At 33.1% G+C, this 121,896-nt stretch overlaps 2 protein-coding genes and 1 long non-coding RNA gene across 3 annotated transcripts; all 3 read right to left on the bottom strand.

Moving 5' to 3' along the window:
• Positions 1-48,528: 48,528 nt before the first annotated feature.
• On the bottom strand, positions 48,529-96,592 carry LOC133192364 (uncharacterized). The gene is made up of 7 exons (XM_061328379.1): positions 96,541-96,592; positions 93,556-93,630; positions 76,838-77,466; positions 75,424-75,623; positions 71,278-71,457; positions 65,385-65,502; positions 48,529-50,733 (listed from the first exon to the last, which is right to left on the bottom strand). The coding sequence occupies exons 2-7, from the start codon at positions 93,606-93,608 to the stop codon at positions 50,519-50,521; spliced, it is 1,395 nt and encodes a 464-aa protein (XP_061184363.1). The 5' UTR covers positions 93,609-93,630; positions 96,541-96,592; the 3' UTR covers positions 48,529-50,518.
• A 13,442-nt stretch (positions 96,593-110,034) lies between these two features.
• LOC133192761 (uncharacterized) lies at positions 110,035-112,243 on the bottom strand. The gene is made up of 4 exons (XM_061328773.1): positions 112,199-112,243; positions 111,741-112,060; positions 111,034-111,195; positions 110,035-110,437 (listed from the first exon to the last, which is right to left on the bottom strand). Exons 1-4 carry the CDS (start codon positions 112,210-112,212, stop codon positions 110,265-110,267), a joined length of 669 nt encoding a protein of 222 aa, XP_061184757.1. The 5' UTR covers positions 112,213-112,243; the 3' UTR covers positions 110,035-110,264.
• A 4,085-nt stretch (positions 112,244-116,328) lies between these two features.
• LOC133192245 (uncharacterized) lies at positions 116,329-120,266 on the bottom strand. Its single transcript, XR_009721793.1, has 3 exons — positions 120,238-120,266; positions 118,391-118,432; positions 116,329-116,467 (listed from the first exon to the last, which is right to left on the bottom strand). It is a non-coding gene; the product is annotated as an uncharacterized LOC133192245 (long non-coding RNA).
• Between the last annotated feature and the right edge of the window lie 1,630 nt (positions 120,267-121,896).

A 121,896-nucleotide genomic window follows, 5' to 3' on the forward strand; every position in this document is an offset into this window, starting at 1 on the left:
TGAGTCAGATGCAGTCAAATTAAGGTCCATGAAATGAACCTAAAGATCCCAGATGGGTTTTTTTTATGTAATTAAAGAAGTATCTGAGAAATTTGTAGAGTATGGTGTAAATATCAAACCTAAGAAAAAGGACTTTCAATTCTACTCAAAGTAATTATTTCTCAAACCAGGATCACAAATTTGTCCAGAGCAATTTGTTAAACAAAATGATTGATTGATTGCAATAACTACAATGTTTATAGAAGGATTAAAACAAGTTTACTTTGTTCTTGGATTTATAATAAACAAACTTAATAATTTTATATAACTGAAAGAAACTTGAATTTAAAAACAATATACAGTTAGGGAAATATTTACCGCTACAGAATGCATATGGGTAGGGGACCTGGAGTAGTGATACACTTTGCAGTTTGAGACATATTCAATATTGTTCATCTTCTGTTTTTATGTTTATTTTATGTCTGAATTTTGCATAAAATTGAATGAATTAAAGAAATTAAAAAAAAAAACTTTAACTTTGTATTTCCCAGTATTTCCCAATATTTTCCAGTTTAGAGAAAATTTGTAGTATTTACCGGGACGGGAAATACCGGTATTTACCACTGGTTATTTCCACCACTGGTATTTTCCGGCCAACCCTGCTTTCAGTTTATTTTGCTTTATACTCCTATGGATCCTTTACAGTGTTGTATTTTACTCAGGTGACCGTTAAGGCCCTTGGGCCTCATGTTTTGTAAACATATTGATTCATTGAATCTACCGTATAAACGAGTAACCAACGAAATTACGTCCCCACGAACAAGTAAAATTTTGCTTGCCCGCCAACATTGACCCCCACGAATCAAAATGATTCCACAGTTCATGTATGTTAGCCTCTCGGAACAAAAATAATGCTCTCGCTCCGCGTCGGGCAATATTTCATCCCTTTGAGCTAACATAATCAATGTTGACTTCAACCCCAGTCAATATTTGCATATCATTATTATTTTTTATTTTACTTTATTGCTATATTATATGATGGGATTCGGTCTTTTTGGTACAATTATAGTCTTATCAATTTTTCTAGGAGATCAAACCCGCATCCCAATAATTCGTCATCATTCCCCAAAATATAAAGCCGGTTTGATTCGGAGCAGGTTTAAACCATGCCTTCAACAGATTCATAATTTAAAAATGCCGTAATATATATTATCCATGATATTAATGAAATCTTGGAATAAAAAAATAAACGTGTACTCTGCAATATGAATTCATTATTCCGTTCATTTTATCGAGATTGGGAGTTTTCTCTGATGCAACCACAAAGCAAAGCATCGTCATTGACGAATGCATTGCCAATGCTATCAATTTGCTGTGGAAGCATCCAGTCTCAGACAGTGAGTCCCAATCAGTTTTTGTCCTCTCATTTTAATCTCTTGCAACGGTTGACTTTGTCCAGGATTTCATGTTTTTCCATAGGGACATCAGCTGGGCACTGTATTTTGATAGACACCATGACTCACTTTAAATTCAGGTGGGTTTTCATTTAAAACCATTTTGCCACCATTTTTTTTTATTTTCAATGACATCCCTCCATGATTCAATTTCTGGTAGCTCCAATAAACAAACACACACACAAACACACACACCCTCACACACACACACACACACACACAGAGAGAGAGAGAGAGAGAGAGGAGGGAGAGAGAGGGGGTCGATCATTGGGGGATAGACAAAAATAATATAATGAAAAAAAATCTCTTCGATTTCTTGACTGAATTGTATATGATGATGTCATTTAAAGTCCATATTCTTTATTTGCTGACATTCTTATATAAAATGACGTGATTGTCGTCTGATATAAGAATTTTTTTATATCTTTTTAATAATGCAAAAACAAATACATTTTGTACACTGTACGAAAGAGGATGAACATACATGTATTGGGATACAAGATAATACCCCACCTCACTTCCTTTATCTTTCCAATATTTTGTCTGGAAAAGATGAGAGACAGCCAGATGAACAAGAGACAGACACAAATTGGTTGAAACTTTTATGGCGAGTTGTTTATCAACAGATTAGGAAAATACAACACAGCAGTCTCAGTTATCTGAGAGTACAAAAAACAAGTAAGAAAATATATCTGAGACTCCTTTGCAAACCAAGAAATATTGTAAAAAACTTATCTCCATGGCAACAGCACATTCTCCATAGCAACAAAGCAAATAAAGTTACTTTTGGCACTTATTTATGAACAATTGTAAATTATTAATCACAGTTTAGTAGCATATTGCGATTAATCAAACTTGATTTTGTAATAGATGTCTTAGCAAAGTATCTTTTTATAACATGACCTTTTGTTATGTGGACCAGAGTATTAATGTCCCCAATTTTAAAACATTCCAAAATTATACACGTTGATACAAATTAACAAGCATTCTGAGAGGATTGCATTAGCAATACTTGTCCCCTAGAGGCAAGAGTAATCTTGTTACCGTTAAAAATTGAAAATGCCATAATTCCGTCAAATATCAAATTTTGACATGGGTAAAAAATATAAAAATGGGTTGAAAATTATACAAAGATACTTAAATCCCTTAGAAAATCTCCAAGAACCACTGGGCAAGAAAAAATTAAGCATGAAAAACTTCATAAAATAGTGTAGAATCAATTTTTTTCTTTCAAAACTCTACTCCTCCAACAGATTTGACCCTGGATTTCATTAATACTTGAGTGCAAGTAGACTATACTAAGATACATAATTCTATCATCAGTTTTTGACTTCCACGACTGATGTTACCATGGTTGCTAAAAGTAGATTAAAAATGCAGAAAAAGGTCGTTTTTCGACCCAAAGATGAAAATGAATTCCAAAACCTTATTGCATATCTATAGCACACCACCAATCATCTTCCAAAAGATGATCAGTCTACTGCATAAAATGTAAAAGGAGTTCTGGGTACCAAGATCTTTTTTGTATATCATTTTTTTTTCAATCCCCATTTGATCCCTAGGGTGAAAATGAAAATTCCAAAATTTTATTGCACATCTACAGGACAATATCAATCATTTTAAAATAGATGATTAGGCTACCGCATAAAATATAAGAGGAATTTTGAGAACCAAGGTCTTTTTGAATAAAAAATGTCATTTTTCGGACCCTATTTGTTCCCCAGGGTGAAAATGAAAATTCCGAAATCGTATTGCACATTTACAGGACACCACCAATCACCTCCCAAAAGATGATTTGGCTACTGCGTAAAATGTAAGGGGAAGTCTTGGAACCAGGGTGTTTTTGTATTTAAAAAACATCATTTTTCAATCCCCATTAGATTCCCAGGGTAAAAAAGAAAATTCTAAAACTTAATTGCACATCTATAGGACCCCAACAATCATTGTCAATTAGATGATTAAGCTACTGCATAAAATATAGGAGGAGTTTTGGTAACCAAGGTCTTTTTTGAATAAAAAATGTCATTTTTCGACCCCCATTTGACCCATAGGGTGAAAATTAAAATTCCGAAATCTTATTGCACATTTACAGGAAACTGCCAATCACCTTCCAAAAGATGATTAGGCTACTGCGTAAAATGTAAGGGAGTTCTGGCAACAAGGGTGTTTTTGTATTTTAAAAAACGTCATTTTTCGACCCCCATTTGACGCCTAGGATGAAAATGAAACTCCAAATTCTTGTTGCACATCTACAGGACGCAATCATTCATCTTCCTAAAGATGATTAGGCTACTGCGTAAAATTAAACTAGAACTGTCCAAAAGGGACAAATACCCCCCGCTGGGTTTTTCAGAGAAGGTACCAAATCACTACTGTTTTCTAGATGTGAGGTGTTCACAATTTGCTTAAACATTTAGAGTGAAAATTTAATTACTCATTATATTTTTTTAATGAATGAAACTAAGGTGCAGCCTAATAAAACATCAATACTAGTCACATGCTAGTAATTACAGTGTTTTTTATTACATTGAAAAAAATAGTTTGCAACTATATGTCATCTTTGTGAGACATGACACTCTGCAAATTGATTGTTGAAAAAAAATATCATAATTAATTATACAAAATCAAATTGATCTTAATACCTTTATATCAAACTCATTTTAAAAATAAAAGGCTGTTTCCAGTAACTATGTGTTTTGACAGACATAAATAACAATCAAGAGACTTAGACAACAGAGATCTTTATTTCTTTCTGCCCAATTCCCAGGAGATATAGATAAGACCTGCTTGATCAGAGATGCCCTAACAGCTTCCCACACTGAACTCATTAATTAATCTTTAACTGGATGCATGTCCACTCATTACTCCCAAGGGACAAATCAATTTACACTATCTGCTGTGTAATGTAAAAACTGTTTTTAATACTTTGCGATTTTTTTTTACTTGTAATGAGTAGTTTCAAGCTGTAGTTCATATTTTTGTACAGATGTTCTAGATTCTATGTCTCAAACCTTAGACATGAACCCGAAATGACTAAGTCAATAAAAATGAAAAAAAAAAAACACCTGTAAAATGCAGAAAAATTATCAAATAATGTTGAAAATACCAGGTGAACATCTTCATATGGTAAATAATAAGTGTACAAATTTTCATACAAATCTACGCAATAGTCTCTGGGAACAGATCCGGACAAAATCACATAAAAAAAAATGAAAAAAAAACACCTGTAAAATGCAAAAAAATTATCCAATCATGATGAAAATACCAGGTGCACACCTTCATATGGCAAAGAATAAGTGTACAAATTTTCAGAAAAATCCTTGCAACAGTTTCCAAGAAATGGTCCGGACAAAATCTCGTCTACAGACAGACGGACAGACGGACAGAAGACGGACAAGCTGATTCCAATATACCCCCCCTAAACTTCGTTTGCGGGGGGTATAAATAGGAGTTCTGGAAACCAGGGTGTTTTTGTATTAAAAACGTCACTTTTCGACAATTTGAACCCTAGGGTGAAAATTAAAATTCCGGAACTTTATTGCACATCTATAGGATGACACCAATCATCTTCCAAAAGATGATCAGGCTACTGCGTAAAATGTAAGGGGAGTTCTAGAAACAAGATCATAGTAAAAACAAAAATCATTTTCGACCCCCATTTGACCCCCAGGGTGAAAATTAAAATTCCGAAACCTTATTGCACATCTACAGGACACCATCAATCATCTTCCAAAAGATGATTAGTCTACTGCATAAAATATAAGAAGAATTTTGGGAACAAGGGATTTTTTGTCTAAAAAAACGTCATTTTCGACACCCATTTGACCCCCAGGATGAAAAGGAAAATTCCGAAACCTTATTGCACATCTACAGGACACAATCAGTAATCATCCGAAAGATGATAAGACTACTGCATAAAATGTAAGAGGAGTTCTTGGAACCAGTAGAGTGCTTTTCTATAGAAAAAAACGTCATTTTTGACCCCCATTTGACCACAAGGGTGAAAATTAAAATTTCGAAGCCTTACTGCACATTTACTGGACTCCACTAATAATCTTCCAAGAGATGATTAGGCTACTTCCTAAAATGTAAAAGTTCTGGGAACCAGGGCTTTTGGTATAAAAACCCATTTTTCGACCCCCTATTGATCACTGGGGTGAAAATGAAAATTCCGAAATCTTATTGCACATCAATCATCTTCCAAAACATGATTAGGCTTCTTACTTCCTCTCTGTCTCTCCACGGGAAAAGTCTCGGAACTGGAAGTGCTGGAATATCCCGACTTTTCTCCTTAAAGTAAAAGGAAATGATCATAAGTGATAACTCTTGTTGTGTATGTAACATGGACATATATGCAAGGGTTCAGTTAATTTACATGTAGTAGAGAACTGACTTTTAATTTTGTTTGTTTAATCGCCCGCGTGGCGCAGTGGTTAGAGCGTTTGCTCTAGAGTCGCGGGACCGGTCACGGTACCTTAGTGGTAGGGATGAGACCTTAAAAACCGAAGTTCCGTGTCATGGTAGGCGTTGGCACCCTCACTGCTCAATGGCCCTGATATATCAGATGTTTTACATATTGTTTCTCATGTCTGTTAGAGTGTGAGATAGAAGTGAAATTTCTTATGCACAGTCTTGGTCGCATATTATCTAATCGAAAGGGAATGAATTCCCCTTTCACTTTTGTGAGGGGCTCTTGATAGCCAGCCGACAACTTTCAAGAAAAGTGCTGGTAATTAGAAGGGGGGGGGGGGGGGCTAACTTGCTTTACTCCAGTTTTTACAATAATTGATTCAATAAATGATTCTACCAGTCAAAGTTATTTCATGAATTATTTGTAGTCTTGACTTCGTACGGTGTCTTTACCATGTTGTCGATATTGACAGGGATTCTATTATGTCTTAATAGTTCCCATGAAACTCTCTGTTTTGATGATATCAAAAGCCTTTTCAAAAATGTTGAAGTTCATTTGAAGTGATTTTTGCCACTCTACATTCTGCATATTCCTCTATAAGAATGTGTGGTGCGGCTTTTTGGTCTGTGCAAATTCTGATCAATATAAATCTGGTTCTTTCGTCTTTTAATACTTTGTCTATTGCCTCTTTCAATCTATTCTAAATAACACTGTTTAGAATCTTAAGCAGGCAGCAGATCATGCTTGATACAAAAAGCAATATGAGGCTTATCCACTTTTTGCACAGATTAAGATCTCCCATCTTTGGTTTATTTTGTTTGATAATCAGCCCCTTCTTCCACTGATTAGAGATTCTCTCTGCTTTTCATAGTTTGTTTAACAGTCTATACATACATTCCTCTTTTTTGTCATACAGTCCTCAATGCCTCCGTAAGTATTGCATCAATTCCTGCTGGGGGGGTTTTCATATTGAAAAGATTTTACACTAATAGCTCTTGTCACTTCTTTCTCGCTTCTTCCATTTATTTTTGCATTCAGGTCTTCCCCAAGGAAAATTGTTTTGGTCTTCTAGAGTTTGGTCTATTTAGTGCTTCATAGGTGTGTTTGTTTTATCTATTTAATTGTTCATCTAGATCTAGCTTTACAAACTTTTTTTACCGGATTGGCTACACCAGATCGTCTCTTTTTTTCAGAGTTTTTGTGATATTATGTGATGTTATATGTCTTCAAATCTATGGGCTACCAGCTCAGCTTTCTATGCAAGCTCATTTCTAAAGTCTCTTGTTCTTGCCTGCAGTTATGATCAACCTCTTTGTCTAGCTCCTGACATATAGTATGGAGCTAACGTCTTTGCAATCTTGTTTTTGCATCTTCCTTAAATTCCTGCTAATTGATTTAGTAACATCAATTCTTCCATTTAATTTATTTATTTTTTTTTTTTTGGATAGGACTTCAGATATTTTTTTTTCGAAATTGTCTTTGCCTGCATCCCATTCATTTATCTAGGTGTTCTGTGGTATCAAGACTTTGAATTCGATTTTATAAAAGGATGAGAATTTTTTCTTCGATTCGTGTCTTTCTATTTTCAACATTTTACTCCAAATAAGTTAGGTCCGAGATTTTCATTTCTGACTTATCATGACAAGAGCAGTCTAGTTTTTCAATCCATCCTCTCATGTTTCTTTTTAGAAATTCATATGAGGGTATAAAGAGCCTCCGATAACAATTGTATTTATTTCACGAAATTCTTTCGCATTCACGTCACCAGATGCATTATGCAGATACAGTACCAACCAGACCCAACCTGACACAAAGCAGTCCCAGAGCAGTCCCGGGGACTGCTTTCTGGGACTGCTAAAGCAGTCCCAGAGCGGTCCCAGAGCAGTCCGAGAGCGGTCCCAGAGCAGTCCCACAGCGGTCCCAGAAAGCAGTCCCAGCAGTCCCAGAAAGTAGTCCCAGCAGTCCCAGTGGGCGGGGTTAATTAATTTAATGGGCGGAGCTTACTCAGAATGAGATTACCAATAAACAATGCAACTATATAAAAGGCAGTTGAAATTGATGAGCAATTCTTTCTGAGTAGTATCAACAAATATTTACAATTCTTACGCGACAGTCATTTCTGAACTGTTAAGAAAATCACAGTACGCGTATAGAAACAAATTATAATTATTGAATGAAGAAGACGTTCACACATATTAATAACATGAATATTTAAACACAATTATTTGGTATATTAATTTTTAACCAAAATAAACCAATTTCTTTATTTTTTGTGATTGAGATTGGTTTTCATATTTATTTTTTTATATAGAAAATTAAACTTGAATTGTTTATTTTATACCAGAATTAGCTTTAAATAGATAATAATAATTATAGAGCAAGGCCGATTCCCATACTATACTCTGAATGCATTTTTCTTAAGTATTGGAGCTTTTGAAAAATTCTTTGTTAAACATTGCCGAGTATTATATTTCAGTCATGATTATTTTCAATGACTTCTTAATTAGATTATCTTTAGATTCTCAGTTTTAAGTGTTTTATTATATAAATGTTCGAGTGTACATCTGTAAATCACGCAAATGGAACCCTTAGATTATGTTCAAAATTAATTAATCCCGAAATAAATTTATACACAATTATTGAAACTAAGATTTTTTGCAGAACATAGATTGAAATAAGGGTCAATGTTGACCAGCGTGTTCAATGATGTGTAACACTGATACCCAAATAACATGCATTGACTTTCTGCTCATTATGCCCAAAGGCGATTGAAAGCTCAGGTGTTGACACCATTTTATACAATCCAGCTGTATTAACCGGCCAGGTAAACACAAACAAAGAAATAAGAAACAAGTCACAATTCCCGATATTTTCAAATGTTAATTTATTTTTTAAATAAATGTACTCTTTTAATAACTTGTTTATAAATTAAAAACTAATTCATAAATAAATTCCCGAATAATTGTTCACATTGTTTATGTGACAGAAGAATGGTAGAATAATTTTATTTCATGGTCATTAAATAAATTATTAGGTTTTATTTGAGGATGGTAAAAAATAGCATGAAATGCTCTTTTTTAAGCATGGTATTAGCTTTTTCAATTAAGAAAAAAAAATCCAGCACAGTACGTTCCTCTGAATACATGTATCTTACTGAAATGACAAGTTTGTTTGTTTTTAAATAGTGCTAATGCAAACTTTGAGTACATATGTAATTTGAAAGCATTAATTTATTAAATAGGCCTAGATAATTTTTTTTTCAAACACCTGTATTGAAGTTTAATTTAAGGGATAAAAATCATCCCCTGACTTCCCTTTTTAACTACCTTTATTTTCTTAAAATTAATTCTAGACTACAATTGTGTAAATTTACAGCCGTCTTAAGACATTTAGCAATTACATGTATAACTATCTCTATTTATTTAATTTTTGTAAGAAATTAATACTTGTTTTTTTATATTTGTTTCTATCTTAAACACCTCTCTGCAGAAAGTAAACAAAACAACAACAAGGAGCTGCAAATTCAGAATACACAAGGGGCGGAGCTATCATGTCACTCAGAACCTTTTTCACGCATGAGTGAACAAAGCAGTCCCAGAAAGCAGTCCCAGGGACTGCTGGGACTGCTGGATCTGCTTTCTAGAGCAGTCCTACAGCAGTCCCATAGCGGTCCCAGAGCAGTCCCAGAGCGGTCCCAAAGCAGTCCCGGGGACTGCTTTCTGGGACTGCTTTGTTGTCAGGTTGGGTCTGGTTGGTACTGTACACCATGCCTTCCCATTGCCTTTTCTCTGTTTTTACTTTCTTGACAATTTTTGCATTCATGTCACACTAAAATGTGTCATTTTAGAATTTCTTCTCACCATCTTAGTGCACGCAACTCTTGACGTAATTACAATATACAAACAATATACAGGTATTGTGAAATTAAATTGCTTTATGACGGTCATTCAGCTTTTGTTTTACAATGCAATATTTAAGATGTCTTTAACAAAGCTTATTTATGACCAAAATATATCACAAAACGACCAAAGTATGACACATATTACAGTAAATCGATCGCTTGAAAGTTCAAGTAGTACTGTATAAAAATGTCGTCATTTTGTTTTAACGGCAGCCATCTTGAAAAAGGCGGAAATTGCGATGGCCAACGATGATTTAAGAAACAGGTTTATCTGACAGATAGTTGTGCCAAAATTCATGGTTGTCTCCACAAGTGATATACTAGTATTTGGGTGAAATTTGCTCTAAGTCGCTACACTAAGAGCGGAGTATAGGTCTAAATTTGAAGCCCTTCATAGGTACATGGTGACGTCTCAATATGATTGAAAAGTCTCGAATGGGACGTAAAACAACATACAATCAATTAATCAATCTAGAGTCGCGGAGTAAGGAGTTGATCCTTACCTCGCGGGTTGGAATCCCACTGCGGGATGTGAACACCGGTCCTTCAGATGAGACCGTATAAACTGAGGTCCTGTGTCGCAATAGGTGTTGGCATGAACAAGATCCCTCACTGCTCAATGGCCCTAAGTGTAGAGTAAAGGTCTAAAATTTGCAGCCCTCCACCGGAAATGGTGGCGTCCCAATATGAGTGAATAATTCTCGAAAGGGACTTAAACAAATAAACAAAAAAAACAATTATTATTTTGTTTAACGGAGAAGTGAATCTTAACGAGAGATCCATTGGCCACAATTGTCACACAAACAAAATAGTCACCTTGGCCCTCTTTTTTTTTCTTAAGAATTTTAAAAAACAATTTCCCCTCCATTCCCATTAAAAACTTCGATCCCATCTTGTTGTCCTAGCCTAGCCCTAAGAGATCATGATATAAACGAACTTCAATCAAGATATCATCGAGAAGTTTAAGCATCAATTTGACTAACATCGATTTGCTGTACTAGAGAAGAATACATGCATTTTTAAAACTTTCTTACATCAGACGAAAATCACGTAAACAAACTTTACAATATTTGACGTTTATCAGCAGAAAATTATGTCGTAGCGCGGTATCTTTATGAAAAACAAATTTAGAAATACATTCGAAAATACAATACGGTCGAAAACAGGATACGGGACGATACGCCAGATGTAGCATTCAAGGAAAGTAGAGTTGTTTGCATCTTTAGAGGCAACATCGATGCAATTTCAAATCTGAGAAGAACTTATAATTTCTTAGGAATATAAATCAGCACATAAAACATGAACTTGGGATGCGGCTGACAAGGATGTAGGATAAGTTCACCTCGGCCATTGCAGTGAACTTAAAAAAAGTACCGTAAACTAATATACATGTAAACTTACATACACGTAAACTATTCTTTTTAACCCGGTATGCACAAAAGAAATTAGGAATTGAATTCTTCATAAATTCTGTGTATATATTTGCTTCCTAATGCAACACTTTTCTCATTGAACTGAGAGAATATCAACGATTTCTTTTACCTTTTCTCTTACTCTTCACGGGAAAAGTCTTGGAACTGAAAGTGCTGGAATACCCCGACTCTTCTCCTTAAAGTAAAAGGAATGATCTGAAGTAAACTGTTACTCCTGTTGTTTATGTTACATGTACATATTACAATGGATCTGTTAATGAAACAATGGATCAGTTAATTTAGTAGAAAATTAACTATTTAAATTATTTTGTTCATCGGAAAAACGAATCTAAACAAGAGATCCACTGGTCACAATAGTCATAAAAGTCACATTGGTCCTGCTATTCTTCATCTAAATTCCTTTTTAAGATTGATCATCTTTTCCTATGAAAAACTTTGATCCCATATTGTTGTCCTAGCCTAGCCCTAAGAGATCATGATACAAACGAACTTCTATCAAGATATCATCGAGAAGCTTAAGCATCAATTTGACTAACATCGATTTTCTGTTCTAGAGAAGAATACATGTATTTTTAAAACTTTCTTACATCAGACGAAAATCACATAAACAAACCTTGAATTGATTTATTTCTGATAATTTTTACATTTGACGTTTATCAGATGAAAAATATGTCGTAGCGAGGTATCTTTACGAAAAACAAATTGAGAAAAATAGATCAAAAATACAATACGGTCGAAATCAGGATACGGGACAATACATTAGATGCAGCATTCAAAGAATATTTCTTAGGAATATAGATCTGCACATAAAACTTAAACTTGGGATGCAGCTGACAAGGATACATATATAGCATAAGCTCATTTAGGCCATCGAGGTGACTTAAAAGAAGAACTAAAAACTAATATACATGTACATGTAAACTTACATACACAATATACTATTCTCTTTAACCTCGCATGTACAAAAGAAATTACGAATTAAATTATTGATAAATTCTACCTACACATTTGCTTCCTGATCAAACTTTACTTTAAAAAATGAGATAATGAAAAGAATATTAATATCAACGATTTTTCTTACCTCCTCTCTGTCTCTCCACGGGAAAAGTCTCGGAACTGGAATTGCTGGAATATCCCGACTCTTCTCCTTAAAATAAAAGGAAATGATCTGAAGCAGACTGACTCTTGCTGTTTATGGAAACTATGCAAGGGCTTAATTAATGCTGTAGAGAGTTATTCTGTTTATCGGAGAAATGCATCTGAAAAGAGATCCTTTAACCCCACATTGTGGCCCCACCCTAGCCCTAAGAGGTCATGACATAAACTTCAATTAAAGTGAAACATTCCTCTGCTCTAAATTTCACCAATTTTTTTTAAAAAAATTCCCAACATTGATTTTTTTCAACAACAAAAGCATTAGATTCAAATGGAAAATATTTTGAAGTTAGAAGCGTTGCCTCCTTTTTTCAGAAATGAATTAATGTCAATATAATCAAGATACATGTATGAAGAAAATTTTAGACAGTGAATAGAAAGATCAATAATTTTTTTTTATCTCAACACAAAATTAAAAATATGAGGTATATATGAAAATAATATTTACTGTCATACATATTTAATTCATATTAGAAGCCACAATAAAGCGTTGCTTTTTAATCAAGAATGTCACATTGTTTTCAGTGGTTGTAAAAAATGCATCCATCTACAAGAGTTATCTTTCCATCTATAGGAGTTATCTTTCTTCAAAATATTTTTCAATGAGAAAAAAAAATTTATTTAATAATTAATTATGAAAATTCTGCATCTGATACATGATAAATTCCTGTAGCAATTAAAAGAACTGTTTATTTAAGGAATGAATTTAATAGCTATCCAATTTATACGGTATAAACTGGGTTTGGGCAGTTTACGCTTTATAAACCGCGAAGCAGTTTATAACAAGAGGCCCAGGGGCCACATCGCTCACCTGAGCACTTTGGCTAGGAAAAAGCAGAAATCAGTTCAGTATTGAAAAGTTTAAATATAAAAGTGGTTCGGTGGGGGGGAGGGGGGGGGGAGGTATGATTTGAACACTTGAATCTACACTTCCTAAGGGTGCTTTTGGTTTAATATGACACATTATGGCTTTGCTGTTCTTAAGTTGAGAATTTTTATTGATATATCCTTTATATTCTTTTGTATACTATGATCGCCTGTTATTGCCCTTCTATTCTCCAGGGGGTCATGATTTGAACAAATTTAAATGTACATTACCTGAGGATGCTTTTATATTTTTATCACCAATCGTGGCTTTGCTGTTCTTGAGAAGATTTTTAAAGATTTTTTCCTATGTATTCCTAAGTAAAACTTTGATCACCCATTGTGGCCACAATCTAGCCCCGGGGGTCATGATTTGAACAAATTTGAATCTACACTACCTAAAGATTCTTCCATATTAATATATCTAATCATGGCTTTGCTGTTCTTGATCAAAAGATTTTTAAAGATTTTTTCCTATGTATTCCACTCTAAAACTTTGATAACCCATTGTGGCCCCAACCTAGCCCCGGGGGTCAAGATTTGAACAAACTTGAATGTAAACTACCTAAGAATGTTTCCATTTAAATATGACTAATCACAGCTTTGCTGTTCTCGAGAAGATTTTTTAAAGATTTTTTGCCTATGTATTCCTTTGTAAAGCTTTATTCGCCTATTGTGTCCCTCCCTATCCCCGGTGGGTCATGATTTGAACAAAACTGAATCTACACTACCTGAGGATGCTTCCATATAAACATGACCAATCATGGCTTTGCTGTTCTTGGGAAGATTTTCAAAGATTTTTCTTATGTATCCTTATGTAAAACTTAGATCGCCCACTGTGGCCCCGCCCTACCCCTGAGGGTCATGATTTGAACAAATTTGAATCTACACTACCTAATAATGATTCCACATAAGTTTCATGTTTTCAAGCACAGTGGTTCTTGAGAAGAAGATTTTTAAATGATGCCCTTAATTTTTCACGAAATCATAATTATCTCCCCTTAGAAGAAGGTGTGGCCCTTCATTTGAACAAATTTGAATTCCCTTTACTCAAGGATACTCTGTGGCAAATTTGGTTGAAATTGGTCCACTGGTTCTTGATGAGAAGAAGAAAATGTGAAAAGGTAATGACGACGGATAACGGACAAATTTCGATTAGAAAAGCTCACTTGAACCTTCGGCTCAGGTGAGCTAAAAAAATCGTAAACTGTTCCAACCCAGTTTATACCCAGAGCTCCAGATAAGGTGCGTATTTGCAGAAATATGCATTGAATTTTTCAAAATACGCATTAAAAATTAAAACAGGGCGTACAATTACGCATTAGCAATCATAAATACGTATTACACTACGAAAGTACTGCGTACAACGGATTGAATGATACAAGTACGATTCAACTAATTATGTGAATTGAGGTCTACTAAGTGTCTGAATTTTTATCAAAAGGTAAGCGTATTCGGAATAACCTAGGCCGATTTCCAGTTCGGGAAAAAGATTTGAATATTAAATACTCGTATTTTGTTTGAAAATATCACAGATTTCCACTGTACATATAAGATCAAAATTTTCGTTCTTGACGCGCACACGTCGATACTGTTAAAATTGCGCAAAACACGCAGGGTGTCTAATTTATCCATTATCACTGTTTATTAAACATTTCTTATATTTTAACATTATGTAGCAATAATATCATCTTAAGTCCGCCGACAACCTTTATTAATTGTATGAAAATAATTGCTTTTTGCTTCCCACATGCTCCTAGCGCCACTTGACTTTTAATGCAAACGGGCAGTAACTCTAAAACTTTTACCTCGATCGATGCCAACAATTCATATAGCAAAACCTAATATATATTTCATTAACCTAATTGATAAATGCAGAATCTGTCCTTTTTTATTTGCATTCCTCTGTCAAAAACACTTATTTCGATAACAAACTAAAAATCACATTAGATGTCAAAAGAGCAATAGATTAACAAAATACTTTTTGATTACTTTGCTGAAAAGCAAAATCTGCTTTGATTTGAAAATCAGGGAGTAAATACACTTTGAGGTAAAAAAAATTATCTGGAGCTCTGTTATACCGCATAAATGGAGTAGCTATTAAATCCATTCCTTATAATTTAATTTTCATTCATTCAGTGCAGGTAAAAAAAAAGATTGCCCTTAAAAAGTGACTTCAAATTGTACGCAATTTAAATGTAACGTCAGGCGGATCGATACTTTTTTGACGCAATTTAAGTCATTGTGACGTAGGCTACCCAATTAACTGTTTAAAGGAACTCAGTACAAATGTTTTAGGCAAATTATTATTAGTAACTATTCGTTGAAGTGACTGTATAATGGTCCTCACTATTAAACTCTGGTCATTGGATTGCTTGGAATAATTACCTTGGAAAGTTATCTCTCTTAACAGAGGGACATTACACCTTAAGACATCATGGAGACGCTTATACATCAATGTAATTTAACATGAAATTTATGTTCTAGAGAAAAAAATACATGTATTTTTAAAAGACTTTTTTTCTTTGTATAGGCATTACCTGCGATTTGAAATGGGTCCATAATTTAACGAGGCCCAAGGGTCTTAACGGTCATTTGAGTCTAACAGAACACTGCCTAGGATCAACAAAATAATTAGTCTAGCCCTCAGTAACAAATCTTAAAGTAGATCAATTTACTTGCCTGTACTTGCCCCCATTTGTCATTACCATCCTGTAGACTAAACAAAATAATAGGCCTGAGCACTATTAGCAAACCCATCTCATTTCCTAATGTACAAAAATAAGATATTTTTGTCTCATTTTGTTTATCTATTATTTTCAAGTCTACCTGACCATTAAAAATATGAAAGTACTTTTTGTATTATAATTTTACGAAAATTCTTGTATAAGTCTCTTATTTAATTAACCTTTTGATTGTATTTTTTACAGTGATTAATTGTCACTTTATATTAAGGTGAATAGCAAAGGGGAATACTTCTCTCGGCAGAATACAAAGTAATAAAGCCCTGCAAAGCACCAGAACACTTGACCCAGTGGTCAAAAATTTCAAAACATCTGGTAAAAATACCCTTGCTTATCACAACTTTGTACTCTGTTTGCCTCCTAGATGCCCAGGAGCAGAGAGGAAGAAATAATGCATTTTCAGATTCAACACAGCCCCAACCTAGAACCAGAGCCCCTGACCCAGGGGCCAAGAAAATCATTATTTTGGACGAAGGACCCTTGCTCATTATAACCATGCACTTGGTTTGTTTACTTTATACCCAGTAGTAAAGAGGAAGATTTTCAAAGAAATAATGCATTTTTACTATACATTCAATAGACCCCTGCCCTAACACCTGAACCTCTGACCATACGGCTATGAATTTTAAAACTTTGGAAGAGGCATCCTTGCTCATCATAACCATGCAATTAGTTTGTTCTGCCTAATACCAAGGGGCAGAGAAAATGATATTTAAAAATATATGTATTTTTACAACAATCTAGAAACCCGCCCTAACACCAGAACCTCTGATTTATATATAAAAACTAATTCATAAATAAATCCCCCAATACTTGTTCACATTGTTTATATGAAGGAAGAATGGTAGAATAATTTTATTTCATGGTCATTTTATAAATTATTGTTTTTTTAGGGCGGTAAAAAATAGCATGGAATGCGCTTTTCTTAGCATGGTTTTAGCTTTTTCAATTTAAAAAAAAATCCAGTACAGTACGTCCCTCTGAAAATCTTACTATAATAGCAAGTACGTTAGTTTTTTTTTTTTTTTTTTTTTTTAAATAGTGCTAATGCAAACTTTGAGTACATAATTTGATAGCATTAATTAATTAAATAGGCCTAGATAACTTTTTTTAAACACCTGTATCAAAGATTTATTTAAGGGATAAAAATCATCTCCTGAATTCCCTTTTTAACTACTTTCATTTTTTAAAAATTATATCTAGACTACAATTGTGTAAATTTAGAGCCGCTGAAGACATTTAGTAATTACATGTGTACATGAATCTATCTCTACTTGTTAAAATTTTGTAAGAAATCCTTGTTTTTTTCTTTATCTTAAACACCTCTCTGTTGAAAGTAGACAAAACAACAACAGGGAGCCTGCAAATTCAGAAAACACAAGGGCCGGAGCTATCATGTCACTCAGAACCTTTTTCACGCATGAGTGAACAATTAACAATTTGCACTGCTTTCTAGAGCAGTCCCAGAGCAGTCCTATGGCGGTCCCAGAGCAGTCCCAGAGCGGTCCCAAAGCAGTCTCGGGGACTGCTTTCTTGGACTGCTTAGGTGTCAGGCTGGTTGGTACTGTACATTGTATAATCAATTGAGCTCCGCCCTAAAACGAGAACTCCTGATCCTGTGGCCATGAAATTCATAATTTTGGGAGAGACGCCCTTGCTTATCATAACTCTGCACTTAGTTTGTCTGCTTATTTCCCAGTAGCAGAGAATTGGATTTCTTATTTAATTGCCTTTACAGGTACATTCCTATGTAAAAATTTGCACAGGCTGAAATTACACCATTCAGTCGACGGAATGCCCTGAAAGGTCAATGAAAAGTCAATGAAAGGAGCCTTTCGCGTGACTTTTCCGTGATCTTTCAGTTACCATTCAGTCGACTGAATGGCAGATAATTTCAGTGGCCTTTCAGTTATCTTTCAGTTGTATCTTTTAATTAAATAACCTGTTTATTTTTTAACTTAGAAATTTTATTTCACTTTTTCTATTATAAAGGTATAAAATTAATCTATTTATTAAATTAATCTATTTCCGAATTTTTAAAAAATGAATAAAAGTGAAGCTGAGAAAAAAAAAATGTTAAACGAAACCCGAGGACAAACTAGGTTCCTGCCGCTTGATAGTCAGTAACCTTATCTATTATGCCACGGCGGCTTGTTGAAGTTCCATTGGATTAAATTCAATAAATTTGTAGATTTCGGACAACTAGGTCATTTGTTATATTGAGGAGCTTGGTGATGTGTATATATCTTGTATACAGTTTGTATATTCGATGTTAATCGCGCAGATTGGGGGCAGAATAATTTATCACACAACTCTTATCGGGAGAGTGACAATAATAGGCGACGGGCACCTGCTTTTTAAAAAATGATTCAAGATAAATCTTCATCTTGGAGAACGTTGTAAATTCTACATCTAGAAAATTAAAAAAAAAATTAAAACAATATTTTAAAAAAAAATCTAGAACATCATTTGATTTTAACAATTAAGATAAAAATTACAATATTAAGTTACTTCCACAAGCTTTAAGAGGCATAAATAATTCTGTTACTTCTTCCACTCCAAGATATTTCCATGAAAACTAACTGCATTAGATACATGGACATAAGAATAATGCAAGAAATATATTAAAGCTGAAAAAAAAATTAAGAAAACGTATATTCTTGTTTATATTAAGAGCAATTTGACCGATATCTTAGTATTTTTTCACATTGACTGATTGTTTATTCATTTAACAACTTATTTAATTGAAGAAGTTAGTGAAAATATTTATCACTGATTTCGAGATTTTACAGAGAGAGAAAATAGGAAAATTCTATGTCAATTAATTAAATTCTGATACGAATATTGGATCATTATTTAAATTATCATTTGAACAATTTTCTTTTTCTAAATCTATTTTTATGCAACAGGTTAGAAATTCGAAAATAATTTTATTGAATTCTATGAGTCCACAGTTGAATTGTTATATTTTATATTTCTAACATTATATTTAGACATAAATTGTATAGCCTTTATCATAATTTAACATTTTAGTTGCAAACCATTTAAACACAATCGAACATCTAACCATTAACAGTTCAACGTACCTGAATATTCTTATCACAATAAGAATAACAGAAACATATTTAAAGATTTGAATAATTTTATTAAATTGTGATTATATTGTTAAGAAATAATTATTATAAACCAATGAAAAACCGATGAAAACTTCTGAAAGGTCACTAAAAGGTGACTGAAAGACGACGGAAAGAGAACGGAGAGGTGTGTCTCTGAATGGTGACTGAAAAGTGCCTGAATTTTGGCTGAGAGGTAGCTGAAAGGTCACTGAAATGTACCTGCCATTCAGTGACTGAATGGCTACTGAAAAGTCACTGAAAGTTGCCTTTCAGTTTTAACTGAAAGGTCTTCTTTCATCCTGTGTTGGTTCCTACATGTATTTAATGGCCAAATCCGTCCCCATGAAGCATTGATTCAAACAACCTTGAATCTGCACTACCTGCTTTCTTCTTAATATGACTAATCATGACCTTGGTTTTCTTAAGATTTTAACAATTACTTCTCGTGTACAATTTGATCCCTTATCGTGTATCCATCCCACCCACCATGGTTTAAACAAACTAGAATCTGCACTACCTGAGTAAACCTGCATTTTAATATTACTAGTCATGTCATTGCTGTTCTTCTGAACAAGATTTTTTTTTTAAAACTAACTTTCATCTTTTTAAAGAAGATTTTTAATGAACCACCCTATTTTTGCCTTTTCTTGATTATCTTCCATTTGAAGGGGGTATTGTCATTCATTAAATCAAATTTAAATCCCTATCACCCAGGACACTATGTGCCAAATGTGGTTGAAAATGGCTCTATGTTTATGGAGAAGAAAAAATGTGAAAAATTTAGAAGACAAACGCCACTTGAACTACAGAGACTAAACACTCTTCGATCAGAAAAGTTTGTTTTTCTTGAAATAATTCATCACTAAGCCAGACTTCAAGTAGGGTTACAGAGGGATATTTTTTAAAGCGTCTGTATTTACGCATTTCTGTGAGGTCTGAACAGTAAGAGTGAGCTTGTTATTTCCAACATGTGCAGGACAAAGTTGAGTGACCGAAAGTCCAAAGATCTTACCTTTTTTATTTTTCCCCTTTTGTTTTCCCTCTCCTGTTGGACTTTTTAATGAATCTTTGGAAGTACTGCTGGGCGATGCTGTTTTGTTTTTTTTTTTTTCAAAAAAACAACAAAAAAAAAACAACTTGGAAATCAGTACAATACAACGATATATCATTTTTTCCCTTAGATAACGTATTTCATTAGAAAATAAGTGAGAAAACTGAAATGGTACTGAAGATAGTTTAATCTGTCAAATCCTTTATCAATTTTTTTTTCAAATGTTGAAGAAAATAAAAATATTTATATTCTTGCAGGAACATACATTATTATTTATTTATAATGATCTGGGTAGTAGCTATGAAATACTGTTCAATGTAATCTTCCTTGGAAGTAGTGTGGCTCTCGCATGTTCAAAATCATCCACAACCTCTCACCTAGATTTTTGTCTGATTTATCAGGTATACATTTTTGGAAGAATTACAATTTTTGATATTCAAATATTTAAGAAATCCCTTAACTTATAAGCTTTTTGTCAGTGTCCATATGGTAAAATGGTCTTGTTCTTAAGATTTTTAGCGATTAATTCTCATGTAAAATTTGATCCCTTATCTTTATTCCATCCCATCCACCCCATGGTCTGAACAAACTAGAATCCGCACTAGCTGAGTATATCTGCATACTAATATTACTAATCATGGCTTTGCTGTTCTTAAGAACAAAAGTGTTGAGCGAAGCTGTGTTGTTTTTAAAAACAACTTATAATCAGTATAATATCTTTTTTTTCTTAGATGATCTTCATGTACTTCACTAGATAATAAATGTGAAATGAAATGAATTGAAAATGGAGTGACCAAAAGTCCAAAGATCTTACCTTTTTTATTTTTTCCCTTTTGTTTTGACTCTCCTGTTGGACTTTTTGGTGAATGTTTGGGAGTACTGCTGGGCGATGCTGTTTGTTTAAAAAAAACAACTTGGAAATCAGTACAATAAAACGATACATCATTTTTTCACTCAGATATATTTCATTAGAAAATAAGTGAGAAAACTGAAATGGTACTGAAGATAGTTTAATCTGTCAAATCCTTTATCAAATTTTTTTTTCAAATGTAGAAGGAAATAAAAATATTTATATTCTTGCAGGAACATACATTATTATTTATATATAATGATCTGGGTAGTAGCTATGAAATACTGTTCAATGTAATCTTCCTTGGAAGTAGTGTGGTTCTCGCATGTTCAAAATTATCCACAACCTCTCACCTAGATTTTTGTCTGATTTATCAGGTATACATTTTTGGAAGAATTACAATTTTTGATATTCAAATATTTAAGAAATCCCTTAACTTATAAGCTTTTTGTCAGTGTCCATATGGTAAAATGGTCTTGTTCTTAAGATTTTTAGCGATTAATTCTCATGTAAAATTTGATCCCTTATCTTTATTCCATCCCATCCACCCCATGGTCTGAACAAACTTGAATCTGCACTAGCTGAGTATATCTGCATACTAATATTACTAATCATGGCTTTGCTGTTCTTCAGAACAAAAGTGTTGAGCGAAGCTGTGTTGTTTTAAAAAACAAGAAGGAATTCAGTACAATATCTTTTTTTTTCCCTTAGATGACCTTCATGTATTTCACTAGATAATAAATGTGAAAATGAAATGATGCTAAAAATAATTTAATCTATCAACTACTATTTCAAAATTTTGTGCAAATGAAGAAATTGAAAATACATGTATTCATCATGCAGGAACATGCAATACTATTTATTTTTAAAGATCTAGGATGTAGCTATGAAATAATGTTAAATGTTCTCTTCTAAAAGTTGGAATAATGTATAGTGTGGCTCACGCATGTTTTAAAATCATCCATGACCTCTCTCTCTCTCTCTCTCTCTCTCTCTCTCTCTCTCTCTCTCTCGTAGATTTTTATTTGATTTTAGTTAGTTTTCAGAATTTTTAGAAGAATTACAAGTTTTGATATTCAAATATTTTTGTAACCCCTTAACGTATAACCTCTTCATCAGTGTTCATGTGGTAAAATGTCTTTATCTATATGCAGCACCAGTCTTGTAGACCTCAGTATTAGGATATTTTAACATTCTTTTTTCTTTAATTCAAAAGCATGATATCTTCGTGTAATGGCAAGGAAAACCAGCTGTACTTAATGTCCTTAAATATTTAATATGTACTTTCAAAATTTTAAACTTCATTCGTTTTGTTTTTCTAATGTAATTCACTGTGTTGTAAATCGTTTTAACTTTAAGTCTGTAGTGCTGCAAGTTTTATAGTTGTACAAGTAAACATGCCTTAAAATGTTTCACTATATATCAATAAAAAGCTCAGTAGAACTTGCTTTATTTGTTTTAAAGCAATATGAGCTGCAACATTGGTGTCGGAAATTTTTCTGTCAATATTGTAATTAACTATTTCAATGAGAGAAAAAAAAGAACTTTTATAAACTTCTGTTGTTAATATTTGTGATGGAAGAATTATCTATAGGCTTTGATTAAAGCAAAATTGCATTATCGTCATCCTGTACAACATTGATTTCTTATATAATACTATACATTCCATTGTACAGAAATATTTCTTCTGAAAAAAAAAAATTAATACATGTACTTCATTTAGTCTAACTGATCATAAAGGTTTAAATTACATACAGATTTATCATAAAAGCAAAATACAATTTTCAAATATGCAGTTCATATTGCTTTAACTGTTATACAGACTTTTAATAAAGCTTATATATTCTCTGTATGTCTTATATTTTATGTTATTTGTGGGAGAAAATGGCAAATTCCTGTCATCAAAAAGTACTTGTAACCTACTCTACTGCATTCTATTCTCACTTTATTACCATCCCGATCCAATATAAAAATTCTACTGCATTGCACAGTCAACCGTCAACCATTTTTTGTTTGGAGAAGATATCCATATGTTAGATTTTCGTAAGCTGACATCATATCGTACATTTTAGAATTAATTTGCAGATTTTTTTATATACATATATGCATGTGTATAGTAGAAATTTGCTAGGGTGAGGTCCAAAACCCTCTGACAACCTATCACCGCTTTTATATGTGCTTAACATACAAAGCATGAAATCAATGGTCATATCAAAATACATCTATATTGTGAGATTTTTAATCTAAAAGAGAGCATGTGATAGTACATGTTATCTACTATATATACCTGCAAGCCGTGGAGATGTCCTGGTAGGGGTAGCTAAAAAGGCAAACAAATATCATGTATAAAAATACCCATGAATAAAAATAAACCCTCTTTAATGTATTAGTATTTTTCTCTATATATTTTTTTTACTCAATGCATATAGCAAAACAGATTATGTGACTGTCATAGTGTAAAGTTTGCATTTATTGCCTCCAGTGCAGGTAAATTCAAATTTCACATTTAACCTGGCATATCTTTTGAAATTGATGAAATAATTTAATTTCAAAACCTTCCCAAAAACATAAAATTAATTGTATCAAACCTGAACGAGATGTCTTTGGAGGCATTTCTTTTCAACTTCTGAAGAAAACCAATAAGAAAAAAATATATGCCGTTTTATTACATGTTTGTCATTCTGATGAACCAATTGGCCTAAAAAAATAAAGAAACTTGAAACTTGTATTATACGTATTTTCCTTTTATTAATGCGAAATAACTACAGTTTGGTCAAATCGGATGTATCAGTCAGATTTTGGAAAGCAGTTCGCAATTCAAAAGCGAACTGCATTCTAAAACACAGTTTGCAATACATAGTTTTAACATGTGTCACGGGGTCTAGTGGTCAGTCACAATTTCTGTGAAAAAGTGATGGTACCATCTTTAGTTATCGAGATCCACCCCTCCAGTAAGGCAGTTTTTTATGCTTACTATATAATACTAAGTGAATAAACATCAGGCTCGGAGACATCGAAGTCCCCTCTCCCGGGGTCTAAAATTTTAATGGTAGGGTACAAATGGTCACTTATCACTTATATGACGTCAGTGTGGAATTAAGTTGATCGTTTATGATACATATTTGATCACTGGTAATTCTAGCATTTTTGTTGCAGTCCGGACGAAGAGCATGTGAGACTTTAAAGTAGAAATTGTGAAGCATAAATTATATCAGAACATGCATGTTCCATTGTTTCACTAATATCTGAATTTTATTACAATCTCTCTCTCTCTCTCTCTCTCTCTCTCTCTCTCTCTCTCTCTCTCTCTCTCTGTGAGGGTGTGTGTGTGATTTTGTTTTTTGTTTTTGTTTTTGGTAATTTCTTTCAAGATTAGAAGAAGAGATAGAACACATCTGGATTGATAAGATTGAAAAAAGGACAGGTTTCAATAATAAAACTGTCATTAATTTAGTACTAAATTATTCAAATAGATGCTAAAGTAGCTTATTGATCAAATAAAACTTAAAGTAGTATAAATAGAAGTAATTTTATCATTGAACTTGGATCTTTCTTTAAATAAAATGTGTTGCACTCCTGTACCAGTAATTTTAAATATATCTTAATTTAATCCCCCCCCCCCCCCCCAAAAAAAATAATTATTTAATAATAAATTAGTAAAACCAAAAAAAATTTAAAAATTGTATCATTCTTGTAATATGTCTAATGTAAACATATCCCATCATTAACTAACTCGTATTTAAGAAATGTAGCATATCCTTATGCACCGGATTACTAGGATTAAACATGATTGAATCTCACACAAACATCACCATCATACAGGCACTGGACGTTTTAAACGGTTCTCTTTATTGATAAAAATATCCCCATACTATCAATAAAGAGAAAGGTTTAAAACGTCAAGTGTCTGTGCACCATCATTTGCACTCAATATATTGTACTTTTAATAAAGGGCAATAATCCAAAAAAATCACAAATGTAGTTAACAGAGTTATGCTTTTTATAAATATTGCATCAACTAATAAATTGTATGTTTTGTGTTGTTGGTTTTTTTTCTTTGTTTTTTTTTTTTAACACAGATTAATAGAAAAAGCAATTTACACTACATCACGCCCTGTGTCTTAACATGTACAGGTCAAAATAGCTGCAGAATTAAAGCGTTATGGTTTGACCTGTGGTCAAAGATCCTAGTTGCAGAACCGTACCGTTACGGTTTTATACTTTAGTCTTTGACCATAACGCAACAGATCCCGTAATGCAAATATTGTGCAATTTACGGCGCAAGATTTTCTGCGCACTTTGGGGATGTATTTCGCCACTTTCCAGCATTTGTCTATGGCACGCCAAATTCACAAAAATGAGCTAATCATAGTTTCACAGTTGATAAACTAGGTTTATCGACTGTAAACTATAGTTTACAGACAGTAAACTATAGTTAACGATGATAATCTATATTTCACATATGTAAACTATAGTTTACACGATATAATCTATGTTTCACAAGCGTAAACTATAATTAACACGGAAAACAATCATTTGCTACTGCAAAATATAGTTTATCTGATAAATATAGTTTCATGATTTGTAATCTATTATTTACAACTCTAAACTATACTTAACAAATGTAAATTATAGTTTAGGCTTTGTAAAGTATACTTTACAGACATACAAAGCGCCAAATTCACAAAAATGCGATAAACATAGTTTTACACTTGAGAAACACAGTTTAGTAACAGAATCTCTTATTTTGTATCGGAGATGCACAATTTTCTGTGAAACTAGATTTCACGACTCTAAACCATAGTTTACGATCAAAACTATAGTTAACAATAGTTTTTTTTTTTTTTTTTTTTTTTTTTTTTTTTTTTTTTTTGTAAATTATAGATCGGCTAATCCTAGTTACAGCATTATAAGATTTTGCTATGTAACGACAATTGTTGTTAAATATATATGCATGTATATTTCTTGTTGGCGTTATAAGTAAATGTTCTATTATTTTAAAGCAAATCTAGTTGGAAATAAAAAGAAAAAAGAAAAATGACTGGAAAATTATTGATTAAAATTTTATTTTTTTGATTTAAAAGAGAAAAATAGAGACCGAAATGCGTCATTAATAAAATACATGTATATCTTATATTCATCTGTAAATAAAGACATAACACAGTACATGTAACATTGCAGGCGCGGAATTTATTTTTCAACAACCGAATTTTCTTCATACATAAATAAAAGTGGCCTTTCACGGAACAAACACAACAAATATTTGGGACTTCTCTCTCATTCTCTCTCTCTTAAATTCAAAGGAGGACGTTGAAACCTTTATCCGCCACTGCATTTCCTCTCTTTCAGTTTCTTTGTTTTGGTGATGAGATGTGGCGGGAAAATGCTTGGCAAAAATCTCGTAATATTCTGTGTTTTAAAAAATTAAAATTTTATCATATTTCTAAAAATTTCCCCATAGGAAATGTATATATACACGACATTTTAAAACAAATACAATCAATCCTGTTTAAATAGAGAAAGTAATATTGATTATATATAACTCGGTCTTTGCTTTAGATAATGCCCAGCACGTGTCCTTAATATTCTCCGCACTGATAAAACCTATACCCCATTATTGCTTCTCGCGATTGGTGCCGCGAAATTTCGAATTGAAAACTATCGTTAACAGTTAACAGGTGTTTAGATTCATAAACTATATTTAACAACTCTTAACTATAGTTTACGAGTGTGAATTATAGTTTATTACGATAAACTATGATTGGCAAATGTGAATCATAGTTTAGCTCTCAAAACTATAGTTTACGATCGATAAGTATAGTTTACGTCTGTTAAATATAGTTTGTGAGTATAAATGACAGTTAACTATAGTTTACAACCGAAATCTATGGTTAACGAATGTAAAACATAGTTTATCTGATAAATATAGTTTCACGTTTGTGAAACTATGATTAACAACTCTTAACTATAGTTCACGATTGTAAATTATAGTTTACAGATGTGAATCTATGTTTATCAACATAATCTATTGTTAACGTTTAATTACAGACATATAAACTTAGATTAGCGTTCGTAAACTATAGTTAACAACCGTTAAATATAGTTTTATAGATGAAAACTATAGTTAACGAATCGTTAACTATAGTTCACGGTTTGTAAACTATAATTTACAGTCGATAAACCTAGTTTATCAACTGTGAAACTAAGTTTCGCTAATTTTTGTGAAATTGGCGTGCCATATTTGTCAATCAACTACCTTTCATTCCCTATTCTAGACATATTCTTATATGGTGAAAGACTAGAATATAAAACCATAACGCTACAGTTCTCACTTCTGCAGCTAAAAATATCCAAACACAGGTGTTCGCTGTGTCCTGATCAAATATGTATACAAGATTCTATATATATGAGATTTAATCTCAAACCGAAAGTATGATTAAATTTCCGGAAATGAAATATTTTCTACCTAAAACAAACGAACAGAGATGGCTATATATGAAAACGAAATAAAGGATATATAATTACTTTCATGCATCACCAGATGTCTAGATAAAAGTGTGTTCAAATCAAGACCCCCCGGGTAAGATTGAGCTACAACAGAGGATCAGAGTTTTACCGAGGAAATTGTAGGAACCAAAAAAAAAATCAAGAGTAGCGGGGTCATATTAATTAAATCATATTAATATACAAACATTCTTAAACGCTAGCATAATGCAAATAACGTTGAAAAATCACACAATGAATACCTGATTTGATTTTGCGCGGCAGGATGTTGATTGGTTCAGTTTTAAAAGATACGGCAAAGCGATTGGGTCATAACTTAATAAGGAACAAAAGAATGTAACCGAGATAAATTGGTATATAATTCTTAGACTGGCTTGAATATGCGCTAGTACTGAGGCTTGACAAAAAGTTTACAAACTGTAGCATTTCTTCTGTCATGCTTGCGTTTAGGACAATAATTTCTAATAAATCTGCACTTTCTGGGGGATGTTTGTAAATCCATTCTACTTTATACTAGTATGGCTCTGCTGTTTTTTTAAGATGTTTCCTATATATTCTCATGTGAAAATAGACCCCCTGTTGCGGCTAGACCCAATTAGTTTGAATCAATAAAGATAAGTCTTAAGGACAGATGATACAAACAAAAAAAATGGATACCTGAATTGGTATATATTTTTTGTCCTATTTTGGTTGTAAATGATGCGATTAATAAATTTCTAAACTATTAAGAAATTTTAAACTTTCTATGGTGTTTAAAATTCTACCTTTCTGCAACCATCCTTATTATTCTATACAAGTTTTTTTTATCACTTTAAATCCCATTATTAAGATGTGAATGAAAAATTAAAATCTGTTCGGTTAAACTTATTCATTTTACTTATATAAACATGACTTGTTATTTTCAAAATTTTTGATAAAAGTTTTTTGTATCATCTGTCCTTCACATTGCCCTGCTGTTGCTGAGAAGAAAATTGATTTTAGTGTTTTCTTTTTACATGTATATTCCTATGATAAACTTATATACTCTCGATTTTGGTCCCATCGTCGACACTATCCTGGAGACAGGGTTTTGTATAAACTTGAATTAGACTATAGAGAGATGCTTGAATATTAAGTGGTGCTCATCTTTATGCATAGAATGCATTTTTATGCTTAGAATATTTAATGATATAGGAAGACAACCAAAGAAGCACCCAATTTTATCCTCCTCACGTTGAGATACACAGCGAACAATACGAAGGAGAGAGAGAGAGTTGAAATTTAAAAAAAAAATCTAAATTCATATTTTATACCCAATGTTAAAATTTTACACCCTTATTGATCCAACTCCGTAAAAATGGTCGTTTTTCTGTTAATGGCGGATGTGTTGAAGTTGGAGGGAAGAAAGTGTATAAACTGTGGACAGAAGTATTGGGAATTCTATATATGTACAGGCGTTCAACATATAATTCATTTAATTCTTTGAGGTCATTTACTTGAAAAAATTCACACACATGTATTTCATACTATTATATATCTCCTGAACGATTTTAATATGCAGATTTGAAAGGAAATGAACCAGTAAACGATATATATACAAAAGCAGATGGTCTCCTCTATAATATGACACTAACTTGTGCTTATGTTTGCTGATATCTTAGCTTCTAAATGCATTTTCTTTTCGTTTCTATACTAAAAGTTAGTTGCTAATATGACCAAAAATAAAATAACTGAAATACCAGCACATTTGTATTGTATATATGGCAAATATTTTTACCGGACAAACGAAAGCGTCACTTTTCTAATAAGATTTGTAGATAATAATGCTGAAACAAGAGCATTTCACCATTTTATCGTAAGATTAAGTAATGAAACTATTTGCATAATTTATTATATAATAAATATTTTTCCAAAATGTCGGGGACTGAGGACAGGAAAGTTCGAACCCATCTCTGATGCCCATTGACCCCTAACCTTCAATTTTAGACCATCATTATCGATATAATATGAATTTTAATTTCAATCAATTTTGAAAATATTGATTTTATACAATGCACAAATGACACGGCATCTCAAGTTCAAGTGATGTTATCATTCATATTTTGTTTTCAATCTGCAATACTAATGATCTTGATCTTCGAATATTTACATCTACTAAACATTAACTCTTTCATTTCTTATGAAAACCACGGTCGTTTATCAATACTTTGACGCTGCCAAGAAAAATAAGCCACCTGTATAGATTTCTTGAGTTGTGGCTATTCCAACAATTAAATATACAACGACTTACATATCAAAAATAGTCTTATAATACAATATTTAAAGTACTTAATCCTACTTTACGTTTTTATTTATACAAACATAAATATGAACCATAAAAATGTCTTTCTTTCTCTGTTAGTATGGAATTATGGGGAAAAAACACATACCAGCTTTCGCGGGTCATGTATTTTTTTTCTGCAACGACTGCAACATAAATATTCAAACTAACAACTAAAGAAAGCATTTTGTTGTTTAAATTATAGCCTTGAAATCAATAGGGATGATGAATTTATCATTTAATACATAAAAACTCACACCAACAGACCCCTTGGAAATGCAAATATGACCCAAATATGATTTTTTTTTCACGTATGCCATGGTGCCTTTGACCTTAACAAGAGGTTGGTAGAAAGTGATACAGCGGTTCCAGAGAAGAAACTGAAAATGATAATGTTCAAATGTTAATGCACGACAGACGACGACGGACGAAATAGATAACAATAAGTCATCTGAGTGACTCAGTTGACCTAAAAATACAATGAAAATCTTCCTCTTGAGATTTTCTTTCTAGTATATTAATGAAAGCTATCCGGGCTCTGTATGGTAAATTAAACATTACCCTTAAAAGGAATGCTGCTGCACTGTCTGTGCGCAGAGTTCGACATCTAATTAATCTTCACCTTGTCATATAACTGTTGTATATAACAAATTTAAAATAGATACATATAATCAATATCACATATCAAAACTAAAAGAGAATATGCAGGATAATAATTTTAAAAGATCATTCATGCTTCCAACATAATTGGCCGAGCAAGTAATATTGAATTTTATTGAGCTTCTAAAAACTCTTGAACCTCACGTCTTGAAAATGGAAAAAAGGCCAAATTAATTGTGTATAAAAGAAAATCACAGTATCTTTTCAAGATTTGCATTATTATACATATGTAGTATGGAATCTGCAATTCCATCAGATGGAAACAAAGAAAACAAAGAGCTTTAAATTGAGAAAAGAATTTAAGGTATCCAATGTGTACATGTCATAAAAAAATTCGAACAGAGTCAAATCACGGAACATGTGACATTTCATAAATCAAAATGAATTTGAAAGATTTCCCAAAATATTTTTCCTAAAGAAATTAAAAATAGAAATGGCCTAATATAAATGGTGTTAAGAAAATTTATTCCATCCTCTGAAACACATTCAATGTGCAGAAAATTGAAATGTGTGATACTTCATATTCAGAGAGTCCACACCTGCTACTGATAAGGTTTGGTATGAAAAGAAAAGGGGGAAGGTAGATATCGATAGGTGATGTTTCATCTGTACAGAAAAATTAGAGATACAGCATATCTGTGAAATACCTTAAACCCAAAGACCATATAGCCTTTCAAATACCTATATGCAGAAATTATCAACTCAACAAAGAATTCCCTTGGCAAACTTATTCTTTTGAAAAGTTACTGTACTTTGTTTTCGCTAATCAGTATGATGCAAGATAAGCTTAAAGGTGCTTAGACACACAGATTTGAACTTAATATTTTCTCAAATTTACTGTATAATATCACGACTTATATATTGCAATAACATTTCACACGAAAATATAATTAAAAACTTATTTTATCTGAAAATTATTGGAACTACGAATTCCGGGACGCGTTTGATTAACACATCTTTGCACTTACACAGATTTTAACTTTATCCTTAATATTTGAGAAAAGAAGCGATTTTGTTATGTATAAATGAAAAATATTACATCTATAATCCAGAAAATTTAGAGTAGAAATGTTCGAAAGCAAAACCATCTCACCAGTATTGTCAGTCCGTGCTCTATGATGTGTACAGAGTTTAACAAATTGAACACACCCGTGAAACGTAAACTGTTTTTGTAAACAGGGCACGAGCTCTGTTATTGTTAATGTATACGATTCACCGGGTGTGTTCAATTGTTAAACTCTGCACACACCACTGAGCACGGACTTACAATACTGTGAGTGGATTTTGCTTTCGAACATTTCTACTCTGAATTTTCTGGGTTATACTTTTAATATTTTTCATTAATACGCAATAAAATTGCCACTTATCTTAAGTATTAAAAATAAAATTAAAATATGTGAAAGCACAAGGATGTGTCAATCCAACGCGTCCAGAAAATAGAAGTTTTAATAACTTCGAAATGAAATAAGATTTTTATTATATTTTAGTATGAAATGCTATAGCAACATACAAGTCATGAAATTATACAGAAAATTTAAACAAATATTAACTTCAAATCTGTGTCCAAGCACCTTTAAAATTAAATGAAAAAAAAAAAAACATTCCAACATCACCAAAATATCTAGCAAATCTGTCATTTCTGCTTTTGAAGACGACATATTTTTGAAAGGAAACAAAATCATGTAATAGTCTGCTTTGGAACTTTAATTGCTCTAAATTGAAAGCACAGAGAATTTGTCATACTGGAAAATTAATCTTTCAGAAATATTTCATTGTGGAACAAACTTGACTAACACCCTTTAAAAGCCTTTGGGCAAAGTAACATTATCAAAAATACAAATATTTAGGAAAAAAAATGTTTGGTCAAAAGATCCATAGAAATAATCTTTATAATTTGATGTTTTTAAAGAGGGTGTTGCAGAAACTCGCGATTATTCCCTATTCGAAAAGGACATACGCCTGAAGAGTTATGTCTAAATATAGAAAAAGCTACGTAGATGACTTTGTGTTTACGGCAGATATTTCCAGCTTGATATAGCAAAACACTTCACATTTTACGTTTATTTCATGCATAGATTTTTCTAACATAGGAACTGATCGGCGACCTTTTAGTGAACGTTAACCTTTTTATTTTTTATTTTATTTATTTTTACATGCATGTATCACTATTGAAGTTTTGTACGAGAAGGGTTTGAACAATAAAATGCACATGTAATGGCCAGTGCACCTTGCACAGCATTTTGAACGGTATACGGTAGACAACATCCGTGAGTATTTTTTAAATAAATAAAACTGTGTCCCATAATCACACTGTTTATGCTACATCCAAGACATTTCATTTGTTTCAAATCAAATCTTGGCCACTAAATAACAGACCAAAAATGAATCAAAATGAGTAAACTATGTAAAAAATAAATTATTTAAAACAATACTTTACTTTCCAAGACATCGCCTTTCAACTAAATAATAGCATTATATCATTAGTTTTAGGTCACAGTATCAAGTAAGACTATTTAAATCTGCATGCGTTTAAAATATTACTCATTAACTTCTTGACATTCTCTCTCTCACTCCCTCTCTCTTTCCCTCGCTCTCTTAAAATAGATATTTTATTGCACTTCCATACATGAAAAAAAGTGAAGAAAAAAAATGCAAAAACGACCCATTCCAGGATTCGAATCCATTCTCAGGTAAAATAATTCGCTAGGAGTCCACCAGCATAACCACTAGACCATTTCTGACACTAATTATCTGTGCGTTATTTTATGTACACATTTTGCATTTCGTATGGATAATAACTTTTATTCAATTTTTGTGTTTTTCAAAAATATGCCTCTTTGAAACAAAAATCGGAAATGGCAGTTTTGAAGAAAATTCCTGCCTCTTTGTGCATATATCAAGTTTATTCTGTTTCAAGGAGGCAATTTTTCAGAACAACGGCGATTCCCTATTTAAAAAACAGAAAATCTAATATATTTTGCTGTGTGACTAATTTACACTTCATTTAATGGCAAATAGGAAGTCAATATGCAGCTTCAAAATATTGTTCTACATTTAGCTGTATATACCGTTGTATCTGAAAAAAATTAACATCGTTTTCAGTGACTTAAAATTCTTCTTTTAATCTCCTACATATTTAGGGAAAATAACAAAAGAACTGCAACACCCTCTTTATTGGTCACCTACAAAATTTAACGAGGTTCGCTCCTGAGCTTTAGAGCAGATTTTTGTCTTAACCTATATATAAAAAATTCTGCATGTTTTAGTTCTTACAATTAATTTGGATTCTGCAATGCCAATTAAGGATATCCGATCCTAGCTCAGCCAGAAAGGATAACTCTTTAATTTAATATTTAATTCAAAAGTCTCAAAAGGAAGCTTAAATATGAAATCCTTTCATGCAACACTTTTCATTTTATACATCTCAATGTGATTCAAGGTTCTTTGAAGTTTTAAAACAGTCTTTTAAAACGTTGATATATTTACTCTATAAAGGTACGTTAAAATACAGATTTAAAGAAATCAACTTTTCCTTTCATTTAGCCTTATATACCAATACTTATAAGCATGATTTGAAATTAGAAATGATTTATGGTGTTTTGCAATGATAGGAAACACTTTATAAACTATGCATTATAAAATAATTGAAGTACACAGAAGAAACTAAAGTACTGTATAAGTATAAAAATCATTCAGTTTTCTTCAAATGCCAGGATACCTATAGTTTTACAGTCCTAAACTGTTTTTTGTTTGATCAATTTCCAATTAGAAAATGCATAATAGGTGTCTTTATTCGCATTTCCTGAAAATTTATTTGAGATTAACTAATTTTTCCTATATAATATGATGAATTTTAATGATGAAGTTTGAACAATCACCGTGGGTAAATTCACATTACTTTGAGAATTCAGAGACATTTTTGTGAGCATTTTCAATTATTCAATCCTTGATTTTCAGAACCTGAGGATCGGACTACCTTAAACTATATTTAGTTAAAACTCCATAATTAAATTCCATACCAAAAGCATTAAGTGAGGAACTATATTTTGTGGCGGAAGATTTTCTAGAAGATAATAATATTTTTTTTCTCTTTCGTAGTATTTAAAGTACACTAGACAAATTTGCTAACGCACCCCTTTTTATTCTTATTTATAAATTGGTCATTTGCCCGATCGGTACTAGTATAGAAAATATACCGTCTTTTCTAAAACAGTTGAATTGACAAATGTCTTGGTGTCATGACAAGACCCTTAAGGACCTTCTTGCCCGAAAATCAATTTCCAGACATACACTGCGCACTGTTTTTGTCAAGATATGAAATTGGTGATTACCGAAGTTGGTCCGTGAGGTTGTCGTCTCCCACTTAAAAATCAAATAATATACCCTGATTGACTACAATATTGCTTAGTAGTCATCCAGTTCATTGGTGTCCTTACCAAGTCGACCCAACTTTCGGTTACCCCGATTTCGTGGAACAATCTTGAAATTATTGTGTGGTGCTTACTTAATGCCGTCTCTATCTATAGTAAACATTTTTATGATTGTTAATTCTTTGCAACAATTTTTCATTTGAGGAATGAATAATTCTTTAATTGTTTTAATTTTTCACAAATTTCTCCAAAGGAACCCCCTGCAGACACCATACTGACTGCCTTATCACGCTCTTCTAGGGTCAAACGCCGCATACGGTGTAACTTTTTTTCTGAGTTTTTAATTAGTACAAACATAAAGAACACAACCACAAAGAAAAAAATAGAAATTTATTCCACCAAAAAAGTATTAACACGATTTTTAATTTTTTTCTATGAAATAGTTACGCTTCAGTAAACATTGTTATTTATCAGTTAAGAATTTAAATGCCTCAATTTTTTTTTATTAAAGTAACATAATTATATATCATAAACATCAGAAACAAGTTTTGAAAAGAATAAAAAAATATTAATTTATTTTGGTGGTGCGTTAGCAATTTTGTCTAGTGTATGATAAGTTTGGATTCGTATTTTTCCATGTAGCCTGCTTACAGAGTTTCTCTGTGCCATGAACTGTTTTATGATTGTCCTAAATTACATTGTAGATAGATAGATAGATAGATAGATATATATATATATATATATATTTATATATATATGTATGCATGTATGTATGTATGTATGTATGTATATAAAACTATCATGAATTTTATCATCGTATTTGATAAATATAACAAACATATTGTGAAATCCAAAAAATAGCCCTATTTTAAGCTTAATAATAGCACTATTTTACTAATATCTAAAAATTAACATCACAGACCCCCACTTTTAATTATCTTTTCTGAATATATAAAATACTTTTAACCACTCTTCTTAAATTCAGTAAAATGATATTACTTTCAAATGATTTTCTTGCTTGTTAAATTTTTAATGCCAGAAAAATGACATTTTTGAGTGCAAAAAGGTCAAATAATTGAACATGCGAAGTAATTTGAAAATGTTTTGTTTTTACAAATTTTAATATGTCTATTCAAGATGAAATAAGACAGTGTTTGTTCCCATGATTTATTATAATAAAACATATTAGAGGAAAAACTTTGAAAATTGATTTATGTGAAAGATGTACAGTGTATTTACAGCGCAAAAAGGTCAAACTAAATGCTCTGTAACGCCAAATGAAGCGCATTGACTCCCATTTTTTGTTTTGATTTTTAATAATGCTATGTATGTAGATTCTCAAAATATACTTGATAAAAAATTCTCATTACTTATGATGGCAGGATCCTACCTTAAGAGAAATTAAATTCTTTAGTCTACAGATTTTCAAAGGGGACGTTTTATATCCTATATCCTATACACAGAGGTCGCGTTACGAACTAGATTAAGGGTCGCACATGGCCTGTGTGTACACATTATCAAATGCAAGGTCGTAACTACCATTGAGGCAAGTGAGGCAAATGCCTCCTTAAAATTTTAGTTTTCTTAAAATTGAAAAAGTTTTACTTTGAGCTTGAATTAATTTTGTGTCTTTGTAGTTTGTACTAAATCAATACTTTCAACTTTTGTTTCAATATCTGTAAATCGATCATCTCACCAGTGTTTCATTACAGTTTATAACGCATGTACCAATAATTCAGAACGTGAAAACTTTAAAAGGTTGTCTTTAATTTACCAAAACCCAGAAGCCCGTTTTACAAAAAAACTTTTGACAAACACCAAAAACTTAAGCGGATTGTCAATTCTGCAAATTAATGATTTAGTTAAAAATTACTAGCATAAAACATCTTTCTAAATTCTTGTAAAAGTATTAAAACCATTTTAAAATTAATGTAAGCTAGAATGTAATTTTGCAAAATTCCATTACTGTCTTAGTCGTAATTTCTTTTGTAAAACGGGGCCCAGGTTTCGGGAGCTTCCCTTTTCCCCCGAGAATCCCGATCAAGACACTATTCTAGACCCACTTCGATCCGTGTGGCCCCGTTCCTTCGCCTCACTAAAAATTTGAGCCTAGTTATGACTTGCTAGTAAAATTTTTATTTGTATTCTATAATTTTTCATTTGTATTCTATAGTTTTGCATTTGTATTGTATAATTTTCAATTTGTATTGTATGATTTTCAATTTGTATTGTATTGTATAATTTTCCATTTGTATTGCTTTTGTCAAAGCATGGGGACAATAAATCTCATTCGTCTGTCTGTCCATCTCTCTGTCACAAAAACTTTAACCTTGGTCACACTTTTGAATGAGAGAAGATATATAAGGCTTTTATTAATATTTCACATGTGCATCACCTGTGTCCCTTTTTTTTACCTCATCATCTTGACATCTTTACATTTAACCTATTTTTTTCCAAGATTTTAACATTGGTAATATCTTTTAAATTAAAGAAGATAGGGCTTTCGTATTTCACATGTACATTTTTGTAACATCTTCCTATCAGTATATCATTTTTGATTTCATGACCTTAACCTTCAAGTTTGAAGTACTCTTCAAAAAGGTTTACCTTTGTAGCTTTTGCACCTGGAGAGACAAGGCTTTCATATTTTTACTAGTACAATTTCCTCTAAAACACCTTTTCCCCCTTTCCTTCTTTCTTTTTTTTTTTCAGATGTTATCTCTTTTCTTGTCAGTCAGCAAAATGATGATACATGTATTAACATAATCGTACAGTTTTGTAATCTTATATTAATTATAGTATGTACTCAATTTTAAATGTTATTCCAATTTTTTTTAAAGTTCATTCATAAAATATCATTTTAACTGGAACTAATGCTAATTGTAACGGGAGCAGATGTTCCACAAACGGCTCCCCACTCCCTTAAGGTGCCCTATTCCCTTCAAGCTTCATAAAATTTGGCAATATTTTGGTATTATAGATCTACCATTTGTTTTCTAAAGCATTTCATTGGAAAAATACTCCAATATTGGGAGTACGGGTATTAGCCAATCAAATATCAGCGGAATGTGCTTGCTCTTCTTATAGTGTCTCAGTCTACATGTGTTTGTGAAACACTGATGCCCCCGTAAGGCAGCTTTTGGTGAAGGTTAAAGTTTCTTAAATGCAAGTCAAACTCCAAGATCAAGTCCAAGATATCAAAAATGTTGTTACCCAAAGAAAGGACTTGTGTCAATGGATATGCCTGGTAAATATGAAAGCCCAAGCACCAACCATTCAAAAGCTATGGTCTATGTAAATGTTTTTAAAAGTGAGTCAAACTCCAAGGTCAGGATCCATGCAATGATCAAAATTAATGGTACGCAGGGGAAGACCTTGTCATAAGAAATACACATGTATGCAAAATATGAAAGCCCTAGCACCAATTGTTCAAAAGTTATGGCGAAGGTTAAAGTTTTTCAAAAGTAGGTAAAACTCCAAGGTCAAAATTGCTGGTATCCATGGGAAGTTGTTGTGACAAGGAATATACCTGTGAAATTAGCGCTCACTGTTCAAAAGTTATGGCCAAGGTTTAAGTTTTTTTTTAAAAGTAGGTCAAGGTAAAAAAAAATATTTACATCCATGGAAAGGTCTTGTCACGATGAGTACACATGTGAAATATGAAAGCCCTAGCATCATCTGTTCAAAAGTTATGACCAAGGTTAAAGTTGGGTAAACTTTTGTTAAAGTGGGTCAAACTCTAAGGTCAAGAGGTCAAATATGTTGGTACCCAAAGAAAGGCCTTGTCACATGGAATACACATGTGAAATATGATAGCCATAGCTCCAACCAATCAAGTTATTAGGCAAGGTTAAATGTTTTGCCGCGAATCTTCGATTACTGGGGCATAACAATACAAATGGAAAATTAATGAATACAAATAAAAATTAAAGAATAAAAATAACAAGAGGCCCATGGACCACATCGCTCACCTGAGTAACTTTGACCATGCTGTTCTTTACCAGATTTCCCCCCATGTAATACCTATTGTGGCCCCGTCCTACCCTCGGCGGTCATGATTTGAACTATTTAGAATCTACACTACTTGAGGATTCTTCCACATAAGTTTCAGTTTTTCTGGCCTAGTAGTTCTTGAGAAGAAGATTTTTTTTAAAAATCCTTACATATTTCAATGTAAAACTTGGATTCCCTATTGTGGCCCCGCCCTACCCCCGGGGGTCCTGATTTCAACAATTTAGACTCTACACTACCCGAGGATGCTTCCACATAAGTTTCAGCCTTTTTGGTCCAGTGGTTCTTGAGAAGAAGATTTTTAAATATTTTTGTATATATTTCAATGTTAAACTTGGATTCCCTATTGTGGCCCCGCCCTACCCCCGCAGGGTCATGATTTTTACAATTTAGAAATTACACTACCCGAGGATGCTTCCACATAAGTTTCAGCTTTTCTGGCCCAGTAGTTCTTCAGAAGAAGATTTTTAAAGATTTTTTTTCTATATATTTCAATGTAAAACTTGGATTCCCTATTGTGGCCCCGCCCTACCCCCGGGGGTCATGATTTTAACAATTTAGAATTTACACTATCCCAGAATGCTTCCACATAAGTTTCAGCTTTTTTGGCTCAGTGGTTCTTGAGAAGATTTTTTAATGAACCCACCCTATTTTTGTCTTTTCTTGATTATCTCCCCTTGTAAGGGGACTTGGCCCTTGATTTTAACAATTTAAACTCCTCTTTATCCAAGGATACTTTGTACCAAGTTTGGTTAAAATTGGCCCAATGGTTCTTGAGAAGAAGCTGAAAATGTGAAAAGTTTACAGACGGACGGACGGACGACGTGTGATCAGAAAAGCTCACTTGAGCTTTCAGCTCAGGTGAGCTAAAAATTATACAGTACAAATGAAAAATTATAGAATACAAATGGAAAATTATAGAATACAAATAAACATTATGTTATACAATACAAATGGAAAATTATACAATGCAAATGGAAAATTATAGAGTTTAAATGGAAAGTTATAAAATACAAATGGAAAAAATCGAATATTGCAACGTATGACATTCTGTAGTTACTACACGAGCAAGTTTGATATGATGATAAATGGACTTGATTTCAAAGAAAAAAGAAGTTACCTTTTGTTACCCTGTCTACAAATTTTTATGTTTTTCGGTTCCTGGCCTGGCAATCTGGTTGGCATTCCATTGGGTTTCGGGTGATAGCTCTTGAATTCATTACTGCATGAGAAAATATATTTTTAAGCAAGCTCCAGAGCGTAAGCTATGGTCTGGCTTACGGGAGCGCCGATCTGGGCATGATAGATCTAAAAAAAAATCTATAAACAATGCAAATTGGTGATGAGGGCATAAAACACGGACCCCTGGAAATTCCAGAGGTGGGATTTCACTGTATGGTAACCCGGCCGGCCAACAACCACTTAGATAAACATATTACGTTCTCAGATAATTTATGTTGAATACGCTGGCTTTTGAAATTCTCAAATATCAAAAATAACTTTTCTCATCTTATAGAAGCTTTTTAAGAAAGCTAATACCTTTGTCAGAGTGAATTGACACCTGTTGCCATATCATCATATATAACTTTGTGTTAAATATCAAAGCAATTGAATGAAAAATAAGAGAGATATTACCATTTAAGGATAAGCCAATCAGAATTCAGCACACGCGCATGCATGTCCTTGCATTCAATTTTGATAGTACTATAATGTACAAGCTCATTATGCCTATCTATAGTATCTAATAATAATAAGCAACAGAGTAATAAAGTGCCCCGCCACAGCATGATACGCCTGTCAAATATTTTTCAATTATCATAAACAGTTTAAAGTGAAAGAAAATCATGTCAACCTTGACACAAAGATTTCAATGATTTTTCCATTCCTTATAATGTTTGATGTACATACATCTCCTGTGGTATAGGTATATGTAACATATAATATATCATATATTCCTCAAATGGTTGTGTTAGAGCTTAACAAATGCCCATCTGCAGCTTTGTTTATTATAAATTTTATGATTGATTAACAATGCTACAGCCTAACAAAACATCAAAATAAATTATTTTTATTCTTTAGACTATAAAATTGTCATCTTAGTGAGACATGACACTCTGCAATTTGTTGTAAAGATATAAAAATTAAAATTAAAAAGAAATGTTAATATACATTGTACAATATTAAAGGAGATGGGTGAGCAAGGCGTGCAGAATGCCTATAGCTTCAGATATGTAAAAATCCTATTCAATTTTTGTGAATTTAATATTTAAAGTAAAGTAATCTTTATTGAAATTTATGAAATTACGATAAACAAAATTTTCCTGGGGAAAATTTTCTCGGCAAAAATTATTCTATTGAAAATTAATGTGGTATTTGTGGGGTTCGAACCCTAGCAATAACAATCCTGAGTATCATTTTCCTTTGAGACTAACCACTACGCTACACAGCTTCTGATGAATTATGACATTTAAATCATGTTTGTGATGTGACCCTTGACTAAATGGACTTCAAAGTAGATTTCTTGGAAAATGCGAATGCTGTGTCATACAATAGGCCCATGGGCCACAACGCTCACCTGAGTAACGTTGGCCCTGCTGTTCTTCACTAGACTTTCCCCCATGTAATACACCTATTGTGCCCATCCTATCCCTGGAGGGGTCACGATTTTAACAATTTAGAATCTACATTACCCCAAGATACTTCCACATAAGTTTCAGCTTCCCTATTGTGGCCCTGCCCTACCCCCGCAGGGTCACGATTTTAACAATTTAGAATCTACACTACCCCAAGATGTCTCCACATAAGTTTCAGCTTTTCTTGCCCAGTGGTTCTTGAGAAGAAGATTTTTTAAGATTTTTTCTATATTTTTCAATGTAAAACTTGGATTCCCTATTGTGGCCCCGCCCTACCCCCGGGGGTCATGATTTTAACAATTTAGAATTTACACTATCCCAGAATGCTTCCACATAAGTTTCAGCTTTTTTGGCTCAGTGGTTCTTGAGAAGATTTTTTAATGAACCCACCCTATTTTTGTCTTTTCTTGATTATCTCCCCTTGTAAGGGGACTTGGCCCTTGATTTTAACAATTTAAACTCCTCTTTATCCAAGGATACTTTGTACCAAGTTTGGTTAAAATTGGCCCAATGGTTCTTGAGAAGAAGCTGAAAATGTGAAAAGTTTACAGACGGACGGACGGACGACGTGTGATCAGAAAAGCTCACTTGAGCTTTCAGCTCAGGTGAGCTAAAAATTATACAGTACAAATGAAAAATTATAGAATACAAATGGAAAATTATAGAATACAAATAAACATTATGTTATACAATACAAATGGAAAATTATACACCCCCGGGGGTCAGAACTTAGAATTTACACAATCCCAGGATGCTTCCACATAAGTTTCAGCTTTTCTGGCCCAGTGGTTCTTGAGAAGAAGATTTTGTAATGACCCCACCCTATTTTTGCCTTTTCTTGATTATCTCCCCTCATAAGGGGGCTTGGCCCTTCATTTTAACAATTTAACTTCCCCTTAACCCAAGGATGTTTTTTGCCACATTTAGTTAAAATTGGCCCAATGGTTCTTGAGAAGAAGTTGAGAATGTGAAAAGTTTACAGATGGACACACAGACAGATGGACAGACAGACAGCTAGACAGACGGATGGACGATGGACAATGGGTGATCAGAAAAGCTCACTTGACCTTTCAGCTCAGGTGAGCTAAAAGTGTATTTCTAAGGTATAGTGGGTATTTGCTCCATGTTTTTGTTAACCAAAAAATGTATATTTTTACGCAAACTTTGAGGATAACCTTTCAACAAGAGGCCCAGGGGCCACATCACTCACCTGAGCACTGTAGCTAGGAAAAAAAGTAAAAATCAGTTTAGTATTGCAATGCTTAAATGCATTAGTGGTCCCGACCTACCCCTAAAAGGGAGGGGGGTATGATTTGAAGAAAAGTGAATTTACACTAAGGATGCTTACATATTTTTTTTGACCGTGACTTTTTTCCTACAAGTTTAAACCTTCAGTGTGGCCCCTACCTACCCCTGAGGATCATGATTTGATCAAATTTTAATCTACACTATCTGAGGATGCTTCCAAATAAATATGACCAATCATAGCTTTGTTGTTCTTGAGAAGATTTTTTGTAATTTTTCTTATATACTCCTATGTAAAACTTTGATCGTCCATTGTGGTCCTACCCTACCCCCAGGGGTCATGATTTGAACAAATTTGAATCTACACCACCTGAGAATGCTTCCATATAAATATGACCAATCATAGCTTTGCTGTTCTTGAGAAGATTTTTGAATATTTTCCCTATATATTCCTATGTAAAACTTAGATCACCCATTGTGATCCCACCCTACCCCCAGGGGTCATGATTTGAAGAAACTTGAACCTACACTACCTGAGGATGCTTCCGTGTAAATATGACCAATCAAGGCTTTGCTGTTCTTGAGAAGAAGGTTTTTAAAGATACTCCCTATGTTTTCCTATGTAATACTTTGATCGCCCCTGGGGGTCATGATTTGATCAAACTTGAATCTACACTACCTAAGGATGCTTCCACATAAGTTTCATAATTTCTAACACAGTGGTTCTTGAGAAGATTTTTGAAAGATGCCACAAATTTTTCATGAATTGGCAATTGGAGTGGCCCTTTATTTGAACAAATTTGAATCCCCTTCACCCAAGGATACTCTGTGCCAAATTTGGTTGAAATTGGCCCAGTAGTTCTGGAGAAAAAGATGAGAATGTGAAAAGTTTACGACGACAGACAACAGACAAATTTTGATCAGAAAAGCTCACTTGAGCCTTTGGCTCAGGTGAGCTAAAAAAAAATGGAGCAAAGACCCACTCATATCGAAAAATTGCGTTATAGAGAAAATGATCCTTTTGCCCTCTTTAGTGTGTTTATGCTATGTCATAGGCAATAATTTCAATCTTTGCAAATTTTGGAGATTTTACATAAAATATACTTTAACCTTAGATGAAATATCAAAGAAAATTTTGTCATAATTGAGATTTAATTTTTCACCTTCATGTTTGTCGCATTATAGGCACTTCGCTCGCCTTGTTCGTCCATCTACTTAGTTTTAATTATATTACATGTATACAATGTCAAATAAGTTTTAATTATATTATACAATTACAAGTAAGTTTTAATTACTTTACACCTTTATCTTGAAAGTTAGCTAGCCAACAGTTACTATTTAATCCAACACAAGAGGCTGATTTCTTTGCCCAATTCCCAAGAGCTTGATCACAGATGCTCTACCAGTTATCTCCTCACACTAAACTCATTAATTTCTCTCTAATTTGACATGCAATTTTCTGTTATCAAAACTCTTCTTGACCTGTGCTAGATAAATACACCCATGGGAGAGGTGGCATTTCTCTTTAAACATTACATTTGTTATAGATTGCTGTAAAGTATATATATGTAATGGAAAAAAAGTATTTTCTTGATTTAACACTTTTTAATAAAGATTGATTGATTGTATGTTGTTTTACGTCCCATTCGAGAATTTTTCACTCATATAGAGACGTCACCATATACCGGTGAAGGGCTTCAAATTTTGACCTTTACTCGGCACTCAGGGCCACTGAGCAGTGAGGGATCTTTATCGTGCCAACGCCTGCCGTGACCTCGGTTTTTAAGGTCTCATCCGAAGGACCCGCAATTTTCACTTCAAAGTGCCGAGCGCATGGCGAAGGAACAGTTGCTACCCATTTTTTTATCGACTTAGGTCAGTCGCGACCGAGATTTGAACTCACGACCTCCCGATCACGGAGCGAACGCTCTACCGACTGAGCTACCGTGAACGGTTTTTAATAAAGATACTGCAATAATCTTACATTTTTTGGGCATTGTGTGATTTAAAAGAAAAAAAACATATAGTTTTTTCTTTCAAAGTTTCACTTAAAGGTCACATTGACCTTGACGTAGGGTGCGACACACCTTCTACCTAAGACACATTAATTGGCCAAGTTTGATGATTTTAGGTCTACTAGTTTTCTAGTTATGAGCTACATTTGTAGACAGGATTTTTCCATATTTGGCCTTTAATTAAGATGCTATGGCCAAATATGGAAAAATCCTGTCTACAAATGCAGCTCATAACTAGAAAACTAGTAGACCTAGAATCATCAAACTTGGCCAATTAATGCGTCTTAGGTAGAAGGTGTGTCGCACCCTACTTCAAGGTCAATGTGACCTTTAAGTGAAACTTTGAAAGAAAAAACTATATGTTTTTTTTCTTTTAAATCACACAATGCCCAAAAAATGTAAGATTATTGCAGTATCTTACTTTTGATGTGCTTTTAATGTGCGACACACCTTCTACCCGATGTTTCAGCTGACAAACTTTGATAATTCTAGGTCTAATAGTATTTAAGTTATGAGCGGGACTCGAAAAAGCTAACAGATGGACACATGGACATGAACACCATAATACGCCCCGTCTTAAGACAGGCGTATAAAAACAATTTGTTCCCAAACTTCGTTTGGGGATCATAAATATATTGTGTTATCCATCACTAACTAATTTAAACGTCTTTCTATTACCATGTATGAAAAGGGGTATCTCGATTATCTTTTTCAACTTGGAAAAATAGATAATTGAGTTATTTCCCTTTTCAATATATCAGAAAAATTAATCAATGCGGCAGTGTGTCCTAAAGCGGCAGTGCCTGAGAAAAAATTGATTAATTTTTCGTTTGGTCATATATGAGAAATCTTGACCTTATGACTTTGACCTTGAAGTATGACCTACTTTTCAGAAATTCTAACCTTGACCGTAACTTTTGCATCTGAACAGACAGGGCTTTCATATTTTTCACATGTACATTTATAATTTGAAACAAGACAAATTTATGTAACATTGACCTATGACTTAGACCAATTAGACTTTCAAGAACTTTATCTTGGCCATAACTTTTGCACCAAATTATTTTGCTTCCAAAATACAACTTTTTTTTCATGTTATCTACACAAGCCAGGGACTGACAAGACAATTACAAAATGCCATAAATCATTACATCCCAATCAATAAGACCCAAAATTCCCTGAATTTGCTTGTTTTATTATCTTTTTTCTAGAAGAGTATATTTTTTTTTCTAGAAAGTAATGTCTATTGAGTAAGTAACTACTAGAATTACGCATCTGATAATAACCACCATCTCAAAGGAATTGACAAGAAAAAAATCTGCTTTAACCTCAAATTTGACTTGGTTCAAACACTGCACACCCTTGATTCAATGTACTCTATGGTGAAGTTTGAACCAATATTATTAAAGATGAAATTATAACTTCAAGACAAGGATTTTAAAAAAGACCTGCTTCCAGACAAGAATTTTATACAGACTTGTATCGACTTTTGACCAAGAAACATATCAGTCACTAGAAGTACGAACATAACTGGTCCAAGAGCAGAAAATAAAAAAATATTTCCACAAAGAATTGCTTCTATCTTGATCTTTAAAGTAGATAGCTGGTTCTTGTTCAATAAGAAACCTTACTCAAGAGCACTTGTTAGTGCAGTGTTAGTGGGAAAGAAAAGGATTTTACACACATACCTGTTTTGACTTGGACATTTATAAGAATAAACTTGGATCAAGGTCACAGTCCCGTCTTTATCTAAAGGCACTCTGTGGGTTAAAATAGGCAAAGATTTTACACAGAGATATGTATTAACCTTGACCTTTTGAATAGAAACTTTGATCAAGGTTATTTCACACCTTTACCCAAACCGACTCTGCAGTTGATATAATGCAGATAGGGTCAGGGGAGAAAACATGCTCCTTACAGGATTTTTATACAGAGTCCAATCTTTACTTTGAACTTTTATTTTAACACCGATATGTAAGTCACTGTACAACCTTTATCCATGGGCAACTTGTAATTATAATGTAAAATTATGCCAAAGGGAGAAAAATATACTGCTGACTCAAAATATTAGACAGGCAGACAAATCAACTTTAGGTGCCCACAAAGCAAGACTCTAATACAGTAAATCTTGTCTAATCTGGACACCAATGGTTCCATAGAAATTTATTGGCTGGATAGACAACATTCAAGATTAACAAAATTTAAATTAATTAAACCTCATGAAAGAAACTAAAAATTTACACCATAATACGCAAGATTTTGGAATGCAAAACATCAAGATTATGCAACTTTTACCATGTTTTTAAAAATATGGAAGCTAAAACAATGCATTAAATTCAATATACATATTATGCTGAATTAAAACTTATCTAACAAACCTTAAAAGTTTAAAAATTTGAAAATACACATGTATAAGAGGCTAATATGCCACAATGTGCACCTGAGTTATCTTTCTCTTCACCTTCTCCCTGGCTCTGAGTGCCATAACTTGAGCAGTCTAGAAATGCTTATGTATTATTTTGGTGCTACTGCCTGTAGCCTTGCTGTTCTACAGAAAAGATTCAGGACTTTTTCTATCACCTCCTGAATAAAACTTTTCCTTCTTCTTGGATGGTTAGAGCGTCTGCTCTAGAGTCGTGGAGTAAGGAGCTGATCATTATATCACGGGTTTGAATCCACTGTGGGGCGTGGAGAGTAGTCCTTCGGATGAAACTGTATAAACCAAGTTCCCGTGTCACAGTAGATGTTGGCACAAAAAAGATCCCTCACTGCTCAATGGCCCTGAGTACCGAGCATAGGTATAAATTTGCAGCCCTCCACCAGCAAGTGGTGGCGTCTCCATGAGTGAAAAATTCTTGAGAGAGACGTTAAACAACAAACATATATCTTCATGGACAACAAATATTTTCCTGGGATGACATCTGGATTTAGCAAGTTTTACAGTATAAAAAAGTTTTCACACAAGTTTTTTTCTATTCTGGATTAGTTTAGGTTTTTTTTTAAATAATACCAGAATACTTTAATATCCACTTTGATAGAGATATGACCCTCCATTTAAACAACTTTGAATTCACCGCAGCCAAGGATAATCTTTGGGAAATTGGTTGGAGTTAGCTTATTGGTTCTGGAGAAGTCCAAATAAGTGATCATGAAAGATGAAAAACTACAGATCAAACTTAAATCAGAAAAACTTACGTTAAACTTTGTTCTGATAAGCAACTTTTCCTGAAAAAATTTTGACTACTTTTCAGTGGTGTCTTGTATAAAGTTTGCAATACAGATTCAAGAAATTGAACACTATTGGGTAACTATACTAGTACATGTACAAATTTAACAAATCTGACAGTTCTAAAAATTATTTAAACATTAACAACAGAAAAAAAAACAATTCCAATAAAAAGATTTACAATTTTCCATTTACCCTATTTTTATTTGTATAATATCCATGTACAAAAACAAAACGTTCTTAAGTTATGAACAAACAGAAGGAAAAATATCAAAATACTGAATATGCTGAGTTAGCCTGAGTATTATTTCCATAAAAGAATACATTGTAAATGAAAATCCAATGATGTATAGCTTAAAAACTATTAACTATGAACAGTAACTAAAATATATGAGTTTTAAGTACGAGTTGCAAACTTGAAATAACAAATGATGTACAAGAGACAAAAAAATCCAATTGAAATTCTAAAATGGCTGAAACATGAAAAACATGTCTTTTATATTGCAAAAGTATATTTAAGGAATGTTTTTAAGTTTTATGTGAGTTGTTGGTGTGTAAATCACACAGACTTGTCACGTAGGCATATTTGAAGCGCGCTAGCGCTTCATGAAAAATATGCCTACGTGCAAGTCTGTGTGATTTACACACCAATAATTCACACTAAACTTAAAAACATTCCTTATATTAACATTTTACAAGTTTAAAAGCACCAATAATATACTCAATATTTGAATTTCTTGCTGCCCTATATTGTTACATTTTTATTAATGTCTCTGTAGCCTCATTGTGATGTCACTTTTGCTCGAGTTTCACCGTGTATATTTCTATGCGTGAGTATACACAAAAATGACTTTCAAATCAATTTCAAATCAATTTCACAGTTGGCTTAGTAGAAAAACACAGCAAATGTAAATACTGTAAAATATATATTTAATATTAGAATTTTTTTCCTTCTCCTTACATTTCCCATACCCAACACTCAAATTTTACAGCAGTGAAGAACGGAAGTTTCATTAATGATGGAATGTCAAACTTACTCCATTTTCATTTCAAGTGTATTTGAAAATTTGACTTGATATAAAAACATAATATCAAACATCCAACAGACACCCAGCAATCAAATTTATTATATGATTGTATAACAGTCTTCATGAAAACTCACTGGTCCGAAGACCGAGGCCAGTGCATTTTGATGTCTGGTCAGTGAAAATCAAAATTCAAGAAGTCTGATGGGCTTGTTGATTATCAAAATTTTACACAGTTTATATATATTTAAACTGCCTTGTTTGCGTAAATTTCATTAATATATTAAAAAAAAAAAGAACGAGCATGTGTTGGTGAATCGTATTATTATACGAATGTATTACGTAACAACCGGAACTAACTAGTAACTATTAACTAGTACATAAAATGTGCGAGTATCCTACGAACAACTAACCAAAACACGACAAAGGGCGAAAAATGGCAGTGTTTCTGAAGTTGAAGTACTTAAGCATATTCATGCAAGCATGGATTAATTTATAATTATGTATTCATTTTGTTTTTAATTAAGGGGGCCAGTAAAAGTTTTGGTGGGCCAGTAAAATTTTAAAGTTCACTGGCCCGACTGGTCAGTAAGTTTGAAAAGTTTTCGTGAAGACTGGTATAATTCATAGCTCTCTGATTGGCTGAGTTCAAACATTGTAGAAAAATACTACATTATGTACACCTGCAAGTGACCTTCCAGATAATACAGTCAAACCTCATTATCTCAAACTCAAAGGGACCCAGAAAATACTTTGAGATAACCCAGGATTCGAGATATCCAGGGTAAAATGCTTAAGGAATAAGCAGATGGGACTTCAAAATGATTTAGACATATCCATGGTATTTGAGATATCTGTGTTCGAGATCCCGGAGTTCAACTGTATAACTGTTTTTTTTTTTCCATGATGGACTAAAAATAGACTGAGAACTTTCAAACTATTTCATTTGCACCCAAACGGGAGGTGCAGGGAGGGGGTGCTAAGTTTTCTGAACAAAAATTTTCACCATCGATTGAGAATTTTCAAATTAATACATTTAACCCCTCTTCTCTCACTGCATTTGGCTAAGACTTCAGCAAATGTTTAGAAGAAAGATGGCATGATTTGCCTAATGATTTGGTATCAGTTGATCATTAAATCATATAATAAATAAAACAATTATTGCTGTTTTTGAGGTCAATTATGATTTAACCACCTGAGGCATATACATATCACCCGAAATATATTGTACTCCTCAGGTGGCTAAATCATCGTACAGCAATAATTGTATAATGTTTGTTTTTAGAATCACTACTTCAAAATTACAATGTATGCCTCAATGCAAATGTTGCCTTATTTTAATCTTACCCTGAGTACAGAAATTATGAAACATTTTACAATATACAGTTGAACTTCGGTATCTAGAACACTGATATCTTGAACACCATGGATATGTCAAAGTGATTTAGAAGTCCCAACTACTCATTCTTAAAGTATTTTACCCTCGATATCTTGAATCCTTGGATATTTCTCAGTTTTTTCTTGGTCCCATCGAGTTCGAGATAACGAGGTTTTACTGTATACTAACAATACCTAGAATGTTTTTAAATATTCTCTAATGGTCTGCTCTAGATTTCCTAGCTGAAAACTATCAAATTCCTTGTACACACTGTAGAAACGATGCTTATTGTCCAGCTCTTCTAATTCCTTCACTGACATCATTATTTTATTTAGCTTATGTGCAAATCTATCTCCCAAGTCCAGCTTTTTGGATGAGACCTCCAGGCAGTACACAAGAATAACTAAAGCTGGAAAAGAAGTAAAAACAGTGAAGAGTTATGCCTGTTATGATTAAGACAATATTTTTTTCCTGTTAGACTAGACAGTTTACAAGAGGCCCAAGGGCCTTAATGGTCACCTGAGTATAATACAACACTGTAAAGGATCCATAGAAGTATACAACAAAATTAACTGATAGACGATTAAGCAATGTTGCCCAAGAATTTAAAAAATCTGGTTAAAAAACCCTTGCTTATTTTAGCGTGCTAGACCTGAGTGATCTCTTTGGGATCATACTTGGTTTTCCCAAGCCTTAAAGGGAAAATAATGAATGGGAAATATACAAATACAATGAACACTTGCCGTAATAATAATGTATGGTATTCAATATATGTCACTTGCCTAGTGTTACAATTCAGTACACAGAGACTTGGCTATATAACATTGCTATTTGCCACTTGTTACTAATTACAACAAGTCACACTTGTTCTCTGTGATTCTTTGTTAACTTTGATAATGTATAAAACAACTTTATCCAGTCTCTAGTCAACCTTGATTTTACCTAAAAATAACTCATCCACTGTCAAACAGATCACCTCAGTGTAAACATACTGTGTACAATTTCAACTTTTGCTAAATACATACTGCACATTAATACAAGAGGCCCAAGGGCCTTAACGGTCACCTGAGTATAATACAACAATTTCGAAGTTAAATACACTGATAGATGAAGCAATGTGCCCTAAAGCAAGAGAAGTAGGAAGATCAGGATCAACAAAATAATTAGTCTAGTATTCAGTATCAACTCATAAATTAAGTTCTAATCTGTCCCCCACTTAACACTATCACCATGCAGACTATTGACAAACTATTAGTTCTTCTGTACTATTTTTAAACCCATATTAAGACCTCTAGCATTGACCTCTCTTATGGTCTTTGAAGAACTTTTAATAAGATAAGTTATTTTTGTCTCATTTTTATTTATCTATTACTTACAGGTCTACCTGATTATTAAAACTAAGATAGTACTTTTTTAATTATACGATAAACATTCTTGCATAATTATCTTATTCTATTAACCTTTCAAATACATTATTTACAGTGATTAATTATCAAAGGTGAATGGAAAAGGGGAATAACTTCTCTCAGTAGAATACAAATTAATAGAGCCCTGCCCAGGACCAGAATGCTTAGACAAATGGTCCAGATGTTTAAAAATCTGGTAGACATACACTTACTCATATCATTTAAACTTTTACTCAGTTTGCTTCCGATATGCCCAGAAGCAGAGAAGAATTTCACAGGTACAAAGCATTTTCACTACAGATTCAACAAAGCCTTACCCCAACACCAGAACCCAAGACCAAGGGTCAAGAAATTTACAAATTTGGAAGAGTTACCCTCGTCATCATAACTATGGACTTCAAAGAATTAACACTTTTCCACTATGTTATCAAAAGCCCCCCCCCCCTTTCGTTATGCCAGAACCCCTGACCCTAGGACCACAAGATTTAAAAATTCTGTTCAAAGCTCCCATTTTCATCATAGCTAAGCAATTTATTTATCAGCTCAACACTAAGGAGCAGACAGGATTAATTAATAGAATTAATGCTTTTTCACTATATAATCAATAGAGCCCCCCCCCTCCTCAAGAACCCCAAAAACTGAGGCCATATATTTAAAAATTTTGGAAGAGGCATCCTTGTCTATCATAATCATGCACTTAGTTTGTTTAAATAATCTCCAGTAGCAGAGAAGAAGATTTTCAAAGAATCAATGCATTTTCACTATATAATCAATAGAGCCCCACCCTAACACCAGAACCCCTGACCCTGGGGCCATGAAATTCACAATTTTTAAAAAGGCATCCTTATGCATCATAACCATGCACTTAGTTTGTTTAAATAGTCTCCAGTAGCAGAGAAGAAGATTTTCAAAGAATCAATGCATTTTCACTATATAATCAATAGAGCCCCGCCCTAACACCAGAAACCCGACCCTGGGGCCATGAATTTCACAATTTTGGAAGAGGCACTCTTGCTCATCATAATTATGTACTTAGTAACTTTATTTAATACTCAGGAGCAGAGAAGAAGATTTTCAAAGAATTAAAGCATTTTCACTATATAATCAGTAGAGCCCCACCCTAACACCAGAACCCCTGACCCAGGGGCCATGAATTTCACAATTCTGGAAGAGGCCCACCTCCTCATCATAACTATGTCCTTAGTTTATCACCTTAATGCACTGGAGCAGAGGAGAAGATTTTCAAAGAAATAATGCATTTTCACTATATAATCAATAGAGCCCCGCCCTAACAACAGAACTCCTGACCCTGGGGCCATGAATTTCACAATTTTGAAAAGGCACTTTTGCTCATCATACCTATGTACTTAGTTACTTTATTTAATACCCAGGAGCAAAGAAGATTTTCAAAGAATTAATGCATTTTCACTATATAATCTATAGAGCCCCGCCCTAACACCAGAACCCCTGATCCTGGGGCCATGAATTTCACAATTTTGGAAGAGGCACTTTTGCTCATGATAATTATGTACTTAGTTCCTTTATTTAATACCCAGGAGCAGAGAAAAAGATTTTCAAAGAATTAATGCATTTTCACTATATAATCTATAGAGCCCCGCCCTAACACCAGAACCCCTGACCCTGGGGCCATGAATTTCACAATTTTGGAAGAGGCACTCTTGCTCATCATAACTATGTACTTAGTTCTTTTATTTAATACCCAGGAGCAGAGAACAAGAATTTCAAAGAATTAATGCATTTTCACTATATAATCTATAGAGCCCCGCCCTAACACCAGAACCCCTGACCCTGGGGCCATGAATTTCACAATTTTGGAAGAGGCACTCTTGCTCATCATAACTATGTACTTAGTAACTTTATTTAATACCCAGGAGCAGAGAAAAAGATTTTCAAAGAATTAATGCATTTTCACTATATAATCTATAGAGCCCCGCCCTAACACCAGAACCCCTGACCCTGGGGCCATGAATTTCACAATTTTGGAAGAGGCACTCTTGCTCATCATAACTATGTACTTAGTAACTTTATTTAATATCCAGGAGCAGAGAAGAAGATTTTCAAAGAAATAATGCACTTTCACTATATGATCTATATAGCCCCACCCTGGGGCCAGAACCCCTGACCCTGGGGCCATGAATTTCACCATTTTGGTAGAAGGCTCAATGCTTATTACAATGATGCCAACAGTTTGACTGCTTGATGTCCAGGAGTAAAGAAGAAGATTTTTAAAGATTGCATTATTTTTGGTGGTTTTAGCCCCACCCCTCAGGCCCCAGGGGGGCAGGGACCATGAAATTCACAATTTTTGTTCCCCTTCACCTATAGATGCTATATACCAAATTTGGTTGAAATTGGTTGAGCGGTTCTAGAGAAGAAGTTAAAAATGTTCAAAAGTTAACGCACGACGCATAACGCACGACGACGGACAAAAACAGATAGCAATAGGTCACCTGAGTGACTCAGGTGACCTAAAAAATGATCACCTTTCAGTAATCACAAACAATTTCAATTTCTTTATTGCAGAAGACATACGTCTAATACAACTTGTAGCAGTATTACAAGATTATGACGAGACAAAAATGGATGGTCAGTCCTTATAAATCTACCAGTATATCATATACATACATATATTTCCATTTCTATTTGTTTTCTCTGTGATAACTCTTTGAAAGTTAGGAGAGTTGATTTCTTGATCATTCTAAAGGAATGCAAATTTTGCCAAGCGAAAGGTCAGTAGCTAAGAAGGCCTAATATGCATGTAATTCTCGTGCGGCTGTCTTTGTGTCAGACTCTAAGGAGGCCTGTAATTCTCGTGCGGCTGTCTTTGTGTTTGACGTAAGTGGGCGGGGACTATTGAAATTGACATGTGAGGCCTCGTGTAATTTAAATCTATTAGTCTACATTTCTAAAATCTAAATTTACATTTTTATTTCAAAATGAAATGGAAATATAAGGAATCACTGTCTAGTTAGTAGAGTATGCCAGGGACATCAACGATAGTTGGAAACGTGGGATAATTTATGCATAACGGGCTTCGCCCGTTATGCAAATTATCCCACGTTTCCAACTATCGTTGATGCCCTGGCATACTCTACAAACTAGACAGTGATTCCTTAAATAAACCCATGTTAACAGTATTTATAGATTATATGGAGAATGACACATACATGTAGATTAATGAACAAGAGGCCCAAGGGCCTTAACGGTCACCTGAGTATAATACAACAATTAATTTAGAGGATCCATAGAGTATAAAATGAACTGAAAGGTGAAGCTTTGTTGCCCAAATGCAAGAAAAATAGAGTGATCAGGATCAACAAAATAATTAGTCTAGTATTCATTAACAGTTCATAAATTAGTTTCTAATCTGTTCCCAATTTATCACTATCACCATACAGTATATTAACAAACTATCAGTGCTTCTGTACTATTTTAATTCCTTGTTGAAATCTCTTACATTGGCCTCTCTTGGTGTTTGATGAACATTTAATAAGACAAGCTATTTTTGTCTCATTTTTATTTATCTAATACTTACAAGTCTGTAGTACCTGATCATTAAAACTATGAAAGTACTTTTTTGTATTATACAATAAAAAATCTTGCATAATTCTCTTATTCTATTAACCTGTCAAGTAAATTATTTACAGTGATTAATTATCAAAAGTAAATGGCAAAGGGGAATAACTCCTGTCAGTAGAATACAAATTTAAAATAGGTCCAGATGTTCAAAAATCTGGTAAAATACCCTTCCTTATTAAAACTTCTACTCTTTTTGCCTCTGACATGCCCAGGTGCAGGGAAGGTTTTAAAGAAATAATGCATTTTTACTACAGAATCACTACATTTTTTTTCACTGTATTATCAATAGAGCCCCCTCCCCTCCCCCCCCCCCCCCCACACACACACGGAGAAACACCAGAGCCTTTGACCCTGGAACCAGAAGTTTGCTCATCATAAGTAATCACTCTGTTTATCTGCTTAACACTAAGGAACAGGCAGGATTATTTAATAGAATTAATGCATTTTCACCATATTATCAAAAGCCCCTTCCTTACACCAGTACATCTGATCCAGCGGTCATGCAATTCACTACTCTGGAAGAAGCACTCTTGCTCATCATAATGATACATGTACACTTAGTTTCTTTGCTTTTTCACCAGAAGCAGAAAAGAATATTTCAAAGAAATTTTGCTTTTTCACCATATAATCAATAGAGCCGATCCCCCCCCCCCCCTTTTCACCAGAACCCTTGACCCTGGAGCCATGAAATTCACAATTTTGGAAGAGGCATCTTTGGGTATCATAAGAATGTACTTAGTTTGTTTAAATACCCAGGGGCAGAGAAGAACATTTTCAAAGAAATAATCCACCTTCACTATAGGATCTATATAGCCCCGCCCTAGCAACAGAACCTCTGTCCCTGGGGCCATGAATTTCAAAATTTTGGAAGAGACATCCTTGCTTATCATAACAATGTACTTAGTTTGTTTAAATAGTACCCAGGAGCAGAGAAGAAGATTTTCAAAGAAATAATGCACTTTCACTAAATGATCTATATAGCTCCACCCTGGCAAAAGAACCCCTAACCCTGGGGTCATGAATTTCTCAATTTTGGTAGAGAGCTCAATGCTTATTACAATCATGCCAACAGTTTGACTGCTTGATGTCCAGGAGTAAAGAAGATTTTTAAAGATTGCATTAATTTTGGTGGTTTAAGCCACACCCCTCAGGCCCCAGGGGGCAGGGACCATGAAATTCACAAATTTTGTTCCCCTTTACACATAGATGCCATATGCTAAAATTGGCTGAAATTGGATAAGCGGTTTCAGAGAAGAAGCTGAAAATGTTCAAATGTTAACACACGATGCACGACGATGGACGAAAACAGATAGCAACAGGTCACCTGAGTGACTCAGTGACCTAAAAATAGTGGTAATAGTCATATTAAAAAAAACAACCAAATCAGCAAATGACACAACACTATATGTTTAAATCATTTCTCAGTGCAAGGGCTTTATAAATGAACTTTCTCAAATTACACATTTCTATTACATTGTTCACACTTAATAACAGTATTAATTTGTACATGGATGGCCTACATCAATAATACTTTTTCAATAACTTTGATCGTAATGTCGTATACATTGGACATACAAGTATAAAATGATATTCATCTTCAATTTCAGCAGTACAATTGTTTTACAGAATCTTTTGTCTCTTGGTATATTTTTATGCCTACCCGTTTCAATAAACAGATTATGCGAGGACAACCCCACTTTGGAAATACGTTTTTTGTACAACTTTTGGTATTGATTTTTCTAAATAATACTGTAAGCAAAAATTATCAATAAAATGTTTGTCGATATAACATTTTGATTCTATTTGCATTTTGCTATATAAGGTTTGTAGAAAGTGGCCCTTAAAGTGACAGTACGGCGCATCTCATCAAAAAACTGACTAGATAAAATTTTCCGACAAGATTTGGAATTTTTTACTACTCATAAATGTATAAACTTTCAGAAAATTACAACTTTTACAATTAAATAATTTGGATTATTTCATTAAAATTAATAGTTATTTATGGGACGTAAATATATACATCGCAACGTGTTCGGGGTTCCACATTCCATGCTATGCACGCATGCGTAGTTTTCATAAACAAAACAGCATGGTTAGAGAGGGAATCCTGGTAGGCCTGCTACATTGACAAAGTCGACCAAAAAGAAAAAGAAACTGAAAATAAAACTTGAAAAAGCAACTTTCCTGACTAAAATTTAGTTTGGGGATTAATAAAATCGCTGGATAAGGAAGAAACGGGAACTCGGCGACACTCACGCAGGGCTCTCGAAGGTTCTATTCGACAGGTTTGTTGATACTTGTTATCATTTCTCATTTTTCCGTCGCTTTCAAAGAAAAAAAAATAGTGTAAACTCAACATAAAAAATACATCTTTGACTTATAAACATTGTTGCCATTTGAAATGCTAATTTTTTTTAACTGTGCAGAAAAATATTTTGTTTGACATTTGCCGCGATAACGTATGATTAGTTGGTTTTTCCTTTCTCGGACCCCAATACACAAATCGTAAACATTTGTACTTTTAATTCTGTTAAATTCGCCTGAATGCAGACTAAAATCTTTACGATTATTATTTTAGATTATTTTATCAGAAAGTTATGATAATTTGTGTTTTTGAAAATTGCTTTCACCTAATATTCATTATAACTGTAAACTCTACAGTGTAGGCACGTGCCGTTTTAGAATTCACGTGGTACAAATAAACAGATCTAAGATTGCTCCAGTTCGTACGACCTTTGATTTTCCGGCAGATTCTAATTACGATAGTTTTGTTTGAGTAGAGAATGTTTATGTTTCTCAAACTGCTCACATCAACTTTATACCTTATTTCTTAATGACATATTGGGTAAATCTGGATGAAAAATCGCACATTTTGGAGCCGTACTGTCGCTTTAAGTCTTGTTTGCTGAATGATTGGCAAACAAATACAGTACAATTCGTTTTTTATCATACCGGCTTTATATCATACTTCTTTTTTTATCATAGATACATACATGCCAACTTTCCCGATTTAGGCGGGATCCTCCCGATTTTACCCTTTGATCCCGCTCTCCCGATCGGGAAAGCAAAATTGCCCTAAAATCCCGATTTGAAAGAAATTCACCCTAAAATTTCCGATTTTCAGAGTTTCCCTACCGCAATATTTTGTCAATCGGGATTAGAATATCAGACTTGTTTATTCAATGCACACAGATTAGTCCTTTGTTTATTTAACTCAGACAGAGGTGTTAATTAGCCACAGGAAATCACTTCTCGCTTGAACGCACACAGCTGTCCAGGTACAGGTAACATATAGCCTGGAGCAGTTAGGGGATTAAACTTTTCAGTCAGAAGGGGTATGCATAGTGAAACACATAGATTTAGGGGTTAATTAAATATCATTTTATTAAAAACAAAAATTAAATACAGTGATATGATAAACTATCAACAAAATCGGAATTAACACTGATTAATCCTTGTTGATCGTTTCTTAAAAACGAAAGTAGAAAACAACAAAGCATAGCTGCTGATTTTATCTGCTTGTAATAAAAATATTGTAAAGTTTACCGGTTAAAATGAGATAAAAATAATTTAGATGAAACAAAAAAGTCTTATACCTCAAGTACACTGAATCCCCCCCCCCCCATGTAATATGACAAGGGAATACCCACACGACACTGCCAGGATTAATATGAAAAAGTTCATCATGATTATAACAATTTTAATTTTTGTTTTGGATAGGGGGTATCCTTGTTATAAATAATTGATGATCTCAAGAGTAAATTCATTTCTTCAAATTGTTTTGTGTGTGTGATAAAATTAATCATCATGATGTCTACTTATTAATAGGGAATAAAATGACACTTCTATTTAAAGTACATACCACAAACAAATTTTCCTATCTCTCTCTCTGTCTCACACTCACACACTCACTCACACACACAATGCATTGCAATTTTTCAATATTTCTTTCAATTTAATGTCTAATAAGGAAATTCTAATTGTGTAAAATGTAAATATAGAATTTAACAAATGTTTCCCAGAAACTGTACAGTAACAAAACCTTATATATATATTTCTAAAACTTTCCAAAAAAATTTATTTGAACTGAAAGTTGTACATTTTCACCAAATTATGTGTCTTTTTCAAACATAATGTTGTTAAACTAAAAAGATATTTGAATTTTGGAAGGAAAAAATTTGTTTGTATTAATTATTCTTAAATTGTATTAACAAGTGATATTGATATTATAAATTAAAAAAAAATGGGATAAACATTTATTTTCACGACAAAATGTCGCGAATTTAAAGCTTTGAAAATTGTCATCACGCGCAAAATCCCCCATGGGAATTTTCAAAAGTTGGCATGTATGTAGATATCTGAAACACAAAACCATTTCTTAATAATTCATTATAAATTTTGTCTGTTATTATCATAGGTAAAAGTATACACTTCGCTTACTATAATAGAAAATGTCCGTCCGTAATATTTTTTTCACACCTTTTCACTCTTGGGACAATCAACAAAACAAAAGATAACACCTATCTACACCTGTGTTTCATGCACTGTCGCTTGTCTATACACAATGGCTTGATTTTCACTTTGAAATTTGCCGATAGTGAAAGACTGGGGAGATTAGTCACACTTCAGTGCACCTACCTGAGCGATTGACAGGGAGTCTGTTTATTTCATGAAGTACATGACAGGATAACACGAACTTTTTTTTCATATCTTATTTTCTTCTTATGTTAATCCTGAATTGTACGTTCGTAATAAATACGTTTTACCAAATGTTTTGAAACTAAATTTAGTGTCAATATTAACCCAAGCTTTCTTACGCTTGGTGTCTGGATCAATGTTCATAGTTAATTACATTTACAAAACTACCCGATTAATTGAGAAATAATCAAGTGAAATTAACTCTTTCACCAGTCTGTCCAAGCGGCTTTGAATGCATATGCTCATCAGTGTATCAATTAATTTTAATTATATGGCGACATTAAGTGTAAATAGGTAATTTTTTTTATGTCTACTTTCGATGAATAAAAGAAACAATTTGAATGCATGCTTTGTTGCTGTGTTAATTTATTTAATATGTGATAAAAAAAAACCCGAAACGAAACATTGGTAATTTGAATTGACCATAAATTAAAAATGAAAGTAGATCAAAATAAACAAGATGGATGCCAAGGGATCTAGAAGATTGAGTTTGAAGCGTATTAAGCTTTATTTAAGTGAATTTATTTATAATAAAAAGTTGAAACAGTAAGTAAATATTATGAAATGATATGTCAGTTAACTTGTATTTCAAATAAACATAAAAATCGAAATTATATGTAATATAAGATGTATAATACATCCAATAATTTACACAAACGTCGTATCGTCAGCCGTCCGACATGAATTTCAGCCGACTATGGTTATTATAAAAGTCACTTATTATAAAGTTTTGGCCTGACAAATAAACTATGATAATAAACGAATTGTACGACTATTTAAATTTCTTTGGGTTGTTCCACATATAACCAAGTCCCAACCAATGTACAGTTATTGCTCCTTAATAAATTTTGCCCAGCTTTGATAATTTTGCTTATCATTTTCACAAATGCAATACAACCAATCATAAGCAGCTCTTCATATACAATTTTCAGACTGCAATAATTTAAAGTAGGTGAAATTCCAAGGTCAATGTCGAAGGGTCAAAGTTGGTGGTGTCGAAAGAAAGGTCTTGTAACAAGAAATACACATGTGAAGTTTAAAAGCCCAAGAGCCAACCATTCAAAAGTTATGGCCAAGGTTAAAGTCTCATAAAATTTTGCAAAAGTAGATCAAACTCCAAAGTCAAAAGGTCAAATATGATGGTACCCAAAGGAAGGTCTTGTCACAAGGAATACACATGTGAAATACGAAAGCCATACCTTCAACCAATCAAAAGTTGAACAGGGGAAAAAAACTATATGCCCCGAATCTTCGATTATGGGGGCATAATAAAGCTGTTTCGTTGTTGATTTGAGAGCAAACATAGCTTTGCGACCTTGTGCCGCTTATTATTTTTGTGTAATAAAAAATTTACAATTATAATTAAACACAATGCTTAGATAAACAAACTGGTCAACTATTTCTATATTTTCACCGTTATAAAGCCATTTCTCATTTGTGTGGACTTTCCCACCATTTCTAAAAACAGCAACTTTAGTTTTTGATACATTTACATCTAGACCCCACTCATGTGTCCCTGACTTCACAGAATTCATTGATGAGGTTTGTACAGCTTTCCTTACCATTTCCACGGTACTCTGCCAGTCCAAAAAAGCACAAATTGTCCCTCATACATCTTGCCTGCATATCTGTAATTTTGCCTTGTAATTGTTCATTCACTAACTTCAATTCCATAATTTCCTTCACCGTTTCCTCAACATCGCCTTTTAGCCACATCTGAGATTTCTTGATTTCCCCCATCGAGTTCCTAAAGTTACCGATAAACTTCTCCATATGCCCAACTCTAATCTGGATATTTTCAATGCGATTGCACAATAAAGTCAAATCTTCACTTACTTTGTTGATTTTCGAGATTTTGGTGTCAAGGTCATTGATTCGAATCATGAGTTGATCCACTCATGCAGGCTGCGCAGTGCTCAGATGTGCAGGCGGTGGTGTATTTATGAATGTGCCTTTGTCAACGGGCCCGTCATTGGCCACCCTTCCTGTTTTGGCTGACTTACTGTCTGGTTTAGGTGTGAAACCATCTGAAGATAATCGTCTCTTATTGTCCTTATTAACCTCCGATATAATGTGACATACACTGTTATCCTAATATCACCAAAACAAGATATGTTACAGTAATACACAATCTTCTCTCAAAATTTCTGACCGTCCATTTTCTAACACATGCGCAACATCACACAGGCTTGACCTAACTTCAGAATAAACATCACTTGCAGACAGAGGTGTTAATTAATCTTAATGTGACAGATAAAGAATAAGCTCTAGATTTTCTGCAGCAATTAATCACATGGGACTCATTACAGCTTTCAGTTTACAATATGAGATTGAATAAGCAGAGAAAGATAACTGAAGAAAATGTTCCTCTAAACTAGGACTCTGAATCTATCCCACCATCCAAGCTCCCAATCACATAAGATCCAGAATCAAAATTGGTATCAAAATGTTTTACAGTATATTAAGCCAACATGCCAAATTTGAACTTAATAGAACAACTTAGGAAAAGTTATAAGGGAAAAAAAAAGAAATTGCCAACAAAAGAATGATAGACAGACAAACAGATTACTATAGGGTACCCACAAATCCTTGAGGGGCCCTAATAAAGTTTTATGCAGATTCAAATAAGAATTATGTACACTTCATTTATGACTTTTACTTTTTATTAATTTTTTTCTAACATATCACTTACATGTAATACTTAAGAATTTTATAGCATTAAGCATTGGAAAATAGAAAAATAAGGGACTCCTATATGATTTACATGTAAATATTTTTAATAAGGCCATAAAAAATTAATTAATAGTTTCTCAGGCCAAAAATTTCAAAATTCCATGCGGCAGGCAGGTTCTTTTTTTTTTTTTTTTGGAAGCAGGTGTTATACCTTTTTTTCATGTCAGTCATTCAACAAGATGATATCAACTGATTTTTACTTTTTTGTTCTCTCATTAATTATAATATGCATTCAATTTTAAATGTTAGGCCAAACAAAAAAATATGTGTGGTTCCGGTTACACATCCAAAAAAATTAGGGTAGGTAGGTAGGGATTTTTTTTTTTTTTTTTTGACAAAATGATTTTCTTAATTATTCTAAATAATACTTATCACTACTTTGCAAATGACATTTAGATGTGGTGTGATAAAATACTAGTCAGTATTGGTAGGGGACACCTACATGCTAGCTTGCTTTGGATTTAACACTAATAAACACTTGCACTTTGTTGTGCAAGGAGGCCGTCATTGCTGAAACTAAAACTTAAACCAGAGCCATTGATGGAAATTGGGGAAAATTCCGGAAAAAATATGAAAATTGTCAAAAAAAGGTTTAGGGTCGGGGGTATAAAATAGGGACGGTCGGGTAACCGGAACCACACATATTTTTTTATTTGGCCTTATTCCAAACAAAGTAATTCATAAAATACTGTATTAACAAGAAATGTATTGTTTATGTTATAAAAACGTCTATCTATTAGCATTTATAAAAGGGGAATAACTCAATTTTCTTTTTCAACTTGGAAAAATAGAAAATTGAGTTATTCTCTTTTCAAAATGTCAATAAAATTGATCAATGTGGCAGTGTTTGACCTGATGCAGTGGTGCCCGAGAAACTATTAATTTTTTTTGGCCTAATGGTATAAAAATAAAAGTTTAATATCGCTGATATTTATTCTATTGGATTTGAATCTGTTTAAAATGAATGCATGCAGCAAAAATCTTTTAAAACTTATTGGTGTAGAAAAACATCTGAATGTCAACAAATGAAGGATGACAATGGATGGACAAACTTTGAAAAGAAAAGCTTAACTGCAGAGATACAATCATTAGATAAAAATAAACTTTAGTAGGAAAAAATAAGTCTTTCATCAATGAAAAATGATATATCTTGCTCTTCAATATTCCATGACAAAGAACTATTAAAAGCATTAACAATCTTTTAATAAATATTAAGATTAGTAAATGGACTGAGAAATTTAAAATCAATTCAACATATATATATATATATATATATATATATATATATATATATATATATATATATATATATATATATATATATATAATATATATATATATAATCATAAAAGAAAAAGAAAATGCACAGTTTCCAAATTTCATTTAACACAAGCGCTTTCTGGATTTAACAATCCTTCTTCAGGTGTACATACTTTGAACTGATTTGTTTTGCTTGGTAATGTTACCAAGCAAAACAAATCAAAATGAAGAAGGATTGTTAAATCCAGAAAGCGCTTGTGTTAAATGAAATTTGGAAACTGTGCATTTTCTTTTATGATTATTTTTACTGTGTGACATCATCTTTTAACTCCTTTTGAATTATATATATATATATATATATATATATATATATATATATATATATATATATATATATATATATATAAAGCACTAAAAATGACCAACGACACGAACAATAGAAATTGTCAAATTTTCGGGACGCCCTGTCCCTTCCTCAGGACAAAGAAAAAAAGTTAAGAAGTCATAAAAACAAAGGAAATAGAAAAACAAAAAACAGATAGCAGTACTACTAAACTACCAAACACTATTTATTTACAATGTTGCATGTTGAATTTGAATTTTATAATCAGTTGTAAAGAAATAAATTTATTTATTTTGTTTTTCTATTTCCTTTGTTTTTATGACTTCTTAACTTTTTTTTCTTTGTCCTGAGGAAGGGACAGGGCGTCCCGAAAATTTGACAATTTCTGTTGTTCGTGTCGTTGGTCATTTTTAGTGCTTTATATAAGTTTCCATCCTTGACCTTGTATCTATTTAGTAGATCCGACACTTAGGATATACAGTGTTGTTGGTTTTTGCAGTGCTTTCTATATATATATATATATATATATATATATATATATATATATATATATATATATATATATATATATATATATATATATATATATCACTATTCAAATTTCATTACTTAATCATTTTATAATACATACTAGTGTATAAAGCATTTCCTATCATTGCAAAACACCATAAATCACTTCTAATTTCATATGCTAATAAACATTGGTATCTAAGGCTAGATTATTAAAAGGGAATTCGATTTCTTTAAATATGTATTTTCTAAAATACTGTCATGGGGTACAAATATCAACTTTTTATAAGACCGTCTCTAAGAACTTCAAAGAACATTGAATCACATTGAGACACATAAAATAAAAATTGTTGCATGTAAATATTTCAATTTCAAACTTCATTTTGAGACTTTTTAAATTAAATTATAAAATAAAGAGTTATCCTTCCTGGTTGAGGATCGGATATCCTTAAAAACTCAGTGATCCAATGATATGACATTTCATCAAAAGCATGAGTTGGATTTTCTTACCAAAACTATCCATAAGGCTACGAACGGTTTCTCTTTTGATGCAGAGTTTATTGCTTTTTGGCAAGTGTGGTTCCAGTATTTCATTCCTTTCGTTGAAGTCAACAAACACTAAAAATATCTGTAAAAAACAATGCAAATGTAAAATGCATTCCATCATATGTACCAAATAAACTTGTATTTCAAATGCATGCTTGATTTAATATGCAGCCAGCAAGTTACAGCTTATTACTACATGTATAATTTACACAATGGCTTACATCAGTATTGTCAACTACTATACAATGTATTAAAAACAATTTATTAATAATTATTACCACCACTTGAATAGGGGACCCTAATGTTTTATAATACAAAAGTCCCAAATAAAAATTTAAGGAATTTCACCAAATAAAACATATTTAAAAAAATCTCTAATATCCATTTAGTACAATTCTCTTTTCTGCTTGAACTTTCAGTAAGGCTTGACGTTCTCGTCAATACATAATTAGCGTCTCTCAAATGGTGATCTAGATTCTCATTGATCATTTTTGTTGATTAAGTAATTAATAACATAAACAACTTTAGATTGTTGTTGACAAACGATGAGGTGACATAAGCCACACCTCTTTACTGTAAGAAATGAAAACATTGGTTTCTTGCATCACTCGTTGACGTCTGACTCATTTTTATCCCATGTGTATTTGACCCGTGAATGAAAAGCTGTGTTAATTTTAGTACTAATGAGCTAATCTGGCAACCAATGAGAATCTAGGTCACTATTTGAGAGACACTAATTATGTATAGCCGAGAATGTCACGCCTTACTGAAAGTTCAAGCAGAAAAGAGAATTGTACTAATTGTCTGCCATAGATACAACTTAAAACAAGAGGACCATTTGGACCACAATGATCATCTGAGTCACACTGACTTTGATGTTCCTCATCAGTTGCTTTTTTTTTTTTAAATTTCCTTCTTTAATTGACTCCATATTGTGGAGCAAAATCTAGTCCTAAGGCAGCTATCATTTAATCAAAGTTAATGAATCCCAACTACACTGCAACATGGCAATGCTTCAACATCAGTATGATCAAGTCAACAGGGTCCAATTGTTCTGGAGAAGATTTTTTTTTTCCTGTACACATGCACTATGTAAAATCTCTCATTTCAGCTCAATCCTAACCCCAGGCAGAGATCATATTTTAAAAAGAAGATAGGTAATCAAAGATTACGAAGCTCACCTCAACGAATGTTATCTATAAGTAAGGCAAATTTCACATCATATTTTTTTTTGTAGTTAGTGTACATCCAAAGATCAATATCCATGCAAGTTTGATTCAAGTAGGACTTACAGTTACTTGGAAATACACCTGCTCAAAAACTTTTAACCTGTTTACTAATCAAGAAAATTTTGGTCAGTTCTCAGTTCCAAACTCTAAAGCAAGTCTGGAAGTTTTCATCCTTAGATGCACCATCTATACAAGTTTAATCATAACAGGTCATTATATTATATAGCTACTCCAAAAAATTACCCTGGTCACTCATCTGGAAAATGTAGGTCAGATTCAGAATCCAAAGCAAGTCTGGAAGTATCCATCCCTAGATACATCATCCATGCTAATTTGGTTAAAATATGGCAAAAATTCATTCATGTGGAAAATCTAGGTTGGATCCAGCATCCAAAGCAGGTGGGTTACTGCACATCCCTAGATGCATCATCCATGAAAGTTTGGTCCAGGTAGGGCTTATAGTTACTTGGGAATGGACCTGCTCCAAAACCTTAACATGGTCACTTGTGGAAAATCTAGGTCAGATCCAGCATCCGAAGTAAGTGTGGTTAAGTGTCCATCCCTGGATGCATCATCCATGCAAGTTTGGTCAAGGTAGGGCTTATATATAGTGACTTGGGAATTGAACTGCTCCAAAAACTTTAACCTAGTCACTCTTCTGGAAAATCTAGGTCAGATTCAGAATCCAAAGCAAGTATGGCAGTGTCCATCCCTAGATGCATCATCCATGCAAGTTTGGTCCATGTAGGGCTTATAGTTACTTGGGAATGGACCTGCTCCAAAAACTTTAACCTGGTCACTCATGTGGAAAATCTAGGTCAAATCCTGCATCCAAAGCATGTGTGGTAGTGTCCATCCCTAGATGCATCATCCATGCAAGTTTGGTCCAGGTAGGGCTTTTAGTTACTTGGGAATGGACCTGCTCCAAAAACTTTAACCTGGTCACCCATGTGGAAAATCTAGGTCAGATCCAGCATCCGAAGCAAGTGTGGTAGTGTTCATCCCTAGATGCATCATCCATGCAAGTTTGGTCCAGGTAGGCCTTATAGTTACTTGGGAATGGACCTGCTCCAAAAACTTTTACCGGGACGCCGACAGTATAGCATAAACTCATCTCGACTTCGTCGAGGTGAGCTAAACACTAATTCCGAACAAAAAAAGATATATTTTGCTTGTAAGTTTTATTTTGAGTGGTCTTGCCATTCTTGAAATGTAAACATTTCATCCTAAATTCTCCCCTCGTAAAACCCTTATCCACTGTTGTAGCCTCATCCTACATGTATTCCTGAGGGTATTGATCAGAAGAAACTTGAATCTAAACTACCTGAGGATGCTTGCATAAATATAACAAACCATGGCTTTGCTGTTCTTGAGAAGGATTTTTGAAGACATATTTTCCCCTATCTATTCCTATTTAAAGTCCACTTGTGATGTCACTCTTTTGTTTGAGCACTCCATTATTTTTCAGGAATGGAGAGTTGCAAATTACATTGAAAACAGTATTTACTATGTTCAAATTCTCCTTCTCATGCCTCTACTGAAGAAAGAACTTACAAAACTTCCTTAACTAAAGTTTATTTTCATATCAAGAAATATACTGGTACTCTTGAGAATCGATCCCAGTACCCTCACCATGATAGTCAGACACTCATTTCAAAACGCTATCGAAATTGTTGACGACGGATTTAAATTACATCATAACACTTTACTTGCCTTACTCTCTCTCTATATATCAAATACTTCTAATATGTTAAATATATATTTACTGTGTATCTTTATATATTTTTTATTATATATTAACAAACTATAATAACAAGCATTTAAAACAGTGGATTTTAAGCCTGTTAATGTATTAATAGCGCTTCATTCCTTAAAAGCAATGGGCCTTGGCAACTTCGAGGCCTCAGCTCCATTACTTTTCAGGAATAAAGCACTACTTGTACATTAACCCTAACGTAAACTTTCATTGCCTAATATGGTCCAACCCTTTCTACGGGGGTATGATTTGAATAAACTTGAGTCACCACTTAAAGATACTTCCATTTAAATATGACTAGCCATGGCTTTTGCTGTTCTCTTGAAAAAGATTTTTCAAAAATGTTCACTATATATTCCTATGTAAAACTTTGATTGCCTTATGTCATTCCATGCTTCCCCCATGAATCATGATTTGAACAAATTTGAAGCAACACTACCTGTGGATGTTTCCACATAAATATGACTAATCAGGCTTTGCTGATCATAAGATTTTTAAATATTTCTATGCCCCCGTAATCAAAGATTCGAGTGCATATAGTTTTTGCTCTGTCCATCCATCTGTCTAGCTGTCTATCTATCCGTCTGCAGTAACTTTAAACTTGTCCATAACTTTTGATAAGTTGCAGCTATGGCTTTCATATTTCACATGTGTATTCCCTGTGACAAGACCTTTCTTTGGATACTAACATATTTGACCTCTTGACCTTGGAGTTTAACCCACCAGGGATTGACATTAACGGTTGTCCGATTGCCCCGGGCAAGTAAATTCAGAGTTTGGGCATTACTTGTCCGACCGGATTATGCAACACTGGGCAAGTGATTTTTTCTGACAGAAATGTATATTGTTTTCTAGTTTACTTTAATTTAATAAATTAATTAATTTATGAAATAAACAAAAGATCGAACAATTGATATCCACCAGGTACCTGACTGACTTTGTTTTTGCATTCAGAATCCCTTGGAAGCATTTTTAGATTCAGGTACCTCAAATTGCCAAGTTTACAGTAGTGTATCTGGTCAAACTTTATCATAAAATTTACAGTAATATTATTTTATCTAATTTGGGCAACCAAGTTTTGCATTTGGACAAGTCAAAGTTTGAGATCCCCTGCCCAAAGGGCAAGTGAATCTGAAAGTTAATGTCTATCCCTGCCCACTTTTGCAAATTTTACGGAACTTTAAATGTGGCCATAAAATCTGAACTGTTGGTACTAAGGCTTTCATACTTGACATGTCTATTCCTTGTGATAAGACTTTCCTTGGGTACCAACAATTTTGACCCTTTGACCTTGATCTTGGAGTTCAGCCTACTTCTAAAAAATTTTAAACTTGGCCATAACTTTGAACAATTAGTGCTAGGACTAAATCCTAAGGGCTTTCATATTTCACATGTACATTTCTTTTGACAAGACCTTCCTTAGGGTACCAACAATTTTGATCTTTGACCATGACCTTTGAGTTTTACTTACTGCTGAAAAACTTTAACCTTGGCCATTTTTGAACAGTTGGTGCTAAGGCTTTCGTTTTTCACATGTATTTGCTTTGGAAAAACCTTCCCTTGGGTACATTGTACCAACAGTTTTGACCTTTTGACCTTGGAGTTTGACCTACTTTTGAGAAACTTTAACCTTGGCCATAACTTTTGAATGGTTGAAGCTAGGGCTTTCATACTTTAATTTAAAATATATTTTATTCAAATCAATGAAATGAATTGAACAGCATGCATAAATGCCTATGATCATTCTCTTCATCTTTCTTTCATACTTCACAGTTGTATTCCTTGTGACAAGACCTTTCCTTGGGCACCATTTATTTTGACCCTTTGACCTTTATCTTGCAGCTTAATCTACTTTTGAAAAACTTTAACCTTGGCCTAACTTGTGAATGGTTGATGCTAGGGCTTCATATTTCACAGGTGTATTCCTTGAGACAAGACCTTTCTTTGGGTATCAATATTTTTTATCTCTTGACCTTCACCTTGGAGTTTGACTTGAATATGAGAAACTTAAACCTTTGCCATAAGCTGCCCCATATGGGGGCATCAGTGTTTCACAAACATATCTACATAATACTTTGATCGTTCAATGTGGTCCCAACCTACATGATCATGATTTGATTGATTTAAGTTGTTTTACATCCCGTTCGAGAATTTTTCACTCATAGAAAATGTCACCATGAACCTGTGAAGGGCTTCAAATTTAGACCTTTACTCAGCACTCAGGGCCATTGAGCAGTGAGAGTTCTTTATCGTGCCAACGCGTACTGTAACACAGGACTTAGGTTTTTAAGGTCTAATCCGAAGGACCCGCAACTTTTCTTCAAAGTGCCGAGCGCTTTGCGAAGAAACAGTTGCTACCTATTTTTTTATCGACTTAGGTCAGTCGCGGCCATTATTCGAACACACGACTTTCCGATCATGGAGCAATCGCTCTACCGACTGAGATACCATGACAGTAATCATGATTTGAACAAACTTGAATCTACACTATGTAATGAAGCATATACATAAGTTTCATCTTTATTAGCCCAGTGGTTCTTGGGCAGAAGAATTTTAAAAGTTAATGCCAGTAAATTTTCACTAATTCTTAATTATCTCCCCCTAAAAGAGGGTATGGCCCTTTATTTAAACAAACTTGAATCCCTTCACCCAAGAATCCTTTGTGGCAAGTTTGGTTGAAATTGGCCCAGTGGTTCTGGAGAAGAAGTCCAAAATGTGAAAAGTTTAAAGCAGATGGATGATTGACAAAATGTGATCAGAAAAGCTCAACTTGAGCTTTCAGATCATGCGAGCTAATAAAATGGAAATTTAGATGGAAGTTTGCTTCTGTATATCATGCTATCATTTCATTGCCAGTTCAATGTACATGTACCTTGGAAGGAGGAATGGTATTGAGGTTGTTTGGTTCTCTTATTACAACACGCTTGGTTTGTAGGTTCTCATCCTTGAGGCGTTCCATTACTGATTTCATTAGTGGCATGTGGCATGATTCCACAAAATCCTTTGAAAAACTTACTATGCACAGAGAATTTTCCAACTTCTGTCGATATCTCTGAAAAAATACATATTTATCGAATAAAATTGAAGAAATTAATTATATTACAAATTATATTACAAATTTCTCCTCATTTTATTTTTTTAACATACCACTATTATACTGGAGTGTGGTGAAGTACATGAGGTTTTTTTTCGGGAAAGTTACTCAAATAATGAAAAAAAACAACATCTTGTCCCCGGCCCAACATTTTACCAAAACATTGTACTATAGCCAACATTCTTTGCTAAAAGCACAATGTTATAGAAAGTGAAAAATTTTATATATATTTATCACTAACAATAACTGTTTTCTTTTTTTAAGTCTGGAAAATCAATGTTTACTAGTGAGGCCATTTTTAAACAAATATTTTTGTCTGATATACTCCAATCCAAATTTTTAAAGTTGGCTAGGTAGGCAGAATTTTTTTTTGTTTGTTTGCAGATTCTAAAACAGGTAATCAGAGATTACAGAGCTCACCTCAAAAGAATGTTGTCTTTAATTAACTAAGTAAGGCAAAGTCCCACAATGAACTAATAATCTAGTAGTATGCATCCGTAGATGCAAAATTTATGCAATTTTGGTCTGATATGGCTTGCAGTTACTTGGGAATGGACTTACCTAAAAAACTTTTAAACAAGTCACTCATTGAAAAATTTTTAATCAAATCCAGCATCTGAAGCAAGTTTGAGAGTGTTCATCCCATGATGCATCCTCCATGCAAGTTTGGTTCAGATAAGCCATATAGTTTCTTGGTAATGGACCTGCTCCAAAACATTAACCTGGTCACTCATCACTCACCTGGAAAGTAAAGGTCAGATCCAGCATCCAAAGCAAGTCCACTAGTGTGCATCCTAAGATGTATCATCCATAAAAGTTTGGTCAACATAGGGCTTACAGTTACTTGGAAATGAGACCTGCTCCAAAAACTTTATCCTGGTCACTCTTCCGAAAAACGTAGGTCAGATCCAGCATCTGAAGCAAGCCTGGTAGTGTGCATCCCTAGATGTATCATCCATGCAAGTTTGGCCAATATAGGGCTTATAGTTACTTGGAAATGAGACCTGCTCTGAAAACTTTAGGCTGCTCCAAAAACTTTAACCTGTTCCAAAAACATTAACCTGGTCATTCTTTAGCTGAAATTGCAGAATCTGAAACCTTGACTTGTACAATGAAACACACTAGAAGCATCCTCCATGCATCTCTGATTAATTTAAGGCATAGAAGTACCAGGTATATGTCCTTGAAAAGAAGTCTGCTCCAAAAACTTAAACCTGGAATTCCAACACCAACGTCGAGAGTAGTACATAAGCTCCCCCAGCTTCGCTGAGGTGAGCTAAACAAGAGGCCCAAGGCCCTTGAATCGCTCTTCTGATAATTGTACAACATATCACTTCTATTTGAAGCCTTTAAGTATCCTGTATATTTAGATAAAGCCTTGAAATTCCAAGAGTAGCTCATCATGACCTACATTTTGGTTAAAACACTCTTGAGAACCTATGATGAATCAACCGACAATGTTTGATGATTCAAAGTCCTTTAATTCTCTTAAATATTAAGATATAGCCATGAAATTCCAAAAGTAGGTCACAGTGACCTACTTTCTGGTAAACATACTCCAAGACCTAAAAATGCCTCAACTCACAAAATTTGATGATTTTAAGTCTCATTTTATTTGAAATATTTGGATGTTGCCTTAAAATTCAAAAAGTAAGTCACTGTGACCTACTTTTAGTTGACACATTCTGAGGACTCAAGATGCATCAACTGACAAAGTTTGATAATTCTAAGCCAATTGGTAGCTTCAATATTTAAATATAGCCATGAAGTTTCAAAAGTAAGTCATGGTGACCCACTTTTACATTGACACACTCCAAGCACCCAAGATGCATTGACTAACAAAGTTTGATGATTCTAAGCCAATTAGTATCTGAAATATTAAAACATCATCATAAAATTCCAAAAGTAGATCATGGTGACCTACCTTTCAATTCAAAAAGTAAGTCACTGCGACCTACTTTTTAGTTGACACATTCTGAGGACTCAAATTATATTAACTGACAAAGTTTGATGATTCCAGGCGAATTAGTACCTAAAATATTTAAATGACAAAGTTTGATGATTCTTCACCAATAAGTATGTAAAACATTTAAATACAGACATAAAATTTGAAAAGTAGGTCACGGTGACCTACTTTTCAGTTGACATACTCTGAGGAACCAAGGTGCACCAACTTAATTACTAGCCCAAACCTAAAACTAACTAGCCCAACAATGTTTTATGCAAAATGAAAACATAACAAATTAAAGTTTCAAATGCTCTGGAGACAGAAATAAATTAAAGAACTGTGAACGATAGTATTGTTTTCCCCCCTACCTCCAAGTCAATTTTCAAAAGTTAACACATTTGAATGATTTTTCATATCTATATAGATATCTATATGAATTTTCATAAAACATTACTTCTTTTACTTCTTTGGGAAAACAAAGAGAGATAACTCTGTAATTTTGGTAAAACTTGTGTTTTTCACTATAGAAATCAAAGGAAAATGGAAAATATTTTTAAAACATCCCCCCCCACCCGTGAAACAAAAATTCCTTTATACAGGGGGGGGGGGGGGGGAATATATGTTAATGGACAAAAAACCAAAAATGCTTATTTTTTAACCAATTTAAAAGAGGTTTACAACTAAAACATAGAATTTTATTAATAATATATATCTAATCTTATATGAGTAAACATAAGAAAAGATTTAAGGAACATTTATTCATATCCAAGAATATTTTAAAATGTGGTGATGCTTTAAAACCCGATTTCAATGAAAAATATCGTCTACCCCCCATATTTAAAGAGCTAGAAATAGGGGTAATTAACTATTTAACACTGGTATTAAAATTATCAATCAATTACCATTGAACTGTTCTTTGCATTCAACAAAGATTTTAAGGCTAAATTGCCATTAGTATTGAATTAAATGGGTGTAAAATATAGGCAGGATTATGGAGAGTTAGCATGCGTAGTTCTTAGTTCTTAGTTAAAAGAAACCAGTCTACATAGAAAAGCAAAAGTAAACTGATCAGAATTTTTCTGTTCTGCTAGTCCGACGGACCATCATTACATTTAAATTAGCTAGCTCGAGTCTTAAAATGACTAGCCCCAGGTGTTGGACGACTGTTTAGTTCAACTCCTGCTTGACAAATGCAATTGTGCCCTAGCTGCGCCTGTCCAACTGAACTCCCTGAAACTCCATGGCTCAGATCATTACGATCATTACTTCCATCAGGCCTGTGACAAATTGAATTTCTCTATCTGTTGTATGATGTACCGTACTCACTCAGTCTTTGCAAAAAGAACTATTTATTGCATAATAAAGTATTTTGTACCAAAAAAAAATGTGTATTTTCCTGATGTAACAAACTTGCAATACTCCTATGATATTTTGTAAGGATTATCTCCCTGAAAATTACTTTTTTTTTTAAAAATATAAACATTTCACAGTGACCTTAAAATTAAGGTGTGACAAAACTCCAAGTTTGATTGTTCCTGGTCAAACAGTTTTACTGTTAAGAGCCAGACAAGGTTTTGCTATATCATCGTAATTGAAGGTCACTGTGACCTATTTTTAATGTGCAACACATCTGTAGAAGTTCGGGCTATACAGACCATGGATATCGGCCTTGATAGCTCAGTGGTTAGAGCACTTGACTAGTAATGCAGGGGTCCCGGGTTCGATTCCCGGTCTAGCCATATGTTTTCTTCATGCATTTCTCCTTTCCTACTACACATCTTCTACCCAAGCTGACAAATTTTGAAGTTTCTAGGCCTCATAGCAAAGTTATGGGCCAGACACAAAAAAGCTAACAGATGGAGGGGCAGATGGATATAAACACTATCTTAGATGGGCATATAAAAAGATAGCAACCCTGAGAGAAAGTCGATATGTGCCCAAAAACAAAAGAAAATATTATATTTCACATAACAAACCTCTATATCCAAGTCTGATGAAAATGTCGAGGTTTTGGGGGTTATTTTTTTTCCTTTGTCATTTTTTGGTTTGGTCTTCTTGCACCATCTCAAGCAAATTCGACACACACAGTAACAAAAACAAACATCAAAAGCAATTGACAAAATGACAGCGAGGGTGGGTACTACTATGGAATGAGCTGGTATAGCTTCCAAATATCCTGGAAAAAAGTAAGACATTCAATTTGTATTTGATTAAAAAGAAATAACTTAAATTTTTATCTTCAACAGGAACTCATGTACACACAGGCAAGAGCATCATGTGCCAATGTAAAAATGATATTGTTCAACGAATTATAGTCTGTTGTTTCTTTATCTTGCATTCTTTGTAAAACTTTTGAACTTTATTCTGGCCTGACTTAAAAGCATGTGTACCAAATGAACTTTTAATTTATTTATTATATAAATAAATGTCTCTGAAATGCGGTAATCAACATGGCATTGATGGCAATTTCTATTGTATACTTCCAAGTTAATCACTCTACAATTCAAATGTTAATTAAAATTATAAACATTGCTCTCCTTGTTGGCTAAAAATGTTAACATTTAGCATGTGTTTGGTTAAATGTTAGATGTTAGCATTTAGTTACTCAATTTAAATTCGCCCTTAGTTTAAATATCCCAATATTGTTTGGATATGGAGAGTTGTACACCTCTATTAGTGTAAAGCTTGTTAGAACATAGTAAAATGTTGTAAAATATAATATTTTTTAATTTGGTGTGGCAAAGCTGGGTACTGAACTCAACTGTACAGTTTATCGCACTCTCCTCATTGGGCTACTCATGACCATGTCTAAATGGTATTTTTAAAATCTTCATGACACTTTCTTTGCAGTATTCATGGTATTAGAACCTATATAATATTACAAATTATTTTTATGTATAATTAATGCCAATTAAAACATCTTTATAACATTATACAAAAAACTATAACAAAAAGAGAAGAAATCTGTGAAGAGAATGAATAACAAGCACTCCTGCCATGAATAAAATATCTATAAAACAAAACAATAAGAAAACTTTAATATCATAGTGGACTTTAAATGGGACAATTTTCTTGTGCCTCTTTATTTCTTAAACATGTTAAAAGTGTCCTCTACAAAAATTTCGAATTTTTAAATTTAGATTTGTATATGACAATTAATTGTTATATACCATGTATACAAATTGTTATAATATTGTTATATACATATAGAAAAATTCTAAATTTTTGTAGAAGACAAAAGCAATTGGCATTGTTCCATTGGAGGCCTCGGCTCTGTTATTTTGCATAATGGACATGATGGAGAGGTACTCAAATACTTTGTATTAATTAATTAACCAATAATTAAGCCCAAAGGCTCACTTATGAAAATAACTATTTTCAGTTACTTACCTTTAAAAATAGGGTTTTTTAAAGTTGACCACTTCGAAGTATTGGAAATAAATATAAAAGTATTATTAGTTATATTAACTATAGTCACAGTGACAGATGAAATAACATTGCTAGCAACTTCCAAATAATGAGAAAAGTTGAAGTGATCCGATTTTCCCTTTTGTAAAAGTTTTTCAATTCTATGCAGTCTCTCATCGATGTCCTTTTCAGAACCTGATACAAGTCTGTCCTTTTTTTCATCATCATAGTTCTCCTCATAGGTCCCCTTTTCCTCTAATTTTTCCACAATCTTTTCCTCCAGTTTAAGGAGACTGTTTAATTTGGCATCTAATTTCTCCTGAATCTGTTCACCATATTGTTCCATTGCCCTTTGTATATTATTATTTATCATGTCATTTAACATTTCAGGTGTTATAACTTTCTGCACCTCTCCCTGTTTATACTGCTGCACTTCACTTGTCTGTGGGATTTCCTTCTGGACTTTTTGCAGCTCTTTCTGAACCATGTATTTAACGTACTCACTCATATCTTCCAGATTAGTTTTACTTGGGCTACTGGGATTTTTGTGATCAGCTTCTGATTTGTCAGCTGGGCCAATACTCTTGTATATTACACCACCAAAGAATGCTCTGAAATGAAATGCAAATGTTTGCTAGAAAACTAACAAGGCAGTAACAGTCAGGGCTCGAAATAATTGATGGCCTGCTAGTCAGGGGCCAGTGAATGAATTTTTAATCTGGGCTAGTACATTGTAGAGGGCATGAGCCCTTTGGGTCAGTGTTTCTTTAATGCATAACAAAATTTATTCACAGTCGGGCTAGTTATCTTGACAGAGTTGTGTGTCCAAGTTCTGTTGTATCTTGTTTTGTTAAGTTGTACTACATGTACCAAGTATAAAAAATGTTAAATTTATTATTGGGCCAGTCTTTTTAAAATCTACTGGCCCAGTGGGGCCGTGAAAGTACTTAGTTGACTAGTAAAAATTTAAGGCCATAGCCCGAGTGACAAGTGAAAAAATATTATTATTTCTAGCCCTGTAACCAGGAAACAGTCTGAGAGATATACATGTACATGTATGTATGTTTAAAAAAGGATTGGGGGGATATGAATGTGATATCTCAATATGAAAAAAAAAAAATATATATATATATATATATATATATATATATATATATATATATATATATATATATATATATATATATATATATATAAGTAATTCACTAATTAATTGACTTATGCAATTGTAACAGGAAAGGAGAACATAGGTAATCAGAGATTACAGAGCTCACCTCAATGAATGTTGTCTTTAAGTAAGGCAAAGTCCCACACTAAACTAATAATCTAGTAGTGTGCATCCCTAGATGCAACATTTATACAATTTTGGTCTGATATGGCTTGCTGCTTGGGAATGGACTTATCTAAAAACTTAAAACTAGTCGCTCATCCAGAAAATGTAAGTCAAATCCACCATCTGAAGCAAGTTTGAGAGTGTTCGACCCTTGATGCATCATCCATGCAAGTTTGGTTCAGATAAGCCTTATAGTTATTTGGAAATGAGACCTGCTCCAAAAACTTTAACCTGGTCACTCATCCGGAAAAATGAAGGTCAGGTCCAGCATCCGAAGCAAATCCAGTAGTGTGCATCCTTAGATGTATCATCCATGCAAGTTTGGTCAATATAGGGCTTATAGTAAATTGGAAATGAGATCTGCTCCAAAAACTTTAACCTGGTCACTAATTTGGAAAATATAGGTCAGATCCAGCATCTGAAGCAAATCCAGTAGTGTGCTTCCTTAGATGTATCATACATGTAAGTTTGGTCAATATAGGGCCTATAGTTACTTGGAAATGAGATCTGCTCAAAAAACTTTATCCTGCACCAAAAACTTTAACCTTCTCCAAAAACATTAACCTGGTCATTCTTTAGCTGAAATTGCAGCATCTGATACCTTGATTGGTACAATGAAACACACTAAAAGCATCCTCCATGCATCTCTGATTGATATAGGGCATAGAAGTACTTGAAAAGAAAACTGCTCCAAAAACTTTAACCTGGGACGCCCACACCGAGGGTATTACATAAGCTCCCCCAACTTCGTTGAGGTGAGCTAAAAATGTATGGCTGGACTGGGAATCGAACCCGGGAACCCCTGCATCACTAGTCAGGTGCTTTACCGACTTAGCTACTCAGGCCAATATCCACAGCCCAAACCATTACAGCTATAAATTTTAAACGTAGGTAATCAGAGATTACAGAGCTCACCTCAACGAATGTTGTCTATAAGTAAGGCAAAGTTCCAAATTAATAATCTAGTAGTGTGCATCCCTATATTTAACATTTCTGCAATTTTGGTCTAATAGGGCTTGCAGTCAACTGGGAATGGACTTACCTAAAAACTTTAAACTAGTCATTCATCCAGAAAATGTAAGTCATATCCTGCATCTGAAGCATTAGTTTGAGAGTGTTCATCCTGTGATGCATCATCCATGCAAGTTTGGTTCTGATAGCCCTTATAGTTTACTATAACCTGGTCACTCATCTGGAAAATGTATGACAGATACAGCATCAAAAGCAAAGTCAAGTAGTGTACATCCTTAGATGTATCACCCAAAACTCGACAATGCAATGCGTAATGAATGGCACAGTGCATTTTAAATACACATTATAATTCAAAAAGGGGCATTACTTGCAGAAAAATATCACATCAAATATATATGGACATTCAAATCTTTGTATGTTACAAATTTAATTGGGCTGAAGTTTCTAGATAAATAATGGAATCAAAATTTCTTGATAATATACAATTCTATACATTATGTCTGAAATACCTATAAAGTTTCAGGAAATTCAGTGCAAGAGTTATGTTGACAAACTGTTATTTAAATTCCTCAGTGATTTCGTTTTGTTAATGAGTGTAAGCCCATGTCCAACACATGACAATTCACAAATTTAAATAATTGATGGAAACAAAATTATGATGTAGTCATATGAATGTTATATACTGTACTTATGAAATTATTTAAGGCAAAGCACCAATTTCAGGTGGAGGGGGTGAGAACTATCCAAGATTTTGTGTGTGTGTGTTAAATCATAAATATTTTGATCTCAAAATCAATAGGGGTTTTTTAAAGGTGCTTAGACACAGATTTGAAGTAAATATTTTCTCAAATTTTCTGTATAATATCATGACTTTAATAATGCAGAAGCATTTCACACAAAAATATCATTAAAAACTTATTTTATCTGGAAATTATTGGAACTACAAATTCCTGGACGCATTTGATTAACACATCCTTGCACTTTCACAAATTTTATCTTTATCCTTAATATTTAAGAAAAGAAGTGATTTTGTTGTGTATTAATGAAAAACATTACATCTATAATCCAGAAAATTCAGAGTAGAAATGTGCGAAAGCAAACCCCCTCACTAATATCGTCAGCCCGTGCTCATGCAGTGTTGTGTACAGAGTTTAACAAATTGAATACACCCGTGAAACATAAACCATTTTTGTAAACAGGGCACGAGCTCTGTTATTGTTAATGTTTATGATTCACCGGGTGTGTTCAATTGTTAAAGTCTGCACACACCACTGAGCATGGACTGACAATACTGTGAGTGAGTTTTGCTTTCGAACATTTCTACTCTGAATTTTCTGGATTATAGTTTTACTATTTTTCATTAATACAAAACAAAATTGCCACTTTTCTTAAGTATTTAGAATAAAATTAAAATTTGTGAAAGTGCAAGGATGTGTCAATCAAACGCGTCCAGAAATTTGAAGTTTCAATAACTTCGATATGAAATAAGACTTTTATTAAATTTTAGTATGAAATGCTATAACAACATATAAGTCATGAACATATACAGAAAATTTGAGAATATATTAACTTCAAATCTGTGTCCAAGCACCTTTAAGGTCATAAAATATTTCACATAAAACTTCATTACAAAAGCTGATTCCAGTGGATTTCCTTATTACCTATCTGGAAAGTTTCTTCAATAATAGGCAAAACTCTTAGGGCAAAAATAATGGAATCAGAATTTCCTGGTAATATGCACATCTACACACTGTGTACTAAATATCTGCAAAGTTTGACCAAATTCTGTAGAGCGGTTTAAGAGGAGTTACACTGATAAACTGTTCATCTCTATATTCAAGATATGGCCAAAAATCTAAGTTGAAAAGTGCCGAAATTCCCAGAAAAATAATGGAATCAGAATTTCCTGGTAATATGCACATCTTCACACTATGTACTAAATATCTGCAAAGTTTGACCAATTTCTGTGCAGCGGTTTAAGAGGAGTTGCGCTGACAAACTGTTCATCTCTATATTCAAGACATGGCCAAAAATCTAAGTTGAAAAGTGCCGAAATTCTCAGAAAAAATAAAGGAATCAAAATTTCCTGGTAATATGCACATCTACACATTGTGTCCTAAATATCTGCAAAGTTTGACGAAATTCTGTGCGGTGGTTTATGAGGAGTGGCGCTGACAAAAACAGGACTGACGGACTGACTGATGGACGGGTCAAAAACATTATCCCCCCACAACTTGTTGCGTGGCCTGGGGTATAATAAAGGTCAGATCCAGCATCTGAAGCAAGTGTGGTAGTTTGCATCCTTAGAAGTATCATCCATGCAAATTTGGTCAGCATAAGGCTTATACAGTGGATCTTCAGATATCCTGATGCCAGATATCAGGACGCTTCAGTTTACGGACAATTTTTCATGGGAATGAAATTTTTTAACGTTATTTTGTCTCATTTAGCCGGAATTCCGTGTCCAATATCCAGACGGTCTTTTTTCAAAACAAAATGAATTTTTATGTTATATTTTGGTTCATTTATCTGGACAATGATTTTTCAACTGGTCTGTCAAGTCTGCTCAAATTTCTTGATCCAGGTGTTAATTGTTAATACATAAAAACACTGGTCTGGCTGTTTGTTTTAAAAGATGACCACCTGCGACCTGTTATCAATGGCTTGCGGCAAGGTTAATTGAAGGTCGATAGGTACGCATGAGACTCTTGCTTCTCTAACATGGTTTTGATACGTATTAATTAAGGGAAATAATTTTATAAGTCTAGGATAATTTTTTCGTAGTCGGCAAATATATTTCTTTTACTGTTAGAATACAGTCGTAACATGGTTTTATATATTTATAGACATGACATCGGACTTTTTTCATGCACAGTATTTTGTGTGCAAAACTCATTCTATGATTTGATGACTTATAAAATCACTTTCAAAATTACACAATCGTTAATACGATCTCGCTTTTGATGATTACGATTAGCGTCCGTATACATGTGCAGATTATGTCACATTTAGCATTGATGGGCGTTCATATTAAATAAGACTCTGCTGACAGTACAGACATGGCTACTAGGAGAAGTTGATTTATTAGACACTGGGAAGTAGAAATAACTAGATATCATTGAGATGGTGGCCATCTCAAAGGGTCCCGCTTTCAGCAATGAACATGAAAATGTAAGGTAGCTGAAAAGGGTTTATTTTGAAGAGGAACACTTGTGTACTATTAAGGGATGTGTTGTTTGAGTCTAAAGGGCTTATATGTCATCCTTGTTACAATAAAAAATGGCACCAAAAATCACGAGTGCTCCATACCCTCTATCAAAAAGTGGCACAAAAATCACAAATGTTGCATATCCTCTCTGAAAACTGTTGCATATATATCAAAATATGGAAGGAAAATCAGAAATGTTCTGTACCCTAAGTCAATTGGTAAAGTCTGAGACTGACTGGACTTAAGAGAAAGAAACCATGCACTGAACAAAGATTTTAAACAGAGAGGCTATTTTTGACCTTGACCCTTGACCTAGAAACTTCGTTCAAGGTCACTGCACATCCATTGACCAGTGCCACTCTGAGAGTGAAGTATGAGCCACATTGGACCAAAAGGAGAGAAGATATGCTCCGGACAAGGATTTTTCATATAATTCTGCTATGACCTTGACCTTAGACCTAGAAACATGGTTCAAGGTCACTGCACACCCTTTACCCAAAGACACTCTGTGGGTGAAGTATGAGCCAGATTGGGCCAAGGAGAGAGAAAATATGCTCCGGACAAGAATTTAAACAGAGAGGCTATTTTTGACCTTGACCCTTGACCTAGAAACTTCGTTCAAGGTCACTGCACATCCATTGACCAGTGCCACTCTGTGAGTGAAGTATGAGTCAAATTGGACCAAGTGGAGAAAAGATATGCTCCGGACAAGGATTTTTCATATAATTCTTCTATGACCTTGACCTTAGACCTAGAAACATGGTTCAAGGTCACTGCACACCCTTTACCCAAAGACACTCTGTGGGTGAAGTATGAGCCAGATTGGGCCAAGGAGAGAGAAGATATGCTCCGGACAAGAGATCTCGGACGGACAGACGGACAAACTGATCACTATAGGGCGCCTGCAGAGCGGGGCCCTAATTAATGTGACCATATAAACACGTTTTCTTCTAATGACACATGTACTTTTTTACTTATTTAAACAAGTATTGAGTAGTACTGACTTATATTAATGTATTTAAACAATAAAACATATTGATATAAAGCAATATTCTTTACTATTGAAAATGGTATGAAAGGCCATATAACTAAAATCAAGGCAATTCAGGTATCCGGATGCTTCACATATCCAGACGAATTGACTGGGAACCAAAGTGTCCGGATAAATGAGGCTCCACTGTAGTTACTTGGAAATGAGACCTGCTCCAAAAACTTTAACCTGGTCACTCATCCAGAAAATGTATGTCAGACCCAGCATCCGAAGCAAGAGTAGTAGTGTGCATCCTCAGATGCATCATCCATGCAAATTTGGTTAGCACAGGGCTTATAGCTACTTGGAAATGAGACCTGTTCCAAAAACTTTAACCTGGTCATTCATCCAGAAAATGTAGGTCAGATCCAGCATCAGAAGCAAGCTTGGTAGTGTGCATCCAATGTATCATCCATGCAAGTTTGGTCAATATAGGGCTTATAGTTACTTGGAAATGCAACCTTCTCCAAAAACTTTAACCTGCTCCAAGAACTTTAACCTGCTCCAAGAACTTTAACCTGCTCCAAAAACATTAACCTGGTCATTCTTCAGCTGAAATTGCAGCATTTGAATTAATTGTGCGGAATCGTTCGTGTAACGTGATCATTCGTGTAAGTTGTCAAAAATAACGTTGCAGCCACTGTTCATAAGCTCTCCCAACTTCATTGAGGTGAGCTAAAAATTTGGTATTCATCATCTTTAAAAATACAGTGAAACTTCAGTATCTCAAACTTTGATATCTGGATTTGTAGATCTAATCTATGTAAGTTGAAAATCTTAATGACTTTTTATGCCCCCGTAATCGAAAATTCGGGGGAATATAGTTTTTGCCTTGTCTGTCCGTCTATCTGTCTGTTTGTCCGCAAAAAATTTAACCTTGCCAATAACTTTTGATTGGTTAGGATATGGCTTTCATATTTCACGTGTATTCCTTGTGACAAGACCTTTCTTTGGGTACCATCAAATTTGACCTTTTGACCTTGCAGTCTGACCCAGTTTTGCAAAATTTTACCCAAAATTAACCTTGGCCATAACTTTTGAACAGTTGGTGCTAGAGCTTCGCATATATAATCCTTGTGACAAGAACATCCAATGGATACAAACAACTTTGACCTTGACCTAGGAGTCTGACCTACTTTTAAAAAAACTTTCACTTTTGCCATATCTTTTGAACGGTTAGGGAAAGGGCTTTCTTACTTCACATATGTAATCCTTGTGAGTAGACCTTCCTTTAGATAACAACTTTGACCCTTTGACAATGACCTTGGAGTTTGACCTACTTTTTAAAAAACTTTAACCTTGGCCATAACATTTGAACAGTTAGGGCTAGGGCTTTCATACTTCACATATGTAAACCTTGTAACAAGACCTTTCTTTAGATACCACCAACTTTGATGACCCTTTGACCTTGACCTTGGAGTTTGACCTACTTTTGAACAAGTTTAACCTTGGCCATAACTTTTGAACAGGTGGTGCTAGGGCTTTCATTTTTCACAAGTTTATTTCTTGTGAGAAGACCTTATTCTTGGTACCAAGTTAACATATTTGATTTGCATTTGAGAAAATTTAACCTTCGCTTTAAGTTGCAAGGGCATCAGTGTTTCACAAACACACCTTGTTTCTGTATGTATTTTAACCTTGATATTTCAGTCCCATCTAGGTCAAGAAGACAACTTTTGACTGTATTTTCTAAATAATAATATTTACAGGGTTTGACACTAAGGCACGTCCGACCGACCCAGTCTAGTAGATAATTGGTCCGGATGTGTAAAATGTACATGAACTAGACCGATTGGTTGTGTTGATAAAATAACTGTTAAACCCCATTTCAGACTATCAAATAAGTACAGTTAAACTTTGTTATCTCGAAGTTGATGGGACCGTTGATGAACTTCGAGATATCCGGGGGTTTGACATATCGAGGGTTATAATTCAAATGAATTTCAAATAAACTTAGTGCAGTGAACGTGCACTTAATAGAAAAAACATGTCAAATTCCTTCTTGTTTGAAATTCTGTATACGATTTCTTATGTATACATGCACATGTATTTAGCAATAAAAAGATTTTTACATCCTCTTTATAATTCACAAAATAAAAACTTTGTATAATTTGCACAGAAATACAATCCTTAGAACTACCAATGCAGCAAGTCATCTGCTAGCATCATTTCCCATGTATACATAACCGGATATCGTCTATGCATTGTAAATTTAAAACCGGTTGCTGTCAGAATAACGAAAACGAAATATACATTTTCTTTTATTGGAAAAACATGTTCATACATGTATAATCAGTTTAAAGAAAATTATTTTACCATAATAAAATCAAATGCAAAAGAAGACTCACACACTTTTGTCTAACAAAAGAACAACACTGAATTACAGGGCACTATAGCACAGGTTTTCATTGCGACACACGCTCACATGATGGTGTGTATGGATGATTGTAAATTCTGCACACTCATATAGGAAAAATAAATTCTAATTGCATTAAATTAAAGAATTTTGTTTTACTTCGATGTTTATAATTTTCACTTTCGTATGCATAAACTATGTATGTGTGCATATTTTACAGCATTAAATAGCGTTTATCAAGATAAACGTACCCAAGCCACAAAACAATTTACATGTCATCCATGCGTATGCATTAGACTAATACATTCAACCTTTGGCTTGCATAATTAAAATCAAGGTAAGCCATACATACACTTTGTATAATTATCACACTATTATCTGTTGATCACAGGAACACAGGTAACCCGAGCGTGACAGACAGGTGGGTGTTATCAATAGAGCATTCAGTTTACCTAATGGATTTGATCATCAGAGTGGAAAATTATCCTGACTTCGAGATAACCCATGTGATTTTAATGAATGGGTACACAATTTTACTTTGAGATAACCGGCGTATTCGACATTACCGTGTTCGACATAGAGAGGTTTATTTTAATCATTTATACAGCAAATTTTGTCGGGACCACGGCCTTACTTTGACACTTACTTATCCGAGGTATTCGAGATATCCGTGTTCAAGATTTCGAAGTTTAACTGTGTTCTAAAATCTTTTTAAGAATTTTTCTTATTTTGTCCGATTGTAAACATGTAAAGAAAAAAATTCCTGTATGACACAATCGATATTTTAACCCACGACAAGTCGCAGTAGAAACTAGCATCATTCAATATCAATATGCCATAAAGAGTTACTGAAAGATAAATTCTGCAATTAATTAATTGATATTTAGGTTAAAAAAATTTATTTAAGTAAAAAAATTTATTTAAGTTCGTTGAATGATCTTTAAAGCTTACAATATTCGCATGTCTTGATGAACCCGATTCAATAGGCTAGTCAGTCAAAATCTTGACATGCGCAAGAAACAATTTCAAAATTACCTCATTAAATTAACTATTATAAGAAATAAATTTGCAGGTTTGGTCAGGGCTAGTGATTTTAAGGTCACGGCTAGTAAAAGTTTTGGGAAGTAGCCCGATTGGTCTAGTACTCCTGAAAGTTAATGTCAAACCCTGATTTATTTTTTTTTTTTTTTAAATTCATCTTAGGCCAAACAAAAAAATATGTGTGGTTCTGGTTACACTTCCAAAAAAATTAGGGTAGGTAGGTAGGGAATTTTTTTTTTTTTTTTTTTTTTTAAATCAAAATGATTTTCTTAATTTTTCTAAATTATACCTAATCACTGCTTTGCAAATGGCATTTAGATGTGGTGTGATAATAAACTAGTCAATATTGGTAGGGGACACCTACATGCTAGCTTGCTCTGGATTTAACACTATTAAACACTAGCATTATGTTTTGCAAGGAGGCCGTCATTGCTGAAGCTAAAACTTAAACCGGAGCCATTGATAAAAACAGGGGAAAAATCCAGAAAAAATATGAAAATTGCCAAAAAAAAGTTTAGGGTCGGGGGTATAAAATAGGGAAGGTCGGGTAACCGGAACCACACATATTTTTTTATTTGGCCTTAGTACATATAGTACATGTACTATGTTAATAATGAACTGTTGAAATAAAATTCTAGGCACACTGGTCTAGAAAAAAATTATAGAATTATAAAGAAAAAAAATTATAGTAGCCAAATGAACCACAGATGCACCCAAGGAGTTTCCATGCAAATACCCCGGTAGAAAGTTATGCTAGAATAAGCAATTTCACAATGATTCTCTAAAAGAGTGCAACACGCAACTTAGCTAGATGTAAAGTAATTATAATAAGAAAATTTAGAAAATTCAGCCTAGCTAATCTTCCTGTAGCCTAAAAAGTTCAGAGTTGTCCCTAAGACCCGGGGGCCGGGGAATTTCCCCATCTATAAAGTAGGGATGTCAAAATATTTATTTTCTTTAGTCGAATATTTAACCCCAAATCCCCTTTTCTAAAATTTATTAAAAAGATACATCAAACGTTACACACAGATGTTCAAATGGACCTAAAATGTGGATAGCATGTTTATATTTACTAAATATGGACCGCTAATTTCTCCAAAATGTATGATTTCCCTGTCAATAATGTTCATAAATCAGTCTGTAAAGTCGGTTTTAAAATGACAATACAATAAATTCTTTTTAAAGCTTATTAGAATGATGGGGGGGGGGGGGGGGGGCACACGATATCTGTGATAATGTTAAATATTTCAATATACTTCTAGTTATAACTATAGTGCCTTTAAAATAGGCAACATTTCAAAATAAAAATTGTCGGAAATGAGATTTAAAAATGTCTGAAATGCTATGCAAAATTCCGGAATTAAAATGCAGCGTTAAAATACGTAAAAGAATATTAATTTTTTAGTAATTATCGTAGTGTCTAAACATGTCACGGCTATAATGGTTACATGGTATGAGATCAAGTCCAATTAATAATTTCACAAAGAAAGTGCACTTTAGCAAGATAATTTCATTACAAAAACAAAACATTAATTGACAAATAATTCTCGCGAAAATGAAGCATTTCTAATCACTGTACTTACTACCTGTAAAGTCAGCAGTTTTTAATGAGGAAAATTATCTTATCGACTGTGTCTGAGGGAAGACGGTTTCCCAATTTTAGGATGAGAATTCCATTTCTTTATCACTCTTTTATTGAATTTATTTATTCGAATGTCGTTTCGTTATTCGATCATCAGTCCATTCGACTGATAGTCGAATAGTCGACTATTCTTTGACATCCCTACTATAAAGAATTATCCCCCGGTTATTTTGATATTCCCCCTCAACTCTGTTAGGGGAAGAACCCCAGAACCCCTTCTACTTTTTTAATGTCCCCTCCTATTTCAATTCTTAGGGACAACCCTGAAGTTTAACAGGTGATTTGAGATCTCTCAAAGTTCAAGGGACCTTTAAAAAAAGTTCTTGAGATAGAGGGGTTCGAGAAATTGAGAAAGAAATTTGTAATTTCAGGTCCGATCATTATGTTTACCTAAAATATTCATGTTGAAAACTCATTTGTATTTTACTGGTGACTTGAGATCTGTCAAAGTTCAAGGGACCTTTAAAAAAAGTTTTTGAGATAGAGGGGTTCGAGATATTGAGAGAGAAAGAAATTCGTAATTTCAGGTCCAATCATTATGTTTACCTAAAAATATTCATGTTGAAAACATTTGTATTTTACTGGTTTCAAACAACAAAGAAAGTGTCTTGATTATATAAGAAAAAATCTTTTAGTTTCAATAGTTATTTACTACACTCAGATAGTATTTGGTGTAAATAGCATAAATAGCACTCCCAATCTTCCCTTAGTTCACTGAGTTCTACAACTGAGTGCTTGGTATCTACTGAGTATTGAGTTTGGAATTTTGTGCAATGGTTGCCTTACTGTGATTGTGTATAGATTAATTTTAAAAGAGAAATTTTTGACATGCCTCTAAATAAAATTCTCAGAATCTTCATCTCGCTGCATGCCAAGGCAAAATCAGTCGTGAACAGCTTTCTTTTTTTTTAATTTACCAATTAACCAATTATTTCATAATCAACTCTAGGACGACACACAGGTTTAGTGTCATCTATGTGAACACCCACTTAACGTATCCATCTAGCCCCACACATTTACCTTTACCCATGTAAGTCCTAGCTGAATCAACTACACGCTTGATTGGCGTACATGTACGATCAACACTAGAGATCAAGTAAAAAATTTAATCTGTAAAAAGGGACCCAGGTCTTGGTTCGAGAGATAGAGAAGTTCTTGAGGTCAGAAGTTCAAGAGATCAGGTGTAAATCTGCTTATATATAGGGGGTAAAAACGGGACTGGGGTTTTACTTCAAGAGATCAAGAACTTTGAGAGATCAGAGTTCGAGCCATCGAGTCAGCTGCAAAGCAATTCATGCAGGGTTCAACATTAACTTTTCTGGGCATAAGTCCAGCTGGACTAGTGCTTCTTTACTGTTACAAGTCCACAGGTGTTTTATTAGTCCATCAAAAAATGATCCATACAGTTAAGTGCTAAAATGACTTGCCTAATTGCCTAACTAGCTGCCAACAAGCTATGAAGCTAAAAATACTTTGTGGTTTTTCCAGTAAAAGTTCTGGAGAATCTGGAATCGTTAACTTATTCAGACTATTAACAGGATTTTTTTTGTTCTATTCAGACTAATTAGGCAAAGATTTTATTAGTCCAAATGAAAATGTATTAATCTCAGACTAAGGTTATATGTCGAACCCTGCAACTTGTGTGCTATATATTTTAATAATATTACCATATTGATGGTAATTTCCACCAATGCCTGAAAGTATTACCATGTGTGAACATGATGAAAGCACTGAGAGATTTTCAAATTAACAAGCAAAAAGGTTAAGGCATGTTATTAATGATTAAGTCATTTAGTCTTTTAGAAAAGGCATGTTACAGATTAATGCTTCATATATGTTAAATGTTTTTAATACCAGAGAGCTATATTCTTTAAGTTAGAATGTCCAACAAGAAGCTGGTAGGTCCTTCAAATTTCAAGAATCTGCAGAATGTTATGTCCTTCAGATCATAAAATAGAATTTTATAACATTTTCCTTGACATCACAGACAAGGTACGGTTTCAATACAAATCTTGCCCTGTCTTTTGTTAAAAATAAAAGTGATGTAAAAATTAAAACTCATGCTTTTTGAATCATTTAATTTCCATGCAGAAAGATTACACCAATCATTTTTCTCACATGAGCTTCTAAATGCTAACTGTGACGTCATAAACTTGTGCATATTCCCGTATTTTCTTAAAAAGTTGCAGAAGACACCAATTTTCAATGGAATTTTCTTTCAGATAATATTGTCCATAGGCATTGCCCACAAAGATTTTGAAATATGTTATTTTTCAAAGAATTTTACACAACATATCCAAAAATTAAAGTGGGCGACGGCTGTGGACACTATTTTCTTAGGGAAAATAACCTTGAAATTGGTCATTTTGAGGCTTTATCTGTTTAAAATAGAGAAAAGTATCAAAATAATCATGTAATATTTCTAGAATGGTACTCATTCATGCCATATTCTTTCTTGATTCATCACTGTCATATACTCAACTAATATTTAAGCCAGTTTCATGCCTTTTTGATAACATTAAATTTTTAGGGCACAATAAACAGGGTTAGACAAATAGAATTTTTCAGTACTTGCCCTCGGACAGGTTACCATCGTAAAATTACTTGTCCTACCAAAAAATATGCTTGTCCCACCTTTTTCTTAATTAACACAAAATTAAAGCATTATCGTTAAAAATTAAATTATTTCTCAAATGATACACTAAATGGGGACCAAACTAGACACAAAATCACTTAATTTTTCCATGGAAAAATTTAGGGGTAAGTCTTGTTCCAGGGAGATTTCTTAGCTTGTGCAGTGTGCATATTTTAAACTTTTCTCTGTATTACTTTATCATCCCAAAAATACTCAAAGAGAAAAAAAAATGAAGACGTCAAATCATTTGATGAATGAATTTCAAGCATTAGAATTAAAGTTTATATTCTTAACTTACAATTTCTCAACTGAAAAAATTATTTCATATCCTGCATAATATGCATACATGATCACAGTTCATTATTTTAGTAGTAAAATTTTACATTTAAGATTCAGATTTCTTTCCGTATATTCGGGGTATTAGTAAAGTCAAAGTTTCAGTCTATTTTCTTCAAAATTCTTTAATGAGGTATTCCCTTTTTTTATTATTCAAAAATAATGTGTATTTATTTAATTGAAAACAAAAATATATAAAGTATTTGATTATGAAAACCACCACTGCATGCCGATTGTGACTTTCAGTGATCGCCAGTTAACAACTCCAATTTTAATATCAGTATAAAACGTTTGTATTCACGAATTTTTACATTATTTTTTACAATACCTAAAAAGGTCTAAAATCCTCTTCAACTTTTTGACATGGATTCGATAGCTGCTATGTTTTACGTCTTGTGCATATTTTAACTACACATGAATGGGTAAATTCTAGAGGAGTTCCGAACGAGTATTCCAAGCAGTGAAAAACAGGTGCTCTACTGTGATTCATTACATTTCAACAGCGATAAAACAAACAACATTTGATTTTTTGTTAACTGGAGAAGCACTTGTCCGCGGGCAGGTACCACTTATCAAATAACTTGCCCGCCAAACAAAATTGGTTGTCCCGGGCGTCGGGCACTGCTATTTGTCTAGCCCTGAATAAAGCTAAAAACGTAGATTCTTCTTTATGAGCTACACGTACACTGTACGTCACATTCACAATTTATAGTTTTAAACTCGGTTCAAATTTCTAAAATTATATTAGAAATAAACTTGCAATGACATGTGACTTAATAGTGTGTTTTCCCTTTTTTTCACCTCATTAAACAATTTTTTTTATGGCCTAAATTCATAAGGCCAAACAATAAAATATATGTGGTTCCGGTTACACTTCCAAAAAAATTAGGGTAGGTAGGTAGGGATTTTTTTTTTTTTTTTTTTTTTTTTTTAACAAAATGATTTTCTCAATTTTTTCTAAATAATACCTATCACTGCTTTGCAAATGGCATTTAGATGTGATGTGATAATATACTAGTCAATATTAGTAGGGAACACCTACATGCTAGCTTGTTTTGGACTTAATGCTATTAAACACTTGCACTATGTTTTGCAAGGAGGCTGTCATTGCCTAAACTAAAACTTAAACCGGAGCCATTGATGGAAATTGGGGAAAATTCCGGAAAAAATATGAAAATTGCCAAAAAAAGTTTAGGGTCGGGGTATAAAATAGGGAAGGTCGGGTAACCGGAACCACACATATTTTTTTATTTGGCCTAACCTGAAATGCTTATAAGTAATGGTATATTATTAAAAAAAAAAAAACAAACAAATCGAAATCCCTAACCACCAGTGACTACTGTAATGCACTAATCCTGTTTTTTTGTTCTCCAAGTGTTCCATAGAAATACAAGAAAATATGTTAAATATTTCCTTTACTAAATACTTGTCATTGAACAAATTGGCTTAAGGGCAGATAAAAACTCTTAAAGTTTTGTTATACATGTATAATAGGGCTGTCACGAGTACCTGAAATAACCAAGAACCGCGGTCCATGTTGTTCGGTTCGGTTCCGGTTCCATTTTTCCGGATTTCGGTTCGGGTCTGGTTTATATATTAGAGTCTGTTCAATACAAAAAATGGCGTCGAAATCAAAGGAATGATGACGATAACAGTGATAAATTAACATCACAACTGAAATCTACTTCATTCCATGACAAAACACTTGTCAAGGAAGTATTAGATAATTATCAAAATGAGCAGGAATGGTCAGGTTGTGGCTAATAGTAGGCCAAGTCACCGATGTCTAGAGGTTCGCATGGTTCAGACTTGTTTCCAATGTAAATTTAATGTAACAAATAAAGATTTTTCAAGTTAAATTCATGAAATTAAGGGTTAAAATAGATGTAAATACCCGACCCGAAAAACCCGAATCCGAACCAAAAATTTACGGAACCGACCCGACCCGAAAAATTTTGGAACCGTGACAGCCCTAATGTATAAGTAAATAATTTTGCACTTAAAGTCTTGTGAAAATACCTTAAAATCTATATATGCAAGAGTGGATCAAGTGACTGTTTCATGAAGCACACGGGACAGTTAGATTATTCTAAGTATTTGCATGGCCCCCAGCTAAGAAACCAGCTTGATTGCCAAAATGGACTTACACTGAGATCATGAAGATACTTCCAGCTGTTACTAGTGTCGATGGCATTGGCATATTCAGTCAAATTCATGATGTTCTGAAACAAATCAGATAGGCAGTTATTATTTAATAATTAAAATTTATTGACTGGGTTCAAGGGCAGCATGCATTTTGTCAAACCCAAAAACCAAACTGCTTGCCTGAGACTGTTAGGCAAACAGTTCGGGTCAAAGGGTCAACAAAACGCATTTGCCCGAGAACACAGTCAATAAATGTTTTACTTTTTATTTTGACATTTTGTGCTGGCATCCATGTTTGCAGTAACTGATGTTAATTGGTAAATGTTGAACACCAACCAATGCAAAAAAGATATGTAGCTGATCCCACCTACAATGTGATGTAAAAAACGTTGTAGCGGTCCAATATCTCACTCAGTGGTCCAACATCTTTTTTTTATTGCTAAGTAAAACACAGGATTGAGGAAATGGAAGATTTTTTTTAGTTTAGATTTATATATATCGGAGAAATTTTTAAAGACATAACAATGATGTCCAAACTTCAGAAAAAGTGAAATACAAAATGAAATTGAAACTGATAAAAGAAGAAGTTTGAAGTATGTTGATTGATTGTAGAATGTAGCCACAGTTCATCAGCATGATCAGAGAACTCTAGAGAACCCTCATCTAATGATTTTTACATTTTTGTATTCAAATATATTTATGTTTTTTATGGCATGTCAAACGTTGCAATATTCGATCTTTTCCATTTGCATTGTATAATTTTCCATTTGTATTGTATAATTTTTATTTGTATTGTATAATTTTCTATTTGTATTGTATAATTTTTCATTTGTATTGTATAATTTTTATTTGTATTGTATAATTTTCTATTTGTATTGTATAATTTTTCATTTGTATTGTATAATTTTTATTTGTATTCTATAATTTTCTATTTGTATTGTATAATTTTCATTTGTATTGTATAATTTTTATTTGTATTGTATAATTTTCCATTTGCATTGTATAATTTCTTATTTGTATTGTAAAATTTCTTATTTGTATGCGATAATTTTTCATTTGTATTGTATCCGCGGACTGTTTATTTGTTTCGTTACGAAGGATTTCATTGGTCAAGTTTCAGCCTGTATCGGGTTGAAGATGTTCCGGATGCTCAAAGCAAACTGGGCTCATATTATTTGCTTGATTGATTGATTGGTTATTGTTTAACGCCGAGTCGGCAATATTTCAGCCATATTTCGGCGGCATATGTATTTGCGTGCATGTTAGATGGTCATTTGATTCTAAAAAGGGAGCGCTGGTAGATGGCAAATAAATAATCTGTCCTTAGAAATGCTGACTGAGAAAATAAATAAATTGACCTTGAGTGGTGGTAACTACCCCCACCCCCAAAAAACTGAGTTTTCGGGTTTGGGCGGATTTTCTTCTTCTTGTTTTTCTCCTTGTCTCTGGTCATATTGGAAATAAATATTCTCTCCTGCGAGAGAATGAAAATAAATAATCGGATTCGACACCCCCCGAGAATCAAATGGTCGTCCCTTAGCATGCACCGGAAATAGAGGAGCCGAGTTTGTGTTTGTAGAGAGTGCGCGATCGGAATTGAGGGAAGGGTACCAGACTAAGTTTGTGATGGGCACCTGAGACCTTTATACAGGCTAAATTTATGACCAATGACATCCTTCGTAACGAAATAAATAAACAATCCTCGGATACAATACAAATGAAAAATTATCGCATATAAATAAGAAATTATACAATACAAATAAGAAATTATACAATGCAAATGGAAAATATAGAATACAAATGAAAAATTATACAATACAAATGATTTTTTTTACAACACAAATGGAAAATATAGAATACAAATAAACATTATACAATCCAAATGGAAAATTATACAATACAAATAAAAATTATACAATACAAATGGAAAGTTATACAATACAAATGGAAAAGATCGAATATTGCAACGTTTGACATGCCATAGTTTTTCTAATATTCAATTTATAATATAAAACAAAACAATTTAAGATAAAATTTTTAAAAATGTATTTTCAGGGGTTGAAATATAAGGTAGCCAGATGTCTGGGGCTAATTGTTTTTAGACTCAGGCTAGCTAATTTAAATGTAAAGATAGTTTGTTGGACTAGCAGACCAGAAAAAAAAATTATCATCATTTTATTTTTGTTTTCTGACTGGTTTCTGTTGACTGAAACCTTTGTTTTTGTCACTAAAGCATTTGAAACTTGTGTTATGCTTTCATTTGCATAAAAAATTGTTGAGATTGCAGTTTGGTCTTGTAATTTTTTACTGATCAGTAGCCCCTGGGCTAGTGTGTTTTCCAGGAAATTTTCAACCCCTGATTTTGCATGCCTTGTGCTTAACATTGTCGAAATCTCTCAAGAGTTTATCATACTTTTTGTGACTACTTTGCACCAGATTGAATGACTAAGAGTCCTTCATGATTTAAAAGATAAAATCCAAATAAAAAATAACATTAAGAAAAAACTACTTTTGTAATATACAAATGGAGCCCTTTTCATGTTTTGATCTTTTATAAGATCATCCTCACAAGCCAGGGGTCCTGAGTCAAAACGTTGCCATTGGACCATGTGGACCCCTGGCATGTAGCGACGTCTTTCGGAAAAATTACAAATCTTGATTGTTTTTTTTATCTCTCAACCAATCACATTAAGCAATTTTATGATTAACAACTTGTAACACGTGCATTTGCGGTGTCAACAACTATTTATGAAAGCTTTAGTTTGATTGGTGCCTCTCAATGAGTGAAGCAAGCCCACGACTATTGAATGAAATATGCCAGGGGTCCAACGACAACGTGTTGACTCAGGACCTCTGGCTTGCGAGGATGTTGTAAGATGTTCTCTTGTTTCATTTATGGTAGGTCTAATAATTGATCTGTGACTAAATTTTTCGGCTACCAAGATTCTTCTTGGCCCTTTGACATTTCTACATATTTTAGTACATACCCTGTGTACAGAAAAAATTCAAAATCCCTCCATTAGATTTGGTGGTAAATTTTAAAAATTTTGATAGATAACACTAATCACCGCACTTACTGTAGTCTTGTTCATCAAGACGCTTCGACTCTATCGCGCTCGTTTTGACCTCGTTTTTGTGTGTGAAAGACAAGCGTCTTGATGATCGAGACTAGAATTACTGGTGCTACTGGAGATCGGAATACCCCTGAAAATACCAAAATTCTCAACCTAGTTTCGGACCATACATGTGATTCTTCCGGCGGGAGACAAAATCTCCCGATATTTCACCCCCCTTCCGCCCCTCCCGATTAATTTTTAAATCTTCCGTGTTTTAAAATTCTTCAAATTAAATATTATTTGCAATATTTTTTTGATCGTGTTTCATATAATTGCTCAGAATGAAAAGAAATTGAGATAACAACGCCAGTGCAATAAATTTTCACAGCGGTAGGCTTCGTAGGAATCAACATGAGGTCATATAGGCCTAATTATGTTGTAAAAATTAGTGATACATCAACTTGATAAAAGACCATTGATGTTTATTACTGAATGCAAAACATTGTAATTAGTTGCTAAAATACACAGTTGCCATCTTCTAATGCTGCTTTGGTCATTAAAAGATACAGTTATAATGTAGGTCACACTTAAGTTAAAAATAGATCACACTACAGGGTGTTGCTAAAATATACCTGACTCTAATTTGTTTATTTTTTTAGAGGGTACTTTTTTCATCTGTACATATTCTATTTAAAAACAAATTACTGACATGCATAGAATTTGTAACATAAAACCTAGCTATGTTTTAATGATGCTGTTAACTCTTAATTAATTTACTAGGAAATGAGTTGATTTCATTTTGAATTCTCAATTTCACTTCATTTGAATAAAAACTTTATCATATTTTTCTTAAAACTAAACAACAACTTTATAAAATAAAATTTGTAAAGAATAAACTGGGAGAAGGTATTTTTTCCTGAATTTTGGGGGTTGGATGGTCTTTTGCGATTTGAAAAAATGTCGATAAAAAATCTCCAGCTTTGAGACCCAAACTCCAGCTGAAAAATTTCAAATCTCCAGTTGTGATTTTTCAGTTCTGTCACATGTATGGTTTCCTTCCTAATATTTTTCAGATAGAATTATGTTTATTTTTCAACTGTTAAAAAAAATCACTCAGTCACTTATATTTTCACCTTTGTATTCATTTAAATAAGACCTATGTGAATTGAGCGACTTATGCACAATGTATGAATGTTCAAAAACAAACAAACAAGCAAAAAAAAAAAAAAAACAACAACAAATAAATGAAATTAATTAATTTTTTTTTATTAAAATCTTTTTTCGTTCAACAATCAAAACAGAGCAAACAAACAAAATTTTAAGTAAGTCTATAGATATAGTCGTTTTATTTTAATCTTTTATATCCTATACAATCAGGGGCGTATATACACATAGGTAACGGGACGTTTCGCCCCCTATTGACGGTTCGCGCCGAGACCATTCGCCCCTAAAGACCTTTCGCGCCTAATTTAATCTACAGTGTCTATAACGATATATTACGATGTTTTAAGATAAATATTTATACATAAGGTTAATATTGATTTTATCAAAAAAAATGTTTTAAAGTTACTAAAAAAGTTTTCATGCTTAAATTGTTGAAAATAGGCTTATACCATAATTAAATGTATAATTATCCATGTGCAGATATAATTATGTTTATTCAGCAATCATAATTCTCTGATTCAGTTTTGTAATTAAGGTGTTATAACTATAATTTGGAGACTCTCCATGTCAAGATAAAGAGGAGAATTAAAATTATGAGACGGGTGTCAAGTTCATTTTACCGTTGCTCTATAGGATGCACACTGACTCCAATTTTCTTTGTGATTTTGAGTAATGCTATATAAGTACTTATCAAAAATATACTTCTCAACAGGAGCTCATAAAAAAAAAATCAGGTCTGACAATTTCTTTTTTTTTTTTAATTTTAGTATGGTTATGGGCGGGGGAGGTTGGGGGGGGGGGGGGTATGTAGCTTGATATAGAGATAGATTGTCAGTTTTCATTCTCTACAGGTGTATTTTGGTATGCATCATCTATTAATATTTCCCCCATACAGGCAAAATTATCTCAATCAGGTCTTTAGAGTGTCGCGTCTTTAGTATATTGATTGAACCAATGGACTGGATTAATATAACACAGTAAAAAAGTTATTAAGAAGTTAATAATTGCTGTTAACAATTGATATTTACCGCATAATTAATTAATTGATCTTCGGCGCGAACCGTGGGGGCGAAACGTCTCAGCGCGAATGGTCTTTTGGGGCGAACCGTCCCGCCCTGATGTAGTGGTATGATCGACTCCTGGCTGTCTGTATTGGTGAATTTCGTAAAGTAAATATAACTGTAAAATCTTCTAAAATTACATGTACATGTATCTTTTTTTTCCTTAAAGGTCATAGGAAACGATTCTTAACACTAGGATTTCACTTTTTAAACCTAAAGCTATATATGAAAGAATGTTAAATTACGAGTAGTAATATTTTTTGGCCTTTGTTCTACTGAAAAATAAAGATGAAAACTTTTCCACTTGTTAGTTTTCTTACCCGCTTATCGTTCTTGATTTTGTGTTTTATGACGTCACAAGAGCCCACTGATGTAAACAGAGCATTAGACTAATGTATTTCTACCATATTTTATCTAGTTAATTTAAGCTATTTTTGTAAATATAAATGTGTCTATGTTTTCGGGTGAGTTATCTGATTTCGTAGTTCATGCAGTCAATTCAGTTTGAGCGAGTCGTTAATAAGGCACGGCAACTCAAAACTGGGGCTTTTTATCGGAGGATGATCCTGATGAATATCCTATATAAAATTACGCTTAAATTAAGCTACAACTTCGATTACTTACTTTACATCAAACCTTTAGAAACAAAAAAATATTTCCCTGTTTAATACACATATACGACATACCAAGAGGATTTCATCGTCATTCAAAAAAGTTATTAAGTCTTTTTTATTCCAAGAAAAATCGCATAATTCAACATAGAATAGAGCAATTTATTAAACAGTTAAAAGTGACCTTTTCTGCTTAGAATAAAAATTTTGATTAAGCCTATAATATTCTGTTAAAGAAAGATATATGACACGTATGTGGGGAATATCCCTAACGTGAATCCCCAAAATAAACACTGGGTCCATGCAGTGGTATTGAAATCCATGATAACAGGATAAGCGCGAGCCACTGAAATTGTCAGCGTTTTGAAGTTTCGTTTTCCCCGATCTGAAACACACATATTGCTGTTAAAACGATACAGCAATAGAATCCCTGAGTTTATGACATGATCGTATTCTTCTAAAAATATATATATATATATATATATATATATATATATATATATAAAGAAGAAATGTTGAGCCCAGAGCAAATGAGATTGTTACGATGCCGATACTTTGTGCAGTCACGGTTTGACTCGACAATATCGATTTTTGAAATACTCGGTATGTAGTAGTAAACAGTACAGTCCGTGATCAGTTTGCAAATCCATCCATCATTTGCGAGACTACAATTTTAATATTAATGTTCTTTTTAACAGGTAATAAAACTTTTGAAATTATATCCTTTACAGAAAAAATCCCCCCGTAAATATGATATACACTGGAAATACAAATAGGTTTATATACGATGATAAGTACTGATCTTTGATAAATATTTTAACAAATTGATGGGAAAGATACCTACCTTTTTTGGGGTATTTTGTGTATTAAATTTTACTAAATCAAAAAAAAAAAAAAAAAAATGTCGATTTCTAATTCATTCAATATCTACATTTGGTAGAATCCTTATTCTTCATAGAAATATTTCCACATGTTAGAGCTGCCTTTTTTTTTTAATACATAGGTCTATATGTTTAAACGGCGTTTGTACTAACTCGCATATATACAAGTTTACGTTTAGTTTTTGCAAGAGTTGTTTTTAACCCATCTGCAGTGTGTTTAAAAAATGACACGATTAAGAACTTTAAAGAACTTTCAATTACAAAAACAAAGAAATAACAAGGGGGAGGGGGGCGTCAGAGAACTGGTATTGTTGGTGATGTTGTACAGTAAGTGATTTAAAGACTGTGTCAAATGATAAGAATTGATTAAATTGTATAAAATAGTAACACAAGAATTTTTTTTTCTTGTTTTTTTTTAAGCCGTGTGATGCTACACAGCAGGTGCGTATAGTGTCATCATATACTGATACTGACACTAAAGTGTTGGACTCTGTGTGAAAGTAAAACTATGTTGTAAATAAATGATTTCATTAAAACAACTGCCCTGGTTATGAAAAATGAATTCAATCTCATTCTCCCTCTCCCTTCTTTCTCTCTTCCGATCGCTTTATTTTTCTCTCAATAGATCGAAGTGTTAAACGATGAAAATGATCACATTTTGACTGATAAAACATGCAAACATCTTGCAAATATGCAATGGAATTTTTAAAAAGGAATACTGGCCTGTTTGAAGATCGTATATTTATACAAGGTTTTAGCCATGATTATGATATTCTTTAAAATTAAGCTGCAAAATGACATGATAGTTTGTAAACATTGCGTAGCTTTGAACAGCGACTGGGCCTTACTGACGTCATATGCTAAGGGAGATAAGCAACGTTAGTCAAAGTGAATTTTCACGACTGAGTAATTTTGATCGACTGTGCTGTAGCTATCTTGCGTAAAAAATCCAAAAAACAATTTCAATCTTATTTTACCAGCTCAGATGAACTTATTCCAGTATGTAACTCAATATGTTCAGGTAATTGTCTCCTATGACCTTTAAGGTTAAACTAAACACATTCCAGTCATTCTACAAAAACATGCCCATTTAAGATTTTTTTTTATGTCGCTTACAAATTTACCGTTGTACTAACTTAACTATAAATTTAAAGATCGATTTAATTCAACTCTTAGACTTAACATACATCCATGGTTTTGTAAATATTTACCGATATATATGCAGTTAAAGTTTTGATATAAACATAATGTAATGTTGAAAAACGTAATCCCCTGCAAATCTTAATGTCGCTAGTCATTTATTTACAAATTTCAAGATGAAATATATTTATATTTTAAAGAATAAATGCTTTAATATCCGTTTATTTATATGAATTTACATGTCTGTATTGAAGACTCATTGAATCCATAAAAGTAAATGGAAATTAATATTCTTTAATATCATAACATTTATGTTGACTTGACTCGTCTTCACCTTAAAAAATGACCTTTTTTTCTTGGAAACATTAATAGCCCCACAAGCAAAGTTTTGGGATATAAGTTGTGTGATTTACTAATTTTTTACTAATTAGTTTATTCAGGATATAACTTTGGGCAATACAGCCCATCAGTTTACAAAAATAACATATAATAAGATATATTACAAAATTTAAGACTCTCAGTGAGCCTAAATAGGGGGGTGAAACCCCTGGTCAAGTGTTCCTCAGTCCCACAGTTCCACTCATTTATAGTATACAATAATATATATTGAACAAATTAAGTACAATACAATAAGCAGCACAATACATAATTCAAAGTTATAATACCATGTATAGCAATGATGTTTTAATGTACAGACATCTGAAAATATAAACCTAACATAGATAGAAATTAAGTTAACCTGATTGATCTTCGTTGCGTAATATTAGAGCATAATGAATATATTTCCCTAAACCAACTAAAGTAGATATGCGGTTGGTACCCAACAATTGGATTAATTTAAAAGTACTTGGCGATTTGTAATAATATTCATTTATATATTTTTTTCCTTAAATTTAGGTATCTAGGGCATTGAAGAATGAAATGGAATTCGTCTTCTATTTCACGTGTATTACAAACATCGCATAATCTATCCTCTCTACTTTTGCCTTGGTACCTTCCGCATTCTATGTTAAGATAGTGAGACGAAAGTCTAATGCGGGAAATGTGTTTTTTTAAATTACTCTGAAAAGGTTTTGTTAAATAGGATTGCATTTTACAGAAGTCAGATTGGACAATATGTTTATATAGAAAGCATTTTGACGAATTATCCATAAATGCAATGCACTCTTGGAGGTATATATCTAGGATTCTATTTTTATACACATGCATAAAATGAGCAAAGTTTATTGCTTGCTGTTTTATCCAAAATTCTCCCAGACCCAATCTAAATAGTTCCAGTTTTACATCACGCGCCCAGTTTACACTTGTTCCCGACCCATTCTCTGCATCATATCGCAGGTATTCATAAGAAGATTTTAAAATGCAGTTTTCTGTTTTTAATAATTTACACCAGAATTTCATAATTTTCAATTTCCTTTGTATAATAAGTGGATATCGTCCCAATTCTCTATAAATCATATAATTGCATACATTGCGCCTAACACCGAGGGTAATTTTACAAAAGGATAAATGCAGTCTTTCAATTTCCGGAGATTTATGAAAACCCCAGATTTCGCTTCCATACGAGATAACACTTCCAACATATGTATCAAAGAGTTGACATCGGGTTTCGACGTTGAATTCAAATTTCTGTATATTACGGTTTAAACCAAATAATGCTTTTTGACCTTGTTCAGCTAATTTCTTTTGCGTAACATTGAATTTACCCTTATAATTTAAACATAATCCTAGGTAATTAAAAGAGTCGACAATTTCCAAAATTTCATTGTTATATGTCCATGAAAAATTTACGCATCCTCCTTTTCTGAATACTAAAATTTTGGTTTTTTCAGTGTTAACAATCAAATTCCACGAGGTAACATATCCGTGTAACGCGTCAAGCATATACTGTAATTCTTCGGGTGAGTTAGCGAATATTACGGTGTCATCTGCGAACATTAAAACAAAAAGATTTAGCTCCCTTAATTCTACGGATGGGCATTTGTCGTTTATGAAGTGATTTTCCAAGTCGTTAACATACATATTGAATAGTATTGTGATAACACTTCCCCCTGGAGCAACCCGGTGTTTACTGGAAATTCTACGGATATCTCTCCAGCATTCTTGACACAAGCGCGCACGTCGACATAAAGCGATCGGATGATTCGAAGGAATTTTCCGGTAATCCCCAATTTAATCAATTTATACCATAATTTTTTTCTGTTAATTGTATCAAATGCCTTTTTATAGTCAATAAAACAGCAATATAAACGTTGTTTATTATTCAACTTTTGTGATATTAAACTTTGAAGCGCGAATATCGCATCAGTAGTTGATCGGCCAGTCTGAAATCCAAATTGCGCATCAGTGATAATATTTTCTGAATTGTTCCATTTCATTACTCTTTCGTTAAGAATTGATGTAAAAAGTTTTCCTAGACTGCTTGTGATGCTGATACCTCTGTAATTTCCGGGATCGTCAGTTTTTCCTTTTTTATAAATTGGAATAATAATTGCTTTAGACCACGATGTAGGAAATATACCGGAATTGAAAATTTTGTTGAAAAGGGTCAGTAGAATAGGGAGAATTATGTCACTAAACTCGGAAAAATATTCATTGATCAAATAATCGTTTCCCGCGCTTTTGTTCGTTTTCAATCTGCGTATGCAGGTTTCAATTTCCTTTGGAGTAATTTCAGTGTCTAAGAGCTCGAATACTGGGCTATTTAAAATATCAGTATCCATATAATTAGCAATCGAAATATAGGTAGATGGTGAATCATTAGCAAGGTTACGAAAGTGCTAAAAAAATTCTGAAAGTGTAACTTTTGAGGTTGATGTATTTCGTTTACTGAAATGTTTAAAGAATTCTTTAGGGTTGTTTTTCTTCAACTGCTGCACCATATCACCTTGTTGTCTCTTGTATTGATTTTTTAGTTTCTTCTGAAGTTTTTTGTATTCACTTTTTGTTTTAGTAAGTCTATTATAATTTATTTTACTATGAAATTTATTATATTCTTATATAGGAATCACATTTTTCGTGTATCTATGTAATCATGCCTGGCCGGGTAAGCTTTATTTTATCCTTCCTTCAAGAATCCAAATAACCTCATCTCTTCCTCAAAAGTTGTAACTGTGGTTTTATTTTAATGGCCTATGAAAAATTAGTCCAGATTTAATTTAAAATAATATATGCTGATCAATCATCGGGTTGATTGAAATACATGAGAATTAGAGAACACCTTATCAAATATAGAATGAAATTTCACTCGCAAAAATTTATGAATAAATAAGAACGAGGGCACTTTAGATTGGCTTTCGGCAGAATCTGGGCGCACTTGAAAAGTGAAAATTTTATTGATATATTACGTGAAATTTTAGCATTCTTTAAGTTTTGATGTATCGGATTCCTGTGAAATAGGAAAGAGAAATATTTTCCTGATATTGTGTTTTGATTTGCCGAAAAAAACTTGAAAATTTGCCATAAGAGTCATTTTGTACAAACTGTTACATTTTTAAACATGTTTTTTCTAAAAATTTGCTATCTCTGGGTAATCTCTCCATGATTTTGAAACGTTATTTGTGTGTATTATAATTCAAAGAAACGAATAAACATTTGTAAAAAAAAAAAAAAAAAAAAAAAAAAAAAAAAAAAAAAAAAAAAAAAATGGAGAGAAGACCTAGAGACCATAAAAAATGAAATTTTTCGGGGAAAAAGTCCAATGTGTAAATGCGGTGCTTCATTGTCGATTTAAAATCCATATCATGTGTAGCGATTATATATAATTCAGTAGTATGCGTTATCCGTCCAATGCAAAGGAATCGATAATTTTGTGGTTCGATCCTTACGTGGCAACTATTTTTTTTTTAATGCGAACAGTCGATTCATTTATCAGTTTAATTTTATGTACTGTTTTATTTTAAAATGGATAAATTCTATTTCTGTTGCACCGAGAGCGAAATCAATTGTTCCAACATACTGATACTTTAATTATCGGCCGATCTATTTAGTGGTTGTGTTAGGAAGTGCACATGGGGAAATAGTGTTTGTTTTTTTTAATTGTCTCGATGGAATAATTTTTTATTGATCATAGCATGCATAAAAGTTATGGATAATTTTTTTTAGAAACATGTTTTATATTGTCTATTTATAATTGATAGTAATGCGTTCAAATTTTTGTTTATTTTTAACAAGATATATTTATAATGATTTCACCAAAAGTTTATACAAGAAGCGCTCCCTAAAGTAGGAGTGTGTAATGTTAAAATCAACTCAGTACAAGTTTTCATTACAAAAGAGAAAAATTGGCATTAAATTTCGTTTTGAAGTTGCTGCAGCTGCTAATTACACAACACATTTTTTTTCGACATTATTTTCACATTTATCTGTTTATTTATTTGAGGTGTTCATCATCTGCAGACATAGTCAGCAACATCAAGACATAGATCCAGGGGTATCATGATCAGCACGGTGAAAATTTTGCGGCCGATTTGATGCTTTGTATCAATAAATTATCTTGTATACAAATGTACTCGTAATTGCATTTACCTATACCCTTATTATATTATAGGTGTTTATTATTTATATGTAAAGCATTACTGTGTTATAGAGTGTAGTAATTATTAAGATAAGCGGACTTAAATATAACAATTTGACAAGATATTTCAAACTAAATGTAACATTCTCCTATGTGCATAACTTTGGAAAGTCTGTCCAGCCGACAGTTTCGTACGGATGATTCCTGCAGATAACATGCCCATCTTCTTTGAAAAATTAGAAATTGGAATAAATGAGAGCCGAACAGCGGCTTTGAGTGGATGGTTCCCAAGTTCTTCGAAGTAAGACGCAAACAGATGATTGTTTTAATCTTGCCTGTTCTTTCCGTATACGCCACTCCCAGTCTTGCAAGTTTTCCATATAAAACAGTTTCAGTTCTTAATTCATGCATGTCTGATATAATAATTTGCCCTCAACTAATTCTTAACTCATTTAGAATATCAAACAATTCAGATAGAATGTTTATTAGAAAATCAACATTTTTGTTATACACCAATCATGTCTCCGAAAACTATTTTCCTCTCCACACTACTTTCCAAAATGTCAGCCTCTATATAAAGGTATCACACCGGTAATTTTTTTCACTATGTAATTCTATATAGAATAAAAAATCATTAAAAATCAGGTATTGGAATTCATGAAAAAATATTTAGCAGGAAGTGTTAAACGTTACCAGTCACATCAGCTGACACCAAAAAATAGGGTACGTACACGGCATTTTCTGATTTTTTCCATTCGCAAACAGGAATACCCTCAAAACCACGTGTATTCAATGTGTTTATAAACATCCTGTGTGCACCCCAGGAAGTGGCCTCCTATGCCCCGAAAGAAATAGTTACTGTCAAAAACCTTTGATATTTTACAAAGTACATAAAATATCCTAAGCACAGATACCAAAAATGTAAAAATAGAATAAGGGAAAATAAAAAATTTCTCACAATAAAAAAAAATATTTCTTTATTATGTATGGAACTACAATTGACTAAGTTCCTTTTGATTGGTCAATTACCGGTGTGATACCTTGAACACTACTTCTGATTTCTAACAGCAGAAGAAAAGTTAATGTCGCAGTTTCGAACATTTCTTTAAATTTTATTATATTTATAACTCTTTTTAATTTGTTTACTTTGCACATGATATGGAGTCCTCCATCCCAACAAAGGAAAGGTCTAATTGTTTTATGAACTCTTAGTTTTGTAGTTTTCTTTTCAAGCTTGGGAAACGTGGGATCCATCCCTCAAAGTTAAGAGACAATAATTAATTGCATTACGCCACTCTTTGGGCAATATCAGTGATTAGCAGTAATAACACTTTTATTTTCACCCTAAATCTAGACTGCACCTTTGGCATGAATACAATAAACACCATGTGACATCGCCAACAAAAAAAGAAAATATTCAATTTATATTAAAAAAAAATGAACAGAGACAATGCATCAATGTTAAATAAATTTTATAAAAATTAAACCAGATTTCAAATTTCAACATCACAGTATACTTTCGGGGATAAGAGAACATTGTTTTTCTTGGTTACTAGTATAGTCATCGCTTCGACTTTCCGAAATCCATAATGATATACAAACCATATACTTATTTTAATCGTCCACTAATTCAAGAAAGTTAGGTGACTACTATATCTTTGAACTCATACTCAAAAACAAAGCATTTTATACCATCTGCATATAGTGCCCGAAGATCTGGTCCAGCGTTAAACCCTCCACAGCGTATGTTAAAAAGAGAGGACTTAGTGATTTTCCTGAAAAATGTAGGAGAGAACTAATAGAAAAGCAGATTCCAGCTAGGCAACTAATATTCCCCAGAATACACTGCATTATAGTATTTGAAGAAATAAGAAAAAAATAAATCAGAATCGTATTACGAAGTTCTCACAATAAAGTGTTCCTAACACCACACAATCTCTCAACCTTCCCTGTCAAGTCGAAAAAAAAAAAACTCGGATGTAGACGATAGAATACAATGATTCTCTTAGATAAATACTAGTACTGTGTGGACAGTGAATCGTCTCCTGCGTATTACCGACCATGCAGGACAAAATGCCACAGAAACAAATATCTATTTGCTGCTATCAAACATCTTTGTTATCCATTATATACAAGGTCATGCTGTTTTAGTGTTATAAATGTATGTTATTTGAGAAAATATCTGTTTCCCATTTCACACGTAGTATCAGATAGAGACATTCAATGATGATGAAACGTCGTCGATGTATCTAATTTTTCTGTTCACGTAGAAATTTTAAACAAATTCTGCTTCATACGATACAAAAACAGTTCTGCTATTAAAGGGGCACACTTAGTAACCATGGAAATTCCAACAGTTTGTTGAAAGACCTGGTCTCAAAAGACTACATAGATATTGTAAATGAGGAACCCAAGCATCTGATCAATATCAACTTCAGGGTACATGTGTGCAGAATCAGAATACTAGTATGTCAGAGTTCCATTTAAATATTTTATATATATATATATATATATATACAGTGCCCACTGTCCAATCCGACAACTGTGCAATCCGGCACACTGGACTTTCCGACCTCATATTTTATTCCCAAAAATTTCTTTATTTTTTATATAGAACAAAACACTGTATATTCCGACCACTGTACATTCCGAATTCCGGCGCTTTTTTGTCAACAAAACTAGATAATTACATTATGATTTCACCTGGGTAATCCGACATAATCACACAGGTGTTCCGTAATTAGCCGCTGGCCAGGTAACATGAATACCCCGTTCGGCCACAAGATTGGTCTACTTAGAGAGTAGTTAATTACATGTACTTTGAAAGTGTTTATGTAAGTTTAAATGATCAGTTTTTGAATTCAAAAATTAGGCAATCAATTCTCTTTGTTGTTATCAATTTTATTCTCACATTTAAGAAATAGTTTATCCACGCGACAGAAAATAAAAAGAGATATTTTGATTGCATTTACCGTACAGAATAAATAAGATTTTTAGCTTGAAATTAAAATCAAACATGCAGTCAGTCCTTCATAAAGCCATGTCGAGAAAAAAAAGAGCATGGCGAACGTAACATGTAGACAATACACAAGTTGAATGCAACATCTTGCCTAATAGAAAAAGTTTCATTTCCTGGTTAATATACACTGAATTAAGCAAGGCTGTGCACATAAAAGATTTGCGGGAAGCAAAATACCGCTTTAAGCTGCCCATTAAATGTTAAAATATTACGACTGTTTGATAAAAATTCAATCGCAATCACAATGTTTTAGAGATACGTCCCGTTTGTATGAAACGTCGCGTGACAGTATTAATAGCACAGTCTATGTTGAGAAGTAAACAGTGGAGAAAAATCGGAGAGAAATGTAGTGTAGAAAAAAATAATACCACTGTGTAAAGAAGGTACATGTAAACGAAATATTTACTTTAATATCTACTGCTTTAGTAAAATACTACAAATTAAATTGCAACATCTCAAAGCGATCGGCAGTTCCATCTCTTTTGTCCATTTAAAAAAACATTGTATATTACTACAGAGGTAGAAATGCTAATTAACGAAGGTATATTTTATACAACAAAGAAACACACAATAATTATTATACCAATATTTTGACAATTAAATATACATGTACTCTAAACCTAATGAAAAATTTGTTTTTGAAGTCATCTGACACCAATCATAATGTTAAGAAATATTCAACACTGGGTAATCCGACACACTGTCTAATCCGACATTGATTTTATTTCCCGCAGCATGTCGGATAAGACAGGTTTCACTGTATATATATATATATATATATATATATATATATATATATATATATATATATATAGGTGTCAAAAACCTGGTCTATAAATTAGTGTTTAGTGTAAGAAATGGTTGTATAAAGAGTTAAAAAGTCATACATTTTGGTGTTATACCTCTTGGCAAACTTCTGTGCTTAGAGTAGACTGATCAAATAACTGCACACTCGTCATATGAACAAGATAGAGTCCACTCATTTGTTAAAGTCTTATCGTTTTGAGTCCCATAGCTCCAGAGAAGAAAGTAATGAAAATTTCAAACCCTTATTTTTATTTTCTAATTAACGTGAATAAAATGTGATTTCTCTTAAATCAAGGACACCTCTTGACAAGTTTGGCTGAAACTGGCTTATTCTTAGTAATTCTGAAAAAAATTATTCAAAATTATAAAAAGTTTTTAACAACAGACAGACGATGGACTACTCCTGATCAGAAGGCTAATTCGGCTTCAGTCACTGAAGTAAAACTTTTTAAGTTTTCAGGCATTATCACGAATCTTTCCTCTGTTTCTTTTTCTATGGTTTTTCTGGGCTTCGTTTGTTAAACCGTTCTCACTTGGCACTGCTATCTTCACCCTCCTGGACACAATCACCAATATAAACAACACAACTTCGCCAACAGTCAACAAGAACACTGTGATTGGAAGATATGCTGAAACATAGAATGAAGAAAGACCAATTTTGACTGCTGATGTTGTAGAATTTCAAAGCAAAGAATATAAAATGCTGCTATTCTTAGAAGAGTCAAATAATTTTAAAAACATTTTTTCAGGGTGGGGTAGACAGGGGATTACAAAAGCAACATAGAGAATACATGTCCTTCAATGTTTTAATTTCATAACATGTAAACATGTTTATCATTTATCTCGAAAGCATATAATTCATTTATTTTTGTACATAAATTTACATCATTAGTGTCCTTTTAAGATGGTCAACGTTTATAACAAAAAATACCAGTTGGTGGTTTGATAAATTGTGCAGACTGAGAATAATTCTAGGATTGAATAGTTAAAGAGTTGCAATTTAGTACAAAGTATGTTTTAAAAAAAAGTAAATACATGTATACAGAGCAACAAATGCATGCATATCTGATATAGAGCTTTCATTCGGAGTTTTGAAGTAAAACCCTTGATGACTGAGTACACGTATTAAATTATACAGAGTTCAACAAATCCTCTAACTCCATAATATTATCAAGTCCACAACCCCCGCATTCATTCTATGATTAAATATTATGATAGTACTTACCTTGTGACTGCTGTTGAATTACTTGAATTAAGGATGTGGGTGGATCAGTTGTGTCAATCTGGCCATTTCGCGATTCTTTATACTTTAATAGTTCGTTTTCCATCTTATCCAATTTTTTCTCCATATCAACAAAAGCCTTCTCATTAATACGAAGTCTGCTTTCTGTTATTATTTATAAATACATTTGAATATGTTATGCTAGAACAATGTAGATTTAAAAAAATGAAACGTCATATTTAAATTAAAACTATATTTTTAAAAAAAAAAAAAAATGAAATGTATCTGACACGGACATGTAAATTTTGAATTTACCGGGTGGCAGTAAATTCAGAATTTAAACTATATATATGTCGTTAATTTTGTTTAAATTTTACTGTCACCCAGTAGAAATATAACATTGTATATTTGTCTCTGCATCCGGTAATTCAAAATTTACAACCTGACAGACACAAGACATATCCATTACGTGAGCATTATTTTATACATTAACTGAATCCAACTAACTGAAATACTATATCATGTCATCTATAGTATCATCTGGTAAATTTTCTGATTTTTTCTTACGTACTCACTTAGCTTTCGATTAGGTAAGAAATATTTTTTTTGTCATTGTTGTTTAATTGATAATAATATTCTGAGAAAAAAATTATATCGACCAACATTAAAGTATTAACCTTATAACAAATATGAGTAATTAATACATGTACCTTGATCTATAATAAATTTTTGCTGTTCTCTCTGCTTCTCTACCAGTGTTTGCATCTCCATTTTGTTCGTCTGCAAATAACTGGTGATCTTTTGGCACTCTCCCAATGCCGCTTCTTCCGTTTTTGTCAGTTTCGATTCTAATGCTGTAATATTTCCCTGCAAAGTTTCATTTACCCATTTCTCATGGTTGAGCACGTTTAATTTCAGATCATGAATTTGACTAACATTTGTCACCAACTTTTGGTCATCTTTCAAGTTGTCCTTGAAAAAGTCTATAACAGTGTGGAGAAAACAGCTAATAGCCACAGACGCTACAATACTGAAAACAGTACATACATATCTTTAAAAGAAGTAACATACAGACACATCTCATATCAAAAATCAAACATGCATGTTACGTTTACTCTCACATGTTTTTTATGTGAAATGTATGCATTGAATCAATTTCGTAACTTACGAGCTGGTCTGCATATTTCCGTTCTACCTCATAACAACTATGAATGTTTTACGGAAACGAAAGTACGCTAAGAGTGCATCGGGTAAATATGCAAGATAATTGTCAGATATGATTTGACTTCACGTTATCTGTTTGTTTTCTTGCTATCCGGATTCATGTCTTAAATGGCACGACTGGTATAAAATTAAAATAAATAAGCAACCTAAACATGGACTCCCTTCCCAAGTTATTTGTAACATGATGCCCAAGGGCCTTAACGGTCACCTAAGAGGATAATACAACAATGTAAAGGATTCAAAGAAGTAAACAAAATAAACTAATAGATGAAGCTAATGCCATGTTGGCCAAGAGAAAGAGGATGACCAGGGATCAACAAAATAATGTCTTAGTACTCAGTTACAAATCTTAAAGTAGATCTATTTATTTGAGTGTACTTGCCCCCATTTCTCACTATCACCATGCAACTAAACAAAATACATTGCTTGAGCACTAATTCTTAAACCTTCTCATTTCTTCTTAGATTGGCTTCTCTTGGCTTTGAAGAAATTTTAATGCATACAACGATAACGTATTTTTGTCTTATTTTTATGTATCTATTATTTACAAGTCTACGTACCCATTAAAACAATAAAAGTACTCTTTGATTATATATTTCATATATAAAAATTCTATAATTCTCTTATTTAATTGACCTTTAAATGACATTAATTACAGTGATTAATTATCATAGGTAAATAGCAAAAGGGAATAATTTCTCTCAGAAGAATACAAATTAATACAACCCAGCCCAGCATCAGAATACTTTATCAAGTGGTATAGAATATGGAAAAATCTGGTAAAAATACCCTTTCTTATTGCAACTTTAAACTCTGTTTGCGTAGAAAAAGAACAGCAGATTTTCAAAAAAATAATGCATTTTCACAATAGACTCAACACAGGCCCACCCTAACACAACTAGAGGTATTGGAGTAAGCTCACAAATTAGCCCCCCCCCCCCCCGGCTGCAATTTTTTTAAGTGCCTATTCAAATTTTATAAATGTGACCTTGAACTTGCCAAAAAAGACCTTGGTGAAAAAGAAAAACATTGGTCATAAATAATCTTAGTGAAATGTGGACATCTAATGTTTCTTAAATAGACCTGTCATGAAATTCACTCTTAATACCAGTGACCTTGAACTTCGGTCAAGGTCATGACATACCTTCTGATCATTGACAATCTCTTTACCAAGTATGATCTTCCAATGATTCTCCATTACAATTTTATAAGCTGGGCAAGAATTTTATACTTTTATGCCAGTGACCTTGAACTTGCTAGAAAGTATTTTTGGTCAAGGTCATGACATACTCTCATAAATAATCTCTGTACCGAACATAAACTTTCAATGATTCTCCATAACAAAGTTATAGCCCCAACAAGAATTTTATCCCTCTTCTGTCAGTGTCTTGAACTTGTTAGAATGATCTTTGTTCAAGGTCATGACACAACCTCAGGTCACTAACAATCTCTGTACGTAGTATGAGCTTCCAACGATTCTCCAATACAAAGTTATAACCCGACAAGAATTTTCTACTTATTCCGTTAGTGACTTTTAACTTTTTAGAATGACTTGGATCAAGGCCTAGCAAACTCTCTGACCATAACAATCTCTGTTCCAAGAATGCTCCTAATGTTTCTCCATTACAGAGTTATACCCCCGAGCAGAATTTTATACTTTTTGATGTCAGTGATCTTGAACTTGCCCAAATGACTTTGGGTCAAGGTCAAGACACATCCCGAGTTTTAAGCGATCTCTGTACCAAGTATGAACTTCCAATGATTCTCTATTACAAAGTTATAGCCCGGACAAGATAGCACAAACAGACGAACTTCGTTTGCGGGACGTATGAAAATCCCTGACCCAGGAGCCATGAAATTCAAAATTTCGGAAAAGGCACACTTTCTCATCATTACTATGTACTTAAAAGTAGTTTATCTGTTCAATATCCGGGACACAGGAGATGATTTTTAAAAGAATGAATGCATTTCACTATGTAATAAATAGAGCCCACCCTAACACCAGGGCCTCTGACACAGGGGCCGAGAAAATCATAATTTTGGAAGAAGCACCGTTGCATATCATAACTATGTATTTAGTATGTTTGCTACTCAAGAGCAGAGAGATTTTTCAAAGAAATAATGCATTTTCACTTTATAATCCATAGCCCCCGCCGCCGAACCCCTGACCCTGGGGTCCATGAAATTTACTATTTTGGAAGAGGCACCCTTGCTCATCATAACTAAGCAAATTTCCTCAGTACCTATGAGCAGAAAAAAAATTAAAAGAAATAATGCATTTTCACTATATAATTAATAAAGACCCCTCCCAAAGAACCCCTTATCCTGTGCCATAAATTTCACAATTTTGGAAGAGGCACCCTTGATCATCATAACCATACACCTAGTTTATCTGCTAAATATACAGGGGAAGAGATTTTTGAAGAATTTATGCATTTTCACTATATGATCATTACAGCCCCGCCCTTACACAAAAACCCTGACCCTTGGAACATGAATTTCACAATTTTGATAGAGAGCTTATGCTATTACATCCAAGACAACAGTTCAACTGCTTGATTTCCAGGAGTAAAAAGGATGGTTTTTAAAGATTGCAGATTGAGGCCTCAGGCGTCAAGGGGGGAGGGACCAAGAACATTCACAATATTTGCTTTACTCACAGATGCTCTATGCCAAAATTGGTTCAGCGGTTCCAGAGAAGAATTTTAAAATGTTCAAATGTAAATGCGCGAAGGCGGACACAAATCAGACAGCAATAGGTCACCTGAGGGACTCAGGTGACCTAATAAAATGGCAGTACATCGATACAATCCGGGCCAACTCATTTATTTTTTGATTCATAAAAGAACATACCGGGAATAAGGTGTAAGAAAAGAAAAAAACGCAATTCCCAAAATGGGATGCTCGCACGTTACATATAGCTCTAGCCCAATTGGCCATGTTATTGAGACAAATTGTTCAAAAATGATACAAGTACATCAGTATGCATTGGATAAGAACATTTTTGTTGACACTTTACTATACTATACTATACGCTACTATACTATACTATATTATTATACTTCTGTTAAAATGTTTCCTATATAAAGTTAAGAAGGTAAACTAACTATCTTTATAGTCTCAAAATTTCCACACATAGCAAAGCTATACCCCAGGGTATAGTTTTTGCTATCCACCCCTCGGAAAATTTTCATGCAATTTTTGCCGCCAAGTTTGATTTCTTGTAATCAATCTATAGATAGACTTATGATGTCATCCTAACTTCAGTAGCATTGTGACGTCATCAGGATTTCAGCTCATTCTAGCAGTGTTATCTTATTCCAAATACTTGTTTAAAACTTTTATAATTATTTTTTTTTCATGTTTTTACTATCGAACTGTAGTATCAGGTAAATCCAACCCTTAGAAATTATGATATACATCAGTATAATAAAACGCTTATCCACTGGCTGTGAGTGGGATAGCTCTTTCATCAAACCCTTGACAGGAACTATTCCCCTCGGGCAAGCCCTCGGGGAATAGTTCCTGTCGCGGGTTTGATAAAAGAGCTATCCCACTCACAGCCAGTGGATAAGTGTATACTATACTATACTATACTATACTATACGCTACTACAGATACATTTGAATGAAATAGCAACAAATTTAACACATTACTCTCGGGAAATTTTATTAAAAGAAAGTCATAGACAATGAATAAATAATTGAAAGTCAAGTCTCCCTTGTTTTCAGATCTTTGAGAGCAATTTTAGAGAAATCTAATCCGGAAACTTATAACTCCTGGTAGTCAGTGGTAAGTGTTATTGCTGACACAATTTTATCCCCTTAAGCTGACCAGAGTCCTAAATGGTTTCTGAGGCATTCTCTGTCATCACAGCAGTAAACTTCTTCATATTTGGTCGTTGATTGAATTAAAAGACAATCACTCCTCTGTATAATAAATTAATATATTGTTTTTCCATTTTAACGCTAATAATTTTTCACGATATTGAATAGACTCATGAAGTCAACAACAAATCATCATGGAGAGAGATAAAAAAAAAAATTGTTTCTTGAACACTTATTTTTAACTAAAAAGAAACTTACTGGCGTACAATGGGTTTTAAAATGGTACAAGTTGCCAGTAAAGCCACGCGCCATGCAGGTCTCCCCAGTGCCACAAGTTTGATTCCATTCACAGTTATAGTTAATATCGCACGTTGGGCATGGTGTTCCTGTACAATATTTTAGTAATAGAAAAGTTAATTAACAATAATATAAGATAACAGCTTTGTATAGTCAGGATGTATTAATATGACACTTTTTCCAGGTTTACAAATTTTAATTATAATCTTGAGCTTTTATAGTTTTGGTTCATAAAAGTATTTTTCGAGTACCTCATGTATCTCTATGCTATTATTTTTTACTTATTTTAATAGAATGCATTATTTGTCAAAGTTGTTTAGTTCATGAGCTCTGTGGTAATCACTGACACCCCCCCCCCCTTTTGATAATGCGTTATAAGTGAGATGACTTTTCACCCATTTATACAATAATATTTGTATCTTTTTAACAATAGTTTTTGACCTTTTCATAAAAGTTGATAATAAGATATTATATGAGGTGTTATAAATGGTAAGCATGGTTTTTGATTTATTATCATGAATATGGTGTTTAAAAAAACACTACAAGCGCTAATTCAAGATTTGCACTAAATTTAAATAGGATTTGGAACTATTCAAAAATAAAGAACGACAGAAAGTACATTAAAAAGGACGAGAGTTGAATACCTAGAGGAATGTGACACTTGTGAGATCTTTAAGCAAAAAGTATAAACGTCAAGTAAATAAACAAAAATTGAACGATGAGACCAACTTTAAAACAATGTTTGCCTGCCCTCTCCCTACTCAGGATGAAAAAATTGGGTCTGTAGGTAGGTGGGAAATTATTGGGGGTTTTTTTCACAGAAAATTTTCAAATTAATGCTGAATTTTTAAAATCTTTTTTCCGGAATGCATAAAAATTAGGGATGGCAACGAATATTCGAATATTTCGAACATTCGAATATTCATTCGATGAGTTGATATTCGAATATGAATTTAAGATTCGAATATTCGGCGTTTTTCAGATTTCATAAAAAGAAGAACTGTGGTTAATAAATTTTGATTAGAACCGTGCTGGAATTATCCCTGTTTAATATTTTGTTTTGAGTAAGGTGTTAAAGAACTGCACAATAATGCTTTATATATAATACAAAACGTACTTTCATAGTTTTTATTAGTTAGATACGATCGGATGTAGAATCGAGGACAACAAAATGAAAACCTTCTTAGAATGTCTAAAAGACTTGAAGAGTATAATTATCAAAATAAATTTAATTGATCATTGAATGAATGTCCGATATAATTAGTCTGTAATTAATATTGTAAAGGGCTCAATTTCAGAATAAATGTGTAAATTACTTGATTATCTCGGGTTGTACATAATCCTGAATTTTATATTCATTATCGGGGAATTAGTTAATTACCTAAGAAAATTGTCTATGGAAATATTTGTTTATATTCTAAAAACATTGTATCAAAGGTTATAATCATACATGTATCTATTATTAGGCAGATAATTGTAATTTATTACACGTATTGAAATCTGAACAGTATACCGTTACGAATATATCTTACATTTGGTAAGACGACTGGTTCCACAGTTGGAGCTACTATAAAATATAAATACACGTTTCATTTGCTAAAATTATATTTTTCTACATTTAAATCAATTATTTATTTCAAACGTTGACAAATATCAAATGGAATTTCTTACTGAACAACTACAAAAGTCTTCATACAATTTTACTTCCAATACAAGTATACCTACGCTAAACCTTCCACGAGAGTAGGATGATGCATATTTAAAATAAAACAGATTTTATTTATTTTATCGAATATTCGAATATATTCGAATACTTTCTTTGAATATTCGAATATGAATTACTGACAAAATTGACATCCCTAATAAAAATATTGTTTCCTGGGGTTTAAAAAAAAAGTTTTGAGTCGGGCCATTTCTAGCCAATCGGTCGGGAGAGGGCAGATAAACAAATTTTTAAAGATGGCCTGATTAGAAATGCATTATGTATTTAACACGTCCTTCTTGTGACTTACCAGACAGAAATGATTCTGAGATTACGATGGTACTAACGATAACTACAATGAAAAACAAATATAACAAAAAATACAACCAAAAAAAACGTATTAAAAATAGGTCAGGGTATTTTGCCTAAAAATGCCTGTTGCAGGGTTAGTTTCTCTTTGTTCTTTCTACATTATATAATTTGTTAACCTTATTATGTTCCCGAAACGAAGATTGGAAACATATCATTTTTTACTTTCTTTTTTCAAAATTTCTTCTCCGGTACTTTTTTGTCCGCGAGTGTTCTACTATCCGATTGAGATGAAACCTTTTTAGGGTTAATAGGCATGTTGTGTAGATGTGCGGAACGAAGGTCATTTTGCGCGCACATGCATGCACGTGTGCGCGCGTGCGATGAGTGAAATGACTGGTATACTTAATATAGCATAACTTTTATATTTCTTGATGAATTGCTCTGAAACTCAGAATATAAAGATACATTAGTAGTCTAGATAAGATGACATGGTCAAATTAGCATGAACCCACGCGCATGCACATGCGCTTCGCTCTGATTGACTGATACAAAAATCTCAATAACTTCCTTGTTTTTTGACAGAATACTTTGAAATTTAAAATTTATGTATAAATCATGTGGTTCTACAACACATCACAACATAGGAAATTTCTTGAAAACACGCACATGCAGGTATGCTGCAATCTGACTGAAACTTTAAATGGCTACAACTCCCTTGGTTTTCAACAAAACAGGATAAAAATTATAATATAGATAGTCGCATTGGGCTCCTACATTACGAAACTATCAAAATTGAATTTGAATGCAACGTCATGCATGCGCGTGTACTGAATTCTGATTGGCTAATACTTAAATGGTTATATCTCATATTTTTCAATGAAATTCTTTGATATTTAAAGCTATATGTGGCGTATCTGAGCTAAAAAAATAAAAATACGAGATTGAGTGTAGATAAACATGATATATGTTATCTACGTTCAAATTAAAATTTTCACCTATTTTGAACTTGAATAACCTCGTGTTTCCTTAGTTAAATTGACTTTAAGTTGTGTCTGTTATTTAGATGCGGAGTCGGTAAATAAATCGGTTATTGTTTTAAATTTTTGATATCTTTGAAACGTGACTGATTTAAATTGTGTAATTTACAGGAAAGTCCTATCTTTATATAAAGTAGTGAAACAAATAGAAAGATCTTTTTAATTTTAGTTAGTCTGAACTTTAAAAAAAAATACACCATATATGACTTTAAACAAATGTATATGTTGTGAGACATAAAAAAATTATGTGAAAATGTAGAAAACATGTGCAAGCACATGCGATAAAATTTGTTTGGCTAATACCTATATGGCTATATCGGAGTAGTTTACCAATGAAATACCCTTAAAAATAAAGTGTTCATCTATATTACAAAAGTATTGCCTAATTTAATGAAGCTTGTAGGGAATGGGGCATCAAAAGGGATTGGGGAGCCGTTTAAGGAACATCTGTAACGGTCCCCGTTACAATTAGCACTTATTAATATTGCATTTAGTTTTTTTGTATCGTGATGACCTTGTTGACATTGTAAGGCAACGTACTTGGGCTGTCAGAGGGGAAATGAAACTCTTACATTGATCATCTCCTTTTCTCACAGGAACATAAACAATGTCCAATATTTACTTAGCATAGATCTCAAATGTACTTGTATTGTGATATATCATATATATAACTATTGCAAAAGATCATGCGGGTGACATGCATCTAACATCTTAATATATCGAACAGCAAGAATATGTTAAACACATGCAAAAATATAAACAAATGTTTTACAGAAAAAGAGAATTAAAAGCTTATACATGTACTTACAAATAACTTGTAAAATGATTTGGTTCGACTTCATTCTTGACAAAACAAATGAAAATGAACTTGTACAACGCAATTGTAATCCTTATCAAAGACATAAGAGTTCTATTTAATAACAGATGGTTTATTGTATATCACATTTACATGTATGTATGTTGTATTTATCACTGTTCAAAGAAATAAAATATAATTGCACGCTACTGAGTGCATGATAATTGTTTATTTAATCTTTTTTTCAAATTATAATTTTTTTTTTCAAAAATCTAATTTTATATAATTCAAGGATTATTTTCTCTGAAGAAACTTCCATTTTTTTCTGGTTTTGAAACGATTCGGGACATGAATTATAATAATGGTAATTGACTGTTACTGTACAACTTTCTTCACAGTTTGCCACTAGCTACTGTATATTTTAGCCATGTATATTTATTGGAACAGTCAAAAGCACAATAAAAAATATTGAAATTGTTTGTCGAACTCTTCATCTTAAATTTTGAAGAAATGTCCATACTTTGCATTACCTGCCATAAGCATTTTCCATGAACTGTTTAAGGTGAATTACGATATCTGACGACTCCAGGAGTAGACTTCATTCCTTTTTATGTACGTATTGTAAAATGTGAAAATTGCATTCATTTTGTCCAATTTTATAAGAAAGGTCGTTAATGGAGTCCTTTAACATGAATGAAAGTGGGTTTGTTATTTAAAAAGAAACTGTGAATTTTGATGTATAAACTCCATATTTTGTATTACCTACCCCCTTCAATTACAAGTATAAGATTATTGCCAATAATGCACATTACCTATCAGAGCTGGGATCAATTACTTTGAAATGTAATGCATTAATTACAATTACCTTGAATTTTTTACCATTACAATTTTCGGGTCACTACCATTACTCTCGTTCAGAAAAGTAATAACATGTAATTAAAATACAATTACTTCGATAAAATAACGAATTACATTACACTTTAAACGAAATTAACGCAAAATTAAAGATCACACAATTTATATGCAAGTTAATTTTAAGTCAGATTAATTGTAGTATTTGATATTTTGGATCCATTTTTTCAATTAAGTTTATGTCTACAGTTGACAAAGGAAAAGGATTGGACTTTGAGTGTTAAGTCTCTGATGTTAGTTCTTTTTTTTTCTTTTCTTTTTTTGAAAATAATTAACATTTCATACTTTACGTTTTACAATAAAATGATATAATGTTGTAATTTGAAAAAAAAGTATGTAATGATAATTAAATAAATTATTACTTGTAATGAGCTGACATAATCAAGGAATATATAATATAACATAAAAAAGGTCACAATTACTGGTACCTAGCTATGAGAGTTGAGGTTAGAGGTGACTCTCAAGCTCCCAGAAATGAATGATGGTCAATATTTATATTTGGTCTTAAAGTTTCCCTTCGTGTCGTCTGTAGATAATACTGATCTAGCATCAAGTTTATCAAGTCCATTTCACCAGATTTCACCAGAATGAACTTTGAAAAATCAAGTTTAAGAAGAAACTCATAAGCCATATCGCTAACCTGAAGACTTTGGCTAGAGGAAGCAGAAATCAGTTCAGTATTGAAAAGATTGAATATATAAGTGGTCTCCCCACCCCCAGAGGGGCAGGGGAGGGTGCATGAATTTGAACAATCTTGAA

The sequence above is a fragment of the Saccostrea echinata genome, unplaced genomic scaffold (genome assembly GCF_033153115.1).
Source record: "Saccostrea echinata isolate AGI-Se365-2 ecotype Australia unplaced genomic scaffold, CSIRO_AGI_Sech_v1 ptg000025l, whole genome shotgun sequence".
Lineage (NCBI taxonomy): Eukaryota > Metazoa > Mollusca > Bivalvia > Ostreida > Ostreidae > Saccostrea > Saccostrea echinata.

Coding starts and splice junctions, on each gene's coding strand:
- LOC133192761 (XM_061328773.1), bottom strand. Junction 111,196..111,740: donor AAAATTTATTATAGATCAAG/GTACATGTATTA, acceptor AAATAATAACAG/AAAGCAGACTTCGTATTAAT. Junction 110,438..111,033: donor AATTCAACAGCAGTCACAAG/GTAAGTACTATC, acceptor TCTATGTTTCAG/CATATCTTCCAATCACAGTG.
- LOC133192364 (XM_061328379.1), bottom strand. CDS start 93,608: ATGCCAATGCCATCGACACTAGTAACAGCTGGAAGTATCTTCATGATC. Junction 77,467..93,555: donor AGTATCTTCATGATCTCAGT/GTAAGTCCATTT, acceptor ATTTCATTTCAG/AGCATTCTTTGGTGGTGTAA. Junction 75,624..76,837: donor AAAAAACCCTATTTTTAAAG/GTAAGTAACTGA, acceptor ACTTTTTTCCAG/GATATTTGGAAGCTATACCA.